Source organism: Amblyomma americanum, chromosome 8 (assembly GCF_052857255.1).
Source record: "Amblyomma americanum isolate KBUSLIRL-KWMA chromosome 8, ASM5285725v1, whole genome shotgun sequence".
Lineage (NCBI taxonomy): Eukaryota > Metazoa > Arthropoda > Arachnida > Ixodida > Ixodidae > Amblyomma > Amblyomma americanum.
The window spans coordinates 29,130,543-29,258,324 of NC_135504.1; the positions used below are offsets into that span (position 1 = coordinate 29,130,543).

The window sequence follows — 127,782 nt, forward strand, 5'->3', positions numbered from 1 at the left end:
CTTTCCTCTTGGGGAATATTGGTAAACTGCCATTCGTGACCTGAGACAAACTGCCATATGCGCTTCACCCCATTCTTATTCTTCGAGTTCGGATCATGAGAGGGAAATAACACTATCAAGCAAAACCGATAGGTGTAAGCGCTCAAGTCACAATGCGGGCCATTTTGCCATCCGCGCAGCACAGTGGAAGGCTACGGAGGGTGTCATATCCCTAAATCTCCTCTTAATCCTACCTGCCTTACTGAAGCTGCGCGCTGGGCGCCAAAATGGCCCCGTGACGTAACTCATGAATGGGCAAGCAGACAGCCGCGTCGCAGCCGTTTGCCTAGACAGCGGAGGAATGAATTTTCGCTGCTTGTTTGTTCGTTTATTTGTCTGCCTGTCTGTCTCTCTGTCTGTTCGTTATTTTTGTTTGTTTGTTTGTTTGTTTGTTTGTTTGTTTGTTTGTTTGTTTGTTTGTTTGTTTGTTTGGCGCAGCTGACAGGCTATATCCTCCCTCCCCCAACCCATTCTACAGGCACATGCGGGTGCCCACGGGAGAGAAGCCCTATGCTTGCCCGAGATGCAAAAAAGTTCTCAAGTGCTCCAAACACAAGAGGCGCCACTTTGCCACGAAAAGGTGCATTGGAATGGCAGCCAGGACGGCGACTCGTCAAGCCCCTACCATCGTGCATTTGGAGGTCACCGCCACTGAGTGCGACTCTGAAAAAGTGGAGGGCTCCGGAACGAAGTCCGGATACATAAAGCGCGTAGGAGATGCGACCCTAGAAATGCAGCCGCCAGAAACGATGTCTCCGCGAATCGAGTATCTTGGAATGCAGTCTCTCGAAATTGAATCCATTGAACTCGAGAGCGTGGAGTAACCGATATTAGGAGTGTTAGAAAGTAAGAAAGAGGTGGCGCAGTGCAGGGCTCCGTAATAATTTCTACCACCTGGGGATCTTTAACGTGCACTGACATCGCACAGCAATAGGGCGCCTTTTTGCGTTTCGCCTCCATCGAAACGCTGCCACCGCGGTCAGGTTCGAACCCGGAGACTTTCGCTCAGTAGCCGATCGCCCTACCCACTGAGCGACCGCAGCGGGTTTACATAAGCTCCCTCTCAATGTCTAGCACAGAGCGCACTCAACCAGCTTCTATTTCCTATACACATGATGTCGGTCCGTACTGCATATCCAAACAACTCGGCAAGCATACGCCATATGCTTAAAGGGCTAACACCGCCTCAACAGCACAACCCTCCCGCGGTCAGCTTCAATGATTTTCAAAGAAACAACCCGCCTCTTTTAAAGCGTTACTGATAGTTATTAGTTTTGTTATGCATCATGTGTTTACACGAGGTATTCAGAAATCTGCATTCGGAAGAGTTGGGGACTAAACGTATTGAGTAATACCTTACCAATCTGCGATTAACTGATGAATTGCCATATGAAGTGACTCAGGATACGAAATTTTAGTTTAATGTCCTTACATATTTTTTTAGTTGCAAAAACAAACGTTTGTAAAATTTATTTGCATATCTACCCTCTTAAACTGCGCACTCCATCATTCGAATGGAAGGTATCCTTTGACCCGCCGCGGTGGCTCAGTGGTTAGAGCGCTCGGCTACTGAGCCGGGGTACCCGGGTTCGAAGCAGACCGCGGCGGCTGCATTTCGATGTAGCCGAAAAGCAAAAGGTGCCCGTATGCTGTGCGATATGTCAGTGCATGTTAAAGATTCCCAAATGGTCGAAATTATTTCTGAGCCCTGGATCCACCCACGGCATCTCTTCCTTCTTTTCTTCTTTTACTCCCACCTTCTTCCTTTCCCTTAAGCCGCGGTTCGGGTGTAGTCCGAGGTATGTGAGAGAGTTATTCCTCCATTTCCTTCCCTCAAAACCAATTATTATTAGTATTATTTTCATTCAGGTAACGACCTGCCTTAAGTAAAAGTGAAAATGAAGAAGGGGTAGGGGGAGGTGGTTTCCTGGCCTTACGGGGCTGGGATCTAGGGGCTTTTACTCACGTGGCGAGGGCTCCTTCTCACTGGGGATATCTGTTGCTAAACTGTCGTCGTCGTTTCGAATGACGCGGTTGTAGCGACGCGCGTCCTTTCAATCTTTCCTCTCATATCTCTCTTAACTCCCCTACTGCCTGCACGTGGCAGCGATTGTGGCTCAGCTCGAGCCAGTCAGCAGGCCCGTGCACTTTCCTTTTAATTCTTACAGCAGTCGCAAATTCTACAACAAAATGTAGAAATTAGTTTCCCGCGGAAAGAAAATGACGCAGTACTGTCTCACATATGTCGGTGGACACCCGAACCGTGCCGCAAGGATTAGTTCTCTTGACAGAAAAAGAAAATCGTCCATTGTTCACGCACGTGACGGCGGTGCTGTAAAAGACGCCATGTTTGGTAGCAGCGATGGCTACTCCCATTCATATATATGCAAGCGACACGGTAACGACTTCACAAGGCACGAAAAAGGAGACCGCGGCGGCTGCCTTTCAAGATCAAGATTCGATGGTGCTGGTCGAGGTCCCTCCGCCGAAGGCAGCGCCTCCCCCAGTATCCGTCTCGCCAGAGGAGAAGCAAGACGGCGTCTCCGAAAGGACTTCGTGCTGCCTGAAGGTGATGAGACGATGTGTCGAGGCTCAAGCATCCCTAGGAACCGCGACGCAACAGCACCTGTCAGCGGCGTAGCATTGTACCAGCTGGTGCCAGGAAGTCAACAAGAACAGGCTTCAAACGCCCGGACGTTTGGTGGCCTCCTACTGGCGTACACGGTGAGCTTAGTACCTGCACCGACTATGTAAGGTATAATGTGCGCATCTACCGCTGCGACCGCAGTGAGACCTCCAGACGATCTCCCGGCATCGTTTCCGACTTTGGGGGATTCGACTCTGCTATCAGCGACTCGCGGCCTGCATCAACATAATTTGAGCGCAGGGCTTGCAAAGACGGGACTCCGGTGTGATCACATTTTGCTGCCTTTTCCCCTTTTGGCATGCCGGCTTTGGATGTGCCTGATTTTAGAATTAATAGTTTAAGCTCATCGAAATTCTGACACGTTGATTAAAATGTCCTCTAAGCGAATTTTGGACCTTCATTCCTGTGTCAGTACATATTACTTGAATAGGCATGTAATAGTGTACCATACTGTATAGCGTACAATCCAAGGGTACAGTCGTCCAGATATTTTATTAGATTGCCTGAACGGCACGCTCTGTAGTGCATTTATGGTAAGCGCTCCTGTATGCCGGGCCGGATACATGCCGTCAAAAACATGAAAAGTTGAACAGTCTAAATTGGAATGCTCATGCACAATAAGGCCAGGTTTCGAGCCCTAGGCCACTGGTAAATGACGCAAATCTACTCCCCGTGGAAGAGACATCCTAATTACATTATAACGACACTGTCGACATTAAGTTGACGTGCCATTATAACTGATTTCTGACTATGTTTCTGCGTCGGAGCGAACATGCGAATGGTGGCGGCGACAAGTGTCGAGGTCATGCAAAGTTTTACAAAAAGCGCTCCATAATCACAGCTTCGTCGTTTTAATTCACTATGATTTTTATGCCACCGTGGCCCAGGAGCCCGAGTGGCCACAAACGAACAGGAAGTTCATGTATCGCAATCTATGTATGCCTCGACGAGTTCTACTCGTCTTCTACATGTAGCGAACGTTCGTCTGGTCAAAACGAAACCGAAAGCATATTAGAAGAAAAGTTTCTCTACTGGCTTACAAAAAAAAAACGCCCAACAGAAAAATTATTGCCTAAACCGAGAAAAAGAGAGGTACCTGACTGACTCTTCGCATTGTTTGTGTGGTCCTAGTGTGGTCGCAGTGCCAGACGAAGTAGGCGGACTGTAGATAGGATAGGATAGGAAAACTTTTAAATGGTCCATCAGAAAAAGGGTAGCCTGAGGGCTACCCGCCTAGACGACGGCCGAAAGGTTTTGACTTTCGGCGGCCGGCTTCGGCCAGTCGGACGAGTTGTAGATGAGTCGCCGGGTCGGAGCTCAGTTGTAAGGTCTCCCATTGGTCTTTCGTCTTTACACCTCGTCCCTCCGGAGGGGCATGAGGACATTCCCATAGTATGTGGTCCGAGGTAGCGCTAAGGTCTCAGTTTGCGCATTTCTCTGAAAATTTCCCTGGGTACATAAGAGTCCAGGGGGGCCGGGTTTGGAAAGGTGTATGTTTACAACCGGCGCAGCTGATGGCTTGGTATCTTGTCAAGGATCTGTCCGCTGGAGGAAGTCTAGCTCGTTGCAAACGGTAGTGCGTGTAATTTCTCTGCATGCCACCATGCGATTCCTGCCTGTGAAGACCGCCTCGCTCGGGTCCGCCCGGAAGGAAAAGCCTTGGGCAAACTCGTGGGCCATCTCATTACCAGGCAAGGATGCCTGTGCTGGTGTCCAGACTAGTGTAACTGTAGAGTGTTCGTAAGCCACCGACACACGTCCCATGCATCCCACGTTTCAACCTGTCGCCGCAACATATGCTTCCCTGGCAGCGTTCTATGCACGGGGACGCCTGAACCGGCGTCGGTAAGGGTCGCACTCTGCTCCAATAACCTTCCCTTGCACGAGCTCGAGCAGCACGAGAAAAGGTATGCAGACTGAAGCCTACCAATGCACGAAGTGAAGATTGCAGGCATTGGCAACAATCTGGTCTTCTTTGATATGCGTGGTGACTTCGCTGGGACTTATTCGCTCAGTGGCCGCAGTAGTTCAACGCAGATGACTCGTTTTAGAGACCAATGTACTGTCTGCGTCAACTGAAAACGCAAACACGATAACTGAAACGGGAACGGGAAAGCGATATTTTAATTGATGAAGGTCAAATACCACCGCACTTCATTATCACTTCGATGACGCCAAGACCACCGCGGGAAGTGTTCATGGATCCCACCTAATGACTCTCCAGCGGCAATATTTTTCGTATTTTTTAAATATTTGCGTTACAGTTATTCTTTTCGCGCTTCGTTTGACGCTGCAAGGACATTTCTTCACATTATTTAACCAGCGACACATGTCAGCAGAAGTGCACTTTAGAAAGGGCAAGGAATGATTCTACCTAGCAGCAACCTAGCACTGACTGCCGGCAAACATGTATCTATTCGCAGCCAGTATTGGCAATATAGAAATGATTGCTTTAACCATAGGATTGAATAGGATGTGCCAAGGTGAAAGAGGTGCTTTACAAACAGCACAAGCAAAACGAAAGATTGCTATTTCTGATGTCCGCGTCTGTGGAACATACCACCAAGTATTCATGCGCCTGTACCCGAAAAATTTACAGCACAATGTTTCCTGCTGTGCTGCCTCAAAAACATATTCAGTGCCACTTGTAGGCTAATCCCGTATCAGTCAGTCTCCATGCAGAAGTGCATTATTTACTGAAAGTTTTCATATGATGAATTCCATAATTCCATACGCTTCCATGGGGGTTTTACGCAGTGAATATGGAACACATGGAGTGGGTATGGACCATATGGAAGCATATATGGAATCTTACGGACTCCATATGACGTCATGTACACTGTGTGGAAATCGTATAGAAATTAAGGGGAAAGCTTATAGATTCCCTACAGACAAGGCATGAATTCCTATACATATTTCCATATGTTAGGGACTACATTGCCATAATTTCATATGAGCGGCTCATACGAATCGTTTCACTAAGGTTTATATGAAATTGAAATTTCACACCATAGCCAACATACAACTGAAGCGGCCATTGATCGCAACGCGAGCAAGTGAATGCTGCTTGGTTCCGCAGCAGCGTATGCTGATTCTGCACACAGCGTTGACGCCCAAGCCTCAGACATTTGCGGCATTGCAAAGGTTGCAGGCACATTTGGGAGGACACGGTGCCTCCCGAGTTCTACCTTTGCATGCGGTGTCAATTTCTCCCCTTCAAACACGACCTTCACAAACATCTCGACCGTCCAAAGTGCTGAATGCTAGTTTTGGGCACGCTATAAATTACGGCAACTTCGGTAAGACACCGTTTAATGTCCTCTTCGACGCTGACGAAAGCTACAGTTTTTCCTTCCCTTAAGTTCCCTGACCACAAGGAGACAATTATATGGCTCAGCTTTTACACTACTATGCGTCAATGAGGATGCGTCAGTACTGCAAAGCAGTGAAAAAATAAATGGGAACAGGACGCAAACGCTGAGGAAACTGTCAAAGCTTTCCTAAGTATATATTCTTGATTGCAGTGGAAAAAAGCAGTGATTTTAGCGACAAAACCAAGGTCTAATTTCCGTGCTTCTTCGTGTAGGTCGTACATGTGCTCTTTCGCTCATGAGTGACACCGGTTTTAGACTGCCTTACTTTCTTTGACAATAAAGCTAGTCATCTAAATGTCAAATGAGGTTACGAGTGAAATACTATGCACGTTAGTAGCATATGCGGTCTGATTCGTCACGCCTGAGCTCTTTTGGCGTGCGTGTGATATGTTCACATTATGCCAAGAATTTCAAGTTTCATTTATTTAATGTCTGTAGTGCAGAAAATAGCAGCTATCAGGTTAATCTGCTCAGAGCGCAGTCCGCACCACTGCTCATTCTGCACGCCGTGTGTTGGACTAAACCCCCTGAATGTTTTCTGTTTGGCGGGTTGATTAATTACAGATGACCGATCAATACAGGCATCCACTTTTTATCGCACTGGTGGCAAGCAAATGGCTGGAATTCCCAATGTTCCGCACACGATAAATAACCCGAAGGCCACGAGAACGACTGGTAAACACTGTGGATTATCGGAAAATATGCGTCTTATTTTCTGGTTACTTACTCATTTTGGCTAAGCTTTGTATTTAAACTAGTTGTTCTCATTGCCTCTCAATGTATATATTTCCACAATATTTTAACATTTCCTTGCTAACGTCTATTCCTGCCCCATTTACTTCGCTGTTTCTAACTTCAAAAGGGGCCGCAGTCGTGTGGCGCCATCTGGCCGAGAGCAAGGAACTGCGAGGGGTTCTGCGCCACCTGTCGAGCGCTCGTTGAGACACCTTTCTATTCTTACACCGTGGTTAGGGTGGCTAGAATGGCATTACTGCTGGTTGAAATGGTCCCTGTAGGGCACATAATGATGTTTTGCTTGGATCTACTGGTCCCGGAAGGAAGCCTTCTGGTTTTGAGCTGGGGTCTTCTCGTCCCAGAAGGGAGCCAATTCTGGTTTGCTGCTTGTTGAAACGGGGCCTTCAGTTGTAAATAAACGATTTCATGGCCAGATGTGTTGCTTCACTGTCTAGAATCGTCGGAGATTGCTTACATGAGCGTCAAGATGGCATACATGCTACAGGTTCGCAAGCGGCGACAAAAACTGGTTTGTGCGTTGGGGCGCCTTCAGCCAATGCGACTGCAAGTTGCTAGGTCCTACGGCACGCATTACAACGTGCTATTCTCGCCGTAGTGGCCGCGTTTCGATGGCGGCGCAACGCACAGAGTCAGTGCACGTTAAAGAAACCCAGGTGGTTGAAATCATTCCGAAACCTTCCACTACGGTGTCACTCACATCCTGGGCAATGTCTCGAAATGCCCATGCACAAAACGCGCTTCTGTCCAGCTGCGCAATGCAGTCTAGGCTTATGAAGCTGCATATTTCACGGGAATAATGATGCGAGTTGACGAAACATTATTTTACGGTAAAGGTTCATTCTTTGACACTAGCAGAAAACACGCTGTAAGCGAAACGTTCATTTTCGCCTCAGTGGTAAAAGTTTAGAGTACGCGCAGAGCTCATTTCGGCTGCACGCCTTACCGCGCCTTTGCCGTCAGCGCCGCCATACGGCATCGACGCACTGCGGGGCCATGCTTCCTCGGCCGGCTTTCACACTTGCTCACTCTAGCCACCTTATCGTGCTTCTACTCGTCTTCTGCGTGTAGCGAACGTCCTGCTGTTCAAAACGAAACCGAAATCACATGATAAGAAAAGTCTCTACTGTCCTGAAAAAAAAAAATACGCGCAACAGAAAAGCTATTTCATCAACCGGGAAAAGGAGAGGTATCTGACTGACTTTTCGCGTTTTTTGCGTAGTCCTAGTGTGGTCGCAGTGTCAGACGAAGACTGTGGACTGTAGAGAACGCCAGAAGTGCTATCGGCTGTTCTGCAATTCGTCGCGGCTAGCGAGGTAAGAAAAAAGCGCTTGATCTCGGTTTCAATGCTGACAAGGGGCACTTGGGAGCTATTGAGGTGGCAAGGTTTACTATTTTCTGCACGAGAGCAGCGCAGCCGTTTGTTCGTGTCGCATGCGGCTCGTGCGACTTCGACGTTTTCGTCCAATCTCTTTGATGGTAGAAGGGGGACCATGCTGCTGCTGCTGTGGGGTTATGTGCATACTGAACACAAGCGGGATGAATACGAGCACAGAGATATAATAAACTTTATTAATATAAAGTAATTACGGGGGTGGTTCTCCCAGGTCTAGGAAACCATTGGTGGTGGTGGTGGAAACTTTATTAGACACAGGGGAGCTTAGGACGCGCACGGCCCCACTGCACTCAAACTTTCATGTCCCGGAGGCTCATGACGCTGGCAGCCCGGCCTGTGGCGATGGCTTGCCTGGCCGGGCCCTCGGAGCGCAGTAGGGTCTCCCAAGCCTCCCAAGTGGTAAGGTGCTCCAGGCCCCGCGGGGGAGGATCCGCCGGGCAGAGGAAAAGCATATGATCCAGAGTGGCTTTGGGGTGGTGGCAGACGGTACAGGAGGGGCTTGTGTGGACCTCGGTGATAGCGCGAGCGTATATAAGGGGAGGGTACGGTGCGTGTTTGGAGCCGCCTACAAAGTGTCTGGTGATAACTGTCGAGGGAGGGATGGGGTGGGGGGTACAGCCGACGCTCGGCTTTGCAGGCCTGCGTCAGTTGCGAATACGGCCCTCCAGGCCTGACCGATCAGCTGGCGCAGAAGGGGGGGGGGGGGGGGGGGGGGGGCTCTGTGTGAGCCAGCTTCGCCTCCCACTGCTCATGGCTGAGTTCCTGTGAATTGTGCCTCTTACGTTCTTCGGGGCAGTTCCAAACCATGTGGAGGATGTCGGAAATCTCTCCGCAGGCCGGGCATGCCTTGGTAGGGTATTGCGCTGGCCAAATCTCATCGTGTTGAGCTAATTTTGGCAGTGTGCGGGCTTGCATGTTTCGCCGTATGGTGGCTTCCTGACGAGTGAGGTCTTTGTGTGGGGCTGCGTATTTCCTGCGACTAAGTCGGTGGTAGTCTATCATACGAGGAGACAGCAAGTTAACAGTGCCGTCGCCCGAGCGAACGCTCCTCCTCGTGTTTCAGTGATGCATAGGCTGTGCTGAATTCTTCAAACCATAAATTGCATGCCTATAAAACCCAGCTAAAACAGTTCGCAGTATTCAGGTGTTTTACAGAGACGTTTGAAACATGTGCGTTCAATGTTTGTTCTTCGAAAAATTGATTTCATATGGCTCTTTCTGATTGCGTCACTAATTTCCACTAGGTGGTTTATAGGTTCATTGGGTTTATCGTCCCAACGCGACTCACGCTACGGGGGATGCTGTAGTGGAGGGCTCCGGAAAATTTCGGTCACGTGGGGTTTAATGTTCAATGATATCACAGTATACGGGCGCCAACCATCTCGCCTTCGTCGAAATGCGACCATCGTGGCTGGGATCGTACCTGCGACTTTCAGATCAGCAGCCGAGCACCATAGCTACTGAACCACCGCGGCGGCTCACCAGGTGGCGCCCTAGTGTAGATCGCTGGCTTATGCTGACGCTGATAGCGGAAGCAAAGGACGCATCTATCAAATATCGATTTAAAAAGGTATTGAACAATAAAAATGGCTTTAAATGAAGTCACTTAAAATTGACTTCTAAAAATCTTTTATTTATTTATTGTAAAACATTTTATTCGTCGTAAATAGCTTAATGCTAAGAGGTCGCGTTATGTGGTCGAGAGTACATAGCAGTCGAGGACTTTGTCAGCCCACTACACCGCCAGAACTTGCGTTCTGGGGTCAGAGCTAGCCAGCACGGCCTCCCACCGCACGAGAGAAGGATCGGTATCTGGGTCACCCGGAGGTGGCTCTATTTTGCAACCCTATAGGTTATGATCACAGTTGGCTCGTTGGCCGCATTGTTTACAGTTCGTGTTGTATTGATTAGGATAAATGTGCGCGAGGAGTTATGGGGTGCGTATCCATCTCGTCTGTAGACGACGCCACGTAACCTCTTATTCTTTAGTCAGGTTATTGTGCGGAGCGGGAAAGTTATTCTCTCTAGCTTAAAATGATTGGTTAGGTCATGATGCGTGATCTTGGGCAATTGGCAGCGAGGTGTTGGAAGTGGTAAATGAATACGTCTACTTAGGGCAGGTAGTGACAGCTGATCCTCTTGATTCGACTAGGATGTCATTAACCCGCGTTTCTTCCCTCACCCACTCTGCCCGATTCTGGTCTGTTAACGTGACACCTATCAATTTTCTTTCCGTAACTCGCTGCGTTGTCCTTAATTTGAATTGAACCCTTTTCGTTAGCCTGTTAGCCTCCACGTTTCTGCCCCGTAGGTGAGTACCAGTAAGGTACAGCTGCTGCATACTTTCCTCTTGAGGAATATTGGTAAACTGCCATTCGTAACCCGAGAGAACTTGCCATAGGTGCTCCACCCCATTCTTATCCTTCGAGTTATTTCCCTCTCATGACCATGAGAGGGAAATAACATATTTAAGCAAAACCGATAGGGGTAAGCGCTCAAGTCGCAGTGGGGGCCATTTTGACGTCCGCGCAGCACGGACAAAGGCTGCGAAGTGTGTCTGATCTGCTTATCTCCTCCTGATTCGACCTGCCCTGCTGAAGCTGCGCGTTGGACTCCAGAGTGACCCCGTGACGTAACTCAGTTAATGGGCAAAATAGACAGCCGTGTCGCAACTGTTTCGATCCCTACGTGGCGCAGGAATGAATTTTCGTTGTTTGTTTGTTTGTTTGTTTGTTTGTTTGTTTGGCGCGGCTGACAGGCTATATCCGTCCTCCCCCATCCCATTCTGCAGGCACATGCGGGTGCACACGGGAGAGAAGCCCTACACTTGCCCGAGGTGCAAAAAGGTTCTCAAGTGCTCCAACCACAAAAGGCGCCACTTTGTCACGAAAAGGTGGATTGGAATGGCAGCCAGGACGGCGACTCGTCAAGCCCCTACCATCGTGCATCTGAAGGTCGCCGCCCCTGAGTGCGACTCTGAAAAAGTGGAGGCCTCCGGAACGAAGTCCGGATACATGGAGCGCGTAGAAGATTCGGCCCTAGAAATGCAGCCGCCAGAAACGATGTCTCCGCGAATCGAGTATCTTGGAATGCAGTCCATCGAAATTGAATTCAATGAACTCGAGTGTCTTGGAATGCAGTCCCTCGAAATTGAATTCATTGAACTCGAGTGTCTGGAGGAAGCGATACTGGGAGTGTAAGAAATAATAATAATAATTGGTTTTTGGGGAAAGGAAATGGCGCAGTATCTGTCTCATATATCGGCGGACACCTGAACCGCGCCGTAAGGGAAGGGATAAAGGAGGGAGTGAAAGAAGAAAGGAAGAAGGAGGTGCCGTAGTGGAGGGCTCCGGAATAATTTCGACCACCTGGGGTTCTTTAACCTGCACTGACATCGCACAGTACACGGGCCTCTAGAAGTTCACCTCCATCGAAATTCGACCGCCGCGGCTGGGATCGAACCAGCATCTTTCGGGCCAGCACTCGTGAGCCATAACCACTCAGCCACCGCGGCGGCCGATATGCTTAAAGAGCTAACACTGCCTCAACAGCACACTCCACCCGCGGTCAGCTTCAAGTATTTTCAAAGGAGGAAACCGCCTCATCCAAAGCGTTACAGATCGTTATTAGTTTTGTTGTGCATCAAGTGTTTACAAGACGTATTCAGAAATCTGCATTGGTTTGCCCCGCCGCGGTGGCTCAGTGGTTAGGGCACTCGACTACTGATCTGGAGTTCCCGGGCTCGAACCCGACCGCGGCGGCTGCGTTTTTATGGAGAAAAAACGCTAAGGCGCCCGTGTGCTGTGCGATGTCAGTGCACGTTAAAGATCCCCAGGTCGTCGAAATTATTCCGAAGCCCTCCACTACGGCACCTCCTTCTTTTCTTCTTTCACTCCCTTCCTTATCCCTTACGGCGCGGTTCAGGTGTCCAACGATATATGAAACAGATACTGCGCCATTTCCTTTCCCCAAAAAACCAATTATTATTAATTATTAAATCTGCATTGGGAAGAGTTGGGGATTAAAGGTATTGAATAATACCTTAACGGTCTACGATTCCCTGATGAATTGCCTTATGAAGTGACTCAGCTATAGGATACGATATTTTAGTTTACTGACATTAAATATTTTTTTCAGTTACAAAACAAAGAACGTTTTTAAAATTTATTCGCATGTCTACCGTTTTAAAGGACACGCTCAATCATTCCAGAGGGAGGTATTCTTCGACCCGCCGCTCAGTGGTTAGAGCGCCCGGCTACTAAGCCAGAGTAGCCGGGTTCCAACCGGACTGGGCGGCAGCGTTCTGATGGGAACGAAACGCAAAAGGCGCCCATGTGCTGCGCGATGTCAGTGCACGTCAAGGAACCCCAGGTGGTCGAAATTATTGCGGAGCACACCACTACGGCACCTCCTTCTTCCTTTCTCCCTTCCCTTACGGCGCTGTACAGGTGTCCTCCGAGATAGTTGAGACAGTTCCTGCGCCATTTCCTTTCCTCAAAACCAATTTATTATTTCATATTGTATTATTATTATTCAAGAAACGACACTAGATTACCTGCCTTCAGATGATGTCAAACATGAAGAAAATTAGTTGAAAATTAAAATTGGTTCCTGAGGAAAGGAAGTGACGCAGTAACTGTCTCTCACATCTCGGTGGACACCCGGATTAGTTTTCTAATAATAATAATTGGTTTTTGGGTAAAGGAAATGGCGCAGTATCTGTCTCATATATCGTTGGACACCTGAACCGCGCCGTAAGGGAACGGATGAAGGATGGAGTGAAAGAAGAAAGAGGTGCCGTAGTGGAGGGCTCCGGAATAATTTCGACCACCTGGGGATATTTAACGTGCACTGACATGGCACAGCACACGGGCGCCTTAGCGTTTTTCCTCCATAAAACGCAGCCGCCGCGGTCGGGTTCGAACCCGGGAACTCCGGATCAGTAGTCGAGCGCCCTAACCACTGAGCCACCGCGGCGGGTGGATTAGTTTTCTCGATAGAAAAATATCGTCCATTGTTCACGCACGTGGCGGCGCTGCTGGAAAAGACGCTATGTCTTCTGGAAAAGACGACTGAGGTCATCTCATATGTTTGGTAGCGGCGATGGCTACACCCCTCGATATCTATCCGAGAAACGCCGCAACAACTTCAAAAGCATGGCCGTGGAGATCGCGGCAACTGCCTTTCAAGATCAAGATCCGATGGTGCTGGTCGTGGTCCCGCCGCCGAAGGGAGCGCCCTCTACCACTGCCACCCGATCATCCAGTCTACGCGTCTCGCCAAAAGAGAAGCAACGACTGAGACAACTCCGAATGGACTTCGTGCTGCCCGAAGGTGATGAGACGATGTGACGAGGCTCACACCACCCTGCCAATCGCGACACCAGAAGACATCTAGGGGCCATAGGAAGCCTCACTACACCTAGCGGGCCTCACTAGGCGGCCCCCTAGTGTAGATCACTGGCTGATGTCGATGTTTATAGCGGAAGCATAGGACGCATCTATTAAATATCGATATAAAAAGGTATTGAACAATAAAAATGGCTGAAATGAAGTTGAATACGAGCATTGATTTAAAACCGACTTCAAAATATTGTTGACTTTTTTTACCATTAATAATAATAATTGGTTTTTTGGGGAAAGGAAATGGCGCAGTATCTGTCTCATATATCGTTGGACACCTGAACCGCGCCGTAAGGGAAGGGGATAAGGGAGGGAGTGAAAGAGGGAAGAAGGAGGTGCCGTAGTGGAGGGCTCCGGAATAATTTCAACCACCTGGGGATCTTTAACGTGCACTGACATCGCACAGCACACGGACGCCTTAGCGTTTTTTCTCCATAAAAACGCAGCCGCCGCGGTCGGGTTCGAACCCGAGAACTCCGGATCAGTAGTCGAGCGCCCTATCCACTGAGCCACCGCTGCGGGTGAAATTCGATTCAAATTTCAAACAATTGATTCAAATTTCAAAATATCCCGCAGGGGACTTCGTGATTACCGTCTGGAAGTGTATAGTGGTGGAGCCTATCCTCATGAATCCGCGAGGAAAAATATCTTTCTTGAAGGCACTGCACATCATGAAAACGACCTGTGGTTGGAGTATACTTCTGTACTTCTTTTTTACCTCTTCAACGCTCTAAAAACCTCCATATTAGTTCAAGTCGTCTTTTCTTAGTTAGAACGCGCTAATCTATTGCTACAGGCCAGTTTCAATTTGTCTCCGGTGTCTCTTTAAAGGTCCTCTGAATATACACAAAATCACCGTGGCAAATGTTATTTTGACGCGATAGCATTAAAGGCCCCGCTCACTAGAAAACCCGGTGTCGGCGTTGTCGCCATTCCCCGCCGCGGTGGCTCAGTGGTTAGGGCGCTCGACTACTGATCCGGAGTTCCCGGGTTCGAACCCGACCGCGGCGGCTGCGTTTTTATGGAGGAAAAACGCTAAGGCGCCCGTGTGCTGTGCGATGTCAGTGCACGTTAAAGATCCCCAGGTGGTCGAAATTATTCCGGAGCCCTCCACTACGGCACCTCTTTCTTCCTTTCTTCTTTCACTCCCTCCCTTGTCCCTTCCCTTACGGCGCGGTTCAGGTGTCCAAAGATATATGAGACAGATACTGCGCCATTTCCTTTCCTCCCCAACACCAATTATTATTGTCGCCATTAGGCGCGAAGCATCGCGGGCATGGCTCTGGCAGATGGTGCCCAGAGGAGCAGCCTAGGAGGCAGATGGGCCACCTAGGTCACGTGATCTTGCGGCGTCATCACAGCCTGCCCACCGGATAGTGAGCAAACTGCCCGACGTGGCAGTTAAATTAATAATTGGTCCCTCCGGAAGAGAAACCTGGGCTGCACAAGGCCCACCGCTTTGATGGATGGATGGAAACAAATTTTATTAGACGAAAAAAAAATCTTCCAGGGTGGTCCCCTACTGGTCCAGGAGTCCACGGGCTTGCACTTCACATAAAACCCGATCCACCAGCCATTTCTTACTGGCGGGCTTAAGAGCAGTTAAATGACCTACTTATAATGTTTGGCATTACTTTTCTCTAGATAAATTTAATAGCAACTACAAATTTTACTCTGGTTATTTCATTACGTATACAATTCAGAAATCGATTAATACGCCTTTCAGTTTGTTACGTAACACGAAACACGTGACAGCTGGAGCACGTGTCATCTGTATAGGCTGTTATGTGGAGCTCTCGCACTCCTCTGAATGCATGTTACACATTTCTCGTGAGTCGTTTCAAGCAAGCGAACGTCATATATGCATCAAAATCAAGCACCCATGTCAGGGGCGCCCACAGAAGCGCAAGCAAAACGAGCTAAAAAAAGGCCTTAAGTACTGGTGCTGCCCCTTGCGGGCGCGACGTGCGTAAGTCACACTAACCGGTCGCGCCTCGCGCCGCCGTCGGATCACAACTCTTCTTTCAGCGTGCACCGGACTTTCGGGACATGCCGTCCAACTTTCGAGGGTTTCACTAAAAATTGGTTTTGAGGAAAGGAAATGACGTAATAGCTGTCTCACGTATCTCGGTGGACACCCGAACCGCGCCATAAGGGAAGGGTTAAAGGGGTAAAAGAAGAAAGAAAGAGCCCACTTCGGAAAGCGTGAGTGCGGCATCCAGCTACTACAGTGTAGGGGAAATCGCTGCTACAACGAAACTTGATGATCGTTATAAAAAAAACGCGGGAATGCCGGGAAAACAAATTTTCTTAACTTGACTGTTGTTAGACATAAAATGCGGATTCAGCTAAAAAAAAATACGGCTCTTCCCGGACAAACGTCATCGAAATGCTGTGAAATTTTCTAATACAGCCTAACAGCGCACTTTCACTTACGCTAAATGTATTGGTTTGGTTTTGGGGGAAAGGAAATGGCGCAGTATCTGTCACATATCGGCGGACACCTGAACCGCGCCGTATGGGAAGGGAAAAAGGAGGGAATGTGGAAATAAAAAAGGAATAGGTGCCGTAGTGGAGGGCTCAAGAATAATTTCGACCACCTGGGGATCTTCACTGCACTGACATCCCACAGCACACGGGCGCCTTTGCATTTCGCCTCCATCGAAACGCTGCCGCCGCGGTCGGGTTCGAAACCGGGTAGCCGAGCGCACGAACATGTGTATGGACCTCCTTCACCCCGCGACGTCACGAAGATGCGGTGGCGCTGATGTTAGCAGCGACTTTCGCATGGTAGGCAAAACAGGTTCCGCTTGCCCGTGCCTACCGCAGCTGCCGCAGTTACCGGCGGCTGCTTCAAGCCTGTGCACTGCAGAAGCAGCATATATTGACCAGCTGCGTCACTGCTGGATCCGCGTAGTAGCATAAAAATATTAAATTAGCCTCGATAGGTTTCTCGCGCATAAATGCCGCATTCGGAAACTGGCTAACAGGCATTGGGCCACGGTAGTAAAGCGCGAAGTCTGGGAGTCGATGGACACTGCCACTCAATGCACTTAATAGCATGCAAGTTACTGCGTTCATTCACCTGAACTTCAGGATAGTAGGCTGATAATTGCTCAAGGAAAAAAAAGACATGTAGCTGCACACGTACTTATCACCTTGAGCCGGAGTGCACGGGGCGCCGACTGGTTCACTCGCCCCCAAGGAATGCGTTTTTTTGTTAATAGCACACCATGTTTAAATGGCGCGTTTTGTGACATTTAATATTTACTTGAAACTGTTTCTTGATATGACGACGTAATTATTTCATTCGAGTAGAAAGAAGTCTGGTAAGTTGTGTCAATCTTGCGCGGTCGCGTTGGTGTGCTTAGAATAGCGTACCTTAAGTGTGCTAAACGCCATATGCTTTTTCATTGCATCATGCATGTGTCATGTTTCATGAGGTAATACATGATCGCGAAGCTTGTTTGGAAAGAAGCAGCCGCAGGCGTGCTACTAACAGACACGTGGCGAGATTGAGAGGGGACGCGGCATGAAGTGTTTTCGTTATTCGTGCATGCGATATGTAACTAAACTTGGTGCAAATATGAAATTCCTACGCTAGTTTCAGTCATTCCTTTTATATATAGCTATACCTGGTGCAGTTCTGGGTAATTATAATTAACACCGTCGTCAAGTCCCCCCAAGCTAGGTCTCAAATAATTGAGTAGATAGTGCGCAGTTTTTTTTATGCCAGCATGTGCATGAAGCCCTGTTCTGTATGATGACGCGATTAGTTCTTTTTCTATATGATCAGTACTTATGCATGCATAGTTACATGAAAACGTTTCTTACAAAAAATAACTAACACAATACTGCATGTGTAGGGAAAAAAATCGAGAGATTTATTATGCTCCTCAACGTCTCAGGAATAGTTTGCGACAAATGGAATCATTTGATTTTCATGCGAATTACGAAGGTGAGTGATCCAGTCGCAGAAAATGTGAGAGGTCAGAAAACGAACCTTAAAGTTTATTCCCTCGTTTATGGCATCTTCGCTTTCGCTTTGGTCAAAGAAATGCGGCACTGAAATCAAAGAAATTATCTCACAATTTCTGACGACCACACTTCTAAAAAGCGTAATTTATAAATTTGTACTCAATATTTTGCTATAATTTTTCGTCACGAAACTAGACTTCAGGGCTAGGAAAGAAAATAATTCTAGAAATCAAAAATTTTCATCAAATCGACCAGCTTAACAAGAGGACAAGTCGGCCTGGCTGGTGCGTGGTCATGCGGCTAAAAACAGCGCTAAGCGAGACAGGAGATCGGGGACACGACGCTGTCCCCACTTTTCGCGCAGCGCGACACGTACGTATGTCAGCAGACGATGAGCGCATGTCTGCTCCGACGAAACAACGCCAGCACTTCCCCTCACTACTGTCCCGAAGTAAAATCATTCCGGCTAGTGCAGAGTGTCAAAACTTGTTTTATTCAATGCCTAGCGCATAAATAAACGGCAGGAACGCTTTCTACATGTTTACTACTAACCATATATACAATACACAGTGTCAAACTATTTCTCTTTATAGGCCGCACGTGGACAACGCGAGCTCGTGTACTTCGACAAATTACTAAGTTGGAAGCATCGACCATTGCTATGATTCGCAGAAACTGGAAACGCGCCTACAAGCCTTGAAAACCCGCGCACAACACCTATCCGCGACGCCACTCCCCGACCTTTTGCCTACCACGAGCTCGCTAGCGACTGCAGCGCCACCTCGTTTGTTTACAAACATGCAGGAGGTCTATACTAGAGCGCAACTAGCGCAACTACCAATTTCGAGGTACAATACACATTTTAGGCCCAACACTAGCCAAGCCACACACGGAAACCGCGCTTCGTTTGTAGCTTCGGTAACCCTAGCTTCGGCTATAGTGTACTAGAATACTCTCTAGTGGCGCGAGCGGCGAGGCGCAGGCGAGCCGTTTTCTAACAGACGCCATGAGATGGCGCCACCGCAACTTTTCATAGGCACAGGAATTCGCGTAGTTTTGAAAAGGTCGTCTGTCATCTTGAGTTTTTCATCTCATTTACTAATAAGAATCGCTCATTTATTACTTCCTGCTGTTCTCCGCCTGTCAGTTACAGTGACTAGGCTTGTTAATTATTGAAACGCGTCCGAAAACCACGTACCTAAGCAAGGATACAACATTCCTACTGTCGCGTCGTCTGCTAAACTCCGACTTGCAGAGTGATTTTTTGGCGCAAAACACCATCGCAGAATGACAAGCGGTCAGCATGACATACAGAGCAAATTATTTGCGCGACCCTTGCTGTGGTTTGAAGATCAAGACCCGAAAGCAATGCCATTTAGTGTGTGTACTCACAGCCATTTATTGTCCTCACACTTTCAGAAGTAAACCGCTTAAGCTAAATTTTATGCGGCATTTTGAGCTCATATATGGCTCAGAGAAGTCAACGGTCTTGTAAATATGATCGATTTACCGCTATGATGTGAGTTTTGGTGTTGTTTTTGATGTAGTAATAATTATAAAATTGATGTCACAGCTATGTACACATGAACACCATATGAAGCTTTTATTTACAACTGACTTCAGTGCAGAAATGATCAGAAAAAAATCTTGTTTGCAAAAATCCACAACTTCCCTGCCATTGCCTTGTTCAGCACCTACTCAATTTAAGGTGCTTTGACGCCTGCCGCTTGCTGTCGCTGGCTCGATTAATGCTCTTCGTGAAAAAATGCAGACGAGTAGTTAGGTAAAATGCAGTTATTTCTGAAGCTATGGTATGAGCGTGCTCAGGGCATCCAAGCTCAGTTTGCTGCTTTTGCTTAGCAAGGTCCAAAACATCAAGCACACTTTCAGAGTGCAGCTCTGAAAGGCTAAAGGTTGTGAATGACTCTTCGAGGTCAGCCACAAATTTAAACAACTTGCTTGAAGGGTAAAGCAGATCTTTTCCTTTCAGTCCTCTGTTTAGGGGTTTTAACAGAGAGGTAGGCTGGACACCTAGGCAGCAGCGTCGGAATGGCACCGGGAGCTAACGACGGCTTGCCTCTGGGTATACGCACTTCAACGCCGTCGATTACGTGAACGTAGCCGCGCAATATGAGGTGGGCTTCAAAATGGTGCTCACACACTGCTGATAGTTCCGTGAGGCTCTTGTCGTCCCTTCGCATGTTCCGCTCCCACTTCCCTCGCAACTCGTAGTCTCTTGGTGCGGCAAACAACGATGCTTTAGGCGCGCCCGGGTAGCCGGTGCGGCAGCCTGGCGCAAAACAGTGGGAATCAGTTCTTATTTTCGCCATAACTTCGTTAAATTCCCTGACACTGATGCTACATAGTTCCTGCTCACTGCTATCCCTACTTAACAGCAAGATACGAACGCTAAAGTAAAATTTACTGCGTGACAGCGCGCGCGCGAAGCGAGCTAAATCACACACCGCATTGCCATGTGCTGCCAACGCGCGCGCCGGAGGCTAGGAAAAGGCGCAGCAGCGCCCCTGGCGGCCGTCAGTGTCAACTCGCTTCAGCCGAGCTGGCCCCAGCAGCCACCGGTCGCGCCACTAGAAAGTATTCTAGTTCACTATACTTCGGCAGGGAGCTCGCTACCAGTGCTCTTCCAACATAACGCAACTTTATCTCGCAGCTTCTTGCCCTGCGACTCTCGACCATGGTGGCTGCTGACCAGTTGTGCGGAGTCTGCGGTCGGGGCGAGGCGCGCTACCGGTGTCCACGCTGCCGGACGCGCTACTGCTCGTGCGGATGTTACCGGGACCACAAGCAGGAGGAAGGCCGCTGCGTCGAGCCGCCCGCGCCGGCACCAGAGACGAGTGTGGAGCCCGGCTACCGGTACCCGACACCAGACACGGTTCCGCCAGAGAAGCTGTGCCGGCTACGCGAGTCGGAGGCCGTGCTGGAAGCACTGCGCAACGGGCACCTGCGCGCTCTGCTGCGTGAACTGGACGGAAGCAAGGACCCCGAGCGCATGCTGGGCACGCTGATGCGGGAGCCCATCTTCGTGGAGTTTGCGGACGCCTGCCTAGAGGCTGTCGGTGGTGAAAACAGTTCATGAGACAGAGAGGGAAAAGTTGCCGAAGGCGGGTTTATATACCCGTGTGCGGACACTGTCTGTGATGTGCGTTGGGAGGATTGTGCTGTGCGCAACACATCGGCGCTGTGGTGGTAGAACATCAGCTCATTTAGCGTACCGATTTGCGCGAGGCAAAATGCACGTGATGTAAATCAAAACGCAGTGCCGTGTCTCTTGATTGCAGTTCCTCTGTATTATTATTATTATTGTTATAAATACTAATTTCGAAGTCAAAACTTTCATCCCGTTTCTGTTCATGAGGAAGAATCCTCCGGTGTTGCTTTCCCGCGTGCTTTTCATTTTAATTACCTGAATACAGGTGAATAGTCACCCGATTCTCGGCCGATCCCCTAGTGTGGGTATGTGCCCTCGGCCGATCCCCTAGTGTGGGTATGTGCCATCTTTTGATAGGCTAACAACAACAGTGGTGTCAGCATTGATCAACAATCGCATTTCTGATGCTGCTGCCACTGGGCGCTCTTTGAAATTGCTTTTACCCACCGTACTAAGTCTGAGCTATTTATTGGTGGCCTTAGTGGAATCGACGCAGCCATTGCCAGTTGCTTGCCCCGTAGTGGGCATCGTTTCGTGAAGGGAGGCTTAGCAAGTGCCAACAGAAAGCAAATTCAGGCATGGTTGTGCCACGAGCTTGAAATGCACCCCCTTAATTATGAACCATTGTTCAACTCATTTTATAGCTGTCATTTTGAAAACATTGACAGTTTGGGCTGCTTAAAAACCACACATAAAAAAAATTGTGGACCTAAGCTTACCGGCTAAAAGCTGACTGGCATTAGCAGCTGAGAGGTATGGTGCTGCAGGCCCATTTTGACTTTTCACAGGTGACTGCCCGGCTGGGCGTGTTCATGCTCACATGCATGCTCAGCTTGGGGTCTCGGCTCAGTTGCGTTTCCTGCACACTTCAGTGACTTGAGGGGCTGCATGCACAAAGTAAATAAGACTTTCCAGTTCCCAGTCTAACCTTATTCGCAGGCGCATAACTGACTCATTTTGTCAGCGGACACCTGAACTGCCAAGTCAAAAGTTGAAAGGCAGCTGGAGAGGGGAGGACATGAATAGCATTGCTTGTGGGTGCAGTGCAGGATGGGACCAAAAAGCACTGTGCATGAGCAGAAAGCCATGTCTGATTCAGAGCATTGCTCTCCATCATGGACTACCCCTTTCAATCCTTCCCACCCAGTCCAGGGCCCGCTTGCTTGAAGCAAATGGGACAGTCTAGTTCCCACTTCAGCACTGTTCGCAGTTTTTACCAAGTTGCTAGAAGTGGGCTAGACCCTCTGCTGGATCTGAGGATGGGAAAGGTGCCTAACTGGGTCAGTTTGCTGGTGGACACCTCAGCTGCACCATGAGAGAAACACACAAACTCTAGCTGGAAACAAGTTTTTAGTCTGTGTTTCTCATGGTGCGGCTGAGGTGTCCACTGACACAGTGAGCCAGTTATGCATTTTTCCTTTCCTCAAATCCAGTGGAGCTGGTTTTGAGGTAAAAAAAACTAATTTCTGGCTCACTTTGCAAGTGTACACTTGAACCATGCTGAGAGAAAATTCAAATTTACGAGGGTGTTGTTGTGGGCTAGTTAGTTATAACATTGCTGAAAAGGGAACAGCGCGAACACAGGACGAAGAGAGGAACGTACGACACAGGCACGTTCCTCTACAGGCACGTTCCTCTCTTCGTCCTGTGTTCGCGCTGTTCCCTTTTCAGAAAATTTAAAAGCTGCTGTTGTACCCCCTAAACGGCTTATAACAAAGCTATTACAGCTGTCACAGTAATATTGTCTAACTGGTTACATTATTGCAAGCATTACAATAAAGTAAGCTTGGTTCTCTTGCAAGACGTGAATTTTCACAGGCAAACTCAAGGGGGTTGGCTTGTGCAGCACCACGGGTTCTTTTGTACAGTATATCCAGCCAGTGACAACAAATGGACCATTACAGATAACACAGTCAACTTATATTTTTAACTCTAAGTAGACAAATTTTTAAAAATTATGTCGAGCTGGAATTAATGGGTGCCTTTTTAATACGTCTTAACATCTCCCACATGTTCAAATAAGGCAACTCTGAATTAACAAGGGCCCACTATAGTCTCTGCATTTCAACGAGACCAATGCATCAGTTGAAATAAACTGGTGGTCCTAATTAACTGTGCTTGAATTAACAGCAGTCCACTCTCACATGTATGTAGTCCGGTGACCACTACCCACATCGTCTGGAAATGCTAGGAATATCTGGATATACATAGAAAAAAGCTTGCAGAACTTCCAATTTCTCTACACCCGGTCACGTACAGCGACTGGGTCCTGCCAGTAACCCATGACAGCACGGCTGTCGCTCTGCTCTGGGCAAAGCTCGAGGAATTTGTAGCAGAAGGCTCTAGCACCAAGCTTTATGGCAGTTGGCAACGACCTAATCAGCGCCCGCCTCAATTGCCCCAACAACTGTGGAACCACATGCTCACAGAGGTGCCTCGAACAGTGTGCACTTGAGGGCTTTCAATAAGAGACTTGTTTCGATCAATCAGTCTTGCATTTCTGACACAAAGGAGAGTTTCTGCAATTAAGGAATTTAGCCCTATTAATGTTTCCAGACGTTCGAATAAGGAGACTCTGAATTAAAAAGAGCCCATTATACAACAACATCTGCATTTCAACAAGGGCAGCAAATCAGTTGAAATAAACAGGCAGTTTGAATTAATTGCACTTGAATTAAGTCCACTGTATGTATGTATATAATATTTATTTCATTTATTCTCAAAAAGCAATCTTTTACAACCTGCGACACATTCTGCTGCAACGTTACTCTGCACAAATGTCCGTATTTCTACATAGTGATATGGAACACATGTATTCAGAAAATTGTGAATTTCTATACACACACAAAACATAGTATTTGCTATCTGTCGCAAGCAGTCTCATGCTGTTTCAAATTTTTCATCATTGGCGCTGCAATCAGTGCCTATGATCAAGCAACTTTGTGGGGTTTGTGTTAGGGGGGATAAATATTTTTCCCTCTTAATCGCAGCTGACGCAGTTCAGAACCGCTATACCCCACCTCGTGATTGCATGCGCTACCGAGCGCACACTGACCACGGCGGGCCTTGCTCCGAGGGAAACGAAGGAACGACACTTGCTGACAAAAACAAGGCATTTATCGCTACAACAACAACAACGCCAGCTAGCAACAAAATACGGTACGAAATCAAGGTCCTCCGACTCAGCAGCATGATTACGAGCGAACGTTCACCCACGCTATGGCAAGGGAGAAACTCCGAAAAGGGACGGGGCGAGATGCGGCAGAACATTCCCCCCCACCACGAGGCCTCGCCCCACTGGCAGAGAGCGGAGCGCCGCGCCTGAATGTCGGTACGCACAGAGTTCCTGGTCTGAAGAGGGAGTGCTTCCCAATGCGCACGCACAGCAGTCACGCTGTCTGTGGCACTCGGGTCACTGTGACGCAGGCGCCGTCTCTTATTAATTGAAGTAACTAATTAGGGAGGGTGCATCGCGGGAAGGCATACCAAAGGGGACGAGCAGGGCGCGTCCCCGCAACTTCCACCATGATACATAAGCCATTATATATGCATCCAACTTCCCAGTGCTTGAGCACAAAGTGCTCGCAGCTTCCTTAATTTTTTTTCAGCACTTGAAGATGTGTCGTCACAGAAACGCTCCTCTTCAGTCAGCATCGCATCACTAGGGATGCAGTTTACCTTAATAAACAAAATAAAATTTACAGCACATCACATGGCTACATTCATAATCTCACCTTCTTTCCACACTAAATGGTTATCCACCAATATTTTTAATGCTCAAAAATTAAATGGTAGATATATGAAGAAAAAAAGACAAGGTAAACACTTCACCGTTCTGAATATCTCTTACGAAAGGGCATACACAGGAAATCAGATAAACGGTTTTTTGAAGTTCCTTTGGATAGGCGTTGGAAAAATAACTAAACAACGCACAACACCTGCAACTGAACTTGGCACCGGGCCTCGTGAAGAAAGAGGCCCAGTGCTCTTGACCAACTACACACATAGGCATAATTTCACAGCCTCACTTAGCATGGAAATTTCACAAGCAAATTTACAGCACAGACTGTGACAGCATGGCACCAAAATGCATTTCTAGCCTCTACATTAAGCTCTTCGTCACAAGAAACCAGCTGGATACAGTACATCTTTGCACTGGCCCAGAGGTTTATGGGGTTCAACGTCCCAAAGCGACTCACGCTATGAGGGACGCTCCACCACCTGGGATTCTGTAACGTGCACTGACATCGCATGGAACACAGGTGTCTAGCATTTTGCCTCCATCGAAATGCAGCCACTGCAGCCAGGACTGAACCCACGTCTTTCAGGTCAGCAGCCGAGCACCATAACCACTGAGCCACCGTGAGAGCTCCACACCCAAAGGTAAAAGCACCAGCATCACGCGTGATAAAAATACATAGATAAACTGAATGCTTATTCAGAACACTGCTCACAAAACTAAGCAATGGACTTCTTTCCGCCCTCTCGCGTAGCTATCAAGCAGAGTTGGAGCTAAGCCTCGAACTAATGAGCCACAGACAGAAGTGCAGTTGCGCCTTGTTAATGTGTACACTTTGGTTCTCAAGTAAAACTGTCCATAAAGAAAGTCAGTAATAAAGAATCACTAAGAAAAAAAATCAAGAAACAAAAACTGTGTGGTTGTGGTTAATGTCAGATTCTGTTCACAGCAGTGGCCAGTGAAGTGTTAATTTAGACAAAATCTTGGGTGCTCCAAGTGTGGTATCCTGGTCGCTATTATTTTTAAATTAATGTGACCCACTTTGAAGTGCCGAGTGGTCCATGAGATGCATGACGGTGCCTCATGACGTGAGGGTGTACACCTCCTATTACAACTGCCAACATACCACAAACCCGCAGTACATATCTGTATGAAGTCATCGCTGAGCTGCTGAAGGCGGTTGTCAATTTAAAGGGACACTGAGGAGAAATTGAAGTTGGCTTGTATCGATAGAATAGCAGCTCCTGATCACAAAAACGCCACTCTTACTGAAAACAAAGCTCTTGTAATGTAGAAAATAGCAAGAACCAAAATACAGGTGTCGCCGCCACAGGCCAATCTCGCAAGTACAAGCATGATGACTTCCTAGGACAAGAGGCGCCATCTTGAAGGAATTTTCCTTACTTCATGGAAGCCACGAATCTCTGAGGCTGGCAAAGGAAGGTTGCGCACTGCACCGCTAGCTGTCAGAAATCACGGAGTCTGCGTTTACGTCACGTATCACGTCACTCCATTCTGAGACGTCATAAGAGTTGCCGTGGCGTCATAAGAGTTCCCTGAGTTTGAATCAGAGCGGCGGGAAAAACTTTTTCATCTTCGAAACCAAATTTCTTTGAAATAAATGCATCTTTCGCGCCCGGACAAGCAGCAACAAAGCCATGAAATGCCGAACTATCAGATTTTGCTAACAAAAAAAAAAATGATAGAGTTCTCCTCAGTGTCCCTTTAACACAAGCTGCAGAGAGAGCATCCTTCGCAACCATCCAAGCAATACGACAAATGGTAAGGCCCGTTGATTAGGCACCATGACATTGGAAAGCATGAAGCCATAAAACAAATCCACCATTCTTGCGTTCCTACTTTTGCACTGGTTTTCACTGGTGTCAGGCGCACTCAAAAAGCCTTTTCGATTTGGCTGCAATTGCTGCACCAGTTCAATGAGTGCATCACTTTTGCATTCGTTTTGCCAGTGAAACACAAGCCCTCTGCACTAACGTCTTTGTTTTGCAAAACTGCCTGCCTAGTGCAGCACGAGTTCTTGGCTTGCCTGCCCTCTCGAAAGTGGAAGTGGAGCTGTAGTGCAGCAATATGGCGGCACCCTTGACTACACTGGAGAAGATATGACCATAGCTTTAATGAAATGATGACTGTTCATTCTTGAAAGGAGAAGGTGGGTAGCTGTTTGCGGCATCAATACTGTAAAGCTAAGCGGCCAAGTAGAGCCCCGTGAGCAACATTTCAGCGCGTATTCGTAAAACATTTCTGTGTAATACACACCTTTTTTTTTTTTTTCAGTAAAACGACTCTTTCCTGGGGCTGGTCCGTGGCAACACTTCGATGCGGTTTGCTGCATGAAAATTCTTCACGCGGTTTGGGATTCCGGTGGCAGGTGATGTCCACAGCATGCAACTGACTGCAATTTGGCGACAATGCCAAGGCTAGTGGACGACCAGGCCTGCACTCAACCAATTGTTTTAGATGCAACCTGTTACAAATCTGTACTTGAACTGCCTGAACTGACGCTGCACACTTGAGGCACGGCCACAAAACTTCACTGAACTAGTGCAGCCGAGTGCAACCAAATCGAAGAGACCTGAAATACAAGGAAGGAATTATCTGGTTGGAGAAGTCAAGGTTTTGTTTGAAATTATAATAAAAGCAAAGCTTTGTTTATCACATCACATGTGATGTGAATGACAAATGGTAAGGCCCATCTCATTACTGTCCATAGTAATGTGACAAGATTACATGGACACCAATATGCTTCGTGTATTTTCGCACTGTCCATTGTCTGGATAGCAAGTTTCCACATTAAAAGGGTGAAAATATGCGTATAAAATTTGGACCGCACAAAAACTGTCCATAATTCAAACCCTTCCATATTAAAGAGGGTTGTATTAATGGGGCACGACTGCAATACGATGAAAAATTTTTAGTAGAGAGTAAAATCACATAAAAGTGTGTTCAGTCATGGTAACTTGCAGAGACAAAAGGTTTCCGGAAAACAGATTGCCATGAGAGACAGTGCATGCAACACAAACAGTCTTAATTTATTAAATGTTAAATCACTGATTTGAAGTCGTCAAGACAGATGCAAGTTTGGTAAAGCACAATGCAAGTTTTTGCAACGATTAAAAAATAACTCTATCCTGGCAACAAGAGTTCCCGAAGGTCACTCCGAGCTGGCTGCTCATTGATATGAAGAATGAATAGTGTTTTCTCCATAGTCAGCATTGGCACTATGAGATAGCACTGCCATAACATTACAACACTGCTTTTGCAACAAAGAAGACTTAGTTAGCTCCCCTTATCTGGATCTGACATCACTGCACGCCTCATGGGCCATGATATGGCAGCACTGCAAAGCATTTTCTTAGACAGTGCCCTTAATCAGTGGAAGGACAGTGCCGACAGTGCCATGTGTCCATGCAATAGAGCAATCTTACCACGTTCACTGCATGTGCGCATTGAAACTGTGTCAGCTGTAGTCCTCATCAGCTAGCTGCTGTTCTCAAAGTACAGGAATTAGAGTAGCAACATTGTGATTTATGACAGCGAGGTAGTCGCTTGTTGACGTTCTCCCCAGGGCATTCTGTGTCCCATGTTTCTAAAATGTTTCTTTTTGAGAATTAAATGACAATGACAGTTGCCACTGAGTGCCTGTTGAAGACTACGACTACTGCTAGTATTCTCCGCAGCAGCAATGACATGGCACATCTTGTGGAACGATTAGTCTATATTCACAGGCTTTGCAAGAAGGCGGGAACAGCACAGCCACTGCATATATACCTTTCACTGACCCCCGAAAACTAAAACATGCATTACTGCTGTGACCAGGATGCATGCTAGTTTCTCGGGTATGCAGGATTTCACACTTGGTAGAAGCACTTGAAGAGTAGAAGACAAATACTCAAAAATAAAACTTCTTTCAGAGACCACTCTGTATGGTTATTGTTGCATCCTTCAATAGTGCTGCAAAGGCTGCTCCCAATGCTGTCAACGTGCTACTGCCTCCAGGGCATGCACGAGGGGTGTGAAGTCGACATAGGGATCCACGCGGCCATCTGAGGGCGCCACAGGAGGTGGGGGCAGGGCCTCCTCTTCACACAGCGACACCACCTGGTAATATGACACTGCGTATACATACATATTCCAGAAGGTGGAAGCTTTTTCTAGCAGTGCAAAAGAAAAGAGGTCTAAAGAAACTTGTCACACTGAAAGGATTCAGAGAACAAATGGAAGATAAAAAAAAAATATGCTAGTTGCATTTTGCGTTTATAAACAAGCACAAGAGATGCAAGAGAGAGAGAGAGAAAAATATAACACAAAAGCAATAGTGCGACCATCTAAAGGTTTGAAGTACAAGTGAAAGGTTCATATATTTAGCTGCCAACGGAAAACTAGCAATAGAAGCACTTCCTTGCAAATGCTCATCGGCATCATGTATATAGAGATACAGCGTAGGTGTAAAAGTTTTATCTTTGCAATGTTTCAGATCTTCATGAAGTGTAATTTCCCACTTTTTGCACAGGCATGCACAGAAGGGGGGAAGCAAAAGGGGGCAGCGGCCCCTGGGGGTCACAGATTTTGTGCCCTGTTCTTCCCAGCTACCAAGAAGACTTGAGGAGGCACTACCATGAACGTTGCCCCGCCCACCTTATGGAGAGGCCTGTGCACACCTACCACCTGTAATGTTTGTGTGTACTTTACAACCAGCCTGATAACAAAATGTCATTTTCTTGAAAACAAGACATATGGAATCATGTGAGCATTTGTCCTTGTAGGAGCTGCAGTCAAAAGAAAATGCACAAGTCCTTGTCATCAAAAGAATACCAAATTACAGTAGAATCGCAGTGATACGAATCTCATGGGGTCGTGAAAAAATTCTTATCAGCCGAAACTTTGTACCATCCATACGAACAAAATTCGTATGCAGATCCATGAAAAATGCATTTGCACAGATCTGTTTACGACTGACAGGATTTATTCCCTGCTGTGCGGCCACAGCTCGCTACTCGCGATGCGTACCGCGCGATTAGCGATCGCGGCTTTGGCGATGTGCGGGCTGTGCACCGCCACTCACTGCGCGCGGTGTGTACTGCATGATGTGTACTGCACGGTGTGTACTGCACGATGTTTACTGCACAACATCGGGGATGTGCAGTTGCGGCTCGCGCGTTCGTATCACACATAGAGGCGAGGGGGAGTTCGGAAAATCCGAAATTCCGCACATCGTACACAATGCACTCTGGCTGGAGAATTTCGTGAACTCTTATCATTGCGAAATTCGTATCAACCGGGTTTGTATCACTAAGATTCCATTGTAGTATCTGAAACAAAGACAATACAGTTACCATTTTGATTTGGGCTGGTTGGTTCACACGGGAATGGGACACAATGCAACAGGATCAGACCAGAGACGCGCACAACTCAGTGGCGTAGACGGCTGTTCTCTTGTGAAGGGTTTGTTGTTTCCATACTGGGGATAGAGCAGAGGGCAGCCTCGGTTAAAGAGAACACAGCGGGACAGGATGAAGGTGCATTACGGCGCTTGTCCAGTGTTCTTGTTTCATACGCTTCTGTGTGTCCTCATCCTTCAGCATTGTGCTCACTTCAAGACTGCACACTGCCCTTTCCCCAGTGTTAATACAACAAGCCCGTTGAAGAGCGAACAAGTGTACAGAAATGAGGAGACTTGCTGCCATACACAGTAGAATGTTGATGATGTGATTATGAATGATATGAGTTTGTAAAATTTCCTGGCCAAAGTGCAATGTGTACAATGTGCAGAATCTAGCATGCTGCGAACACTACACTATCCAGCACCACTATGGATGATACGAACATGTGCACCGCGATCGCACCTTTGAGCACCAAGCACCACGTGCACATCACTGACGTTGTGATCGCCGCTAGCGCAGTATGCACAGTGATCAAAAAGCGGTGACGGTGTGGCCATAAAAAAAACCTCATCGGCTGTAAACAGATCTGGGTGACTGCAATTACCATGTTACTGCATACAAATTTGTTTGTTCTGGAAGATACGAACGATTTTTGAGGCCCCACGAGATTCAATACAAATTCTACTGTACACATGGATGTGAATTCTGAATTGTGGAGTTTAACAACCCAACGCGACACATGGGCTATGAGAGACAACACAGCAGAGAGCTCCAAATTAAAGCCAACTGCCTGCTGGCTTCATTTATATGTAACCCTTTAGAGATAATATTTGGGTAAGCACCTGTTTATGCAGACAAATGGTGTCACAACGTAGGCCTACACTGCAATAGGCCCCGTAACCTCACCATGAGGGTGACTTCGTGTGGCCAGTCTGCCGGCAGTTGGCAGTGGTCAAGGAGTTGGGACAGCATCTGCCGTGCACTGCCCGGCTGGGACGAAAGCCGCCCGACCAGCTGGTCCGCTTCCTGCATGGTACACAACCACACGCAAAAATGCACAAAGCATTCTGCAAAATAAATGCTTCAAATATGTAGCATGTGCACAATTAAGGCCAACACTTTTGCTGAAAACTAAGTGAATATAAGAGAGAGCCTTAGTTTATATAACTGCATGGGAAATGATCACGTCTTGCTTTCCTACTACAGTCGACTATCAACGATCTGAGCCTTTAAGGGACTGAAGATTTGGCTGAATTCTGTGGACCCCAAATTAAATGCAGCCTTAATGCTGCTACGCTTCAAGCTGACAGGACCAAAGTACCAGCTCGAACGAAATGGTTGTTCGAATTAAGAGAGTCTGAATTAACGAAAGTATACTGTAAAACAAAAAAAGAAGCAGAAATGAATGCAGCATGTCCACTTCTTATATATATGCGCCTTTCCCAAATGAGAAAATTAAGAAATAGCTATTCCACTGGCTTCTTCACTTGGTTTCAGTGACACTGCCTGCCTTCTTTGTGGTGCATTTGCTTTTATTAAAAAAACGATCACTTTCTACCCATTCCTACTAGTTAATTGCATGTTGATCATGCAATTTTCAATGCCAGCCTGTTATATTGATATCAAGTTTATACTAGAAACTGCACGGGTAAAGGAAAAAATACAATCCTCTGATTGAAACACAATATGTTCATTATGACTTGCTGCAAGCGTAGGTTTTACGTAATAGAACAACGCTAAAACAACCACAAAATGTACAGTTCCATCAAGATCTTAATCACACCAAGATAACGTCTGGCTGCACAGCTATCCACGGCGCAAACAGCACATTGTATCACTGCAAGCTTTTGCAAATTCAGACTTCAACAAACTCTGACTTGATTATAACATCTGAAACATGAAGTACTCATTGAGTGTGCAGACAGCTTCGTATTTGGTGGTTATTCCAAACCAGTGTTACATAATGAGAACACAAGGCAAGTCAATGATGCATGCTTCTAAACACTTATTTTTGCTTCCTTTTGTTGCTGCGAATTTCAAAAGTCATAGCACTGCATGCCATGACATACAGTTCTTCAGCAGGTGTTGGGTAGTGTTCTTCGCATCAAGTAAAGTGGCACTGAGCACAGGTTGGGAATTAAGGAGCCAAAAAAAATACCATTCTTGAGAGTTATGGTACAATATGTGGTGTTAAACAACTCAAGGCTGCACATGGTCTATCACAGCTGTCGCAGCAAAGGGATCTGGATTAATTTTGACCTCCTAGGTCTTTGAACATGCACTGACATCGCACAGGGCGATTTCGCATTTCAACTCCATCAAAACACGACCACTGTGGCTGGGATTTCATCCCATGACTTCCGCTGCCAACTGTACAAGAGAACAGCATGCTTGTAGGTGTTTTCTTGAAAGTGCACATAGAGGAGGTGCACAAAATGGCATCGCAAAAAGACTGCACAGGCAACAATGGGCACTTTAGCCCCTTTAAAAAACTGGGGAACCATAAAGATATCCGAAAAGGAGGACGCACCTGAACCGAAATGCCCGAGCAGTCGAGCGCCGCACAGAGACCGTCCGACAAGAAGACAAGGCGGCAGCCGGACTCCATGCTCAGGGGACCGCACAGTTCAGGCTCATTGGACACCGGGTCAGGCCTGCATAGGGCACACTGTACAATTCAGCCATGAAACCAATTTCATCCAGGCTGTTGAGCTATTTTCATAACCCAGGTGAGAACAAAAATACAGGGTACAGCACCGCTCTAGGACACGGGCTCTCAATCCTTTTAGCCTCGGGAAACCCTAAAGGGTGGTGCTAAGAAGCCCCACATGTCTTGGTTCTGTCCCTTCCTGTCTGGTATGCATGCAAAGAGGAGCATGCACATGCACTGCCCTGCAAAATATGCCCAAATTCATTTATTAGTGACTACACTTGTATTGTGGAGAAGTTTGCTATGAGCAACTACAGCATGATTAGTCCATCAATAGTTTGGGTAAAAGAAAAAGTGGCGGCTGAGGATTGCAGGGGTTTGGGTGGTCGGGAGACCCGAGAAAGACTCAAGGGAACCCAAGTGTTTCGCAAAACCCAGCTTGAAATCCCCTGCTCCAGAAGAAAAAATATAGTAGAACGTTGTAAAACAATCCCAGTTGATATGAACTTTGGGGCGCTATGAATTCGTAGAATTCCCTGGCCAGAGTGTGCAGAATTTCATGCGTTCTGGACACGCTCCTGCACCACTATCAGGCTGTCTACCAAGTTGACATTTCCAAATTCCCTAAGTGCATTTGTAAAAGTTCCCTGAGTGACACAGTACTTTGTTTTATGCGAAAACAAGCTGACACAAAGCCGCCTGATGGTATCACTCTCCAGTAAGCATGTTAAAAAATTAAAACAACGCTTTAATCCTATTTGAATAGTAAGTAGTAAGTATTTGAATAGTAGTGTTTATTTCATTTAAAGAAAGGGGAGAGATTAGCAAAATGCATAACAAATCGAATATCTTTGAAAAAATGCTAAAACAAACTGTGAATCGAATTGAACATTTTCAAATACGAAGTAAAAGGAAGATGCATGTGGAAACAAATATTTTCAAATGTGAGATATTTCTATCTACTAATAGTAACCGCAATGGTGTGGGACCTGAACCTTAGCGTCACAAGTGCGATTCTCTCTCAGCAAGTCTATTCAGACGGACTGCAGATTATAGAAACCTTAGTTTGTAAAAGTGAAAGAGCTATGAAGTGAGAAACTTCATGGGGTAAATGTTGCTCCCGGTTATGCGTGCATATTCAGCGTGTCGGGCAGGTACACATCTGAATAATTCGTACAAAGCACGAAAAAATTCCACGAGTTGCCAACCTGTTGCCGCGTGTCTGGTTTTGAAAGCACCGTTCACACAGCTACCAACTTCGAGAATACGACAGCCGTCGCTGGATTCACAAACTTCTTGTTTGATCCCACGGAAAAATTTTGTATTTACATTTGGTCCATACATCGAGATCTGAAGAATTTTTGATCGGGAGAGTCCATCTGTGGAAGTTTTAAAAGTGGGCACCAACTCTTCCGCCCGCATGCGCCCCAGAAAGCATGACGTCAAGTAGCGCGTTTTCACGCTCTGCTCTGCATCCGACCAAAAGCAAACCAACTAGTCAATTTGCTCTTTCTGTGCAACTTTGTTTAACAATTCATCAAATGCCCCAACGAGGTGGGAGGCTTATCTTACTTCCGACATGAGGTTCTCCTTGAAGAAAGGTGCGAGGCCATAGACAATAGTATATCCGACCTTGTCTTTGCCAAGCTGCATTTTCTTGGCTGTAGCTGATGATGGGAACACCAAAAGGAACAGAGAAGCCGATGCCGCGGCAGCACGGAGTGATGTGTGCATCATAACAGCGTTGAGGCACCACATCACTTCAGCATTTATGACCTATAAGTCACGCTGAAAGATATCCTTTGCTTTACAATCGGGTTGGACGTTCGTCGCAGTAGTTGAAGCACTTGAAGGATGCGCAGAAACTGACGGTACTGGCCCGGCATTGGTCACAACGGTGGTCGGTGGTGTCAAAAATGAGGCTACAGAGCGTGTCCCGACTCCGAAAATGCGACTGAGTACGCGGAAGCTCATGGTAACCTGGTGGCACTGCGCGAATTTGGAGCATTCAGTACAGGCGGAGGCAGAAGCTGCGTATTACAACTTGCAGCAACCAGAAGAAAACATCATTTCGTGGGCGGACCGCACGCAGTGCATCCAGAATTGGAAGGAAAGGTCGCGCTGCGTGCAAGATCGCTGCCTGTGACTGCCGAATGCATCCGCGTGAAAGCGGTAGAGATTGCGCGTGCCTCTAGACTCACGAGGGTGCAATTCAAGGGCTCGCCATCCTGGGTGCGGCGATTCATGAGGAGAAAGGGCTTTGGTCTATGGCGCCGTACTTCTGTGTGCCAGAAACTAACACGCAAGACGATGGGCACGCAATACTGTTAAATAGTTGGCCAGGTGTACAAACGAGCAGCATTTAAATGAAAATAAATACTGTCACCATTGTGCAACCTGTCGACTTGCATTTGTTTCAAGGTAAGGGTGTCTTTCGGTACTTTTTCCGTTGAAAAAGATTTTTTTTTCATATAGAATTGATTAGTTGGGGGCTCGACCTATATTCCGGCTCGACCTATATTCCGGCCCAACCTATAGTCCGGTTTTTACGGTAAGTTGCAATAATGCGTTTTTCTTATCAAATTATGCTTTTTGTGCATTTACACTGCTTGCTTCTAGCGCTGACAACGTTTAGCTGCTCAAACCAAGGAGTTCTCAAATTTAGTTTAGCAGAACCACTAGGTTTTTCAGAGTGACCTTTGGGTTTCTTGAGCCCTTAAATCTACATATGGCTGAACCCCCACCTTATTCTGAGACCAATCACACTATCATGGTATGGCTAACTGTTTCACTACAAAGCCAGTCGCCACTGATTAAATTTGGGCATTTTCTAAGGATCTAAGCCAGCACATCCTATTATTTTTTTTTTGCATGCATGTCAGGCAGAAAAGGATGAAAACCAAGTCTGTCAGTGCCACTCAAAAGTTGGAGATCCCCGAGGGTCAAAACACTGACAACTCTTGCTCTAAGCATACTATATTTGAACAAACATGGCAATGACTAAACTGTTTACCATGGTTATCGATCGTAATTATTTTTAAACCAGTTGCTATTTGCACGTACCCGTCTGGGCGGCGCCGGCGTGGGTGTGCACCCAGGCAGCGGGTGACAGGCAGTGCCTGCTCTGTCAGGGTGCTGGTGTCGAGGCCCAGGTGTGCGAGGCGTGCCAGCTCATCTGCGTTACGAACACTGTGCTCCACCGTCAGTGGCTGGGGCTCCTCTTCTCCACGCAGCAGCAAGACTCGTGTTCGCCCTGCAACACCAGAGGGCAGCACCAAGACAAAGGTGTTACTCGAAAGCGGCCCTTGAACCCTGACGACGCACAGTGACTTTGCAAAAGCCACTAAATTGGAGCCAACGACCCAGTCTAAAAATCCTCAATCAACATTCTGGGCACCCATGTGGGTTCTTCGATCACAAATGCCATCAATGGGTCAACATTTTTTCTTAATAAAAATTGACTCTCCAACTCTTTCTAGCTATGTTGACGATTATCTGAAAGCAAAAAGACATTAATTGCCAAGAAAACTGGATTTCAAAACTTTTCAACAGCTTCATTCAGGCTGATGATGTCAAGACCAGGGACTCAGTGATCCCTGTATCAAAGGGAATGACAGTTTATAACCTAGCCTCACGGACCCACATGCAGGAAACTACTGTCTTGAACAGCGCACCAGTTTGCTGGCTTTCGAAAATGGTCGGTGGTGGCGATACCTGCATTTCATATCTTGACATTTTCTGCTTTATAAAAGCTGCCTTTTTCAGTGACAGCAGTCTCCACAGTTTTTCCACACTGTTCCTTTAACGATGAGACTAGGCTTGCCAGAGAGGCACTCAGTAGGTGCGGCTTAAACACAGCAGGGGGAGCAAGAATGAGGCCACACTCACCAAGGTTGGCGACATAGAGCTGCTCGCCGTCCATGACGACAGCCAGCGCCAGGGAGCAGCCCGAAGACAGCTCCGCCTCCAGGGCAGTCAGGGACGCTTCTCCAGGGCGCTGCATCGAATACACGAATACACAAAAAAGTTTTGATGCTAAGGTCATCTAGTGAAATGTCTGATCTGAGGGATATGCTGCCAAGAAAGAAACGAGTTGAGCGTGTTTTGCAGTCCAAGTGGCTTCTTTTGATTTGTTTTTTGCTGCGCACTCTAATGTGCACTCTGGAACGCTTGAATTCAATTTGAATTTGACTTTTTTTATTTGTTTTTAACACTACTCAGTTCAAATGAAATATTGAATCTGAGCTGTAGTTTTGCTAATTACACGTCCAAAAAAACCTCTAAGTGTTTTACTTTTTTTTGCGATGACGCACGTCATTAATTTTTTCAGTGTTTCTACTAAAGCGAAAGAGTATAAACTTTATCCAAATGTCAGCACTTCTGTTTAGTGCATTTAAGTACCAATATAGGAAAGAAGGCAGACACACAAGGCACCATTTCCTTTTTTTTTTTTGCCCGGGAAGTGACTCGGTCATAAACTTACTAAACATCAATAGCAGCATCATTACAACTCTCACCACCACTCACATCACAACAACATGAAGCCTTTGAACACGGAGAACAAAAGGCGTCTCCCAATATATCCAATCAGGTCTACTGTGCACTATCTGCACCCATCAAACCTCATCCCAACTCAAGAGGATCCCATCTCAAGAGGATTTCATCTGAACCCCCCCCCCCCATGACTCTGCATTCCACCTATTGCATTTATATTCTCTTTGAATGCCCTCTATTATCCTAAGAAATTACAAGATATCTCCAAATTACATGAGCCACTGATGCCCATTCTTCATGTAGCCGCCGCGGTGGCTCAGTGGTTATGGCGCTCGGCTGCTGGTCCGAAAGACGCGGGTTCGATCCCGGCCGCGGCGGTCGAATTTCGATGGAGGCGAAATTCTAGAGGCCCGTGTATTGTGCGATGTCAGCGCACGTTAAAGAACCCCAGGTGGTCGAAATTTCCGGAGCCCTTCACTACGGTGTCTCTCATAGCCTGAGTCGCTTTGGGACGTTAAACCCATATAAACCAAACCAAACCATTCTTCATGTGGACATGTCACGAGAAACAGGAAAAAAAGCCGTAAAGCAGCAATTCGACACTGCTATCTTCTCCTGAATTACATCGGTACAATAGTACTATGAACAGTATCCCAACACTGACAACAAACAGCACTTCTGCCATTTATAGCCTAAACAAATAAAACTGAAATTGGTTATGTGTGGAGCATCTGTATATATGAAACAATCTGCTTTCAGCAAAACAAGGCCCAAACATAGCATTTCTAAGTATTTGGTTGAAATAAATTCTACACAAACAGATACCACATACAACATGTGCACTCTTTCCCAAACAAAACAATGCAAACACAAGGTAGGCAAAAAGATACACACACTAAAAAAACAAGCAATGTCACAAACAAATTTTTTATACCTGTGCAAGAGAACGACTGACACAAAGAATGAGAAGTTCCGAATTGGTCAAAAAGGGAAGACAAAGCACAATTTAGTGTTTGAAACCCATAATTAGTGCAAGGATGTGGGATATACTAGTGTTCCTGATGACATAACAAGTTAGGTGGCAGTGTGTGTTTTTACGCAAGTCAATGGTTCCTTCCAGGAAAAACACTCGGTTTATGTTTCAGTCTTGTGCAGTTGGAGTACATAATAATAAAAACATCTTTGTGAAAAAAGCCAAGCCCTTCCTGTAGGTATAATAAAGTCCTCAAAAAGACGAGGACAAAGAAAAACAGACACACAGTTCCAACTGTTTTTCAATCACCAGTATTGCCTTGTAAATGACGAATGATAGTTGTTGTTTTTTATATAAAAGAATAAGAATAAACAATAAAAAGGAACGTGGTTCAACAATGCATGGAGAATCCCTTTGCAAGCATGCACAAAGCAACAATGAGAGGATAAATAAGGAGTACACTATGCCTGTCTTTCTGTGTCCTTGTCTGTTGGGAGCTTTTTCATTCCTATAATGCATAAAAAAGCTCCCCAGAACCATACCACTTCTCACTTACTGCTTCCTCAAGGGCCTCACCTGGTCCGGTGCCTGCAGCAGTTCATCCCTTCTACTGAGCGTCGGCTCCAGACTCTGCAGCCAGGCCTCATGCACTGCCTGGAGGCTGGCACACAGCGCCCCCTGCACCTGTAATAAGTGGCCCAGCATAGCAAATGTCAACACAGCAGCAGCAAATAACTGCACAGGCCAAACAGCCGCTTTCTACCTTGCTCATAGAGGTGCTGCCATCCGCCTTTTTCACGACACGACTGCGCATGCGCCCGTCCCCTGGCAGCGATGTCGCGAAACATATTGGAAGTGTCGCCCACTCCACTCGAGACCGGCCATGGAAGTGTAAACAAACCGGCTTCCTATGCGGTGTGCGTTCCTGCAGCCGTTGAGCGTTCAGCGCGACGCATCTGGCGATGCCTACGACATGTGTTGCATACGGCTTCAATGCCCAATACGTAAAGGGAAGCAAACTCTGATTTTTTCGCTTTCCGAACGCTTCCCGGGACCGCCTTCGACACGAAGCGTGGATAAAAGCAGTTCGCCGGCTCGACGATTGTGGCCGCCCTTGGGCACCATCAAGCACGTCAAGACTGTGCGGGAATCACTTTGTGACAGGTACGGACGAGGTACTGTGGTTAAATGCGTGTGCAGTTTATCACGAAATGATTTGTTCATGAGAAGGAAAGCCTCGAATGTCAACGCGGCACCCAGACTTCGTTCCGGCGCTTTTTGCTTTCTCAAGCAAGAAGGCCAAACGGGCAAGTTCTGTGGGCCACATTCAACGCGCGATGGAGCGAACAACGAAAAAGAAGCTACGAGAGCATTCACGAATGGTGCTAAAATTTTATCATAATCTCCTATGGAAATTTCCTCGTTTATGCCACTACACCTTGGCCAATCCCCCCAGGTGGGTATGTGCCATGTATTAAGAGGCAGAAGAAGAAGAAGGTGCGTTATGCGTGTGTTCGCATCATATCCATGATGAAGAGCTCTGCGTGGTATCGCCGGAATGGCTCAATGTGCGCCTCTCGCGCTCGTCTTTATAGACGCACATGCTTGTTTAACCTCTGCAGCGGTGTCCTGTGGGAAAATAAAGTGAAATGCTAGCAGAGCTGCCATGTTGCGAGTACGCTTGCGCTTTTATAGCTCATGTAGCTATTCGGCAGCGCTTGAACAAAACGATTGCTTGTGAAAACTGTTGTCCCCAGTCGTTTTCTGTGCTACGGCGTGCACGATGTAGTATCCACCTTTCATGGATGGCAGGCATATACAGCGGAAAATGCCAACCTCACTGATCGGGGATATTTCATTGAACAATATGTTCCGAATGTAGCCTTCATCTCTGAAGCGGTGGCCCTTGCTCAGCTGGCGATCACATCGCATGCCGGATGATCGAAGATACTGAAGGATTTTTCTCTTCGATGGGCACAGCAGCCTGCCTTGGACTTCGCACCCAGCCATCAATCAACCATAGAAACCCTCCAGGTACCAGGTGCTGCCCAGGACACGCCATCGTTGACACATTCCAACAAAAAGTGCTCCGCAGCGGCACTCAGACCGGCCGGGTTGGGCGTACAGTGCCCTTCCAGTGAGCTTCCAGCGTTGTACGCGAGGTGGCAGCACAGGAAAATGAAAAAGGCAGATTGCATACTGTGCCTCACTTTCAACACATACTATACACTACTTAACACGCTCTTCTTCAATATATTCTTGAGAGCGTTGCAATATCTGCTGTGAATTAGGTTCCTTCATTCTTGTGCTTTCTAGACTGGATGTCAAACCTACTGCTGCTGTAAATTGGGCGCCAGAGACCACCCAGCTGTCATTAAACAGCTTTTTACCCAGGCAACCTTTCCAGACTTGAGTATACACCCGGAAGAAATAAAGTGAACTCCAACTGCATGCACTAGCACATGTCAAAGTGGAACCTGCTATTAACAGTCTTCTGAAAACTACAACACCAGACTCAAGCCCTATAAACTGTGCATGTCAGGTGCCCTGCTGTTGAGTTTCTTTGATTAGCACTGAATTGCGTAGCTGAGCTATTTCACAAAACTTTCGGTTTTTAGCATTACAACTGTGTCTGTGCTGTTCATGTTACGTGACGGCCGGTACTCTCGCCTGCCAGTATGCAATGAGATAAAGAGCAAACCATAAGAGGTTGAAAACGATCTGTCAAGACTGAGGACAGGACACAGCAGGGGGTGCAATGAATATGGCCTGCTTTCCTGCTGCAGGAAATTAGACAGGAAAGAGGAGGGCACTGCTGTAGGCCCAAAGTCTTGACTCACAGCGGCCTGAAAATCCGTGGCACACTTCGTCTTTTGAGTAACGAGTATCATTAAAATACATAATACACTGAAAATGTATTTTCGACACCGATACTCTGATACTTTCATTTTTGTTAAGCAATACCTAATACTGATACACAAAACGTATTGAAAGGTAGTATAAAAGATGCATGTATCTTCGAAGCTGCCCACGCCTGATTCAGGGCCAATCATAACTTTTTCAGGGGTAACACCTGTAGTTGAAACCATTTCATTAATACACAGCTGCCAGTCCCTTAGCAACACTTCACCATTTCCGCCAAATATGTCACAGCAACTCACTACTAAAAAGTGTCGTACTAAAAAGTATGGCACAAAAGTAAAGTAAAAACAGGCGCAAGAATGAAATGAACAAAAGCATTACTGAATGCTAGATATACGAGAGAGAAAAAAATGCCGAATTTGCTGTTAATTCTTTACAGGTTGTGCTAGACTACAGAGGGTCCCCGAACACTATTCTGACTCTGGAACCCTTGGCTGTGTACTTAACGTTCTATATATGTATTTGTTGCAACCAATAAACCTTGATATGATTTGAAAGCCTCACCTGCTCTGGCTGGGAAGCATGCACGAGGCGCTTGGCAAGTTCCCGCGGCAGTCGACGCGCCACGAATGGCACAAGCCAGCGGGGACTGCCCATCGGAGTGGCACACAGCAGACAGCTCACACGAGCACGCCCACTGTTCACCCTGCGCACGCCAGGGGGCGACCGCGGCAGTGAGCGCTCCGCGTGTTACCCGGCCCCGTCCATAGAAGAGAACTCAAGTCGTTTCATGCTCTGCATGCAAGGAAAACACTGACCGAAACTGAAGACAGCGGTTGTGAGAAGCCCTCGCCGCATGCCACGAGGCCCATGTGTCTGCCGCTGGAACCTGCACATGGTTGAACTTCAGCAGGGAGAAATTGTGAAGACGAGAAAACGGTGTGAAAGGTGAAATTCTGTGAAAACTAGGAGTGACAACTTCAGCGAAATGCAAAATGTAGCTAAGTGGACACATGGATCTAAAAAAGGCACCCAGCTTGACACCTGCTCCAATGCTGCATGCATGGCCGACTAGATTGGCCAGTCACTGGTATTGAGATCGAACGGTTATGAGGAGTACATAACTTGCAGTTCAAAATGGAAGGGAAGAAATGACTCGTCACGAATCCGTTACTCCAAGTATGCTCACTAACCTGTCCAAGTCCACTAAACAGCTCTCTAACCAAAGTTCAATGGTAGATGTGAAGTCTAAGCAATAAAGTGATAATACTGGCTGTTATTCTGTTTCCCTGTGTCTGCAGTTTGGCGAGTCTTTTTTGACAGTCTTCAGAAGCGCTACTGCGACAAGCAAGATGTATGACATTCAAAGCTTTCGGAAATCTACTGAAGGGTACATAGTCGCAGAAATGGTCTTTGATGTGCGGCCACCTGATGGCACACTTGGTCACACTGTAGCTACCACTGCTTTTCCTCGTCCAACGTTGCGACTGTCCAGCCGAAGCATGCGTTCCTTCACGCTTGCACCAATAAACGGCCTTCGCATCGCGTCGAGCTGAAATCAAGACGGCGTAACCGAAGCAAAGCGGTTCCCATTCCATTTGCGCCACCATCATACGGCAGAGCCGGACATCGCTTCGATGTTGAAGAGATCACCGCGCAAAAACTCACTGTGTCGTTTGACCCAGTTCGGCCAGAGGAGCTTGACCCGTCAGTGCTCTCAGAGCGGGTAGGCATCTTTAGAGCGTTAAAGGTCAAGGTAAGCGGTTTTACGTGGGCGGTGTTTAGACTGTAAACAACGCCAACTGACACGAAACAACCAGCACACTACACTTTCGGCTACAACTGGCTGTTAAGTCAACCTGCCTTGCCTTGCGTTGGATACTCTACTTTCAGGGTGCGCAGACGCTCCCTTCTTCCCGCTGCTAGCTCGCGCGCGAGTCGTTAAACGACGAGAATATCTTCTACGGTACTAGAAAGCGGTAAAAGCATAAAAGACCAACCAGCTGCCGTTTTCAACTGCAGCTATGCCAGGATGGGTTCCTCTGAAAGCCCAATTTCTAAAATTTTCCTGAAACTTGGGGGGAAAATGTGCGCCTTCGGTTATGTGTTTGGCCGTGGCGCGAGGCTGCTTTATGTGTTTGGATAAAAGTAGCTTATCAGTTTGAAAATCCAACAAGAACTTGAAAGAAAAAGAAATTGCGCTAAATGAGGAATATGCACCTACCGACAAACCTTGTTCCCGATTTGGCATTTCCGTCGTGGCCTGACTTGCACAGGAAAAATTAGCGGACGTCTTGACAATGTTCAAGGTCCTTGCAATGCCCAGCCTGAGATAGGCAAATCTTAGGAGGCCGTCGAGGCGTTCTTCGTCACTTCCGGATTTCTAACGTCACCTTCAGTCGTCGCAGAGGTTTGGCGACCTCAGATGAATATATATATATATATATATATATATATATATATATATATATTCTTTAAGGCTTCAGACATGAAACCGGACACCGCCAAGCAAGCTGATCGACTAGCTTATGCTTTTATGGCCTGTCTGGTCCAGTTGGTTCAGCGGCAACATCACAATTTCGCAAAACAACTCACTCGTTTCGACTGAAGACGCATATGGTTCACTGACGCACCCATGGCATGCCCCGAGCCGACCGACACGCGCGAAAGCGCGCGCGCGGCGACATGGCGAAGCTCCGTGCTCGGTCAGTCTCCAACACATCCCCACGCGGCTCATTACCGCATCCGCACCCGCGTATATTGCTAGCAAAGGGGAAGATTACATTAAAACGACGCCTCTTCCTAGCTGCTTCCTCGGAATCCTATTCTTTGGTCGCCCACAGACATCAATTGCCGCCTCTCCCTCAATTAAGCATCCTTTGGTCTCTCCTCCACTGTAAGCAAACAAGGGAAAAGAAAAAAAAAACGAAGCGCACACCGTTGTCGTGAAAATACAGACCATGATCTGAACCCGCGAGCCAGGGCTCACGACTCAGTCATGACCTGAATGTGAGTTCGCGGACCCATATTGACCCATTTACAACTTCATGATCTGAATGCCGGACTCGGCACGCTCAGATCATGATCTCAATGTAAGCCTAAGTGAGTCGACTTATGAGTGCGCCGACCCATAGAATAAGTTTTTATTTATTTAGGAGCTCTAAAGGGGGCTCTCAATAAATTCCTGGGATTTTAAAGGGCGCGCCACTTCACGAATATTTTGATTCGGCAGGATTTTTGTAAAGCAGTTATCTGTAGTCAAAATATGAAATTCAGCGCGTCTTTCCCTATCTTCTCCATTTATTACACGCTCAAAGGTCGGCGCTCTTCCACCGGCTCCCGACGCACGCGGGAATGCCTCGGGGGGGGGAGGGGGGACTTCCTGACCCGCACGAGCAACGCGGCTGACTGGCGCGTGGCCATGGTAGCTGCGTGACGTCTGAAAGAATCTAACCAATAGCCATCTCTTAACGGATATACGCAGTAGCGCCAGACGAAGGAGAGCGTGAACATGACACAGTTGCCGGAAACGGCTCGCCAACCTTCGCGTGCGATTGTGGGCTCTGTGCTAGTTCATGACGACACAGTGTAGCGATTGAGCGAGTTTATGTACTCTCCTCAGAAGGTGTTTCAGAGCCCATTTAATTCAGTGCAGCACGAGTAATTCATGCTGCTGCTTGAGTGACGGTGCATTGTCCATTTACTGCATGCAGTAAAATACCATGTAAGCATCCATATTGTTGAATAAGCATTACCCCACCTCTAAATAATTTTCAAACATGTCTTCCCGACAAAAGTGCAGAGCACTCCATTTTGAGATATCTTCAAAATTGTTTACGTTAAGCACCCATCAGCAGTGTGAAGTGAGTGATGAGTTAACAGGTATGCACGGCCTAGGCAGCATATCACACTACCATTTCAGGCGGTCACAGCACGGGGTGCAATTGCATGCCACTCTCGACGCCCTTTCAGTGTCCAAAGCACTCTGAACTATACATGTTCTCGACGGTGCGTTTGTATGTGCTTACAACAGGTCGGCGGACTCATATTCAGATCATGATCCGAGTCGTGAAAGAGTCTGGACTCACATTCAGATCATGATCCAAGCCGTGAGTGAGTTGTAACTCACATTCAGACCATGATCTGTGTTTTCGCGATGATGGTGTGTGCTTACTTTTGTTTTTTCCTCATTTGTCGACAGTAGAGGGGAGGAAAGGTTTACCACTGCAACCAAGGGTGCTTGAGGGCGAGACGGCTTCTTGTCGGTGGGAGACTGAAGAGGACACATGGAGATGTGTCGGGAAATCTGACAGAGTGTCACAATGTCTCTGTGCAGTAGGCAGGGCTCCTTAATCGCATGTCTTTTACACACCTTGAGCCGACATTTCGCTGCGCATTCCCATGCTCATGTGAATTGAGACGAGTAGTCCCAGATGAGCAACGAGTCGAAATGAGTGAGTGAACCCAGATGAGTTGTTAGCCGTTACGAGTAGTTGACCCTGTGACTTTGGAGTCTGAGCGAGCCTAAATGAGTTTGAGTCAGCTTGGGCCTCTGTGCGTGTGAGTGAGCCCTTGTGATTTTGCCGGCGTATGGTGCTTGCAAAAAAATTTCAAAGCTGTTCAATGGCTCGAGAGCATAGACAGAATGCCATCCAGACTGCAAAGAAATGCAAGATTTCGGCTTGACATACAACTGCCCCTGCAGCAGAGCTAATAGGTGAAAGCAATGAAGCACACGACTTTGAGGTTTATGTTGTCTTATCAGAAATATCGACTCATCCACTAAATACCTCTGGCTAGCAAGCTTCCACTCATTGCTGCGTGTTGCAACTCTGATAAAATAAGATCCCACCTCCCTTCATTACGACCACTTAAGAATTTTGGGTGGGCATTCAGTATCTTATGGTATACACATAATCAAATATACTACTCCACCTATACAACTAACAGATTATACATGAACACTACATAAATGTACAACTGTCATCGTACGTCACCAATGCTGCTATGTATTTTGTCGACGCACTATACTAACAAGATATTTGAATTACTTTGCTCTAATGCATGCTTATTTTACAGACATTTACTGTTCCGTTTGCTGTTTGTATGTTTTGATAGCAACATTTTGTCTGTACATCTATCTACTCGTACATAGATGACTAACTTTGTATTCATGTCAGGCTGCCAGTGCAAAGGCCTGCAGCTCAGTTAAGCTCTCATCATTCTTGGCAGCCTTTTCTCCCACTCTCAACACAAGCAAGATGTGTCACTCATTCTGATGTCAATAAGCATGTTAAGGCAAATGTAGTAAGGTGACGTGTTCCTCTCACTATTAACAACTAGCATCAACTGCAACCATTGTAAATAAGGAAGCTTCTAACCATTATTATGTTTATTTCACAAACAAAAACATAGATAAGATCATGCATTCAGATAAGAACTGAAAGACTTGGCAAAGGAGACAGACCAAAAATGCATGCTATGCACCGTCATGTGCAGGAGGATGCTGCTGCCTTAGAGCAGCACTCAGCTGGTTCAGAATGGCGATAGTTGCCCGGTGGCGCTTCTCTTCGGTGGCCATGCGCTCTCGGTGCCTCTCGTCTTTGTTGGCCTCGGCCTCCCGAAGGCGGTTGAGGAGGACTGAAAGTAATTCATCTATGTCCTCCTGCCGGATCTCGATAGCTGGGAGCTGTGGCAGCCGCTGATCAAAGTCCATCCTTTCCGCTTCCTCGGCTGCATTTTCCCTGGCGGCTCCAGCAGCTGGCTCAGGTGTGCTGGGAGCAGCTCCGGTGGGGTTGCTGCGGCGGCATGAGATTATGGGGTTCCACCATCAATTACTTGTTTTGTCTAGCAAACAGAACAGCCCAAAGAAACTTTGGAGTAGGCTGGGAGGAGCCTGACACACTGCACCAAAGGTTTTATTAAAAACTGCTGTGTGTGTTCCTGCGACTAAATTCCCTGACAGATCACACACACATGATGAGTTTGTTATTTTTCACAGTTACAGTTGTACAATGTGCAGCATATGAGACAAGCAGCAATACACGAAGGTGACACAAAATTAATGACACCTATGGATGACTGGCGAAGGGCCCCTTCGAGCTCGATGGCGATGGAGAATTTCAAAGGCTCTCGACTCGACGGCCATTGAAACTGGCCGTGTGACAGGGGTATAAAATGGCAGACGGGCACTGCGCGTGCTCCCTCGCAAGTTTTGTTTTACACAAGTTGTTTCATCTGCAGCGATGAGTTCATTCAAGTGCTCCGTTCAATAATTTGCGCACGCATGCCTGCGAGCGCGGTAGTTTAGATTACAGAAGAGATGTGAAAAAAGGTGAAAATGGCTTACTCCAGGTCGCTTCGCTCCACTCCTGGCGCCATCACGTTTGGTGGATTGATACGGGTTGGCTTTATCCGGGGCGGGGCCTCACGGGCAGCTGCCTGAAGGCAAGAACTATAGTGTACTAGATTAGGATCTAGTACACTATAGCAAGAACACTTGCAAAGGCGTAGGGTTCCTTTAAAGGCATGCTAAAGGCATATGCACGACAAAATACTACTGCGAATTCAATGCGTGCTTGTCGCGAGAACGCTAGAACAGACACGGTTGCAACTGAGCAATAACGTTACTTACGCTTATGTATCACGTCAAATGGACATCTGTTCCGTATGTATTGCTCAAAAATCGCACTTGCGTCGGTAAACTTGGCGGTATGAACAGTGCACAGCTAATGGTCTCAACAAAACTATGCGGCGCAGACAGCGATCTGTAACGGGAGACGGGAAGTGTTTTTTTTTGTTTAATTTTCCGGGAGAGCCCGTACACCCGTTCTGCGCATGCCCGGTGGTCGCCTAGCGACAAAAACGCGTCGCATCATCATCATCAGTTTAATCATGGATGAATAATAATAATAATGTCTTTACGCGTTGTATCAAGCGGCAGCTTGCGCCACCTTGCCTATAATTCCCCTATTGTTAATTGATTTTTTACTTTTCCTTCAATTTCGTTCTTAAAATGTCTAGTTTGACTCCTTTTCCTCTCCAAATTCACCCCTTCCTTAACTTCCTCCACCAATTTTTCAACTTCCCCTTCGTCAATACTGCACGACAGTACGTACTTGTGCGGATCGAGAAGCGAATATTTCAGCTGCGTGATACCCGTGAAAAATAAATGAACTACGTACACGTTTTACAACGTTTCTTGTCACTAAAGACATCTGCCAGCATAACTTCATTAACTCTCTCTGGTCCGACCTCATGCCCCTTCGAAATTGCCTCCGGAAAAGAAAGATTCATAGTTTTCCGCGATCTTGAGCTCGCTCACGATCGACTTTCGAATCAGACTTCAAACATTGTGTCGTATAGTCCACATATTTAACATAAAAAGGCTTCCACGCGTTTCCGTCGCTGGGCAATCATACCGGACATGCACAGAAACACGCCGCGGTGGCTCAGTGGCTATAGGGCGCTCGGCTACTGATCCGGAGTTTCCGGGTTCGAACCCGACCGCGGCGGCTGCGTTTAGGTGGGGCGAAACGCTAAAGGCGCCCGTGTGCTGTACGTGCGATGCCAGTGCATATGAAGATCGCCACGTGGTCGAAATTATTCCGGAGCCCTCCACTACGGTGACCTCTTTCTTCTTTCACTCCCTCCTTTATCCTTTCCTTTACGGCGCGGTTCAGGATTCCACCGATATGCGAGACAGATACTGCGCCATTTCCTTCGCACAGTTCACAGCTAGAACGCGCTACGGGCTGGAAGCGGCAGTGCGGCAGCCGTGTCAGTGCACGTTAAAGATGAAATGAAATTGATCTTTGGAAAGAAAATATGGCGCGCAGTAACTGTCTCGCATATCTCGGTGGACACCCGAACCGCGCGCAGTAAGGAAGGGGTAAAGAAGAGAGAGAAAGAAGAAAGAGGTGCCGTGGTGGAGGTCTTCCTCCTCGTTGAAGATCTCCAGGTGGTCGAAATTATTCCTGAGCCCGTAGTGGAGATCTCCCTTGTTAAATATCCCCAGGTGGTCGAAATTATCCCGGAGCCCTCCACTACGGCCCCTCTTTCTTCCTTCCTTCTTTCACTACCTCCTTTATCCCTTCCCTTACGGCCCCAGGTCAGATGTCCCCGGTATGAGAGACAGATACTGCGCCATTTCCTTTCTTCCAAAAATAATTTTCATTTTTTTCAAGCGGCGGCAAAAGTGCGAAATCAGTGTCTTGGCGGCGAGCATGCAGCGTTTGAAGCACTTTTAGCAGTTTGGCTAAATTCTCTTAGGAGATTATCCCTTTTCCTTTTTTTTTGCATAGTCAGCGATGCAGGTTCCCATGGAGCTAATAATTAATCGTCAATTTCCTGAAAGTGGGTCGACATGCCATATATAGTCCCCGATTAGGACAACGTCGCGAGCGCGGGCCAGGGAAAACTGTCGGCAGTGACGTGCCAGCCCTATTCTGAAAGTTCTTGAAGCTTGCTGTTTCCGGCAGATCTGACGAAAATGCTTGTGACTAGCAGTTGGTCCACACATCGAGCTCTGCACATACGATCGGTGGCACGTGGGAGCCGCAATAAAGCGCCAAGTGCACATGCGAAGTGGAAGGCCTGGGGACGCTCGTAGCAATTACATAACTTGTGGGCATCCGGCGGCACTGGGGATCGAACCCAGCACCTAAATCAAGAGGCCACCACAGGAAAGCCTGGGGACGCTCTTAGCAATTACAAAACCTGTGGGTATCCGGTGGCACTGGGGATCGAACCCAGCACCTAAATCACGAGGCCACTACAGCGGTTGAAAAGAGCAGCAGTTGGATTTCTGGCAGCAATTGCTGTTGGCTCTCAACATTGACTGAAAGTAGAGTATAATAAAAATTGTTTCGTGAACCACGGCAGGTTTGGATTGTGGGCACACACTTGGACAATGGGTGTTTTTCTTCGTGACAGTTTTCTGCCTATATGGTTGCGGAGTATATTTCTACACGACTGTTTTATCTTTTTTTGACCCCGTTTGCTTTGTTGCACTCCTAGGGGCATAAAGCAGGTCAAGAGATTGTTTGCCTTTCAAATTTAAAAATTTTGGATTTCTTGCATGAAATTTCCTTCTTGCTCAATCTGATGTCAACGGTCATTGCATAGCAAAACATTCAAAACCAAAATTTGTGCTTTCCAGAAAAAAGAAAAAATGTCGCAACCTGATCGAATGCGATGAACTCTGAACCAGCCTTCTGTCACATTTCTATAACTGCAGCCTTTTCACAACATTTAGGGGAAACATATATTAGAAAACAATTTTCTGAAGAGAGTGAAATTTTTTGAGAGTAGTCACAAATTTGTTTCTAATATTCTAAAAAATTCAAGTAGTAAATACATGAATAAAAAAGCTTTGCAGAAAGCTGCGTCTCCCTCCAAATGCGAGTAATATGCAGGACTTGAGCGCTTTTCGCGCATTGATTTGAATGACATGAAGTTAAAGTCGCGCATATAGCTTAGCTGATCTTTTCTTGCTTATATATATGCGCAACATTGGAATGAATAGCCAGGGTGCTATCATGACACACACCATGAAATATCTCCTAAAGCATATTGATGCAACAACACGAATATTGATGCACAGCACCAATGTGCATCGATTGCAGTGCAGGCTGAGAAGTCTAGAAATTCTTTTCGTCCCACAAGCCACAACCACTATAGTGCCTGCTCTATGAGAATGCCGTTTTGCTGAGCAAATAAAGATGGCAGGAATGCCTATGCTGCCGCTGTTGAACAAAGCCTGCGTGTGCTATGCAGATCCAACCTAATTTTAACATAGCAGAGAATGTCACTTTCACTGCCAATAAGTTTTCGTTTCAAATGCATCAGCACATGGCTGCTGAGGCAAATTCTATTAAGTAATAGCAAAAGCAAAACATTTTAATAAAGAAAAGGTGTGCGAGCCCTCTCCACAGTAACTAGCCTTCCCCTTGAAACTAGAAGGCTTGACTAGACTGCGATCCTTGTCATACAACATATTTCAAAGCTCTGTGAATAGCCACTTCTTTGTGACCATCAAGCGGCATAATCCAGTTATTGCCCAAGCGATATATAGATCCCAGTGATCCTGTTTGATACCAACTACACTTACCTGTGGGCTGTGCAAGGTATGCTTGTGCACTAATACAACTCTCATCTCTCCAGATGTGACTGGAAATTGGGGCCACTGAACAGCCATCATCAGTATTGCAACAACTCCTTTCCTCTTTCAGGGACCGGCATCACAGCTGCATCAAGTTCAGTTCAGAACTGTCATGCTATGCATAGCTCTACTTAAGCTATGCAGCTTGCCACATGCTTTGCGTCTTACTGCTACTCGCACGAACCAGAACAAAGGAAAAGTAGGGTGTTAGACATCGTGCTGCTGACAGAGGCCCACAGAGCATTGCATAAAACTTCGACCCTGAAAAGCTTTATGCCAGAAGGATTAAAATTTCCTCGTTACTTTTGTACATGATTATGGTGGAAGGCAGAAAGAAGGGTAGCAGTGACATCCTGTACATATTTCACTCCACAACAGTAGGCATAGCAACAGGTGCAATTCTTCACTGGCTAGCTCCCCCTCGTCAACACTGATGGAAAGTGCAATGCTTGCCATTGCCCTGTTTCTCCACTCTTGCAACGTTTTGTAGGTTTGTGACAAATATATCAGTTGTTTCCAAAATAAAATGATAGTTGCTGCAAATAAGAAAGAAAGTGAGGCACCATAAAAATACACTGCGAGCATATCCATGTTCAGGATTTGGCAAAATATGTTGGAATTTTGTCTCTGCATATAGTTGTCTGGGCAAGGACATGTTATGTGCCTTGCCCCCATCCCACGAGATGCATTTCATACGTATAGACATGGTGTAAAGTCACAGAATAGTTGTCTGACATGGATATTAGCACCTGAACCTTGGATATTTCAAAATATTCCCCTAAATATCCCCTATCCCCTAAATACTCCCCTATAGTCGGATACAAGTAAAAAAAAAGTGGTTTTCCTCGTCAAAAGACCCCCCTTTCACCCAATGGGGTCGGCCGATTCTCATGAACCTGCTAGCGTGACAGTGCAGAGAGTGGCAGATGAAAGCGAATAGTCCTCTCTCTGCGTTGTCCGGCTACTCAAGCTAGAAGGTTCATGATAACCGACACATGCCATTGGCTCTAAGGGGCTCCTTTGACAGGGAAAAAACCGTGCTTTTTTCTTGACTTGTATCCCACTTATAGCATCTGTTACAGCGGGCTTAAAAATTCCTTAATGCGGTTGTGTTTACACCACCAATACATGAACAAATGTGTGCACGTCTACAGTGTGCTGTTATACAAGAGATGTCGCCAGGGAAAGGGCTACACCTCTGGGGCTGTATAACAACATAGACATTAGGGATCCCGGAACGGTACTTTACAGCTTACATACATTTGACACTGCCTAACCCTGCATTAGCTGGGTAAAAGGTTATCGACCATGGACGTGCAGAGCGCCCCCATGAGCATCACCCAAGGAACTCTGGTCTCTGGGACCAAAAAAGTTACCCAAAATTAAATGTTCTAAAAGTGACATTTCTGGAATCTACAGCTATTATTTTGGAACTCTACCAATTTTTTTCCTTGCAGAAATCATTGTTTCAACCATAATATTAAATTCACTTTCACAGGAGCAGATGATTTAACAGCATGAAAATTTTGGACGTCTCGCTGTCTTAGTATGTTGATATCTCGAAACGTAGGACAGATAGAGATGTCATATTGTTTACAAAAGGAAGCTGAAGGCACATTGTGTGCAATAATCCACGCACAATTGTTCAATCGTGTTTAAAAAATTCATAATTTTGCAGTTTACCGATGCATGACATTTAAACCTTGAATGTTGGTTTGTATTCAAAGTGCTGTAAAATTACAGATGAGGGTAATATAGAAAAACAGCTTTGATTAGTGCACTCTTGACTCACTAGACTATATGGACATGGATTAGAAATTATTTCAGCCTTTTTTTTGCACAGAGGTAGTACTAATAAATTAATATTTGAAATTACCTTATTAATTTATTTATAAAAAAATAATTAAGATTTGAAATTAGTATATAAACTGAATTAGGTAATAGTTTCATAAGGCTCAGAATAAAAATAAGTAAAATAGGTCTAAGACCAGTGTCCCTTTAAGGGGATTCTAAGCTCGTCTTTTTACTGCGGGAACTCGACCTACAGGCTCCGAGCATTCCTAAAAACTTTGAATTATTGCTCTGTGTGGCCAATTTTCCTATTAAATCGAAATAAACGTCCCGGCTCCAGCCCTTCTTGATCCGTCGCAGACAACACAGCCACAAATTAGGCCCACGGAAATAAAGATACGAGTGGACTCTTTGCTTTTGCAGACCACTCTGCGTATTACTATGTATCACTCCACCGATAGCAGAGCGGCAAGCCACCATGCTACTAATTGAAAGGGACTCCACGCTAACTCTTCCTACCCTGAGAGGTCAGTTAAAAAAAAAGAAAAGGTGAGAGACTGGACATTTAATCAGATTTAATAGGGAAATCTGCCACACAGTACAATAATTCGAAGCTTCTAAGAATGCTTGGAGCGTGTAGATCATGTTCCCAAGGTAAAAAAGCGAGCTCAGAATCCTCTTTAGTGCACCTTTAAAGTAACAAACAGTACAACTGACTGCAACCATAAAATGAATTTGGTTTATTACGAAAAAAAAAAAAAGCAGATCCTTTTCTTTTTCACCCGCTCCTTATTTTTTTTTTTCCCTTCGTGTCGCATGGCGGAGGCAATGTTGCCTCAGTTGCAAAACATTGACAGAGTTATGGGTGGCACAATGTGTAGCAAGGAACAGAATGCAGGGAAGACCACCAGGCGGAGAATGCCGCTACCACCATGACACCGAGCGGATAAGAACTGGCCCGCACCGGAGGCACTGCACCAACAGTACTGTGGTTTCGGCTCTTTTATGAAGGCCAGATGCAGCCCTGCATTTAGTGCCCGCAGCTTCAGCTTTGTCAATGGAGCCTGCATACGAGCGATTACTGCACAAGGCTTCGCATCCAAGAGCCATGAAATGAGATAAAATGCTTGATTATTTTTCCCTCCTTCCACAACTAAGCAGCACCTACTTTCCTCCATTTTATATCAAGCCCACTGTAAATATCATTATAATGGGCGGTGCAAAAAGCTTAACTGATAATAAGCTGGAGTTCCTGGGTTCGAACCCGACCGCGGCGGCTGCGTTTTTATGGAGGCAAAACGCTAAAGGTGCCCGTGTACTGTGCGATGATGTCAGTGCACGTTAAAGATGCCCAGGTGGTCGAAATTATTCCGGAGCCCTCCACTACGGCACCTCTCTCTTCCTTTCTTCTTTCACTCCATCCTTTATCCCTTCCCTTACAGCGGTGCGGTTCAGGTGTCCAATGATATACGAGACAGATACTGCACCATTTCCTTTCCCCCCAAGAAACCAATTATTATTAATAAGAACTATTTTGCAACCCCCTGTGTATGATGTTCAAGGGATATTTGTAAAAAACGGTAGTCCCCCTCCTCCCCACCATCTCATCCCCTCAAAAAAAAAAAAAAAAAAACTATGCTATATATTAGTGCTCCATTGGTTTTTTTCTTACTGCTTCACTAATGTCTTTGCAAATGTGTTCACTATTTTAGCTAGAAGATCTCGTAGCCTATCTTTGCTGCCAAAAGTGAAATGAAGTAGCTCACAGATCAGCTCCACGCGGATTCACAAGCGTCCAAGGAGAAAAAAGTTCTGTGGCACTATGTCTTGACAGCGGCTCGTGTAAGCCATATCCCAGCAATGCACTACGCCTTCATGTGAAAGCTAATAACGGTGATAAACTACATCGCAGCCAGAAAGTGAACACCAAACAACAGCCGTGCCAGAACTATGTTCGGCATTGAATCGTTAGCTGTCAGTTTAAGAGCTCTGATTGCACCCATGGCCAGAAGCTGTGGCACACACTTCCAGCTTTGAAAATGTGGAAGCTTGCTTCCACGTGACATTTGTCGGGCTTTTGCATGGTTTTGTGCTCCATTGCTGTGCTGGCGAGTCCATGGTGCAGACTGCATGACCAAAAACTTAGCCTAGCACACAAACAGGAAGATATAAACAGTCCTTGCTCCAGACAGATGTTGCTGCCGGTGGTTGTGGAGCCATCTGTTGGTGTCCTTGGGAATGCCAACTTGCACTAGAGCTGTGTACTGTAGATGTGCAGTTGTTTGCTGCAGAGGGGCCAGATGGCGCAAGCACAGAGAAGTGCCTCCACTGCCTGCAGCACTCGTGACACAGCACCGGGCATTGTCAATCACAGCACACCAGGTGTTCTTCTACGATGCTGCAGGAATGATGCGAGGCTGTCGCTTGTGCACTGCGCAGATCATGGAATTCCCTTTGGTCTCTCAAGGCTGTTGTGGCAAGTGTTGGCCTGACTAGAGTCGCTGAATCTCAAAGAGCCGCACTTCCGTGTCGTACCAGATAGGGGGGTCCACATTCCTGTCAGGGAGGCAAATGGAACGCTCACTATTAGCGTGACAACCGATACAAAAGCTTACCATCTGCGCTTAACGAAACTTATTAGTCTTAGGACAAAGCATTAATATTGCAATATGAGGTTGAAGCAAGAGTTAAGTAACATATAACATTCAAAGTGAGAAAGACTTCATGAGGTAGTGTTACTGTCGTACTAGAGCTGCTAATTATTTAACCAAGAAGCTGCAAGGCTGCCCCTTCATAAGTGTACACTACCTCTTTCTTCCTTTCTTTTCAAGCACATGTGAAGTTAAAACTGAGTCAAATAGAAAACTTCATTAAACTGAGAAACTGTGTCCATATGATGACAGATATCCACACACATGATAGTTGAATAGTCTTTAAAATGCGTTTCTGCTTCCAGATACAGTAGACTCCCTTCAAGACGAACTTGAAGGAACAAGAAAACTTGTTTGTCTTATCAGAAGTGCCACTCAAAAAGGTAAGTGAGCGTGCTACTCATGTCCAATATGTGTTACACGAAAGCAATGCATACAATAACCTTGCAGTGAGAGGATAATTGCAAACAGAATACATATGGCACTATGTGTGAAGTGGGCTAACAGTGAGGACATGAAATTCAATGTCTCTTCTTACTCACTTTTTCTACCATAGCAACTGTTATTCATTTCTTTTTGTTCCTGACTTGATTTTTGAGGCTCCAAGTGTTCTGAAGGTGCCCAGCTGTGTCTCTGCATATCTCTCTCTTAACCCCCTCTTTCCATGATGTAGCTGTTATCAAATCTATTATCAACGCCATACGCCTATCTGTCTGCCACAGGCAGTGACCATAGAGCGCCGATATTTGGCCATCTCTGCACCGCGATAAAGTGAACTGCGATGCTGCATCAGTTTAAAATTCAGCTTCCAACCGTTTAAGCCCCAAGTCAACGAGCAGGTCTATTCCGCGCCTACGTGCCGTTTAGTCCGCCGATGGCAACGTGTGGCACGTGACGTGCGCATGGTGCAGAGATCTGTGCGCCGTGCACACAGGCATGCATGCCCTGCCTTTCCGTGTCGCAAGAAAGCTTCCCCACAAAGAAGTGTGTCTCCGCAAGACAGCTCCTCCGCACAATGAAGCGAAATCGCGTGAAAGCTATCTTGTCGGGGTGTGCTTTCCTATGTGGATGCGTTTTATATATTTTTTCTTTGCTTGACAGTGCTGCACCTGTCGTGCTGCGTCGTTGCGCAGGCTCGCTGAGGTTCGCGTCATAACAGAACGTCTGCAAAACAGCTCATCTTAAGTGGAATTTTTTTTTTTCACATTGAATCCTATGGTGAACCATCCAAATGGTCTCACAAGGTTTGTCTTATCTGACAATTCGTCTTAACCTTATTCGTCTTAATGGGAACTCGCTGTAATGTTGTTTTTTTCTCTATGAGCCATTCCCAATTTCATTTTGACACCTTTAATTACGTTCACCTATGGAAACTGAACAGGCTGTCAGGTCAAAAAAACGCACCTTGTTTGGAACAGGATCTCAGCCTAACACAATTCGTATGTTCACTTGTGACGGTACAGAGAAAGCTTTGCTTCGGCACATCTGTGGTTAGAAGTTGTGATAAATGCAATCTGTGCTTGCTGCAAGCAACCTGTATTTCTTCCAACCTTTTAAGGCTAAAATATATATTACTACTATTATTAGTGAGTTTTAGCACAGCTGGATAACCATGCAGCAAATATGATAATGCGTTGCCATTGCAGCTGCTGATAGGCTTGGAATGGTGTAGAAGTAGAAATCGGGGAATAAAATAGAGCATTGTTCCCAAGGTTCCACGCCGAAGTGTAAGTCTTCCTTCTTTTGCACTGCTCTTTAAAGTTATGTGCTAATTAGCTTTATTCAGTCTATTTCTTCAGGCTGAACAGCCGCTGACTTGTAGGTACCCCATGATCAGCTAACCAGACATAACTTTCAGCCTGTCTCCATGGCACACTTGCGAGAAAATAAACAAATAATACATACATTATTTTTTTTCACGAATTAGAAGCTACTGTACACATACCTTTGTATTGCAAGACAGGGAAGTAATAAACATTCACAGCAACCGAAATGCGACTCTGACAAGGCACCAAGCGGAAGACGAGGTGTGCACACCTTAGGTAGATGAGCCCCCACATGTAGGTGCGGAACCACATGGTTGTGCCTGCGTTGGACTGGTATTTGCGGATCAGGATAGGGTGGGGCACGGGCAGCAAGCCCACCAGGGTGCCATGCTGCAGGAACTTGAGGATCTCACTCTCGTCTGTCAGGCCCCTGCACGCACACAGCAGAAGCGCCACAACAAGGATGTTAGTTAGATGCCCTCAAGTAACCATGGAATAGCAAGCCCCTTGTTCAGATTTTGGCTTCCATTATGAGGTCCACTGCGATTGGGTGCCTGATGTTATGATAGTTACAGAAGATATACTTGCATTTAGTATGCTTTAGTACAGATAAGAGGGATGACAATACAGATGAGGGATCAGATGGCTGCAAGTCTGCACTGCTGAACCTTTCCAGATAGTGTCCCTACAACTGTTGCCCTTGTAGAATGTCCCCAGAAGAGTGCCTAACAAGCTCCTGAAACAATGTGTCTTGAAAAATATACCTAGAGCTGTGCCTTACAAGTCCCCAGGACAGTTTCTCTTTATTTATTAGCTATGTTTTCATCGCCAGTAAGACTATTGTAGGGTTTAGATACAGGTGGGTCACACAATCACACAACGATATGGAGTTTGCCATAAATTACAAGAATACATCCTTAATGAGAGTACTATCCCTAACAAGTCCCTGGAACAGTGCCCCCTGGAGAATGTTTGCAGAACAGTGCCTCACTGGTGCCGGCTACCAACAAAAATCTTCACTATAAATGCAAATCAGGGCTTGTATACCAACAGAAGTGAACAGAAGAGGAAAAGCAGCACTGACTTGTCAATGCAGATCTTCTCCACTTGGGGCACCAGGACCTGCAGCAGACGCATGATAGTCTGCAGGGGCAGCTTCTGCTTCCACGAGGCCACCCACTCGGGTGTTGGACCACGCCACTCTTCCTCACCACTGGCGGCACGCGTCAATGCCGGTCCACCCCGGGAGCCAGCCTGCGCAACAAAAACAGTAACAGCAGTGGTCTACCTCACTGATGGTGGAGCTAGGCACCAGTGGTGGGGTGGCTGTGAGGAAAGGAAAGGCGGAGTTGTAACTGACCCAAACTATGCAGTGGGGCAAGGGATGGCAGGTAAGGTGAAAGGACAGAAGAAAGAGCATCTTGTGAAAGAGGATTGCAGTGGCGGCGACGCAACACGCAATAAATAATTCTTGCTGCTACAGTCGAAATGTGAACTCAAAGGATGGCACTGCAGGCAAGTAGCCTGGGACTGAGAACTCTAGGGCTTTATGTGGCCGCAGGTACTGCGAGAAGTGTCAAAAGATTGAGCTGCCTACCCAAAGAGTCTGCTGTAATGTATGAACATGGGAAAAACACGTTTCCAACGTTAAAAACTCTTTCTTCCAAATACAGCAGAACCCCTCTATAGTAAAGTCACCCGCACCAGCAAAAATATTTACTATATCAGCCGTTGGTAATGGCGTGGCTCTGAGGATGCTACCTGGTAATTAACTGATGGCTACTTACTAAACACATAGTGTTGATCTATAAAAGAAACACTCAGATACTTTCCATTATGCTCTTCTTGTCCCTTTATGTGATAATTGTTTATTTTCAGTTATCACATATAATGGTATCATATTTTCAATTTCGTTTACATCAGAAGTACCACATTTGCACGTATACAACACGGCTACGAATATAACGCGAGTTTGATTCCATGTGGAAACTATAGCTTTGTGTGAGCACGGCTTCGTCTTCCGTGTCCTTTGTTGTTTAAGAGGCAATAGTTTGGAAACGCACGCAACACAGCCACGCATTGGAAAACCGCCCATGCATTGTCGTGCCTCCACTTCTTGCTGTTGCTGCCTCATGCTCTGCGATGGAGTGTGATGATGCAGCGTGATGCGAACTTTTGCACTTTTCTTCCCTTCCCTACTCCTCACTGCACTTTTACTGTCTTTCCTTTCTCAGTGACCCCCACTAAGTTTATAGCGAGTTTTACTTTCTTTTTTCCAGTGCGTGCTGCGCACTTCGCCTTATGACCCCAAGGCCTTCAAAAAGCTGGCTTCTCCTCATAGCTAACGCGCTTCGTGGTTAAGCCATCTCCAAGAGCGCCGTTTTATCATCTCTAACCACTGCAATGTCATCACTTTGCAGGAAGTACGTCACCACGGCCAGAGTTTAGTGCACCATTTTATGCTCTATTACAACCGTTCCACTACAGACGCCTTTACCATAAATGAAAAAGAAATGTACAGTAGTCTGTGGAAGGTGAAATGGGACAAGGTTTCACCTTACTATATCCCAGTTTACTTTAGTATAGCGGAGTTCTACTGCACTCCATCATTTAAAGCATCCACCAGATGGTGGCCACATTTCGTTACGTTTCTGCTGCATTTTCGATTTACTCCTCCTGTATATTTCCATCTGCCCTTCCAGTAAGTGCATATATTTCCGTATCCTGGCCAACCAGTCAATAAGAAATAAGCTTAGTTAATCAGAATTAAAAAGAAGTCCAGAGTACATCATACGTGACAGCAAAATGGTGGGCGGAGAGGTGTTGGACGCGTGCTGCCCTCTTTCGAAAAAGTATCGCGTACTAGTCTGCGGCCTCAAGTGGTGTTTACAGTACAACACAAGCTAGGCCGAGAAAAGTTCTTGCTCACCCGTGGTGGTGACTTCTCAGTGGGACTCGTGGCCGTGCTGCCTGCCGGAGAGGATGCCGGGTGTGCCTGCTCTGTCATTTTCTCCAGGCCTGCAAAGGATATGACGCCAATGGTTTACCAATTTCTATCATGTGTTATGCTTAGGGTTCTTTGCTTTTGGGTAAAACCCGATTTTACCCGATTTTTGCGCCTCGAACATGTTCCTGAAAAATCGGGTACCCTACTTCTGGAACAACTGTGCCCACGGAACTACTCTACCCCCCGTTGGCACGTAGGCAACATGTGGCCAACAGACAAGGATGTAACCCAGCTGATGCTATGGAAATTGGGAGATGTGTACTGGATCCATTCCAGAAGCGGCTGCTGAGTCAGTTGTTTGATGACTACTGACCTCTCTTGATTTCTGTGACTGATGATGTAGACTCGCTTCGCGGGGAGTTTAACCAGTATTTGCAGGAAGCAAGCCCCACGAATGCAGGTGCCGAAGTCGTGGACTATTGGCATGCACGATGCAACTGTGCTCTACACCGGGCTAGCAAATGCCGTGTTGACAATGTCATGCATAGGTAATGTCGGCTGTGATGTTCAGAGAACGTTCTTTTAGCCGAAATCTCTCCGAAGAGCGAACAGGTCTCGTACGAAAACCGCAATATTGCGCATGTAGATGATTAGGTATGTTAACAAGGACGTGTTAAAGAGTCGATGATCAGATTGTGTGACTAAAATTTAGTTCCATGTCCTAAATCTGATCCAGGCTCCTGACTGCCAGTAATTATTAATTAGCAAAGAAACGCCGAATTCCGGAATATTTTCTTGAGAACTCCCAATTTTTCCCCGCTTACCAACCTTCCTAGCTGTTACACTTCGATTTAAAAAAATTGAATAAATTATTACAGTTTGCAAATTTAAACCGAAAAAAAAAACCTGAATTTCCAATTTTTCCCCGAAAAACTCGACTTCTCCCCTATTATCAAGTGAAAAATAGCGGCCGATTTTTACACCCCGAATTTGAGAAAATATAAAACCCAAAAACGAAAAACCTCAGTTATGCAGCAGCACACCATGCTTCATTTTATGTGAGCTCAACGGAGTGTGGTTCGGGTCCTATTAACTATGAGGAAAGAGCTGGTTTTGAGAATGAAAGAAGTGATGCCTTCTCCTCTCTTCCTGAAGTATTTATCCTTTCCTTCAAGGAAGTAACTTGCCTCATATCCGATTGAGTTCGTGTATACTCCTGGCATCAGTTTCAATATCACTTGATCTGCGCCAAGGTGACTTTGTTTAGATTTCGCATGGTGCGATCTTCTTCCGTAGGAACCCACTGCACATGTGCAAAGCGCTCCGAAGATGCCACAAGATGCCAAGTGCCAGCTAGCTGTTTACACACCTGCTCTGTCAGGGCCACTGGTGGCGCGTGGAAGCGGATCATGCTATGCTAGATCTCTCTACTGATGCATGCCGCCATGCTGGTTATATGGCATGCAGGAACAAAGATCTGTACGCCGTGCATCCGGCTGCTCATGTCTGTAGCCACAAGCAGGCACATGGCTTTGGTTGTGCGCACCGCGATGCCAACTCGGAGGAGGTATGCTGAACTGAAACCATATGCAGCAATAGTTCTAGAAACGTTAATCACTCAAGACGAATACTTCCGACATTTTCAAATATTTCAAGAATACTAAATATTTGTATTGAATATTTTACTATTCGACCGAATATTCGCAATTATCGAATTCTCGTACATGCCTAAATTATTGTGCTGCTTGAATAGCGCACGACTGAATTCACTCAGCCCTGTCAGTCAACTGCTCCTCTCAACTACTTCAGGTACTCAATGCTATTTTCAAAAGCGCAAAAAACGAATTAAGGCAGGATGGCCAGCCTACATACGTGGGGTGGCTGCCAGGCTGGCGTTCAGGCCGGCTGACGGGGCCTCTTCCGTAGGGTGGGGCTCATCCTCGGTGGCTGTGGTTGGTGGGATGGCTTCTTCGGTGGGTGTGGTAGGGACGGAAGGGGTGGGCCCACCCCCGCGGGAGCGCCGGTTGAGCGAGCGTTCGATGGTGCCCTGCTCTGTGGGTAAGTTGGCTAGGGCATGGAACACGTGTCGCTTGCGGATCACTGTGTACACTAGGTTGGAGTTGCCTGCAATGGAGAGAGGATGCGTTCTAGAAGGGCAGCCAACAGTCTGTCAGATGCGTTTTGCCTGAGCCTACTCAAGCCGAGCACACATTTTTTCAACTGACCTAATGAAGCAAAATGCGGATATAGTCAGACACAACTCAAGAACGAAGCGGCTTTTCCCCGTCAAACAACCCTCTTCCAGCTGATGGGTCAGTGAATTCTCATGACCCTGCTTGCATGACAACACAGGGAGTGGCAGATAAAAGAGGATAGACCCCCCCCCCCCCCCGTTGTTAGGCCACTCCCTGAATTGTCACGCTAGCAGGGTCATGAGAATCGGCCGACGCCATTGGCTGGATGGGGATGTTTTGACGGGGGTAAGCCGCTTCGTTCTTGAGTTGTATCCGACTACAGCAAGAAGATTGGAAAGCTCGGGATGGCTGGTAGAAGTTTCTGGCTAGCAGAACCAGGGTAAAAGTGGTTGTGATGTGCACCTTAACTATATTCTACTAGCTGCAGCACCAACAATTCTCCACAAGCCACGTGGCCAGTGCACACTCCTAAAGGAACTTTATGTTGGAGTCAACTATCTTTTCATTTTTCCTATTTCATTGCTGTTCATCTTGGTGTCACATAACAGTAGTTACAATAATCTCTAAAAGGATTTTGACAAAAAGATACAAACACAAGAAAAACATTTTCCATAAAAACTCACAACAGGTAAAAAGTATTTACTGAGCATGTATTACCATAGTCAGGCTTGTTATTTTGTTCTGTGGTTGGCAGCAGATGTAGAAAGCATGCAAACAAGTGACCAACTAATTTCCAAAAATTACCATACTTGGTGGGCTACTGCAGAGATTTTTTTACCAATGTTGTTGCATAAACATGCAAACTTCAAGTTGCTGAAACCTATCGATACTGTATGCCCCTCTGTATCTCATGTCTATGAATTTAAACAAATTGAGCCCATAGTAGGGTGGGTCTGATGCCACCACTCTCACCGTCAAATTGGTACTGGATGATGTTGTTGAAGATCTCCAGCAGAAAGAACACCAGGTGGTGGTTGGTGGGGTTTGAGTAGAGGAACCACGGGGTGCTGAATGCCTGCAGAGCAGCACCACAACGGCCAGCTGCTTTGTATTGATATAAGCAAAAAAAGTGAAAAATACGAGAAACCCAAAAATGCGGGCATGAATTCATTTCCAACCTTTTTATGAATACAGGTGGGGTCTTATGCAGAGAAAATGAGTTTTTCTGCTGAAAGCAGAAAGCCGTTCACTGCTATTTATTCCTGCACCCAACCTAAAGTGCGCACAGTGGCTTTTAAATGCCAGTAAGTGTGGCTCCTTGTAGCTTGAAACAACCAAGAATGGACCACATTCCCTTTATCTCCATGTCCTGGGCAAGAAGCAATACACTGCACAATTGAGCATTTTTTTTTCTTTCTTGTTAGGAGGACTAAAAAACTGGCCGTAGGGATAGTGTAAAATCCTTTTAAAAAGCATGACCTGGGCATGCTTCACCATCTAGCAGATACATGCACATGCACACATGCAAAGGGGCTGTTTCAAGCCATGTGCAATGCAAACTGTGTACTTTGTACAAGGATGGCATCTCAATACCCGGTCACTCACCTCAAGCAAATGAAGCAGCTTGGTGCTCGCGACCATGGACAGAGTCTTCAGGTATGGTGACACTAAACCATCCACAGGAGATAGGAACTCAGTCAGGACCAGAAGAAAACATGAAGCTCTTTATATGTGCCCTGTACGACATTAAAACTCCCACAATGTTCTGGCAATGACTACATCACTGCAGATTCTCAATAGTACTCTATTTTAACTGAACACGAGATATCGTACTCAATGCATGATAGCGAATGAGCACAGATGTCACATTTCTGCAGATGACACCACAGTAGCTCTAGTGTTCGCAATTAAAAACAGACTGCAATTATGGGAGGCCTTTTTAATGTTTCCTTGCGATTTGCACATGTAAGAAATAAAACAAGGCCTAAACTTACAGTGGATGAAGAAAAGAACTGCTCTGTGCACTGTTTGTGCAAACAGACACTGGCTCTAAGGGCCAGCTTATCACAACACATCACACTACACCAGTATATGTTTTCACTTTTCCATGTGAAAGAAATATGCTGCCGAGACTGTACTCGCCACTGTAATCTACACATTAAAGCATGAAAGCCAGGCAAAAGTTGCTTTTTCAGTGTTCTTCTTAAGGCTATTTTGCTACAGCTACTCCAACATGAAAGTAGAACACAAAATAGCTAAGCATCAAGCAGTGCAAGCACGGACTACCAATTATAAGAAAGCTACCAATCATGCCTTCCAACAACGCTTTATCACTGACAAACTGTTGGCTAAGTGTTGTTTAGTTTTCTATTCAACTCCTTTCAACATTTGCTGCTGATATAGTCACGGTGTGAAGTGTTGCTCTCACCATTCACGATGATAGTCAGAAGACAGTCAAACAGAGGCTGCAGCCGCTGGTGACCAGTGGTGATTATCTTGTGGAACACCTGTGATCACCCAAAAACAGAAAGAGGCCAAGTGATATGCAGATGCAAGCAAAAGCCAGAGGAAGTGTTAGAAGTGCAATTCTTTGGCGGAATTTTGCAAATGCACATTCAACTTTTCCTTGATGCTTGAACTGCCGACCTCCACCGCTTTCAATTTTCTTTTTAGCCTTAAAGCAGACACACTGGTGCAAAGATTGGACGGTGGCCAATTGAGGTCCGAGCGTGGCTTTAAGTGTGAGCCACGTGGTATCTTGTGCTGCCAGCTTCACAAAGACAGCTGCTAAAATCTCTAACATCAAAACTAAAACTCTATTCCAGTCTTAAAAGTCTACCGAAAACAAGTCGAAAGAAAAATTCTGACAAGTCCCTGTTAAGTTTATGTCGACTATTAGTAGAGCTGTGCAGTCTCTCTACTGAATGCAAACAAACATTTCAAATCAAACTGTCTAACATGAAAACTAACTCCACTACCCACACAAATCTCTAATGACAACAAACCAATAATTCTACCAAGCTTCTGTTGAGATCATGCTGCTTATTAATAATAATAATAATAATAATAATAATAATAATAATAATAATAATAATAATAATAATAATAATAATAATAATAAAATCTTTTATTTTCTCATTCCAATACAAATGCGGGCCTGCCAAAGCCTTAGAAGGCTTGAGTGGCAGCGCCCGGCAGCAGACGACACAAAACTCATGCACCGAGCACACAATCAAAAACACAAAAGGGGGAAGGGGGGGGGTGAGAAAACTAAAATGAATTCGAAAAGTGCGAATTAGAGGTCTGGCATGACTCTATTGATTGTCAATGAAAGTGTTTTGAATGAAAACTGTCGTTAAACTTCAGTGGCTTCCTTAAAGCACACCACTCCTGTCCATAGAAGAAGGGCACCTACGATGATGAGCAGGTCAGCGTGGGTGCCAGTGAAGATGGAGATGTCCATGGGCACACTGGCCGAGTAAGGCTTGTTGAGCCGCACCCCGAAGTTGCGTTCACCGCTCAGCAGCAGCAGGATGAATACCCCGATGTGCACCAGGCCCACCCGAGCTACACAGAGAAGCACGTATCCGCAGATGAACATCAAGGCGCTTCTCTTGCTGGTGAACAAACATTACAGCACAACGGCAAAAAATTGTTAACGCATTAACAGGGCTTCGAAGCAACTTAAATTTTTGTGAAACTTTCACGAACCACCTTTCTTTAATCTTTCGCCGCCATTTTTTGTTTCTCAATGCCGCCATCTTCAGCACTGCTAGTGCAGTTGTTTCAAAACAGTCTGTAACTCATCCATTTTAGCTTTATCTAACTAGGCACTAACTAACACTAACTAGACACTATCTAACTAGCTGCACCAGAGTCTATTTTAGTGACATGGTGAAAAAGGGACACAAGGTACATTTAAGTTCCCGTATTCCATGCTGTCATTTCAACACTAAAGTGAGTGATCATTGTACCACAAGAACTTCTTAGTGTGGTTCAGCTGAAGAGCATCTGATTACATCCGTATCATTTCAGAAAGTACAAGAACAGGCCTGAGCTTCCAATGTTGACCAAGCCTCACACCTCTCAGGTGGGCGTTTTGTAGAGATAGCTACGTTGTGCTAGCACTTCGAGCCTTCTGGGTTGCACCCTTTGAGCTTCGTGGCGCCCTTAGGCAAGCACCCAGTAAAGCATTGCAAAAGACAGCAATGGACCTCCCACAGAACATTATGGCAACAGATTAGGTTAGCTGGCAACACAAATTATGCTGTAAATGATGTGATCCTGTCCCGTGTTTTTTGTTTTTGACTGTTGTCTCTATCAAGAATCGAAGCTTACAACTTGATAATACGAGTTGCTAAGTTGTAAGAAAAAATGTTACTGCAAACAATTTTCATGGTGTGGCAAGTGCCTATAAAAAAAAACTTCCTGTAAGAAAAGCAGACTGCTTTTTTGAAAATAAACTGTAATGTGTCTGAACAGAAATTCTGCTCTCCCCAAGATAACCGCTTCATCGTAGATTCTTGAAAAAGTGAACTGTTCTAACGCATACTCTGATGGCTGTTTAACAGAAAAAGAGCGATCATCCAGTATTGTGAATCAAAGCACTGGCACACTGCAGGGCAGAGCCAAATTGCACTGGAGCGTTTTAAGTGCCATGAAACTTCTCAAGTTTTCTATAGTGACAGAACCAGCCACTGCACCAGTATTGATTGCAGGGAAGCGAGGTGCCCTACAGCCATAAAAGAATCCTTACATGTAACATGGAGGAGGTTGCTGTGCTATGGGCGCCTTAAATGAAGCGTTTGTTCAATAATAGTAGGCAGAGAGTGGGCTACAGCTAGAAAGTACAACTTACCCATTTATTTTTCAAAGCAAATAGACGTAATTTAAATGCAAGTGATACACTTTCATAGTGCTTCTGAAATTGTCCTGGAAGGAGGATTCCTAAGGCAATGTGCATACTGAATGGTGCAAGCCTCTCCCCAGCCCTTCAATCAATGTGGTCCATGGCATGGAGGTTTGTACACTGTAGACAGTGCACAAACCTCTGCCATAATGGCATTACACAGAAGTGCTGTGAAAAGCACGAAAGTATCAAAAGACACTCGCAGAACCTTGCGTGTCATGTGGCAAGGTGCAGCTACTCACACTGGTCTGCACGGGCATCGTTGAGGTGATACAGCGTGGGCACCAGGATCTCCAGCACCTCCGAGCTCTTCAGCACATAGAATAGGAACTTCTGCAAGTGCACAGAGAGGTCAAGTGCTATAAGAAAAACTTTTTGCTCCTCATTTATTTGCACTGCCCTCACAAAAAAGATGGGGGCAAACACATCAGCAGCAAGAAAATTTCACACAGCTCCCTAATTACAGTATGAGCTGGCAATGTGATAGCATTAGAGGCTGATGATACGTTTAGATAGAGTTTTGTGTCATTAGTGCACGGTGCTGTTCAAAAACCCATACATGTATGTCTGCACACAACCAGGCATTACTTCGGGTCATCTGCCAGGTGGCTAGAAGCTTGCCCACAAGTATCTCGAGGTGGCGACGCGGACGTACAGTTGCCGCTTCTGGTCTGGTGATGAGAAGTTTAGTCTGGTGATGTCAGTTCCCTCCAGGCAATGGGTGAATTTTATGACCGACACATTTTTTTCCCTATGATGCTTCTAATTATTGCATTAAAAAAGCAGAATGCAAATCCAATCCTCAGATTTCAATACACAAAAGCAAACATGCTTGTGAGAGTTAAAATTTATATACTGTATACACTCGTGTAACGGCCGCACTTTTTTTCCGCGATTTTTACGGGGTGCGGCTCTTAGAAAAGTCAGGCCTACATCTATCCGCAGAAATGTCGCGCTACCATGGCTGTTCTAAATGATAATGCAAATACTGCTAAATGACCACACATACTTTAGTCAAAGAAATTCCTCGTCCCTTTCGCTCTGGCAGCTAATTGAAAAGCTCGTCTCATGGGCGCCTTCCCAGAGGTAGTAGTCTTCGGTGCCATCTGTCTAGTTCGATGGCCCAGTCACCTTGAAGCTTTTCACAATGGTGTCACACAACACTCCACGCCATGTGCTTAAAATCCACACATAAACTTTCTGCAGCGAAGCCCTCTTCAACCGTCCAGTAGGAGCCTTCTTGTGAACGTCCGCTGACATCCAGCGGCTGCAGGATGCTTGTCATTACCCCGGGAATGACAGCTAAACTTGTTCGAGTTTCGGCGAGTCGGGCCTTGACACGGTCTGTGAGATAGCCTCGAAAACTGTCACGGACGAGCAAAGCCCTCCGTTGCAACAGGCCGCCCAGTTGGTCGCTCACAGCGTCTTTACCAAGTCCAAAACGAGTTCATCGCACATTCAACCTTTTTCCTGCGCACGAACGATAATGTCCTCTGGAAACTTCTCTTCTGTCTTCCTCTAGAAAACCACATATGGTGGCAGCTTTCTGCCATCGGCAGTGATGCACATCATCACCCTGCACCGCTGCTGTTCTGCACAGGTTGTGTGCACATAAATGTTTTTTGCACCTTTAAAATCAACTGTGGTATTTCCTGGTGTATGGACCAGACATGTGTTTGATCCGCATTCCCTCATCGTTCCCGCATTCCTGCGTCTGATCCGCACATCATCACTCTGCACTGCTGCTGTTCTGTGCCGGTTGTGTGCACATAAATGTTTTTTGCACCTTTAAAATCAACTGTGGTATTTCCTGGTGGATGGACCCGACATGTGTCTGATCCACGTTCCCTATCTGAGCCAGGTCATAGCCGCGCTCCCTTCGAAGGCTGCTAACGAAACGGTGGGGCTTCAACAGTTCGTCCTCGTACTCTGGGCAGCTTTTGGCACAATGTCGTTGTGCGCCAAGTGGAGAGCACGCTCCGGTTCATAATGCTTCGAAGCCATCCCCTACTTGCTTTAAAATTCGTAAGCGGAATGCCCATGTGGCGATCAATGGCAACGGCTTTGAAGCGGACCATCTCCATCGACACTGCATAGCCGTTTTTGTAGCAATAGCTACATTACGGTAGCATTTCGAGCCTTCAGCATGGTGGCGCGCCACGCTGTGACATGGTTGGTCACGTGATGCAGAGCAGCTGCCAGCAGCACGGCGCCGTGGCTGATCACATGGTTCGTCATGTGGTTGGTCACGTGACCAAGTTCCACCCGGTCAGCTGTAGCTATCGCGTCACTCTAGATTTAACCAGAGCTAAACCACAGCCAATTTTTCTTGTCGTCGTGACGCACTCCACAAGTTCCATTTCAAGCTCCGGATTCACTGCTTCCCGCAGAATGCTTTCCGGCTGTGGTTCGCACCAGTGAGCTGTTCTTTCTGGCTGCACCACTGACGCACATGCTTCTTGTTGACGCCTAACTTGCGCCCAGCCACGCTCGGTTTGTTCGGTGTTCTCTTCGATGGGCTTGGTGAAGGAACCGAATCTGCTGCGTAGCCGTTGGACGCGAGCACACTATTGCATTCTGGTTCCTTCGAAGTGCAGGTACTGGAACACGCGGCACGCCCAGCGAGTGTCAGGTAGTATGCGTAGCCGCTCCTCGAAGGCGACTTTGCGGCTGGATGCTGGGCTTGTGAAACTTCATTTTTGCTAGTGCATGAATTTTTGCGTTCAAAATTTCGGTTCCAAAGTTGGGGGTGTGGCCCTCACACGGGAGCGGCCCTTACAAGAGTACGTACAGTATCACAAATATCTCAGAGAGCCAGAAGAACACACAAAAAATGTTCAATGTTAATTTCGTGAAATCTGATGAACATGTTTTTAATTAAAACCAAGTCAAATGTACTCAATAAAGGAATGGGTAGATGATTCCGACCATCCGAAGACTGAGAAGAAAAAACCATGAGCCCACAAGTGCCAGAGCATGAAGCATTAACTCTGGCTGAGCTCTAGTTTCATGTGGCCTTTTTCTCGGACCGCAGTACCACGACTGCACCCATAAACTCGGGCTACTTGGTCACTCAAACCTCCTGCTAACCATTTAAATTTCTCCAAGAAATGACAGACAAACTCAAACTGGCAGAGTTAAAAGAGGGGTTTCTGTCCAGCAGGGGCCCCTTGCCTTGTTGTAGTCGCAGAGCTTCCAGAAGAACACCAGCAGCTCCTGGTGGCAGGCGATGCGCTTGGCTGAGTGGGGCAGGTAGGTGCGCACCAGAGGGTTGTTGAGGAGCCGTGTGAAGCCCCGCAGGATGAAGGAGAAGTCCTCCTCCCGGTGGACGCGCGACAGGTAGTTGATGAACAGGTTCTCGCACCAGGCCTCGCTCTCAGGGCCCTGCATGCATAGATTCAGTCAGCCTTTGCCTTTTAGACAGCTTGCATACAAGTACAGAAAGCATCACTACAAGTTGAAAAATAATAGAAAGAAAAAACAATCAGTTATCATGCTGCAGAGGACTGCGCAAGAGTACTTTCGGTTTGATGCTGCAGTTTCAATAAAAAGCTCTGCATGTATGTTCCATCAGGCCAATGCATTAAACATTGCATCTATCTGCACATTGCAACACTCTCTGCAAGTTCTTTTTAAGGCGTACACCTTACTTGCCCATTTGAGAGAAAACCAGTCTCTCTTTCCCTCTGTGCATGCGTGCAGTGCACATGCAGAACAAAGCAGTCTCCCACGGAGTCCTGTGCCAGCTGTGGCCACCTTAGTCCGGTAAACCTCCTAATCTCACCTGCCCACCTGACTTTCTGCCACCCTCTGTTATGCTTGCCTTCTCTTGGAATCCACTTTGTCCACAATCCACAAGTCACACTGCATGGTGCTATATTAAGAAAGCTGTAAATGCTGGACCTACCGAATTGCCAGCGGAGTTGTTTTGTGGAGGCCGGAAGTCGTGGTCCAGGGTGACCACCAAAAGCTGCAGTGCCACCTCCACCAGGGGCTCTCGGTGGTCAGCGAACAGCAGGTGGTTGAAGGGCAGGCCGTAGCCAACGGGGTCATAACCACACACCACGTTCAGCAGCGAGGTGAACAGCGGAAGCGCATGCCTGCACAGCCACCATGACAGCCGGGCCAGGAATGATTGGTTTGGCTTAAGGGGTTTAACGTCCCAAAGCGACTCATGCTATGAGGGACGCCGTAGTGAAGGGCTCCGGAAATTTCGACCACCTGGGGTTCTTTAACGTGCACTGACATCGCACAGTACATGGGCCTCTAGAATTTCGCCTCCATCAAAATTCGACCGTTGCGGCCAGGATCGAACCCGCATCTTTCGGGTCAGTAGCCAAGCGCCATAACCACTGAGCCACCACGGCGGCACCGGGCCAGGAATGAATTAGGGACATGCCACATGCCAGAGGTCACATGACAACCAATCTCACAGTTCAAGGGACTGATGACAAGGAATCATCAAGCCTTGTTACATTACGACATCATTTCATGCAAGCAACAATCAAGAAATATATCGCTCAAGGGAGCGGGGTGCACGTCAGTCTATGCCATAAAAACAAATCAGACATGGCAAACATATATAGTATGCATGCAATTGACAGTAAACTAGACAGTAGTAATAGGACTGCACACCAAAAGCAGTGCTGTTAATTTTCAACCGCAGCTTGAGGTATTCTATAATCAAAGCCTTTTATTTGGCAACAGTTGGTTACTGATAGTACAAAAAAATTACCTGAACCTATTTTCACTTATGCAGCCTTTCTTTACCTAAATACATGTCTGGAGGACAGTTACTACTCAAATTACAGCATGTGTTTGCTTTTTAAGTTTTTATTATGTGTCCTCTCTGGAAGGAAACCCTCTATCCTTATGCCCATGCATATGACCATATACGACGTCTTCCTTAGTCCACCCACACAAAACTATCTTATACACGCTCATAAAACAAACTGCGGTGATCTCTTTCATTTCAGGTCATAATTTTAATGGGTGCTACTTTCACTGCCATGTATGACAGCCTGACTCCAGATGCACAAAGAACTACGGCACACACCTGTTGTCGGCTGATGTAAAGAAGTGGATCCACTTGTTGGGCTGTTGGTGGGCCTCTATGCATTGAGGATCGTGGGAGCAAGCAGTTAGTAAATGGACACAGTGGCGGGCAGCTAGTGAGCAGACTGCTATAATATGAGGTGTTAAACAGACACTAAACAACACCATCTAATTATTGTTCTGAGTAAAAATTGCTTCTCTGGCTTTCTCTGCTTACACTGACATTTGTATGACAGCAAGAGTCATTAATCGGCTAGAAAATAGGATTTAAAAGATCTTCCTGCCAGTCGATCCAAACTCTTGGCGTCCTTAATTGAAAAGGACAGGTTGCCACTGTTTTAAAGTGAATAGTGGTGTAACGCACCCCCCCCGAGATCTGTGCCCGAAATAATCTGTTTTGCTTTTCTGGGGTTTAACGTTCCAATGTAGCTCAGGTTATGGCTGTAGTAGAGAGCTCCAGATAATTTCCATCACCTGGTGTCCTTTAACGTGTACAGACATTCACAGTGCACAGGCCTCTAGCATTTTGCCTCCATCAAAATGCGACTGCCACAGCCGGGATCAAACCCGCGCCCTTTGGGTCAGCAGTCGAGCACTATTTTTGAGCCACCGCAGTGGCTCACAAATCAGTGGCAACACACGCATTTCACCTGCGAAATCAGCTGGCGATTGCAACACCAGTAATTCATTTCTTGGTATTTTCTTGCTAACCAAAGCTCAGTTTTCAGTGAAAGTAGTTTCTCTGTGTTCACGATGCAGCATCCTATCAAAACAGGCCAATTTCTATTTTCCCTCAGTGACGCTGTTGGCCTGTAACAACTGGTTACTGCATTTCCACTGAAAATGAAAGGCCAAAGAATAAAATACATGTATTTGCTCCCCAGGCTGTGTTTACAAGCGTAATGTGATAACGTTTTTTTAACGTAGGCAGTTTTTTCACACATATCTCTGAGGCTGCAGTGCTACACGACCATCCAGTCCCCAGTGATGATCACAGAGTCCTTTCACTATCAAAGTTTGATTCGAGTGGCCAGAAAAAAAAAATTAAATGCAGTTTTCTCGGCAATAAATGCGCCTTTTTCTGCCAAATAAACATCAACAATACCACAAAAAGCCAAGCAATAGATTTTTACAAAGAACAAAAATTGGATCCGGTTGTCTCAGCGTCCTTTTTAGTAGGAGTAGCACACATACTAGTATTGCATTCAATATTAGCTGCAATGCGCAAAATCATCACAAGCTCAGTTCTCGAAGCAGTCCGATCCCTGCGATGCTGGAAATTTATGCATTTAGCCATGGATGCAAAGGACGAGGTAGACTGGATGCCTGTGCAAGCTGTGTACTCTATGTGAAGGACACACTGCTTTATTATAAAACAGAAACATCAGTTCAGTCTCTCCAAATGCATTGCAAGTCATACTGAGCACAACAGTCCATGAATGAAGACTTGCAACCATCACTCTGTTATTCAGCAACTGAGTATGCTTGTGCCACTGAAGCAGGGCAACGTTAAGGCCTGCGCAGTATTCCAAGCTGAGATGCTGACGTCACATGAGAGATACACAAAAACTGCGAGACAGGTGTCGCTTCATCATTTTAATTCGCTCCAACTCTTGCACTAGCTTGCTACAGGATCTGGAATGACAGCGAGTGAACTAGCAGCTATCATATCACAGTTTTCGTATGCCTCACGTGACCTCAAACTAACTTTTGAAGAAGCAGGCATCGCTCAACAGGTCAACAGAGCCGAAGCTACATTGGGGAAGAAATTCAATTAAATATCTTCGCACCGGTGAATTCCATGCAGTGACGCATGCTTAAGACTGTCTTGCGCATTGCGCATTAATGCAAAAAAGCAGCACTGAACAGGAAATTTCCCCACACCTAATGCCTTTTCCAACCCTATCCTACACGCTTCCCTATCCTTACCACACATCCATACCTCTTTTGCTGTTGCTACATCTTTTCCTACCTCTGTCCTATCTCTACCTCCCTGTCCGTAACCCTTCCAAATCTCTACCCTTACCCTTTCCCTGCTCCTTTGACATCCCTTATATACCGTACCCTGTGCAGTTAGGTACATGGTCTGTGAGAAGCAGGTCAGAAGCAGCTTGAGCAGCTCCAGGCGGTTCTGGTCATGCTGGGGCACGCAGGGGGGCGAGTGCGCAAAGCCCACCCCCGCTGCCCAAATGTACTCGCAGCTGTCCAGGGACCACGGCTCCTCGGGGCGGTCCTGCAACAGCAGAGACCCAGGTCATCATAAACCACTCTCACTTGGCAATACCCATAACAGACCAGAACAACCCAATGAAGAAACGTCAGAAACTCTCACCTGTCCAAACAGGAGTATGGTCAGTTACCTAGCACACACTGTTTAAAATCGTAAATAAGTAAAAAAAAAAAGTAACAATCACCGCCACCATTGCGAGCTCGGTTATGCCCGTTGCAGGACAAAGGACTTCCCCGGAGGTCTGTGATTGGCCAGCTGCTGTACCAGCCACGGCCAGCCTGTCCTATCAAACTTCTTACTCTCAGCTCCCACTCAACTCCCTGCTGCTCTTGGCATGTTTTCCTTCCCTATGAATCCACTCGGCTACCAATGACTAACCATCGGCTGTCTATTCCCCACATCACAGCTTCTGACGAAGTTCATTTTCCGCCCCTTGATTTCTGCTACAATATCATTAACTGTAATTTACCCTCTAATTCATGCTGCCTTCTTCCACTCCCAATCATTTTCCTTTAACTGCATAGCTGGCTGCGCAGTCCTTAACTTATATTCTAGATGTTTCATTGTCCATTATGTTTCTGCCCCATAGGCGAGTACAAGTGGGATACAATTCCGTTTTTTTAGGAATATCGGTATACAGCTCCGTTTTTTTTAGGAATATCGGTAAGCACCTGTTCACAACCTGAGCCTATAAAATGTATTCCCAACCATTTCTATCCTTTTGGTAACTTGTTTCTTGTGGCCCCAATCTGTAATCACTACATGGCCGCGATTAATGTACGCTTGTACCATTACCAAGATCTCACATATGTTAAATCACAGTCAATAATCACAAAAGTCACCGTAGCTGCTCGACTAACTGTTACAGCAGCTAAGATAAATATAATTATTTTTATACTGTATAAATAAGACTGTGGTTACCTCACAAATTTCATTGTAATATCACTGGCTGAGCCCATGGGCGTGAAAATACAATAGACTCCTATTGTGACAAACTAGGTTGAGATGACTCTAGAATAAAAAAAGAACAATATGAGAACATTTGGTCGGTTTCCCGCAGATTCAATGTAAAGTAAATCCACTCAACCCAAGCTGCTCGTGTGTCCTTCAATTAGCCTTTGCAGTGTTGAAGCGACCGTGACTCACGGTGACTCTGTAGAACGGTTATTGCGAAGTGTCTGTAAGGTACTCTCGTGACAAGGTAGAATTGAAATAACATTGCAAGCCAGAAATCATAGACCACAAGAGAGCTTCCCCCCATCTTCAACTTAAAGCAACTTCTCCGTGCCTTCATGCAGAAGCATTCTTGTGGGTAGGGAAGACTTGGGTCCATAGCGCCAGATTGCATATGGTGCAGCGATCTGACATGGGCAGATCTCGACATTTCGCATGCGCCACATGTCACACATTGCCTTCTGCAGACAAAAAGGTGCATAAGTGCACAGTACACCTGCTAGTCAATTTGGCGCTTACACAATTAATAGAAGTTGAGTTTTAAACTGGTGCAGCATTATAGCATGGGCTTTCACAGCACAGAGACTTAACACAGCTATACATCAGTGGATGGGAAGACGTGAGCTGCACCTGCTCGCTTACTTGATCACAGGGTCAATGGAGAAACAGTGCGATGAGAAAGAAAAAAATAGTTATATGCTCTCAGAGCCTATACTGCACAACTATTTAGCTGGACACCTTCAGTGTTCTTGAAGCTGTTTGGAAAGCAAAAAACAACAAAACATGAACGGCAAAAAAAGAAGGAACTAAATCTACGCTGTTTTCAAGTAGAATGCTGTGAGCTTTTTCATAACTTCACACTTAGCTCACTGCACATATAATGATTTCTTTGCATATACCTTATCACTAGCTGCAAGGTAATTTTGTTAATCCGTCTCATGTAACAGACATTTTCGATACATGTACCTAGCATGCGACCCGCCGCGGTGGCTCAGTGGTTAGGGCGCTCGACTACTGATCCGGAGTTCCCGGGTCCAAACTCGACCGCGGCGGCTGCGTTTTTATGGAGGAAAAACGCTAAGGCGCCCGTGTGCTGTGCGATGTCAGTGCACGTTAAAGATCCCCAGGTGGCCGAAATTATTCCGGAGCCCTCCACTACGGCACCTCTTCTTCCTTTCTTCTTTCACTCCCTCCTTTACCCCTTCCTTGACCACTGGGTTCAGGTGTCGATATATAAGACAGATACTGCGCGATTTCCTTTCCCCCAAAAACCAATTATTATTATTATTATTACCTAGCATGCTGACATACTTTGTTGGGGGATTTCAGATAAAAGAAACTTCATATAAGACCAACAAGTTTCTATGGTGCCTTCAAGTTACTGATGTAGCGTTGCAGCCATTATTAATGTGTAAATGAAAACATTTCCTCTACTTTTTTTTTCTTCTCCCCAACATCAATAGATAACAGTAGTATTGAAGACCATCTACTCACGGGTCCAGACTTCTTCGAGCAGGACACCGTGAAGTCGGGGCAGAAGAGCAGGTCCTGCACACAAGTGAGCACTTGCCATTCAACACACGAAGCAAACGAACCACACCACGCAGCTGTGCACTGCATCGATCGTGCACGTAACAATGCTTGCAAAGTGACTGCAAGCTGTTTGCTGGGCAAACTGTGGCCTCAGAGCAAACAACAAAATGAGTAGCTATGCAACAGACCAGCACAGCCGCTTGTCCCTGAATTAAACATTAGCTCTAACTTTTCAGCTGTCCAGAGCATTCCACAAAACATTTTGCACAATTCCATATCACGAAAATTTGAAGAAAAATCTCAGACAGAATGCACAGTGAGGCATATAAACAGTGAGGGCTACCATAAAACACCACGGCTACCATGATAAAACATACCCCTTTGGGCAACAAAAAAATTTCCACAGGTGCCAAGGAGCATAAATAATATCCCCTTTAGGTCCTGACTATATTAATCACCGGGGCAAAATTTTCAAATTTTAAGATTTTTGTAAATGGAACCTCAAGAAACCATGGAAGAAATTTCTGTCTGCCTTCTAGCATTACTGATAGTGTAGTTTCTCCTGTGTCCTCATATATATTATCTGCATTGTGACTAAAAATTGCTTTCAATGTGTCAGCTATACTTCTTTTTACTGATGCCTGTCATATGAACTTGTTATTTAAATGAATCGGCACATTGTAGGCACTTTTAAAAGCACTAATACTACTAAAACAACCAAATTAACCACGAAAAACCAAATGTAAGCCTCATGTAAACCAACTGGAAACACGTACTGACTGGAACTACATCACGGCTACCATAAAACACAATTAAATGTATCCATTATGACAATGATTTTTTGTGTTCATGGTGTGCTCGACGTGTTTCTACATATACTACTATTTCAGGTCTCAATACATTTTTTTGTGTCCACTACTGTTGTCACTGTACATCGTACGCATGAAATTTAAGAGCATTTAGGTCGCCTATGTGAATGCAGCACTTGAAAGGAATATCATCACAAAGACTGCAGTCTCACAAAATAAACATCATTTTACTGACAAGCCTATTGTGTTTGCAGCAAAGCTAAATTGTAACAGGTCTTGTAGCGGGTGAAAATGTTTCAACGGGATCATTCCCAACATGTGTGTTGCTGCTTCAAAAAAAAGAAAAGGAACGAGCTTGAAACATCAAAGCTCCATACACTGACCATTCAACAACAGAAAAAGGAACCACAAGGAATGCTTCAGGAAAAGCTGTCTCCACTGTGCAATGATGTCATCATTTGTGGATTTTATTGCAGTTTTATTAGTATCAATCGAACCAGTTTATTTATTTATTCATATCGCCTCACAAGCTCCAAGAACGGAGTACTATTGTGTGAGGGGGGGATTACGTAGATAGGGGCAATGGCAGGTCATGAGTAAAACGTTTATACAAAACTCATTGACTGTTAGTACCAGTCACTGAAAAGTAGGCAAATCATTATACAATGTTTATATGACACGTTAGTAACTTGTAAAAATGGCCGTTATTTCAGCCCTAAAGAGAGATGGGTCCCGAATATTCACGATGTGTTCCGGAGGACCACATTGCAAGTAATTAAGATTCTAAGCCAAGTGTGGAGAGGATCGACTGTGATACTTCCGCTTGTTTCTAGGTTATGCATCAGGTGGGCTACACGACATAGCATGAGAGCTTTCTTTGACTGAAACAGAAATAGACTAGTACTTACACACAGTGCGGTGATGAGGGACTGGGCCAGTGACTCTGTCTGCGAGAGCGCAAAGGGCAAACAAACATGCATTTCAATTCTCTTTCTCTTTGCATAAAAAAAAAAAAAACTGTAGTTGCTACCTGAGGAAGGTGCACAGAAAACCCTAGAGGCCTCACAAACATAATCTAAGCTCTATTTACACAGTGATACGAATTATGTAAGGGTATGAATTCACAAAATTCCCCAGTTGAAGTGCACTGTGCACAATGAGCACAATTTCAAGTGTTCCAACCACTTGCCAATGACCTTGCGCATGACACGAACATGTGAGCTGTGACCACACCTGCGAGTGCTAGGCGCCACCCTTGCATCAGCGATGCTGCACTCGCCAGCCACGTCGCACGCACCGCTAGCGCTGAGCAATGACAAATGGTTGCCACAACATGGATGCTGTGATTGCCATGCATTAGTGCAGTACACACTGCAAGTGCTGAGCTTTGATGTACGGCCCACATATTGCTAATGCTGCAATAGCTTGTTGCATAGTACGCACTGCGAGCACCTAATGACGGCATCTGACCATTAATAAATCCCACGAACTATGAATTGATTTGTGTGAATGCGTTTTCTATGCTTCAACATGCAGATTTTCATTTTTTTTATGACAGGAATTTAGGGCAATATGAATATTTTTCGCGACCCTGTGAGATTGATATCATTAAGGTTCTACTGTAATTTATGTCACTTAAATCATTTTAGGAATGACATATGAACATGTAGAATTTCACTGTGAGAGCTACACACTATCACTTCAAATTTTGCCTTCAGCACCTATTAACTAGATTAAGGGTGATGTATGGATCAATGCATGCAGGAACAAAACTCAAAAGGGTCTCAGATTGATAATTACGGTAAACCAGAGGCAAATAGACAAGCTGGTGAAAACTCAGCAACATTTGACACGCACACCACTAAGTCAGATAATTAGTGTTACATGCCGGAAAAGCTCCCCAAATTTTTTAAGCAGTTGTTGACAGTAAGCAGCGAAATAAGAAGCCTTCTGATGCAATTATAGCTAAAAAGCAGACGCTGCCATAACAAGGCAACCAGCTAAATGTTGCTTTCCACATTGCTTTCTTGAGTGTAGCAGTATGTCGTAATTCATGCAGCACTTTACTTTTATGGCTGCAGTGGAAAAATAGAGCAGTGAAAGTAGCTTGTCGCTGTATCTCTGGCTCTCAAATAGAAATCCATACAATGCAACCTCTAAACAATAAATTCAAAGTATTACAAAAAATGCATGCTCATATATTTTCCAATACAGGTGACTCTTGACAGTTTAACCTCAAAGGAAACAGAAATTGTTTTCAAATTCTATGCGTATTTTAAATTAACCTGAACCTTTCCAATGCACATGATGCAAGCAAGCCAGTTCGCATTAATTCAAGTAAGCTGTTCAGTGATCTCATCTGAGATCATAACAGGGTTTCACTCTGCAAATTGCTATTGGCAAAAACACCATACAAGATGTGAGAACTGAACGCATATCAAAAAACATTTTCACACCGTTAAGGTTCAGACCAGTGAACAAAGGCAATGCGTAAATATTTTTTCTGAAAAAAGAAATGCGTCTTCTCATCACCTGTGCTCCTCCATTGGTGGAGGCTCCATCTTCGGCTGCACCCGGCAGGCTGGACCAGAAGAAGCCTCGCCAGTCCGAGTCCTCGAAGATGTATGGTAGAATGCGTGTCAGCAGCCGCACGCAGTTGAGCACTGCGCACATGCCCAAAAGCACGCACAATTTGTTCAAGTGGGCTGCTTTTGCATTTCCATGCTCCCGTCTCCAACAAACTCGAATTATATGTCGCCAATACACCTTATTCCCTAGAATTTCAGCCCACGTCCTGTTTCACATCCCCTATGTTGTTTCAGCAGAGCACCTGTTTTTTGCAGAACAAGTCTCCTTGTTCTCAGCCAAATTTGTTAACAACACAGATTAGTTCTCTACTCAATACAACTAAATTAAAATTTAATTGGTGTTATCTGAATTTCTACTTCTGTGCTAGACTGCAAAACATTTTCCTTTCGGTTATTTGCTACACACACCTCATATTACTGTGCCAAACATGAAAGATGATGCTAAGGACTGCACAGCACAAGCTCTGACTTCCAACAGTCTTGTGCAGTCCTTATAGTATTCCATTTCATGTCTGAGGCAGTAAAATTACTTATATCTAATCAACAAACCTGCACTTTTGCCTTGATTGTAACGCAAGCTTTGCTAATCCTGTAAGTGCCCCTATATCCAAAAAGGCAACAGGGGGAGCAAAGGGTGTGGGCGGGTGACGTACCGGCAGTTTGCTGAATGGCTGTGTTGCAGAGGGAGTCAGCGGCGCGCACCAAGCGCTCCACGGCCTTGTAACACAGGGTGGCCAGGTTGGAAGGAGCCTCTTCACGCAGGGCCCGGATTTCAGCCGCCGGCACCAGAGCGAAGACATCCTGGGCACCCTGCAGGCCAGACTCGCCCCAGAACTGTTCCCAGAAGGCCTCATCACGGGCCTCAATGGGCTGCACGTGAAAGACCAGAGACAGTGAAAGAGAGTTTATTTTTAGAGATGGTAAAGAGATAATGTAACAAGGACGTCAAGGAAGAAACTATAACCTCCGACTTGCAACTATATTTGATCACAAAATAAGCACAGATCATGTGTGTCGCAAAAACAAGTAGAAAACAGCATTAACCACAGCATAGGCAAATGTTTTAAATTGCATCAAAGAAATCTTTTTTTTTTTTTGCACAGCAATATTTATGCCCAGTGAGGCACCTGTCATGACTAATTTCTCAATAAATGCTTGCAAACAACAACCAATTCCCACACACTTTGGATATTAGTGTATAGGTGCAAATGCCTGTTGCATCTCAATCACATAAAATGAAACCAGAGTTGGAATATACTAACAGTTCCACTGTAATTCCATTGCATGGCAAACTGTGCCCTGCTGTCACTGGCCTACCACTAATTCTTCCATGCAGCCCAGTGAGTCACAAAGGAATAATGAGAAATGATTGCATGAGGCTATATTTTATTTAAAAAAAACAGTACCACATAAGTATACAACCAAGTCGCATATATTCTACTAATACTCGGGCTTATCTCCTGTCGTACAAGCATTCAATGCGGCCACCATATACAACAGGGGCCACATAAAGGTTGCATGAGAATTCCTCCCAAACGTGTTTCAGCGAATATCGCGATCCACAGGGTTGGCTACTGCTGTTATTCGCTGGTTCAGGTCAATCAGGTTAATGGGTAGTTACAGAACAAAAACCCTTTCTTTCATATACTCCCACAAGAAGAACTTGCATGGAGTGAGGTTAGTTGGTAATGCAGAACTCCTTCCACTGAGGTGTCGTCATTCCACTGTGCCCACGAAACTGAGGGAAAGGCACGGGGGGGGGGGTGGGGGAAAGTTACAGAATGCTCTGGCTGTCTGGTGGCTACTTCTGAAGACTTCAAAACCCCCTCTTTGTAATGATTTGCGACCCATTTTGTGCAGTTGTTAGAGGACTGATAAATATGGCCTGAGAATTGCATGGTTAATTCGTTTTGAATGACTCTCTATTATACTAGCCCAGGCTAAGATTAGCTTGCAGTTTTAAAGCCGCTTGGCCACAGCCAGCAAATAATATTGATTCACCCCACTGTCAATTGAAAATATGCATTAGGATATGAGAAGCAGTTATACTGAACTGGTTGCTCCATTTTATATTTTAGGGATCTGTACACAGCAAAGAGCATATTAGGATACAGAAATAAACTTCATATATGTGGCCTTGTTGGGAAAAGTTCACAGCCAAAAATTTACATCAAGCTTTCCTCCAAGAACCTATTGATAAAAAAAAATAAAATCAGAGACAAACTTGACCATTTTAGTTAACAATGACAATAATCCCTTGTCTGGAAAGGAAAGGCGCAGTGTTTCTCTCACTTCCGCTATATCTAAACTGTGTTGTGGGGGAAGCCATGAAGAAGGGTGTAAAGAAAGGGAGAAAGAGATACCATACAGGAGGACTCTGGATTAATTTCAATCATCTGAAGTTCTGTGATGTGCGTGCATTAATTAAATACGCCTACACACAGATAACCTTTCCCTGAAGTCAGTGGTGCCTATTATTTTGGGTGGAACCATTTGGTGTTGTATTCAAGATTCTCATAGCTGGCACCGGTACTCCTACAATTGGAACTAGCAGGGCTCATACTGGGACGCAATCCAACACTAGCCCAACTGAAATTGTTTCCAAATGTAAACAAACCACTTCAATTGAAGCTACTAATTGAAGTTTAATATTTTTATTTTAGTTACTAAAAGCAAAACCAAACAATGCAGTTTTGGATGAGAGATCAATATATGCTTTAGAAGAGTTAACTGCTGGGTTATTTGGTGATCATAATACTAAACAGAATTTTTGCGCCAAAACAACACACACAGGGGTGCCTGTGGTGTCGTCGTCTTTCCTGTGTGTGTTGTTTTGGCACAAAAAATCTGTTTAGTATGTATGATCACTATATGTTATGCAGGCAAGCAATTGTTCAAAGCGTCACTTCATTGCTAACTAGATCACTTATTTATATTTTGTTCAAGAAAGGGCTGCTATTTGAATGAAAACCAGGAGTCAGGTGCATAAATGTAGATGTGAGCATACTGGCCAAGGTGACAGAACTACCCATGGATTTTGGTCAAACATGTATAAAGAAGAAAACAACCACACATCAGATTACTATGTGCAGTTAAATGGGCCAAATCTGCCAAAAACAATTTTCAGAGCTAGGAACATCTGAAACCAGCTTTACTGGGAATGGCTTCGAATATTGGCACCAGCTGAAATATTAAACAATTTATAATTTGATAAACTGGGAATAATCTTATATACGTATACATACATGTGCTCGACAAGTACGTAAGTACATCAAATGCAACACGTAGAGTAGCAATTCTTTTTCCATAGCCGAGATGCTTTCTTCCCGCATTTTTTTTTTTGAACCGATCATTTACGCAACTTGTGCACTCCGTAAGCACACACACGCTCGGTACACTGCCGGGTAATCAACAGAAAAACCGGCCGCAAGAGGATGCGATATATGCGCCAAATCGAGTAACCACATCCTTCCCACGGAGATCGATTTCTCGAGACGAGCATATTGTTTTCTCCGGACACGCAACAAGCCTAGCCTCCGCGATCACTCCATCGTCAAGCTGTCATTTTGACGACGTGTGGGACATTAAGCAAGCCACAGAACGTCCGCGCCAAGTCGGCAGCGGAAGCCAAGAAACTGTTCCGACAGCGGCGGACCTAGGCGCGCCCCTACACAGCAAGCTGCTCTGCCAAGTTTAGGATGCGGCCACGCGATATGAGTAATCCCTTCGATCGGGGCTACAAACCCTAAGCTAGCGCGGAGCAGCCTGTGTTAGCGTGGAAATGATAAAGCGGTCCGCGCTGAAAAGCGGCCAAGCCAAGGCCCGAGCCCGCGACATGGCTGCGTCGGCGAGGCCAGAGCCCCGCGCGCGCGCGCGGCTGGCTCGCTAGCATATGCCGCGCCGCACGCCACACACCTGCGTCTTCGTCGTCAGCTGGATCACAGCTTTTCTGAAGTTGAGCTTGGAGTCCGTGTTCCCCATGGCGCCGGCCGGTGAGCGCTCGCCGCTGCGGACCGATTACAGCGTTGAGTGCGGCCCGTCAAAGCCGCCTCGCACGCGCGGCACACCAACGCACACCCGAAAAACGGAACCAACGCGGACACAAGATGCGCGGACCCGACGGTGACATTTACGGCCTCGCGACAAGTCGGCGTTACGCCCCACCGCAACCTTACGTAGCGGCTCGACAGCAGCGGCTCTGCAATCCAGTGAAAGTCGATTGCTAGCTGGTAAGTTGTAAAGCTGCTTTAAGTACGATGTACTCAATATCTGAACTAATTTATATTTTAAAACCTTTTAAAAAATAAATAATACGCAAAAGTTGCTTTTTTGAAAGAAATTACTGTTCTTGCTTCTGAGTGCCACAAGAAAGGTGGCTTGGCGTGGCTTGACTCGGTGTCCGCGCTCAACGAAAAGCCGATCGAAGGCAATCCTTTTCCTCTCCGGTCTTCGACAGAGTTGCTAGGTGAGTGACCACGTGTGGCTTCAATTCGTGTGAATTTGACATGTGATAAATGCTCATTGCTCGTAAATAAACCTTAGAAACTTTCTTGACATAACCAGTAAGTAATCTTGCCTCAGTGTCAGTCGATTGAAGCCCCGCTTTGAGCCGGTCAGTGTTCCGGCCGTGCAGTTAGGCCTCGTGGCGTGATCGTGCCGCCTGTCCGGACGCGTCTCGCACTGGCTGCGTGAGTGTGGTGCTTGCGACGACACTGTTCCCTCTCTGCACGTGCAGGCACCGCCATGGCCGAGCAAGTGGAGCGAGCTTTTCAGAAGCAGCCGACGGTGTTCCTCAACCGCAAGGCGGGTCTGCCCAAGGGGAACCCGAAGCGCGTGCAGCGCTACTACAAGAGCGTCGGTCTGGGCTTCAAGACTCCGCGTGAGGCCATCCACGGCACCTACATTGACAAGAAGTGCCCGTTCACAGGTGCGCCTCTCATGCCGTGTTATCCCTGGTAAAAGTTTGGCGCCTTCGTTGTGCCGTCTCGTAACAAGCTTGCGAATCTGTCAACGTTTCGAACCGGGCTGATCGGTGGTCAGCGAATCATTTGATCAGTGCTGTCTTGCGCTTGAGCACCAGATGCGTCGCAAGTGGTCGCAAGTCGCAAGTGGTCTTGAGCCAGCCGTTGCCGTTGTTTGGAGTATAACTTTATTCCAACCATAATATGTCTGACGTCGCAGGAAATTGGGCATATACTCAGAGTTTGAACTCGCCTTGTATTAATGGTGCCCTTTGGACGTGGCAACGTTGATTTGATGGAGGGGAAATGCCATCGACTGGCACAATTCGGAAAGTCACTTACCGGCATTAGGTCTGTACGCAGTGATGTAAACCAAGATTACCCCTTCAAAAGTGTGCCCAACTATGTGAGTGCATTGGATGAATGGATGATAACGGCTTTACCCTTTGGATCCGGTGGCAGCTTGCGCCACCTAGCCTGTGATCCCCCCCCCGTTCAATTTTTTCTCCTAAGTTATCTTTTCCCTTTTCAAATGTCTAATTTACTCACTAATTAGACTGTAGAGCCAGCCCAGTGTAGAGACCAGGCAGCGTGCAATTTGTACAATCCTGCAGTGTTGTCATGTCACTTCGGGGTGTTAAACCTCACAATTTATTATTTTACTGGGATGTTTTCTAGGAGATCCGCAATGCTGCAGCCTAGCGATTAGTGGCATGCAGGCCAATGTGACAATTTTTTACAATTTTATTTTTTGTCTGTTGACTGAGCTTTCTGCAAACATCAGTAGCAAGTGCATCGCAGCCGGTGAATTTGTTGCATCTGTGCACTGTACCAGCTCACTTTCACACAACAAGGAATAAGATGTTGAAATTTTGTTGGTCTCTTAGGATCTTTGTAGTGTGATGGATTCTTGCAGCTGTTAGTTGGCTGATGCTGGGTAGAGACTGTTGCTGTCTAGCTGACAGATGAAGAATTAAAGGAATGCAAGGAGGTTCTCATTTATACCCAGCTTCTGAAGAAGAGTACGGGCTTGTGTTTCCCAGTTGGCATTGTTTGCTTGGGAATTCTAGCGAAATGTGTCATTATAGGCGTGAACATGTGAGAGCAAGACTCTAGTTGTGCCTGGCCTTTCATGTGGCCTGGTTGTTCACTTGTGTGTTGTCCCTGACACTGGGAAATTTCAGTGCACTGCACGCGACATATTTCTGCACTGCACATATTTTGCCGTTATTGCTTTTTTTCCTTATTGTACTCTGCTTTGTTTATGTTATGCTTTTAGTACGATTCAGCATCCGGCGTGCGCTCTTGTCTTTGTCCTTTTTGTATGTGCTTATTGTACAGGCTGTCTTCAACCCACCAAGTTTAAATTGTTTTTTTTCCCTCTTGCCTGCTGCAGGCAATGTGAGCATCCGGGGCCGCATCCTTCGGGGTGTTGTGGTCAAGATGAAGATGCAGCGCACCATTGTCATCCGACGGGACTACCTGCACTACGTGCGCAAGTACAACCGTTTCGAGAAGAGGCACCGCAACATGTCTGTCCACCTTTCGCCGGCCTTCCGGGATGTCGCGGTGGGCGATGTTGTGACGGTGGGCGAGTGCCGACCGCTTTCCAAGACGGTGCGCTTCAATGTGCTCAAAGTCACCAAGGCGGCTGGCTCCAAGAAGCAGTTCCTCAAGGCCTGATCAACCCAATAAAACAAAAAAAATGTGACCATTTGGCACAAAAAAAAACTGTATACATGTCTGCTTCATGTGTTGGGTCTTTCTGTAATGTCAGTGAAACAGGTAATTTGGGAGAATTGTTGTCGTCTTTGGGGGGGGGGGGGGAGTTCTGTCACAACAGTGCCTTCTTTGCTACTGTCTGCTATTGCTTTCTGAATAGTTGCAGTTGATTATCGAGCTGTGCAAAGGTTTCACTAAAGCATACTTTGGTAGAAAATTTTTTTCTTGCATTTGAAGTTCAGTAGATGTGCGTCGACAAAATTTTTTATATCTTTTTTCTCGTGCGCATGAACGACAGTCTGCATGCGATTTGGATGCATAAAAAGACATTGAACTTTCATTTTCAAGCATTTTTGAAGATTTTGGGCAGTGGCCGTTTTTGAGTATAGGAAAATTGCACGGTGCGTGCTTATATGCAGTACAGGTGCTGTCAGAAGTAAATGGATGGTGCTACAGCTTGGCAAATGGTGTTGCAGCGCTTTCTAATGCTGGTTTGTTTAACTAAATGAGCATGCGCCGCTATCGACGGCCTGCCTTTACTGTTCAGTGGTGATGTTGCCATGAGCAACTGAGGGCTGTGTTATTGTGCTCAAGTTGAAAGCCTTCATTCTGGCTTCTTGACCAGAAACTGCACTCTGTAATGGCATCCTTCATTCGATGGCGACATCTTGCATGTGTGTTGCGTTCCAACGCGATAGTGTTAAGGTCCCGTTGTCCAGAAAATGGTTGAAAATTGGATTAAATCATGAAATTGAATTCATCATTGCAATAAAAGCTGTTAACTCGATAGCGTTAAAAGGCCCGTTCAGAATCGGGTGTCTGCATGTCGCAGCTGTGAGCGAAAATTCACGCATGGATGTGGCAGGTGGTCCCAAGAGAGCAACCTAGGAGGCAGGTGGCCCACCTAGGTCATGTGAGCTTGTGGTGTCGCAGCCTGCACACCGGATGGTGAGCAAACTGGCCACTGTGCCAGGTGGCAGTTATTAATGATTGGTCGTTCGAAAAGATTGGTTTGTGGGGGTTTAACGTCCCAAAGCGACTCAGGCTATGAGAGACGCCGTAGTGAAGGGCTCCGGAAATTTCGACCACGTGGGGTTCTTTAACGTGCACTGACATCGCACAGTACACGGGCCTCTAGAATTTCGCCTCCATCGAAATTCGACCGCCACGGCCGGGATTGAGCCCGCGTCTTTCGAGCCAGCAGCCGAACGCCGTAACCACTCAGCCACCGCGGCGGCCCGTTCGAAAAGAGCAACCTGGGCTATACAAGGCCTACCGCTGGGGGCATCTGCCATCGCAGGGTAGTGGCGCATCGCTTAACCTCTGCCAGGAGCGATTAATTACTCGCAGGGACATAAAAATGTAGAGGTTGACCTGCATATATTGGAATTAACACAATACTCTCCAGTTTCGATTGACATTTCTAAAATTACTCGGCCGCGTTTCGATGGAGGCGAAACGCTAAAGGCGTTCGTGTGCTATGCGAGGTCGGTTCACTTGCCGTGCTGAACCTTTCAGCCAGCTCTGACTGAACGGTTCGGCACGGCTAACTGAACGAGAGAACTGGCTCTCAGGTAGTCGAGATGAAGGAAGGAAGGAAGGCCTCGGACTTTGCTGGCACGTACCCACTACGGGGGTGTTGCCAAGACACCGTGCGGTTAATTGCTGGATGCAGGAAAGTTTTGATGTGAAAAGGAATGGTAATAGTATGTAGTCTGATAGATTGGAAGACGGAAGGACAGGAGTCCTGTTAACTTGGAGATCGAGGACGGGACAATGGCTTAATGTGCATAGTAGTATACAATGCCTGTAGTGTTTCAATGTAGTACTGACTGAGAGCGGGAAAAAAGAATTAGAATGGGAGTCGCTGCGTTTCTTGAAGAAAAGTTTGCACAGAAGAGCGCACACTCCTGTCACTTCGTCCAAGCAAAGAAGCGCCAATGGAAAGAAGAACAACCGCGGAGGACACAGGCAAGCCCAGTTGATGAAATGGAATTTGCAAAAGACGCTTCCTCAAATGAGAGAAGCGGCGGCAGAACAGCAGGAAGTGATCTATTGTCTCAGGTTCGGAACAAAAAGGGCACAATGGGGAAGCCGCCAGGCCAGATCTGTGAAGGTAGAAATTTAGAGGGGGAACCCGGCAACGCAAACGCGTGAAAGATACCTCTAGTCTGCGCGAGCGCCAGTCTTTGCTACTCCAAGGATGCAGAAGATGCTGATATTCGGGAGATGATGTAAGAGCCGAGGCAGCAAATTCCTGAAATATTGTGTAGCTGCGAAACCTCACCGCAGCTGTATATGCACACGTCTGCAGGACAGCAACAATTGGGCCGCAGAGAGAGGCTCTTGCTAAGGAATCTGCAACTTCAATTAAGTGAAAGCCCATATGACCTGGTACCCAAAGCGACCTTACCGAATTTAGATGGAGCGGAATCAGGAACTTAAAGAGGCGTAATGCTCGAGACTCAGTGGGTGAGGATAATGAAGCGCAAATGGACAGAGAGTCTGTCATAACCACGACCTGGGAAACGGTAGTTTCTAGTTTTCTTAAGGCTAAGATTACTGCTAATAATTCAGCCAGAAAAATTGGAGTGAAATCAGGAAGACGGAGAGAAAAAGACCAATCCAGTGAAGGCGAAAAAATTCCCACACCTGCCTTTTCGCGATCCTGCGAGGCATCGGTAGCAATAAGAACATGAGAGGGAAAGGACCTTAGGTGGTCCTGCAACAGACCATGAAGAAGCGGGAAGGGCTGCAGCTTTGCATTCGATGGGAAAATGTCATCGAATTCAATCTGGACAGATGATGAGTTGTTATACATTTGGCGGACATCTGTGAAATGAATATTTATTGGATCAAGGAGGGACTGCACGTAACTTATCTGCGGGGTATGAAAACGAGACCAGGCGGCACTAAAAAAGGCGGAAGGATGACTAAGAATTATTATACTGGAAGCGTGAAGAGGTGAGTCGCACAATTTTAAAAATGTTTGAACTGTTGAAAGGCGAAACCTAGCTGATAACGATGGGATTCGCGCCTCAAGGTGCAGAACAGCATTGGCGACATATTTTGGAAGCCCCAGACAAAGGCGCAACGCCTCACGCTCCAACGGCACAAGAGGGCGAAGTTTATAGGCAGGAGCTCCTGAGAATAAAACACACCCGAACTCGAAAATTGGGCGGACGTACATTTTATAAATCATCAGAAGTGTATGCCTTCTCATGCCTGACCTAGCACTACAGAGCCTGCGTAGGATGCCAATGGACCGAACTCCTTTTGCAGAAACTTGCTCAATGTGTGGCCGCCAGGATAGAGTAGTCATATATTACTCCGAGATACTTCACCGTCTGAACTTGAGGTATTATGTTATTTCTATAGACCAGGCAGTTATTTACAGGAACAGAAACCGGAAATACTAACAATGCGCCTTTCTTCACATTGAGGGACACATGAATTCTTCCTAACCAGTTGTCAAGAACACTGAGGTAATTTTGCAGGTTTTGATAAAGAGTGTGAATGTCACCTGCTGATGCAAAAAATGCAATATCGTCAGCGTACACATAAGTTTTCACATTTTGAATGCATGGAATTGAGCTTAGAAAAATGTTAAAAAGAACAGGTGAGAGAACTGATCCTTGCGGTACACCTCTTGTCTGTGGAAATCTCCTTGAGGAAACACCATTTTGGCAGCAGTAAAATTCTCTATTTTCCAAAAAAAAAACACAACAGAAATCCAGGCTACAAAATAGCTTGGGAAGTTCGGTTCCTGTAATAATAGTAACAGAGTCGAGTGCTCCACGCTGTCGTATGCTTTACTGACATCCAAGGTGACAAGCGCAGCAAACTGTTTTCTATTGCGAGCTAATTTAATACGACTCTCCAGGTCAGTATGAGCACACCAAATTGAGCAACCCGGCCTGAAACCAATTTGACATGGATTCAAGAGCGCATTTTCTGAAATGAACGACATGACACGGCTGAGAAGGACCCTTTCCACCAATTTAACTAGGTTCTATGTTAATGAAATAGGGCATATTTTGTCTAAAGTTAAGCCCTCCCCTTGCTTTTTAAGCAATAGAACTATTTCCGCAAGACGCCACTCATGAGGTATCCATGGACCTTTAATAGAATTAATGGTTAACTAGAGCCAACAGGTCTGCAGGAGATTCATTGAACAAAATTTTGATCATAGATGAAGTGACCTTATCGGGGCCAGAAGCCGCTGGGGATAAGCGCAGAACAATTTGCGACAGCTCAGGCATAGAGACCTCAATGAAATCACTTGAGGTGCATGTGAATATAGCAGAAGGTAGAGCAGATGTAAAGCGAAGCTCTAGGCCACACGCAATATCCTCTAAGGCCTTTGCGATGTCAGCAGGGGACTGAACGAGGGATTAAATGTTGGCAGCCGGGGGAATCACTTTGTTGCGCCTCATGAAATTAAACAAAGCTCGTTTATTTCCTGATTGTGAAAGGAAATCATAACGATTTGTATTATACTCCTCCTTTGCACGGGCTACAGTGCGCTTAAATGTGGCCGCAACATACTTATAATCCAACCAATTTTTTGGGCATTGGTTGATAAGTTTCTTCCAAGCGGCTTTCCGTCGTCTATATGCACGCGTGCACTCAGCATTCCACCAATTGTTCGCGATTGCACCCTTGGTTCCCTTAACCAAGATTATCCGAAGCCAATACTACGGCACCTCTTCCTTCTTTCACTCCATTCCCCTGCGGCGCGGTTAGGGTGTCCACAGCGATGTCAGACAGTTACAGTATCGTGTTAGCCACCGTAGTTACTGCATCCTTTAATATTAATAACAATATAAATTCCACTAAACCATTTTCAATTTCTTTCATTCACTCTCGCATCGCTCCCTTCATTCATCACGACGTGGTTGAGGTGCTCACGGAGAACTGACATATTTACTGCGCTTTGCCTTTTCTCAGGGCAAATAATCATTATCAACATAAGTATACTATCCGCCGCGGTGGCTGAGTGGTTAGAGCATTCGGCTGAGACAGCGAGAGAGAATAATTTATTTACACCGACATGGACCTCGGGACAGAGGTTCAGCCAGAGGGAAGGTCTTCTTGTCGGCTCTCCTGCGCCGTGACCGCAGTGCAGGCCTTTGAGTATGCTTCATACGACATGTATGCTTTATTTATACGAGGTCATATGTGTCACAAATATGTCTCGTATTAACTCATATGACATATATGTGTCGAGAAATGTGCCTCGTATGAACACGTTTCATTCGTGTTCATATGTGTCTGAGATGTGCCTCTTATGAACTCATATGGGCTCAATACCAGTTCGTATGGTGGTGGTGGTGGTAGTGGTTTTATTAAAAATAATAGTAAAAAGGAAGGAAAAGATTTTTGCTAGCCCCGGCATCTGCCATCGATACTGAAGCACCTGAGCTGGGGCTGCGGAAATAAAGGACAGCAGGCAGAATGGAGAAATGAAATGAAAGAGGTGAGGGGACAGGAATAGAGGACAGGGGGAGAAGTAATATGTACAAACTATATACACAATAAGAAATGTGTCCAGGTTGTGCGCGTGATTAGTTCATTTTAGAGGAATTAAATCACACACGCGCACAGCACTGTGTTGGTTACAACTGGAGTGGGGCGTCCAGTTATTAATCGTTCAAGGTAAAACTCGCGGAGCGTTCGGTCACTGCGTTGCGAATGTCTGGGGTGAACCCGTATGTCTCGAGGGAACACACGTACGCGGCACTCGCGCGCAGGCAGGAGCTAGGATGCGCATTGTAACAGACTACATCTACATCCTGGAAACATTGTCGTTCATGAGTGCCTCGTATATAGTCGCGGGCGCTTCGTGAAACGCGCGGAAATGTAGCGACCAAAAACCAAGCAAATCCGAGTCAGAGCATAAAAAGACAAAAATTTGCTTGGCCTATTTCACACATTATTCTCCTTATTTCTCTGTTTGTGCATGCCCTCTATGTTTCTCTGAACACCGGTTATCCGGTTACCCAAGCTGTCTCTGGTTCGGCGTTTTCAATGTGCTTGGATACACGTTTAGTTGGCGGGTAAATATGGCATTCCCTGCTTTGTTGAGCCTCTGTAAAGCTATATACGCAACGAATAACAGGGGTATTTGTTTAGCGCCCACCCGCCGCGGTGGCTCAGTGGTTAGGACGCTCGACTACTGATCCGGAGTTCCCGGGTTCGAACCCGACCGCGGTGGCTGCGTTTTTATGGAGGAAAAACGCTAAGGCGCCTGTGTGCTGTGCGATGTCAGCGCACGTTAAAGATCCCCAGGTGGTCGAAATTATTCCGAAGCCCTCCACTACGGCACCTCTTTATTCCTTTCTTCTTTCACTCCCTCCTTTATCTCTTCCCTTACGGCGGTTCAGGTGTCCAACGATATATGAGACAGATACTGCGCCATTTCCTTTGCCCCAAAACCAATTATTATTACTATTATTATTATTATTATTATTATTATTATTATTATTATTATTGTTATTACTGACCCACAGAGGCGGTTGTGCGCCTTTCGTTTCGTGAAAATGATCGGCCTTTGCAAAGTTGTCAACGCCAATGAACTGTATGAACTCCATCGGCTCGCTCGTTTTGTTTGGTTTTTGAGGAAAGGAAATGGCGCAGTAACCGTCTCACCTATCTCGGTGGACACCCGAACCGCGCCGTTAAGGAAGGAATAAAAGAGGGAGGGAAAGAAGAAAGAGAATAATATATATTATAATTGGTTTCTGGGGAAAGGAAATGTCGCAGTATCTGTCCCGTATATCGTTGGACACCGGAACCGCGCCGTAAGGGGAGGGATAAAGGAAGGAGTGAAAGAAGAAATAATGAAAGAAAGCCCTTAGTGGAGGGCTCCGGAATGATCTCGACCACTTGGGGATCTTTATCGTGCACTGACATTGCACAACACACGGGCGTTACCTCGTGTTCGGTAGAGAGGCGATGCTGGGGCAAATACTGCTACCGACCACTGCAACGCAGCTTCAAACAAGTATCTCTGCTGTAAACAGGACCCTCGCGGTCAGGAGTATCTTTACGCAGGCAAAGATAATCCTGAGTTGGACCAACCGTTCCAATTATTTGATCTCAAGGCAGCCCTGACCAAAATGAGGAGAGGCACTGCGCCTGGACGGGACAAGGTCACAGTTAAACTGCTGGCCAGTCTCCCTGACCAGGCGTATGAGGCCCTTCTGAACTACATCAACACTATATGGAAGGGCGAGAACCCGCTCCCCCTTGATTGGAAAACAGCCCTAGTGACCTTCATCCCCAAGGCGGGAAAGGAAATCAACACAGACAACTTGAGGCCTATCTCGCTCACCTCGTGTGTGGGCAAGCTGATGGAAACCATGGTGCGGGATAGGCTCTCCGAATACTTGGAGCAAAGAAACACATTTCCAGACACTATGTTCGGCTTTCGCCCCCATAAGTCGGCACAGGACGTACTCCTCCAGCTCAACAGAGACATAATACAACCAGTCGAACACCCACACAATGACAAGGTCGTCCTGGCCTTGGACTTGAAAGGAGCCTCCGACAACATCAAACACAGTGTCATACTGACACACCTCAATGAAACCAACTGTGGCCGCAACACTTTCAACTATATTAAAGACTTCCTGACCGATCGAGCCGCACTAATCACAATCCAAGAGGAAGAATTTGGTCCGTATCAAATGGGTACGCGGGGGACACCACAAGGCGCGGTGCTATCCCCCTACTCTTTAACTTGGCGATGCTCCATCTCCCAGACAAGTTGAATGGTATCGAAGGCATACGGCATGCGCTGTATGCCGATGATATCACGATCTGGGCCACAGAGGGAAACTTAGGGCGCATGGAGGAATGCCTGCAAACAGCCGCTCACGTAGTGGATCGCTACGCAGGGCACTGTGGTCTTGAATGCGCACCCAACAAGTCTGAATTTGTGCACCTTAGGGCATCCCCTAAGGACACTACCCAAATACATCTCTCTTTAACAAGTGGCCCCATACACGAGGCCAAAGAGATTCGAATACTCGGGCTCTTCATCCATAACCAAAGAAGAGTAGACACAACATTGCACAAACTCCGCAAAGTTGGAGACCAAGTAGGCCGTATGGTCCGTCGCGTCTCCAACAAGAGAGGGGGTTTGCGAAGCAGGGATGCCGTGCGGCTGGCCCATGCTTTCGTAATCAGCCGAATCCTCTATTCGGTCCCTTATCTACCCTTGCGGAAACACGACCAAGACAAAGTTGAGGTAATACTCCGAAAAATGATGAAGAGGGCACTTGACCTTCCCGTGTCCAGCTCCAATGCGAGACTTCTTGCATTGGGAGTGGTGAACACTTTTCAGGAACTCAAGGAAGCCCATCTCACAAATCAATACACGAGGCTAGCCCAGACGAAGTCGGGTCGGCACTTGCTAGCCCGCCTTCACATCCAACATGCTTTTCACATTCAGGAGCTGGTCCGAGTGCCCGAACTCTGGAGACGCGCCGTCAGAGTTCGACCCCTCCCCACTAAGATGGACAAGGAGGATCATAGTGGTCGTCGTCACGCTAGGGCGGAAGCCTCAGCGCACCACTATGGCAACAAACATGGTGTCTTTTACGTAGATGTAGCTGGGCCTACCCACGGGGGGTGGTACACGGCCGCGGTCATACATCAAGAAATACAGGTGGATGGGCTTTCCTTTCGAGCCCCAGGCACAACACAAGCTGAAGAGGTTGCCATCGCCCTAGCTGCTTCTGATTCAAAATCCAAACAGATAATAACAGACTCGCGTTCGGCATGTCGCAATTATGAGGCTGGCTGGATAACTCCACTAGCTGAACGAATACTAAGGAACTGCAGCCGGGATACCGATCCTACACCCCGCTGCCTGGTTTGGACTCCGGGCCATCAGGGCCTAGCAGGAAACGAAGCTGCAGTCGCGGCGGCCCGAGCACTCATTCACCGGGCGTTCCGATTGGCTCCTGAGCACCTGGAACAGAAGGTAGCTACTTACTCTCCTTCAAAGCTATCACATCCTATTATAAGGATAGGCATCGCCTCTACTCGGCCCCAGCAAAGGGACTGGGGAAAGCAAACGAACGCGTTCTACTCCGATTATTCACGAACACAATGCTGTGCCCGGCAGTACTAAAACACTTCGATCCCGCGTTCACTGGCAGGTGCAAACACTGTGGGGAGTTGGCTGACACCTACCACATGGTTTGGGCTTGCCAGCGCGACTCAGCTCTCTCCCCCCACCCCAACCCTACCAGAGAAGAATGGGAGGTGACCCTGCTTGGCTGTTCGGACCTTCAGTCCCAAAAGGCTTTGGTCAAGAGGGCTAAGCTGGCGGCTTCGACCAATGAGGTCCCGGAATAAGGACTCCACCCATTGCGGGGCTCTTTAAAGAGCCTCACCTCTTTCATTAAATAAAGGCTTTTCACCACCACATCAAGGAAGCGCCACGGGACGTTTTCTTATTTTTGATAGTTAGGAACTATAGATTATGGTGGAACTCCATTGCCGCAGGAGGTCTCTTGCTTTAATTTTGATGTTAGGAACGCTACACGATGCTCACTCTTGGCTGCACTAGAAAGCTCGCAAACTACTCTTCTGTACCGGTCCCTACTATACTTTGTACCTCGTCATGTCCTAGAGGTACGTTTTCAGTGGATCCCAGGACACTGTGGCATTTCTTCAAATTCTATGGCCGATTTCTTAGCGAAATCCGCCATCAATGACCCTGTTGCCCAGGGCGTTCAAAACCTCACACTTCTGACCACGTCCGGTTATGAACGTTTCCAAATTCACCATTACCTGAGCCATGAGCTCATCCTTGGTACAGCGGATTTCGAACATTTGAAATTCGCATGGAATATACGTTACTGCGCATCAAGACAATGTGAGTTTTCTATGAGGCTGCTGGGTTGTAGGATTCCTCGCCTTAATCTATATTTATGCCGTATGGGGTTCACGCCGTCGAATCTGTGTGCGTCATGCGGGGACGTTGAATCAATAAATCATTTCATCCTCTACTGCCGGAGGTTTGCACGGCAGAGAATTCAGTTTTTGGTAAATCCTCTCGCTCAATTAGATCTGCCGTTTACTCTTCCCGTCCTCCTCTCATTCGGTGCAACCGTCAAAGGGCATGGCATTTGGCAGGTTTGTCAGATACTCCACAAGTATATCATTGCAACCGGGAGATTTTTTTGTTAACCTCTCGTTACCTTTTCTTCTCTCTCAAGATTATTTGCTTTCTTATCAAACCTCAAAATTCAGCAATTCTACTCGCACTGCTTGTTTCCATGATTTTCAATTCGATTTCTTCATGTTAAGGATTTCCTTTTCATTCATAATCTTCTTAATTGACAAGCCGTTTAAGATTCACTTGGATTAGAACTTCCATGTTTGGATCTGCACCAAACTCTGGCCAATCCCCCACCGTGGGTATGTGCCATCATCTTTCAGACAACAACAACAACAACAACAACAACAACAACAACAACAACAACAACAACAACAACAACAACAACAACAACAACAACAACAACAACAACAACAACAACAACAACAACAACAACAACAACAACAACAACAACAACAACAACAACAACAACAACAACAACAACAACAACAACAACAACAACAACAGCATGATGGTGGAACTCACTCCGTTGCCGCAGCATTAATTGTGCTGCCGCAACACCCTTCCAGACGGCTCCTGTTCGTTCGATTGTCGTGTAGTTCGGAAAGTGGTGAGACCCTATGCCGCTACGAAAAATTGGTTTTGAAGAAAGGAAACGGCGAAGTAATCGTGTCACTTCTCGGTGGAACAACGCGCTTTGAATCCAGCGTCCATTCGAAAATAGAAGCGTTGGTACCGGCGTAGCGTTCTGCTACAATAAGGTGGTGGTTACAACTTTATTGCCACAAAATGGAAGGGATTAGTTAGGGCTGGGGTGAGCCCAGGGTCGCCGCCAGCCGGGGGCTACCTCTTGAGCTAGCGTGATGAGGGCCAGCTGCGTTGTTTTCCTTGAAGTGGGCAACAGCTTGTCCCATTCCTCCGCCGAGGGAGCAGGCAGGATTGTCGTCGGACCGGGTTTGCTAGCGCATTCCCATAATATATGGTTTTGGGTCGCATGTGTCCCGTCACCAGAGTACGGGCATGCAGGGTCATATTTGCCGTTGGTGATTAAATATATTAGGTAGGGGCTAAGAATGGCCTTTGTTAGTAGGCGTCTGAATGTCGTGGCTTGCGCCCTGTCCACGTCGGGGTGAGGGGCGGGATACGTGCAACTTAGCCCGCGATAAAAGTTTGTAATCTCCGCGTGCGAGCGAGGCGTCTCGGTGGGGCGCCCGCTCCAGAGAGGTCTCCCGTCCCCCGGTTGGTTAAACCAACAGTAAGCCATTTTCACCTGTGCGTTTCTTCGAATGACTCGCAGTTGCTGCGACACTGCTCAGATTCAATTCTACGCAACGTCCCTAGCTTCGAATGCCACGCTGTCCCATTTTGGTTTTTGTTTTGACCGCAGGTGTGGTGGGTGTTTTACGCTGTAGACTGGGGGGGGGGGGGGGCTATTCCTTGCGGAAACGGTGTTGCTGTCGGCTCAATGTGCATGGCATAACCGAAACGCTGCAGACAAAGTAATATCCACGTGTCCGTGAGCGATAACGTGACACTTGGCCCTGGCAAACGGTGCCTCCGAGATTTTTCCTTCTGTGGCTGCGTAACCATACACTATTCCGAACAGGCACGGTGTCAGCAGAGTTAGCGTAGGCTGGCAAAGGAAAAGCTTTGGCTTGTCCGCGCTGTAAATTAATAGACGAAAAAGGAAGTGAAAACAAATGCAGTGCTAAAGAGGCAGCGTAATAGAGCGCTACGCAGTAATTTCGACCGCTTGGCGTTCTTTACGAGCACGCATGTTGCACAGCACCCGGGCGTTTTTGTGATATAAACGGCCCCTGAGGTGTCTGAAATAAACAGAGTTACTCGATTGAGCAGCGTGACAATCCAAGGGCCGCCGATACAATAGATAGCAACGCTGCACTGCAGTGTTCCAAATGTCCTATAGGATACAGCTGCGTCGGGCATGGTTAGAGCAGGGATGAAAAGGAGGATCTTTTGCTGAGACAGCCGTCGTCGCTTCTGGGGACGCAGTTGATGCAGCGCACCATTTTCCTTTCAGTAGTTTCCCTCACACCTCTTCGAACTGCCCTTTGTTTGCACGCGGCAGTGGTTAGGCATAGCTGGAGCCTGTCGGCAGGCCCGTGCACTTTCCTGTATCGTCCTGTAATCGCAACAACATGGATAGCTTAGAGAATGTATATCCTCGGACATGGATGTCTGCGACAATCTTACAATACCAGCAAAGGCCGGCGTCGGAGATCGGCAGCGAGACGCGTATTAGTTATGCCGACTGAGCTAAGCCTGGGCTGGCATCGCCGATTTGAGTTTGTTTTTGTCGCCTCCACTCAGGGAGACGTCAAAGTGTGGCGGCTTCTCTTTACCGAGCGAGTGCTAAGGTTGTGTCTGGTCAACCGCGTGCATCGGGGCCTCCTTCCAGAGCAATGGCCACTGCAACGAGAGGACAAACTCTGAGATTGGCGCCCGTGTGCTGTGCGATGTCAGAGCACGTTAGAGATCCCCAGGTGGTCCAAGTTATTCCGGAGCCCTCCACTACGGCACCTCTTTCTTCCTTCATTCTCTTAGTCCCTGCTTTATCCCTTCCCTTACGGCACGGTTCAGGGGTCTGCGGATATGTGAGACAGATACTGCGCCATTTCGTTTCCACAAAAGCAATTTTTCAGACGGTCGCCTCACATGTGTGCAGTGTAACACACTCCTTACTCCGAGACTTAACCACGCTAGCACGTGGGAATAAAATCAATTAAACGGATGCATTAACAAATACATAGAGACAAAAATAAAAGTCAGAAATGTTGACAAATCGCTACAGTTTTTTTATTTGCCGCATTCCGGTGGCTCAGTCATGTTGATCTCTGAGCTGAAACCACGGACTTGCACAAAATGGGAAATGAATGCTAACAGCGCTCGTAACTTTTTCTCACTTTGTACGTCCGTGACCTTGGTATGCGCCTCTGTATTTTGCGAACTAGACCCTCTCAGCAAAGTAGCTTCTAGGAATAATTGGGTTTCGAAGCGGAGTCACCCTCCACTTGTTGTCTTCGACTTCCACAGCGCGCGTGTTCGAGACGCGCCGGGACCTTGGGTTCCCATAAGGAGCAGTGGTAAAGCGTTATCGTACGGCAATTCCCTTTGGTTCCATACAGTTTTTTTTTCTTTATGCGTTCTTGGAGGCAGAAGCGCCGGCACGCGCACGACGTCTCCAAGCGTAGCCAATGACGGCGGAACACGTGCAGCTCGTGGCGTCGCATATGAGCCAATCGCAGAGCGGAAAAGGCCACTATAAAGGAGAAACAGCGCAGCCATTTTGCCTTTCTCTAGGGGCTCGACAGGCAGTCAAGACGTCCGTTTCGGTGATTGCCATTTGTGGTCGTGGCCCGCTATCTAAATGGGGAAAGGAAAGCGCAAAGACAAGACGAAAAACGACTCAGCTGCTGGACCTCCAGGTGCGTAGCGAATTTCCTTTCGGTTCTGTGGCCTCCGCCGCAGTCTCGTTTCGGTGCTCGATCCCTTTGTTCATCTGGCGTCACTTGCTGGTCGCTTTAGGCCTAACCTCGTGGGCTAGGATGATTGTGTTCTAAAGCATTAAATTTTTGCGAGAAGGCTGAACGAAATGCACGAGCTTGGTTACCCGTTTGTTTTCGCTAGTGTGCACCATCGTTTTATGTGAGCGTGATTGACCGTGACTTGAGAGAAAAAAAAATACCTGGTTCGGTTGAGCCGAAGCGGCCTCGGCAGCCTTCTAATCGCGTTAAGGTTGGTTCACGTGCAAGCAAATGAGCGAGCAGAGCGATAGAGCGGCGGGTTGCAGCGAAGAATTTGCACATTTATGGAACCTCTTCGCTCTGGCCGTTCGACGCGCCGCGACGGCTTGAAACGGCTTTGTGCGCCGCGGCGGCAGAAATCGCTGGCGTTTTCACTTGTATGTGAAGTGGCCTTTGGACTGCGTACGTCGCTCGAGCTTCGGGCTTGCGCGACCCTTTGCGCGTCTCCCGTCCTTGTTCTTCGTACAGTATCGCCATATGCAACGCCGGCGTTGGGCGCGCTGCCGTCGGGCTGTGAAGAGCCTTGCTTTGTTCGAACAAAGCCCGCACGCTTAGTTAAATGGCAAAGCCTTCAGCTTGCTCAAGCTCCAACCTGCGTTGTGGACAATGCACTCTTTCGATATCATTAATATTAGTATCTCTTGTTAGCACAACCAACGTTTTGCATTAATGCTGCAGCCTCGGGAATATGTGATCTATAGCGGTATAGCATTGCTGTACGATAGAATGTACGCAGAATGAACAAAATTACCAAATTCCAGAGATGCTACGAACGCCAGTGCTAACAGGTTATGTGAAATACCTAACCGAAACGCCTAACACAATACAAAGGATCGCGTCGCTTCGGTTCACGTCGTGTTTCTTTGTATTTTTTTTTTCTGAGAGGACCAACAAAAGGACGTCCAGCCGAGCCGCGCCTTTGTGACCGGCGGCGCGTTCTAGCCGTGAATGCCTTGCCGAACGTTCGCCTTGCGCACGCGCACTGTTCGTCTCGCCGCTCCTCGAGCACGCGCTGCTGCACGCGTCGCTCGTTCGCTTTTGTGTTCCGGCCATGCTGTTGACCTGACACGGGGCGGGTGCTGTGGAACGCTCTTCCGCTTGGTCAGTGCCTTGATCCACGGCACGTTTCCGAGCGCTGCTGTCTCGTTTTAGCCCGTTCTTCTTGGTGCACAGCAATCCCTCTGCAGCTCCGCACAACAATCTCCTCAGCGCATTTACGATTCCTTTATGGTTTATTTGGGTTTAACGTCCCAAAGAGACTTAGGCTATGAGGGACGCCGTAGTGAAGGGCTCCGGAAATTTCGACCACCTGGGGTTCTTTAACGTGCGCTGACATCGCACAGAACACGGGCCTCTTGAATTGCGCCTCCATCGAAATTCGACCGCCGCGGCCGAGATCGAACCCGCGTCTTTAGGGCATCGTGTTTCAGCGTCCTTACTCTGTTTCCGCCGAATTTTCTGCTTGGGCTCGCATTACCCGCCGCGGTGGCTCAGTGGTGAGGGCGCTCGGCTACTGATCTGGAGTACCCGGGTTCGAACCCGACCGCGGCGGCCGCGTTTCGATGGAGGCGAAACGCAAAGGCGCAAGTCTGCTGTGCGATGTCAGTGCAGGTTAAAATATCCCCAGGTGGTCAAAATTATTTCGGAGACCTCCACTACGGCACCTCTTTCTTCATTTCTTCTTTCACTCCCTCCTTCTATCCCTTCCCTTCCGGCGTCGTTCAGGTGTAAACCGAGATATGTGAGATGGTTATTTCGTCATTTACTTTCCTCAAAAATCAATTTTTTTATTTTCAGCAAATGTCTCTTTCTCCGGATTGTGATCGCTATTTATCGCGACTGCGTGTCTTTTGTTTCAAGGTTAGAGTGTGCACTCTATGGGGCTGCCGTGTGAAATCAAGCCGGATTGACAGCTTGGCGTCCCGCTGTGTGGCGCGATGAGTGGCACGATATTGCTGTTGTTGTTTCGACTGAGGGAATAATGAAAAGTTAACAGGCCCGCCCACTGGTTCCTGCTGATCCACAATTGCTTCCACGGGCAGACAGTAGGAGAGTTAAAAGAGATGTGAGATTAAAGATTGGAAGAAAGGACGCGCGTCTCAACAGCCGCGTCATCTGAAGCGATGACGACGGTTTAGCAACAGGTACCCCCAGTGGCAAGCAGCCCTCGCCACATATGCGAGAGCCCCTACATCATTGCTCATTAGGGCCAGGCAGCCACTTCATCGTCCCCTTCCCGTGAAGCGAAGGCTTTACTACTACCCTGCGTAGCTGCTTCGCCGTGTACGAGAGTTTGACCTTGAACCAAGAAGAGACCACGTGACAGCTATGACGTCAGTCAGCCGCCACCGCCGCGTTCATTGTGATCATTGGCATTGGCGCTGACAATGTTCTGGACTCCGTCGATTTTGAGGAAAGGAATTGGAGAAGCGCGTTTCCCGCAACCAGCATGTGCTGACATTCTCCATGACAGCAAGCGTTATCTGCGGCAAGAAACGTGCATTCCTTACGCCCGATATATAAATGAAAAAAAAAATTCAAGGCCGATTGCGACAGACGGTAATCCGAAAGTTGAGCGCAGCTCTTCGCATGCCGCCTGCTACCGCTTGGCAGGTGTCGTGTTATGTTGCTAACCACTCTCCGGAATCGTCCCGTAGCAGCTGCCTTCCGGCTGTCCATTCCTCTCGCGATGGCAGGTGGCGCTTCGCTCTGCTGCTCCCTGCCAACACGTCACCTGTCACACTCCGTAACACGTCACCTGTCGGCTAGCATGTTACACCGGGTACGACGCGGAACTCAGGAACGGGCGAGCTGCGCTCTAAAAGGAATGAAATGAAAGAAGTCACTGCAGTGTAATACGAAGCGAAAAGCTTCACCACGATTGGTAAAGGAGTCGTCCCATAGGCCGGAGAATAGCCTTGAACGGCCTTCAGCCCAACCACTTTAGCCGTGCATGACCGTACGTGGTACAGATACGGGTCAAACTCTTGACCCCTGACCTTGACCCATGACCTTTAGTTGACATCTGATCTTTGGCCTTTGACATTGGGTGAGATTTGGGTTCACCTTTGAGCTTAAAAACATTCGATGGGGGTCTAAGCCCCAGTGATAGTGCGTCTAAGCCACCTGGGCCTGTGGGTATATGCTATAGGAACGGCTGTCCATGCAGGCGCTGTCATGGACGAGCCTGAGACACTCATCAAGCATCCTTGCTTTTCGCAGAATACCAGCGTTAGCCAAGTTAAATAGAAAATTGTTTTTTTTTCTTCTCAAATAGCGAACTATAGGGAAAGCTTGCGCGTGTGTCGCAAATTTATTGAATACGGCGGGGCTTATCGCTTCTTTGTTGCTGTGGGGGAGGGCTGATCACGTTTGTGTGAAAATTAAGACCATGTGCGCCAGCTAGGGCCGAGCACTCAGTTCTTCAGTGCAAAGGGTTTACGACGCTGTTTGGGGTCGCTGCGGGTTTGGTCTGGTTTAGTCACGGTGCATGCCACTATCGGCTTGCACAGCTGTCTGAGTTGGGACGGCTGTTGCGACATATGCTCTCGACCACTCTATACTGCATTTTCGGTCAATGACCATGTCAAATATGTTAATTGCAGTCAGCTGCGCACTTTAACATGGTCAGTAAACCGAAGACTGATTCTGCTGACCTCTGTGCTGACCTGACCAAACGGCATTCGATCAAACCATCGACTAAGTACTCTATACCAGCTGTCTTTTCCCGTTAAGCAGACGAGGGAAGGGACAAGAGGTGCCCGTTATGACATGACGGAAGCCAACAGTCACCGAAACCAAGAAACTTAGGGGATGCTATCTTAAATAATTTGTGGTGTTCATCAGTGGAGGCTTAATAGGGCAATGACTTTTTAAATAGTCTCTTTGCGACTTTAAACCACCATTAGGATGCGAACCTTTTTAAAGATATTTCATTAGAAAGCAGAAGAAAAGCAACCACATGCCGCCGGTGGGATCCGAAACCCACGACCTCTGAATTTCGCGTCCGGTGCTCTACCAACGGAGCTCCGGCGACGGCTGTCCAGTCTTCTGCTTTCGGCAGTGTATATATGCGTGTCGTAACGATCGCTATGATCGCAAACACAGCCGATATATAGAGCCGACGTTAAATGGGCATTTTCGGCTCGCAGCAGTGCCTTCGGCCAGCGGGGGCAACCAAGCCACCCCTCCTGCTCCGTCGCCCGCCGGTCCCTCGCGGGTTTCGTTCGCGCAAGCACTCCAGCAGGGCGCCGCGGCCAGCCCGCAGCCGCACGCCGTCAGCGGCGGCCCGACCACGGCCGCGGAGCCCAGCGCTCAGCCCAGCGCCTCCCGTCCCAGCTACGGGGCCGCCGCCGCCGCGGGTTCCGCCAACGTAGCTGCCAGCAACCCCCGGCCTGCATCCGCAGCAGCCGCCGTGAGTGGCAGTCAGCCGTCAGCAGCTGCCCTACCACCGTCGCCACCATGCACGCCGCCCGTTGCGGTGACACAGCAAACCTCCGAAGCTGGCGACCAGGCCACTCCGGGCGACGATGTCAGGATCAAGGTGCGTGCGTACTGTTTCACGGAAAGGGCTTCATCTTGAGCCATGCCATGTAGCTCGTTTAACCTCGTTATAACGAAGCTGAAAGTTCGTTCCCGGCTTTTGCTTCATTATATGCAGTGTTGAAGGAGCTCCCGAGGGGGATCTTAATTCCTTCGTTATTTCCATTATATCGTTATAAACCATGCTGTGCAGCTAGTTATGCCAGCGGTCCAAATAAAGTTGAACCTCTTTACAACGAAGTTGAAGGTTTCCGGCAATTACTTCGTTATAACTGTAGCTTCGTTATAGTCCCTGTTGGCCGAGCTTCCACGTGCAATCATAATTTCTTCGTTATATTAGTTTCGTTATAAACCGCTTCGTTTATAAGTTTATAAGTTAGGTTATAAGTTTTAAGTTTGCGACGTAACAACCGCATATAAATGAGTGGTTCGAATCCGACCGCGCAGCTTCATTTCGGTGGAGGCGAAGCGCAAAGGCACCCCTGTGCGGTGCGATGTCAGTGTACATTAAAGCTCCCCAGGTGACTGAAATTATTCCGGAGCCCTCCACTACAGCATCTCTTTCTTCCTTTCCTCTTTCACGCCCTCCTTTTTCTCTTCCCTTATGGCGCGTTTCATGTGTCCGCCAATATGTGAGAAAGATACCGCACCATTTCCTTTCCCTGAAAATCAATTTTCAATAGTCACAGTTTCTTCTGTGAGGTTCAGGGCCTCAGTCGTGGCCTAGATAAAGGGTGGCTCAAGCAATTGGTGCGTCGTCAGGTTTAGCCTTTGGGTTCAGTACTTATACGCCGGCGGCCGAGTGTTGTGTTGCCAGCGTATGAAATGTTTGTTTATAAAGCGAAAGCTTTTCTGGCCGCAGTATGCGCAGTTTCGCATGATTCCTGGAGAGCCGTGCTGCGCATGCACGAGGAGCAGTGATGACACACGGCCCATTTTTCTCTCTCGCTCTCTACCCACTACTGCGCATGCGCCACTGGCAGCACCGAGCCACAAGTGTTCCGCTGCTGCGCACCGCCGCGCCTTTCCTCAAAATCCAACTTTCAATATGGTTTTCGCATTCCTCTTTGCCTCCCTCCTTTATGCCTTCCTTGTCGGCGCGGTTAGAGTGTCCACCGAGATATGTGAGATGATTACTGTGCCATTTCCTTCCCTCAAAAAGTAAACAAAACAAGTGAGCCGACGGCGTTCATAGTTCATTGGCTTTGACAACTTGGCAAATACCGTTTTTTCACGAATGTAAAGGCGCACAACCGACTCCGTGGGTCAGTGGAGAGCTCAATATCGCTTTCGCTTTGTATATTCTGGATTAGCTGGGCTGATCCAACCCGCCGCGGCTGCTCAGTAGTTAGAGCGCTCGGCTACTGATCCGGAGATCCCGAGTTCGAACCCAACCGCGACGGCTGCGTTTTTATGGAGGCAACACGCTAAGGCTCCCGTGTGCTGTGCGATGTCAGTGCAGGTTAAAGGTACCCTGGTGTTATTAATTATTGGTTTTGGGGGAAAGGAAATGGCGCAGTATCTGTCTCATATATCTTTGGACACCTGAACCACGCCGTAAGGGAAGGGATAAAGGAGGGAGTGAAAGAAGAAAGGAAGAAGAGGTGCCGTAGTGGAGGGCTCCGGAATAATTTCGACCACCTGGGGATCTTTAACGTGCACTGACATCGCACAGCACACGGGCGCCTTAGCGTTTTTCCTCCATAAAAACGCAGCCGCCGCGGTCGGGTTCGAACCCGGGAACTCCGGATCAGTAGTCGAGCGCCCTAACCACTGAGCCACCGGGGCGGGTGTACCCTGGTGGTCGAAATTATTCCGGAGCCCTCCACTACATCACCTCTTTCTTCCTTGCTTCTTTCACTCCCTCCTTTATCTCTTCCATTACGGCGCGTTTCAGGTGTCCAACGATATGTGAGACATACTGCGCATTCTTTCCCCCAAAACCAATTATTATTATTAATTATTATCGGGCTCATCCACATTAAATTTTTCCGGGGGTGGGGGGGGAGGAAATGGCGCAGTACCTGTCTCACATATCGGTGGATATCCGCAATCCGTCATAAGGGAAGGGACAAAGGGGGGTGAAAGAAGTGAAGTAGTGCCGTAGTGGAGGGCTACGGGACAATTTTGACCGCCTGGGGATTTTTAACGTGTACTGGAAACGAACAGCAAACGGGCGCCTTAGCGTATTCTCTCTCCAAAGAACCGCAGCCGGTGCGGTCGGGTTTGAACCTGGGAAACCGGATCAGCAGCCGAGCGTTCTAACCACTGAGCCATCGCGGTGAGTGTATTGTCTTTTTCAGTCACTCGTTAAATAAGCTTTTACTCCAAGCTAAATGAGCCATCGTCGAGTCCAAACATCCACTCTGGCAAACTGATGTTTCCTTGGACCGTAGCTGTTTATTCTTATAAATTATGCTTCTGCACATTCTCTTTTCAAAGAAAGAGTCCTGTATGTTGCTCATCTTTCGCTGTTAATGAGCGGCTGGCGCGTCCTTCTGACCTCCACGAATGCCGAAATTTCCACGGTAGTTCCTTTTGCCGAGCTTCGCCGCCGGGCGCCGGTTTTGTTTCATGACGATTAAATTTTTCTAATTTTGTCGCCCCAATCGCGACGAGTGTGTGAGTGAGTGAATAAACTTTATTGCTGTAATAAAGGAGTCTTGCTGCTTGCTCGAAGATTGCCGATGTCTTCCAGGTTGAGCGTGGTTGGCGCTCCTAGTCCAAGGCACCACTGTACCTGGCCATCCGGCATGCGTGGCTCACTAGGTCTCTTTGGACCTTGAGCTGGCTGCTGGTTAGCCGGTTCCCACTGCTCCACATTTCGCTCTTTATTACCTCGGAAAGCTACATTGTGTATGCATTCCCGTGTGATATACAGCGTGGGGGTTGCCCCGCACCACGGACATGCATCCCTATACTGCTCCGGATACATCTTATGTGCAATGGGAACGTTGTGGAAGCCTCCTGTTTGGAGTCTTCTCCAACATGTCGCTTCATGTTGTGCTAGCAGAGGATGTGGCGGGGGTATTTGCGTCTTCTGCCTTTGATGAGGTTGAGGATAGCTGCGTACGTGAGCTCTGCCGTCATCTCCGGGCCGTCCAAGGCATTTGACGCACCAGCTCGGATAGTCAGCTCGCGAGCTAGCTTGTCCTCCTTCAGATTGCTTTCGATTCCGGCGTGTCCCGGCATCCAGTAGATCCTATGTTGATCTTTTCGTTGGTTCGCTGCGTTTTCAAGAGAATTCTTAGTGTTTTCTTGTTGATTCTTCCTACCATGTAGCGTCTGCACGCTTCTTGGGAATCTGTTGTGATTGTGAGAGATTTGTTGGTGCGATAAGCCTGGGCTGCCGCTAGAGCTACGGCTATCTCCTCTGCTTTAATTATCGTCCCATCTCTCGTGGATGCGCCGCTGATGAGGCAAACCTCCTTTGTTGTGACAACCGATACCGTTTTCTTAACGTTTTGGCTACGTGTCCACGGGTACAGAGTGGCGTTAGTGTAGACTACCTGATCTTGTGTGGCTATCTTCGTCTCTACATATGCAGCTCTTGCCTGTCTTCTGGCTGCGTGTAGATTTGGATCCATATTCCTGGGTATAGGGCTAACCTGGTAGGTTCGACGTATTTCGTCTGGGATGTCTGCCGATCTATCCTCTATGTCGTGGACCCCCTTATAGTTCAACCTCCGTAGGAGCTTCCTCCCTGTTGCCGAGTTCCTTAGCCTTTGTATCTCTGACATGACTTGTGCCCTGCTTAACTCGTCGAACGTGTTTTGCAGCCCCAGTTCTGCCAGCTTGTCGTTCGACGTGTTTCTGGGTAAGCCCAAAGCTGTCTTGTAGGCTCCTTTGATTAGGACCTCTGCCTGATTTTCTTCACTTTTCAGCATGCTGTGATATGGAAGTAAGTTATTCTGCTGATGACTAGGCTGTTCACCAGCTTCAGCGTGTCGCCTTCCTTCCTCAGAAATAGGGAAGATTTCTGTGGGAGACATTGTACTGTGACGTCACCAGCTGCATGCCCCTCGATATTTTCTTGGAGTTTGCTCAAGAAAAAAAATAAGACCTCTGTCTATGGTCACTTCACACAAACAGTGGTCGGTCGCTTATGGTCTCCAGTTTATTCAGTCAATGCGCCGAGAGGTTCTGTGACAGTATGCATGACGACAAGCTTCTGTCTCGATGTCACACTTTAAGGGAAACCCAGTTTTAGTTTCGGCGTTCTTTGATTTTGCTGTTTTAAAGGGCTTCTACTGAGGATTTTGAAAAACGGTTTCTGAGGCGCAGAGAAAGGACTTAAAAAATGTGATGCGTAGTGGAACATAATGCCACGTCTAAAAACATTCAAAACCGCCCACAGTTTAACTTTGAGTGGTTTATAATCCTTGCAAGAAATGCTTCTACAGCTCTTGCGCCACCATGGCCTTGGTTCCCTGAATAAATAAGTTAAGGCAGGGAAAAAACTAGTAATTACTGTCTCGATTTTGATGAACACACCGACCACGCAGTGCGGTTCCTTGATTTTGCAATCGTCCCGATCGTCCATGTCATATGTGCGCAAGATAGCACAGGGATCTGAAATATATTGTGAGGAAAGTACAGGGTCGGTCAAAAGTTCCCAGGCCACAGGGACTGTTTTTGAGCTGTATAATCAGGCAGACATGACACCCTCAAATACTCAAAATATCCATTGAGGGCGGAAGAGGCTTTTGTTCTCTGCGAACCTTGATAGCTTTATTCGCGTCTTAAATGCCATGATATACTGCTCAAAAGAAGCAAGCCCTGTGGCCCGGAGACTTTTGACCAGCCGTGTATATAACCTAGCTCAACCACTATGTTCTCTCGTCATAAACACCTGAACCATATATTTCTACATTGAGCACAGAAGCCACAATCCCGAGCGAAGGTTGGCGAGCTCTTTTCAGCGACTTTTTCACGCACGCGCATTTCTACGCCTCGCGCTGCTGCGTATTTTTTTTTCAGATTTGTCTGTCGGTTAGATTCAAAAGTAAGGCAGCTGCTATGGCCACTGCGAGTAATAAGCGTCTCTTCGGCGGTTCAGGAAGCTCCCCCCCCCCCCCCCCGACCCCATTCTACAGGGGTGAATTACCGAACTCGTCGGCAGCCGGCGGTGGGGCCGATTGGGTAGGGCTGGCTGAAGAGCGCCGACCTGTGAGCATGAAAAGAGTGATGAAAAGATATAGGAAGTCTCGAATACGCTGAAACTTAGATATTGACTGCAGATAGCTTCGCTTGCACGAAACATTTAAAACATTCTCACTGGAGCATATCAATGATCAAGCGCCGTCCTTTAATGGGCTCGCTACAACGCACGGGGTGCAGGAGGCTTTTTTCATTAAGACTCACCGGAACCGGTCCTGCAGTGTAGTGTAGATCGAAGCCATTCGGTCAAAGTTATGTGACGCTCAACACACGAGACAGTGCGTGCATCCTTAATTGTTCATGCTCTGCTCTAATTGCCACCAATCACGGCGCAGGAGCTCGAGCGAATTCTGCCCTCTCACTTCCCGCGGCGGCCCGCCCACGGCCAGCTGGGCCGGACCATACAACTTCTTGCCAACCACTTCAGCATTGAGATACCGTCTGGCAGCGTCTACCACTATGACGTCGAGATCTCCTCTGAGACTGCCCAGGAGACCAAGGTTCCTGAGCAGAAAAAGTACCGATGTCTCAGCACGAAGATCAACAGGATTGTCATTGAGCTCCTAGTAAAGAAGTACCGGCAAGACCTGGCCAACTGCATCCCGGCTTTCGATGGCCGCAAGAACCTGTACACGCGCCGCCAGCTCAACTTCCGCGAGCGCACATTCACAGTCGACCTTGAGGAAGACCAAAGATCCCAGAAGTTTATAATCAAGATCCAGTACGCGGCCACAGTGAACCTGGACGCCTTGCATGGTGTCTTCCAAAAGCGCGTACAAACTGTGCCGCAGGAAGTCCTCCAGGCCATCGACATCGTCTTGAGGCACAGCCCCTCGATCAACCTTGCACCGGTTGGGCGCTCGTTCTTCAGACCGCCTGGACCCAACGAGCACAATGACCTCGGAGGAGGCCGGGAGGTGTGGTTTGGCTACTACACGAGTGTTCGACCCGCCCAATGGAAGCCCATGCTTAACGTCGACATGTCAGCAACAGCATTCTACGAGTCGCTTCCACTGGTCGACTTCATGTGCAGGTTCTTAAGCGACAGCCGTCGTGTGTTGACGCCCGCGGACTTCCGGTCATTGCGCGAGAACCAGTACGTGCGCCTGAATAGGGAGCTCAAGGGACTCCGTGTCAAAGTGACGCACCTTCCGTACCCGCGCAAGTACAAAGTGGTCAAGATCACGAGAGAACCTGCGAAGGAAATCTATTTTGAATCAGAAGGTAGTCAGATCTCCGTCGCAGACTACTTCCAGAGCCGCTACAGACGCTTGTCGTACCCGAACTTCCCTTGCGTGCAGAGTGGTAGCCCGACGCATCCGGTCTACATTCCTCTGGAGATGTGCGAGCTGGCCGAAGGCCAGCACTGTCGGAAGAAGCTCGACGAGAGTCAGACCGCCGAGATGATCAAGCGCACGGCCCAGCCGCCAGCCAAGCGTTTCCAGGAGATTCGTCAGTCTGTGCGCGACATGGTCAGCAGCTCGGAGAAGTACCTACGAGAGTTCGGCGTCAAGATCAACACTGAACCCACTCAGGTTGTGGGCAGAGTGCTCGACCCGCCATCTCTGGTTTTTGAGAACAACACCATGTGCAAGCCGCGCGACGGTACGTGGGATCTCCGAGGGCAGCGCTTCTACGAGGCGATGTCCATGACAAAGTGGATTGTTCTCAACGTGAGCCGCATCGCGCACAAGGATTCCCTGGAAAACTTCGTCAGGATGCTGATCCGCATCGGCAAAGAACTGGGCATGCGCATTGCGCAGCCGCTTGCGGTCATCACGTTTGACACAAACCGCAAGCCCATGCGGACCGTTCTCACGGAGCAGCGCCAGCAGCACCCGCAGTTGGAGATGGTTGTGGCTGTGATAACAAAAGACACGAACTACGCTGAGATCAAGCAGGTGGCAGAGACTGAGCTGTCCCTGCGCACACAATGCATCTTGGACAACAACGTGGTCCAAAAGTGCAACGCAGCGCTCATCCAAAACCTGTGCCAGAAGATCAACGCCAAGATGGGCGGTATCAACAATAGTCTCCTGATGCAGGAGAAGCCGAAGCTGTTCCATAGGCCCGTGATCGTCATCGGAGCAGACGTGTCGCACCCATCGCCTGGAGACAAGGTCAGGCCATCCATCGCCGCGTGCGTCGGAAGCCTAGACCGTGTACCGTCCAAGTTTCACGCCACCATTCGGGTACAGATTGAAGACTCCGAGGCTAAGGCGCGTGTGGAAATCATCAGAGACCTGAAGGACATGATCAAAGAATTGCTACTGGCTTTCTACCGCGCCACCAGGCAGAAGCCCGAGCGGATCGTCTTCTACAGGGACGGAGTGAGCGAGGGGCAGTTCTTGGAAGTCCGTAACCATGAGGTAAGCAACTGCACCTACTACAATACAGTCCCCACTAAACGCTCATCTTGTTAAGACAGTTTTTCCCGCATTCAATGTCACTAGTGTCATTGGATAACCTTTGTCTTTTGAGAAGGGGACTAGCTGTGCATATACGTAACGACACCGAATTGATCTCCACAGGGATATAATTTCAGGACATCCAAGATATTCATTTCTGGAGACGTCTTCTCGGCGTTAGTTGACCTCAGCTTGATCGTTTCTCTTCAAAAGGTGGTAAACATCCAAGACTGAGGCCTATGGCGCGGTTTTGTACGTATCCGCTCTGCCTCTCACCCTTCTTACACACGGGTGATTATAACTGCTGTGCAGTTGACCGTCCGTTGAACTGAACGACAGCTCGAGGTGTTATACCCGTGCCACACGGTCAAGTTTTATGTCATTAATTACTTATTAAATCAATTTTTAACGCAATTGGCGCGGTGCCACGCACTCGTATTTAATGACATTAGACAGACTAACTGGCTTTTGCGACCTTCTGAGTTCGCCACAACTCATTCGCCCGAGCACTGTATACTCTTTTCCCCATTCCGCATACAGGAAAACATTTTTTTTTGTGTGAAGTTATTATCCAGAGGATAATGGTTTATTCAGAAAGAACACTATTTTAACCAGCAATTCATATGTACTGTTATCATTTGAGCTGACACACGAGTTCTACTTTTACACTATTGTCAAGCAAGAACAGTGGCCTATTTTTCAAATTAATTTTTATATTATATCTGAATAGCATTGCTGGGATATTGGTCATTAACACAGTTTATATTCAGGGTTTTTTTACTGCCTTAAAAGGCGGTATCTTCACCGTGATTAAGTATTTATTTACTTATATAGAGATATTTTATGCCTCCGGAGAGGCATTGTGTAATGGGGGATACAGAAGGTAGTGAAAAATAGGTTAGAAATCCAAAAATCATAGTAAATGTACAGCAAAACACACAAAAAAACAGGTGAGTTCAGATAAGATATCGCAATTCATAAAAAGGGATAAAAGTAAAAAAACAACTCTGCGTCAAGTTACAAAAACAGGGGAAATGCAGGAAGAGTTATACAAAAGCCAAAGAAAACATATAAGGTATAAATAAGCAAAGCTGTGCATCCACGGAACCAAAGAGGCAATAGTTTCAAGCTGCTAAAAACGAAGTTAAACGAATCCTGAGTATATAAATGAAGTGCTAACCGTTATCAACGAAGTGTTTGGGTAGATGTTTGGAAAAGGTGCCATGATTACCCTGCAGGGCGATGCAGTCCGGAAGATCGTTCCAGAGACGAATGGCACGCGCCATAAATGCCATAAATGCCATACATGCCATAAATGCCATATATGCCATAAATGCGGCATAGCTGTAGTTATTATGTAATCAATGTTATAAGTAGGAGGGACGTTGTAGATGTGCTGGCGGTGAATCAGTGGCATGGACATATTTGTGAAAGATAGATAAAAGGGCAGTCTCGCGATGAATTTGCAAGGGATGCATGGAGCGAAAGTTTGATCTTCAGTTTGGTTGCACTGGACTGATAACTAATTTTGCGAAATGAGACGACAAGCCCGATTCTGGACAGCTTCCAACTTATTAGATATTTCTGATGAGGTGACCAGATGGATGAAGCGTACTCTAGCTGCGGTGCTACAAAAGTAATGTAGGCTTGTTTATGCACGTGAGGGTAGTGCATTGCAGGTTACGGCGAAAGAAAACTAGTGACCGGGAAGCATTGGCGAAAGTGGTGGTTGTGTGTTCAGCCCTAAAAAGTTTGGTGAAATATGGACGCCTAGATGCTTATACTGCGTAGTCCGAGCCAAAGTATCGTTATTATTGTGGTATGGAAAATTCGAAGTGACTGATTTTCGGCTAAAAGTAATTATCTTACACTTAGATATGCTTAAAGTCATTAGACACGTTTTACACCAGTCTTTTATGCAATCGAGGTCACTTTAATGTTCAAGGTGGCCATTAGTAAATTTTATTGGCCAATAATTAATGCAGTCGTCAGCAAATATGTGTATCTAAGATGAGATTGTTGCTGGCAGGTCATTAATGTAAATTAAGAATAGTAATGGACCGAGGAGGCTTCCTTGCGCCACGCCCGATGTAACATCGGAAACAGGAAATAATAATTGTTAACGGTGAACTGCTGGCGATTAGAAAGAAAACTACGGGCCCATGACAGAGTTAAATAATTTAATTTAAGTGCATAAAGCTTAGATATTTGTCGGCAATGTTCTACCCGATAAAATGCTTTGGCAAAGTCCAAAAAGGTGCAAGTGGGCAGTTTTCGTGCGAGTGTTTGTTGCCACTTTTGAAAACCGGTACAACATTTCCTATTTTCCAATCGGTGGAAACCTCACCTGTAGATACTGTCTGCTTAAAGATATGAAGGAAGATGATGCTGGAGACAGAAATGGCATTTCTTTAGTATTTTGAATTGATTTCATCAACACCAGAAAAAGAGGGTACTTGGTTATTTATCAGGTGTACTAAGCCATACAGTGTAATGTCAACCGGTGCCATGTACGGGTAACCAAAATCAGGTACATACGAGATGTTAGGATTATCTTCTTGGGTGAAAATATATGCGAAAAACGAGTTAAATGCTTTAGGACATTCGGCATCGAAGTAGGGGGTGCTGTGAACGTCATGCATTGATATATCATTACTGACACTGTTCGGACGTATTGTCTTGAAGGACTTGCTTTTATTGTTCTTAAGTAGCGCAGTAAGGGCTTTTTGTCGTCACAAAGGCCAGGACAAAACAGCTTTAGGTTGGTTTTATATTTACCCACGCGCAGGGCGAACATTCGTGCTTTGTATTTTTGTACAACCATTTTTTTCTTATTTGTAATGCGTTGATGCTTTCATGTAAAGCAAGGGTTAGGTTTATGATTTGATAGCGTGATAAGCGGGACATGTTTGGCTACTATTTCGGCGAGCTTGTCTCTAAATTGAACCCACGGTTATCTTCTTCTGACCTATATTGAAAAGTGGGTGTCAGAATATTATCAGAAAACATTCGAATTTCGTCATTTATTGGATTGTAATCTCCTCTGCTTAGTCGCGAATCTGTAATGTCAATAAATCTGCCAATAAATGATAATGTCGTTAAATCTGGACGTGTAGCGCCAGCTCCGAAAATAATGGCATAGGCAAACTTAAGGTTACAAATATCTGCGGTTATTTCTAGTGCGCGTGTGGCACGGGTAATAAAAGGAAGCGCCACCTGCTGTTGAGATCTCAGCTCAGTAGAGATACGCAGTTGGACCAGTCTACTGACCCGCTGAGTCGGCCAAGTCGGCGGCATTTCCGGCTGCCACATCTTGCTATCCTGGCTAATATAAGTACAACTACAACTTCCATTATAGTCGGATACAACCCAAGAACCGAGCGGCTTTTCCCCCTGAATGGACTATCTTGCAGCCAATGGCGTAGACCAATTCTCATGAGCCTGCTTGGGTAACCACGTAGGGAGTTGTAGATGAAAGGGGTTAGTCTCCCCCCTTACAGGGAAGACTATTGTCACTGTCACGGCGCTCACCGCATTGCCAGCCTTGAGGGTTCGTGATAATAAGCCGAAGCCATTGACTGGAAGGGGGTCCTTTTACGGAGAAAAGCGGCTTCATTCTTGAGTGTATCCAACTATATTCGGATTAGTGTAGCCAGAAAAAAAAAATACCGCGAAGTGGCACAAGGAAAACAACGGCTGAGCTGTGAAGCCTGACGTTCCTGTACTGAATTTTCTTAGCTCTGTGTGCTTGTTCACTTTAGGCATACTCAAACACCATGCTTGCACAGAAATTTTAGTTCAGTGATGTCAACTAGGGAGTCAATGCCCAGAGTTATGTACAAACCGATCACGTGATCCAGAATGTTGACCGCGTGAACTCAATTTAGCGGAGTATGCCGAATAACTGCAGCCGACTGTTATTCATTTCAGCGTCAGTTGGAAAAGCTGCACTTCCGTTGAACTGAACGGTAGCTTAAACGGCTCGTTTAACCAGAGTACAACCGATAATAGCATTGCTAAAAAAACGCTGCTCTTCGCCGCACACATTTTGTTAAACGACAATTGTATAAGGTACGACAGCAAAGCTCATGAACGTCCAAATTGTTTGGTTTACATTCTAAACTAGGTAGATATCGTGATGATTCGAATGGCCTTTCAGCCTTGACCGACATTTTTGTTTCGGCTCTCAAATCTCGCAGGTGAGCGCCATCCGGCTAGCGTGCAAGGAACTGTCTCCAAACGAGACCTACGAGCCAGCGCTGACGTTCATCGTGGTCCAGAAGCGGCATCACACGAGGTTCATGCCCGCCAACGACCGCGACGGCGTGGGCAAGTGTCGCAACGTCCCACCAGGCACGACCGTAGACTCGGTGGTCACGCACCCGCTGGACTTCGACTTCTTCCTCTGCAGCCACTTCGGCATCCAGGTAGGCGTCCTCTTCTCAGCCCTTGTTGCGATTGTCAGTGGGAACAAATGGTCGGCGGTGTTTTCGTTTATGAATTTGCGGAGGAAATAGTCCGGGCGCCGGCGTCGCCACAGTCGCGTCGCGTCTTTAGTGCGCTACAAATTCCAGGAGCGCCTGCGGTGTAGGCCTTCCACATCTTGAGGAAACGGAAGCATGGCCTTCGAGATCACCTACGCGCGAGACTGTGACGGAAGCTTTCCGCTTTACGTTGAGGCCACCAGGAGCGCTGTGTGTGACTGTGACGTCATGTTCGACTTTCGGGAAGCGGTACGGAAGTTGCGCATGGGGGCCCTCTAGGGCCAGTGCAGAGTGATGCTGTCATGTGAATGTGGTCATTGGTTTTTATTCTCGAGGTGGCGTCTACTGAGACAATGAATGCATAAGGTTGGGTGAAAAGAGAAGCGCTTGATGTTTAGCTCGAACGTTAAAGCAGGAAGCGGCTTTGAAGTCTCACAAAACGGTCAAAATTGATTTTTTGTTTAAATAGTCGTGTCGTCTTGTATGCCTCGTTTTTTATGCTGTCCCGATGTCGGGACAGCGACATAGATGACGATGACCGACCAATGCACTGATGACAGCCAGCCAGGAAATAATAGCTATTCACTGTATTTAGTGGCGCGAGGGCATCTAAGGGCAGATAAAGCCAGAAACATGTTGTGCATGCCGCATTAGGAGCAGGGCAAGCGCAAGTTGTGCTCATGGGCTCTGCTGGTGTTTGTATATTGCGTTTAAACACTGTCCTTTGTACGTAATGGCGCATTTAAACCGCAAACACCACGCCACATCACATCGCACCACAAGCAGGACCACACCGCACCACCACATACCAGGACACGACGCGACACAACATGACATGGCCCTTGGAACTCTCGCATGTGAATAAATGTACCACTCGGCGCTCCCGCAGGGCACCAGCCGGCCGGCCCACTACTATATCGTGTGGGATGACTCCAAGTTCAGCGCGGACGACCTGCAGAAGGTCAGCTTCTACCTGTGCCACACATACTCCCGGTGTGCAAGGAGCGTGAGCATCCCGGCCCCTGTGTACTACGCGCACCTGGCCGCCTTCCGCGCCAAACAGCACATCGCCAGCAAGCTGGAGACGTCTGGTGTTGTCAGGGAGCCGCCTGAGGGCGGCGGAGACGCAGTGTTGACCACTGCCCAATACGTGGAGGCCGTCAAGGTGCTGCAGGAACTGCAGGCCTCCATGTACTTCGTATAATGGAGGAGGTTCTCCGCTGCCCCTGCATTCCGGTTACGGTGAGCCTGGAGGCGTACCACTGACGTCATACCCAACAGTTCTGAAAAAAGCCTCTTCCAAAGGGAAAGCGTTTAAGGGCCTTTGCAGGGAGGGTGTTACATGCGTTATAGGGAGGGTATTATGAGCGCATTGTTCCTCATATATTGTAAGATTCTACTACAACGATCAATATATCCCCAACCTCCCGCCTGCAGGCTTGCATTTTTTTGTTATTAACGTTTTTGCTACAGTCCAAAGCGTTCCTCATTGGTTTTCTATTACAGTCATAACTGCTCGATGCGAGCGATGGAAACAACGTAAAAGGAAGGTTTTTCCAGATATCGGAAGAATGGACCTTAAACATTTCTATACCAGTATCTCAGTTTCACAATTTTCAAAATATTTGTCCAAGAATGTTGGAGATCTGCGCAACACGCAGAGGACAAGATATGCGTTTCACGCAGTGGACATCTTCTCCCGTCCCTCTTGGCGTTGCACTGTCGTGTGTTCAAGGCGCAGGTGAAGCGGTATGCATGGGATGGACGATAAAGATCGCCGCTTCACGAATGCCGTATAGGAACATTTTTTTAATGCGTTTTGTTGTAATGAGAGACGACTTAACTGTCAAGTGCTACTCCGCCCACATTCAGGGCCGCTGCTTGGAATTCCTCCTCGAAGAAAAAAAATTGTCGGTTGTAAATTGTTTTTGTGTTACCTAAACAAGAAGTTTACCACCAGACGAAATTAAAAACTAGAGAATTTGATGCAAATTTTGTGACCGAAATTTAAGGTTGTTCAATTATGGTTCATTCTAAGCTACACATCACAGAGGCGCCACTGAACAGGGACATGAACGCACAGCGCCTGCCCTGTGTTGTTTGACTTTCACGTGCTTGTTTAATTGCGATTAGTTCATCTGTGCATCTTCTATGAGCGCACAACCAATATTTTGCGTAAAATGTAAATGCGACTAATATGCTTTTTTTGTTTGTCTAGTCCTGACAAAAGGGTATTGACCACTGTCCGGCGATATTTTCTTTCTTTTCTCGCTGCCTGGTCCCCGGCTTGCTATGCTCATATATGCTGCTGTATATAGGGAAAGCAGCGAAGAACCTGAACTAAATTTAACTGGATTTGTGCTGCTTGACAGCACTTCGTAGCTGCACAAAAATGCAATCCAGCTTAGTAAACTGTAGCCTTCGCGGCGTTCAACTGCATAGCCGTCAGATAGTTGTCAAGCCCTGCGGGTGTCCCTTTGCGATAGAGAGAGGGGAAGCCCTTTAATTTAAACCATAGATTTTAGATGGCATTCTACACTCTAAACACAAATAAATGCCTATATGGGAGTAAAAAAGAGAGTATGCTGCCCTAGCTATAGCGCACAGGACAGATTACTCTCCTTTCTTACTCCCTTTTTAATCCTTTCTGTTTACAGTATACTTTGCATGGGGAATGGAATTGGGGCGTCAAAGTCGCAAAGAGAGAAGCGCGGAAAATGTCTCTATAGAAGTAAAAGAATTAATAAAAGCATTAAATATGATCAAGTCATAAATGGGCAGTTAATTTGGGCTGAGGAGCATGGACAAGTAACGCTACAAGATATTAAATGGTGAAGCGCAGTATATCCTATAAAGGTGCTGACAGTGTTTACTGCATGAATAGTGCATTATGGTGAGACTTCAATTCATAGCGGTGAGTTGTTTTCTATTTGCCTATTTAGACGACATTGGCATTTTCGAGCGGAAGCATGGATGTCGGAGGCCTTTCTGTGAGACCCCTGTATGTTTCACTTGTCTCCGTTTTGCAGCACTCTCTATAGGCACCAATGTGATGAATATAGAGATCTAAAGCCGTTCCTTGCGATCTGAAACAAACGCAAACAATCGGAAAATATGAAAAAGGTCATTATTTTCTTGCAAAAAATGCATGATCAGTATGTTTCAATTGTAGCTCCGCGAACATGGCATGAGCAGTTATTAATAGGTGGTGTTCGTTGTAAGAGGCTCGGGCTGCCTTTGATTCAAATTCGACGGAACAATTTCCAGGTTAGCGTAAGTCAGCCAAGCCGTCACTAATCGCACCTTTTCTTTTCTTGCAGGCCCCCTAGGCGAAGGATTTCTTTGGTTTTGTTGTTTCATGGGCTGTACGAAGAGTGCGGGCGCCAACGTTGTTGGTTGTTGTTTGTGTGCCTTGAAATATTTTAAGTTGTAATAAAAAAAATTGGCCAAAAAAGTTTACCGTTACATGAGGTTTCCTTGTCTTGCAGTCACTGGCGCTTGCATTGGTCATGCGTTGGCCGAAGTCCGTCTGTTCTACTACAACACATGCTAAAATGTGAATGGGTTTTGAGACGTAGTTAAACCGAGTAGACGTGCGAAAGCATGTGTTATGCTTGGTTGGCTCATGGCTTTGCTTTCCTGTATGGGTTTTGCTTTTCTGTGATATTGGACTCAGGTTAAGCTCTGATCGAGGTTAAGCTGATCTGATCTGTCGAGGTTAAGCTGATCTGATCTGTTCGCGCCGCAGATGGAAGTTGATATAGACGACGATGTGCAATGCACAGCACGAGTGTGTGTGGCTTTTTGACCCGAGGCGTGATCGGCTGCGGAGATAGCACAGTGCTCTCGTTCAGTGGCGAGCGAATCTGATCTGTTCGGATCTCCGGGGGTTCATCGCCCAGTCGCAACAATTCTTACATTTTATTTCTTCATGCGCCAAGGTTCACACTCAAAGTCAAACTCCGCGCAAACTGGGTCAGCTGATTAAACTTCGTGAACTAGCCCGATCTCAAGCAGCGCAGGTAATCGGGCCAATTTCGGGAATGACTGGTTTCACTCTGGTCATATAAATTTGCCAGTATATTCCCAATATTGGGCCGATTAGTTTTGCTGCTGGGTGTCACTACTTCACGCACCTTTGTGTGCGCACCGTGACACCCTTAGAGCGTGTGGGGCTAGTGGTCTCGGTCCCAAAAGAGATGCCCTTGACTCATTGTGGCAAGCTCAGCAGGAGACCAACTACCAAGTGACAAGGGGGTTGGTCGTTTGGTGCCCACCTTTCGCCGGTCGCAAGCCAGAGAATGTGTCGGAGCCAAAGGTTCACAAAACAAAACAAAGATTATATAGCAAAAAGACTAGATACAGGGGATATCACAACCATTCGTACGAGCACATACAAAGTGATTTACAATTACAGTGCAACTCATGCAAAGTAACAATCGAAAGAGATTACAATTCAACAGAATCTTTGCATTTAAAGTGCACTAACACAGAGAGAGACAAACAAACAAAACACAATTTGTTCCCTGGGCACTGCGACAGTCGACGACCTGAGGAGCACGAAAGGGCCGATCCGCAGACTGGCGCATGTTGCCTCGCTGGTCCGTGGCTGGTCGAGTGGTGTTCTTCCGGGCGTCGAGCGGGCGCGCATGTCAGAAGCTTAAACGGCGGCTCAGGCTAACAGACAGCGGTTAAAGCCCTCATTTGTAGGTGCGGTCCGCGTGTGTTCCTTCTTTGCTTGAAGGCAGGCGCGCACATACAAGCGGTAATAACTGCACAATATCCTTCACATTCTCGCGCCGGGCGCGCGACCCCCTTTGTCGAGCGCAGAAACCGCCTTCCAGAAAACTCTGGGCCCTTCTCGCGATGCGAAGAGGCCGGCGCGAGAGCGAAGGATATAGGATATCACTGTAGCGCGGTCAAGGTTAGGCCTCGGCAATGAGCAGATACTACTCGGACATTCATTCGGTCCACTCGCAGCCGCGCTGAGAGCTTTGTAGTATAGTCTTCTTTTTACGCTCCTACGTTTATGTGATAAGGGCAGATATGATAAATACGACTGATAATTTGATAACGGTCGCTCAGACCGACGGCAGTCTCAGTTGAGTGTGCGTCGGATGTTCCCTTTCAGGATACTTGGCTACACGCCTCCAGATATAGCGCCTGCATGCATGCACAGTGTTCGGTTTCGGAACCAGCCTCGATCGGCGGCCCACGTTTTTCTTGAACCGTTTCCCTTCGAGCAAAGTGTGCAGTCTCTTCTCTGCTTTGGCGGCAAAGTTGCCATGCTGGCACTCCGTATGCCAGCCCTGCTACGACGGCGCCACTGCTAAGCGCAGCCACTGCCCACTGGACAAAGACCCTTTCCAGGAGGAAGACATGGCGTGGACAACCATCAGCAGGGGCAACGTTCTCGGCCGAAAGGTACGCTGCTGGAACTCTGAGCACGGCTGCGATGCCGAGTGCGTGGCGTCCGCCATGTTGGAACACTTCGCCAACACCTTCCAGTTCCACACCGTGACCTGCCCCAGATGCAGCGAGATGGTCCTGCACCAGGACATTGCGGAACATCTGGAGCGCGACTGTGTACCAGCCCGCGCACGCGAACGAGACGATATCTTTGGCAACGTAGTCATGCAAGTAAAAGAAGCGTTAGGAAAAATACAGGAAGGAAATGCTGCCCGGCGCATGAAACTGGATTCATTCGAGCAGTTCCTGTGCCCTGCAGGCAATGCTCGCCAGTGCAGTGACAGACGCTCTAGAAAACTATTTCGGGGCTTAAGACCCTGGCCGAGACGGCATTAGCTGAACATAGGCGCGGATTCGCGTCGGAAATCCGCGACGCAGTGGCAGGAAACGAGAGGGTCATGAAACAGGTAGTCAGGCCGGAGTATGAGCGGACAGCGCTGGTTATGAAGGACACGGTCGTAGAAGCCTTGTGTGAAGATCGCACGCTGGGAGATGCCGGATCTTCAGATTCGGCGGCGTCTGCTGGAAAACAGGCTGGGTCAGTAGACGATGAGGCCAAAGCTGTGGAACAGCTGGCCACCGCTTCCCTGAACATCGGTGGTGACTTCCTGGACAAGTCCGTTCCGTTAGAATGAACCATAGATGACTGGGATAAATTTCTCACCCAAGCACGTTTCTCGACATTCCGCGCAAGCAGCGATGGCCAGTCTGCTACCAGTATGGATACCTTATAGTTCGGTGCCTATGTTTTGACGGTCTCCGTGCTTGGCTTCGGGTTTACACACTCAAGGGCTTGTTCGACAAATTTCCGAATTGACCCATGGATAAGAAGGTTAAACTAGTTCTCATCGATCCTAGCTACTGCACGAGGCAATTAACTGTAAGGGGCGCAATTCGACGAGTCGGAAAATGTCTTTCCAAAGTTGGGTAAGCAAGTTGTGTTTGCGGGATGCGCGGATCCTGTATACATCGGGGCATCGAGAAACACGGATTGTCCGGAAGCAGCGAGCTCTGCCTTCGGCTGGAATTGGAACCGTAGCTTAGCGCTCTATTGCTGCGGTTCTATTCGGGACTTCTTACTCTGTTGATTCCCGATGTCTTGATTTGCTGTGCGGCGTAAGCATGGGCATCCGGATTTTGTTGTGTGTGACCCATTGATAACGTGTTTTTATTCTTGCATGCAGTTTGAATATCGAAGAATGTTAGCGAAAAATTGAAGGTGTTATTTTCATTCTTGATTTTTTTTCGTTTATTGTATCTTGCACATTGTGCGAGACAGCATGCGCTAATGCTGTTCCCTGGGCACAGGGACACCGTTATTCCATAGGAATCGGGGTGGCTCTAATCACATGAGATATGATGAGAACAAAGCGTAGGAGCGCTACATGTCCGTAGAACTGCTCTCTGTGCTTCCAAGAGGATGAGTGTTGCGCAGTAGTGGGCCACGTTGTTATGCAAAAAGTGCAAGCGATGAGAAAAACACCAGGAGGAGCTCTTTCTCTGCGCATTGATTGAAGAGGAAGCTTCTAAACCTTTGGCGCATCGTGAGCTAGGATGCGCAAATCTAAGCATGCTGTCTTAGCGCCATTTATTGGAACATACGTAACCGCTCTCCTTGTTCTTTGCATCACGCCGAATGTAAAGGCCTTCTTATAAAAACCGAAGCATCCTCCTCTTATAATAGCACTGCGAGTTGGGCTGGTTGCAGACAGTGCACAAATAAATTTTTACAGTCATGCTAAACGTGAAAGCAGTGAAAAGGGAGCAAGCCGTTTTCTGGCACACTCCCTTTAAGGGGCAGGGTACGCTCACCAAATCCTGGGGTAGATTTTTGTCACTAAAAATACCAACTACTAGCTGTTTGGAGCAGAAACAAATTGCTTCTTTAAAAAAACAAGCGAATTTCTAGCACATACGAAGACTTTAACCGAGAAGTTTCAATCGGCAGTATTTAGAATTCTAAGGGCCTCCGCCGCTGCACTTGTATGCCACCTGCATTTGCCAACTGCATCAAGTTACCGTGCTTTGCAGTGAGAATATACTAGCGTTGCGAAGTGTATGCATTCCGTTAATTTAATGACCGAAGTCTGCTACGGAGCTTCGGCAAAATACCCCGCCCCTAAATGTGAGCGCACTAGAGGATAGGTTACTCTGCTTTTACACCTACATAGGCTTAATCGTGTTTTTTTTATAGTGGGAGCTGTATATGGCACATCTTTGGGGTTATCGACAGGGGCGTATTTATGGCAATAAATGGAGTCCCTTCCCCTCACCCCAGCCCGGCTGGAACCCACTATCTGAACGAAAAAAAGTCCAAGAAATACGCGGTTTAAATGCGACCAGCATTTCCAAGAGTAACACATGAATCTGCCCGTGGTTACCGACTCGTATCTCTGTCCACGATAAGCCGCTCCTCGCTGTGACGTGAGCACTACGCCAACACGCTTTTTAGGCTGTCGTTTCATGTGGATTAGTGAAATATGGCAAGGGGTGGGTAGGCCGCACCAGGAAGCAGAGGGGAACTCTTAATTGCGGGAGAAAGAAAGCTGGGCGGGAGTGCGAGGATATGTGACATTTATCCTCCAGCTTGATCATAATGCGGCCGAATCTTTAACGTGCACTGACATCGCACAGCACATGGGCACCTTTTCGGTTTTTCGTCCATCGAAACGCGCCCGGCGCGGTCGGGTCCGAGCCCGGGTACTCCCGCTCATTGTATATAGTGGGTGCCGGCTCACTCTGGGAACCCTGGAAACGAGGCTGCCGATAAATTGGCCCGAGGTCTGATTTGCCGGGCTCAGGACAGTCTCGATCCAGGATTCTCGAGGGAGCGGGCGCACACCTTTGCGGAGCTCACGCAAATAACCCGTTTGGACCGTCGGACTTACCCTCCTCCCCACCCGTCTATTACGCACTCCCAACAGATCCTCTTCAGACGCCTCAAGACCCGCTCTCTGTCATCCCCTCAGCTTTTATCCCACTATTGAGGCACATCCCCTGCATGCTCCCTATGTGGTGACCCCCACGCCACACTCTCCCATATCCTTTTCGGCTGCCCTGCTGACCCTCCCCCACGGGGACAGCACGCCATCTCGAACTGGGAGGACTGGGAGGTCCTGCTCATGTCTGTAGACCCGACATCGCAGCTTGCTGCGGTGACTCGGGCTGCCGACGTCATGTCCCGGCATGACCTACTTGATGCAGTGCGGGAACGCGCAGTGGCCCAGGGACCCAGCTGGGTCTAAAACTCACTAGCTGAATAGTTTTTCTGCCTGCCTGCCTGCCTGCCTGCCTGCCTGCCTGCCTGCCTGCCTGTCTGTCTGTCTGTCTGTCTGTCTGTCTGTCTGTCTGTCTGTCTGTCTGTCTGTCTGTCTGTCTGTCTGTCTGTCTGTCTGTCTGTCTGTCTGTCTGTCTGTCTGTCTGTCTGTCTGTCTGTCTGTCTGTCTGTCTGTCTGTCTGTCTGTCTGTCTGTCTGTCTGTCTGTCTGTCTGTCTGTCTGTCTGTCTGTCTGTCTGTCTGTCTGTCTGTCTGTCTGTCTGTCTGTCTGTCTGTCTGTCTGTCTGTCTGTCTGTCTGTCTGTCTGTCTGTCTGTCTGTCTGTCTGTCTGTCTGTCTGTCTGTCTGTCTGTCTGTCTGTCTGTCTGTCTGTCTGTCTGTCTGTCTGTCTGTCTGTCTGTCTGTCTGTCTGTCTGTCTGTCTGTCTGTCTGTCTGTCTGTCTGTCTGTATAGAAGAGCGCCTTTACCATTCAGCTACCGCGGCGGGTCTGCTTACGTGGAGTAATGAGAAAGCATCGAAAATTTACGAACGCGCTTATTTTCCAAGACGTGAGTACGTGATATGTTTATATTTCTTATTTTTATTTTTTAATTTTAATTTATTTTATTTTGAATTATTTTTATTTTTGCTGTTATTATTGCTTTATTTTTAGTTTATTTTACTTTCCTCGCCCAGGTGCTATGTCGACGTCCATACGTGTCTATCGCGTCATCGAAGTGCAATTAACTAATCACAATTAATTTACCAAATGTTTTCCACAGCAAGATCGCATCGCGGACTCTCTAGCACAATCAAACTTTTCCACATCCATTTTCACAGAACGACGTAATCGTGCGGATAAAGTTTTGCTGACACGAAAAACGCCACATAACCATCTAATGCTTTCGCATTAATAATAACAAGAACGCCGTGGTATGCCAGATCCGCCCACCGCTACTCCCTCCGGGACTCCTGCGGGTGTCGTACGGATTCCTCGTCCGCCTGTCCACCGCGATGGCCGCGTCGCCCCAGGCACACAGTTCGAGTAGGTTGCTTGGCGCCAGAGGAATAGCGCCCTCAGCCGGGCGACCAAGACAGCCTCTCCGTCGGCCGTCTGGCCCTTCCAGAAGCACGACCCGCCATCCTGGCGCAGGCCTGCGCATGTGCAGAGAGGGGTTGCCTGCTTCGAAGACACAGCCAGCAGCCGGAATCACGGAGTTTCTCAATATCACTACCGCAAGACAAAACAGACGCTGACGTCTGATATCATGCACCTAGGGGACGTCGGGAAATATGAACTCCGTACTAGGCTTGGCTAGTGCTTGGCCGAAGTGATCGAGCCAGCTCCTTAAACACAGCTGCGCTTCGGTGCTCCCGAGCGGGCAGATGAAAATATCTCAGTGCACGTCTTTCAGTCCTTTAAAATTTATTATGAGCAAAGGTATGGTTTGGTTTGTGGGTGTTTTTAACGTGCCAAATCAGCTAAGGTTATGAGAGACGCCACAGTGAAAGGCCGAGAAAGTTTCGACCACCTGGGGTCCTTTATTGTGACCAAAGGTTTGGTAACAACTGTGCATGGAAATTACCAGAGGATTGCTAGGTACGTTGTCTCAAGAAAAGTCTAGTTCTTGCTACTGAATCCTCGTTTTCTCGGCCAGTATCCAGCCAAACAAAATACGATTTTTCCCGTACG

General features: G+C 47.0%; 7 protein-coding genes across 12 annotated transcripts in view; 4 read left to right on the plus strand and 3 right to left on the minus strand.

Moving 5' to 3' along the window:
* LOC144100178 (uncharacterized) overlaps positions 1–932 on the plus strand; it is a 5,185-nt gene extending 4,253 nt beyond the window's left edge. Inside the window, exon 2 of the mRNA XM_077633199.1 lies at positions 518–932. Within this exon, the coding sequence (XP_077489325.1) occupies positions 518–863 (346 nt within the window). The 3' untranslated portion in view covers positions 864–932. The remainder of the gene's footprint in view (positions 1–517) is intronic.
* A 19,276-nt stretch (positions 933–20,208) lies between these two features.
* On the plus strand, positions 20,209–20,926 carry LOC144100179 (zinc finger HIT domain-containing protein 3). Its single transcript, XM_077633201.1, has one exon. The coding sequence runs from the start codon at positions 20,285–20,287 to the stop codon at positions 20,684–20,686; it is 402 nt and encodes a 133-aa protein (XP_077489327.1). The 5' UTR covers positions 20,209–20,284; the 3' UTR covers positions 20,687–20,926.
* A 2,524-nt stretch (positions 20,927–23,450) lies between these two features.
* LOC144101238 (TGF-beta-activated kinase 1 and MAP3K7-binding protein 1-like) lies at positions 23,451–43,253 on the minus strand. Of its 3 annotated transcripts, XM_077634316.1 has the most exons (11): positions 42,547–42,722; positions 41,697–41,767; positions 41,443–41,584; positions 38,593–38,700; positions 36,438–36,546; positions 35,613–35,802; positions 32,430–32,553; positions 30,806–30,925; positions 26,230–28,616; positions 24,334–25,696; positions 23,451–24,152 (listed from the first exon to the last, which is right to left on the minus strand). In XM_077634316.1, the coding sequence occupies exons 1-9, from the start codon at positions 42,610–42,612 to the stop codon at positions 28,494–28,496; spliced, it is 1,053 nt and encodes a 350-aa protein (XP_077490442.1). In that variant the 5' UTR covers positions 42,613–42,722; the 3' UTR covers positions 23,451–24,152; positions 24,334–25,696; positions 26,230–28,493. The 3 variants fall into 3 exon arrangements, with proteins under 3 accessions (XP_077490442.1, XP_077490441.1, XP_077490443.1); XM_077634315.1 differs by having other exon boundaries at positions 23,451–25,696; XM_077634317.1 differs by lacking the exons at positions 23,451–24,152; positions 24,334–25,696; positions 42,547–42,722 and adding an exon at positions 43,103–43,253 and having other exon boundaries at positions 28,405–28,616.
* A 2,990-nt stretch (positions 43,254–46,243) lies between these two features.
* LOC144101240 (uncharacterized) lies at positions 46,244–47,693 on the minus strand. 4 transcript variants are annotated; one of them, XM_077634320.1, is made up of 3 exons: positions 47,513–47,693; positions 47,228–47,319; positions 46,244–46,676 (listed from the first exon to the last, which is right to left on the minus strand). In XM_077634320.1, the coding sequence occupies exons 2-3, from the start codon at positions 47,257–47,259 to the stop codon at positions 46,358–46,360; spliced, it is 351 nt and encodes a 116-aa protein (XP_077490446.1). In that variant the 5' UTR covers positions 47,260–47,319; positions 47,513–47,693; the 3' UTR covers positions 46,244–46,357. The 4 variants fall into 4 exon arrangements, 3 of the variants coding, with proteins under 3 accessions (XP_077490446.1, XP_077490445.1, XP_077490444.1); XM_077634319.1 differs by having other exon boundaries at positions 47,228–47,332; XM_077634318.1 differs by having other exon boundaries at positions 47,228–47,362.
* A 5,855-nt stretch (positions 47,694–53,548) lies between these two features.
* Positions 53,549–84,557, minus strand: LOC144101241 (protein HID1). Its single transcript, XM_077634321.1, has 19 exons — positions 84,324–84,557; positions 81,062–81,278; positions 80,353–80,483; positions 78,729–78,767; positions 76,973–77,026; positions 74,359–74,527; positions 72,296–72,350; positions 71,147–71,339; positions 70,414–70,623; positions 67,482–67,572; positions 65,746–65,897; positions 64,759–64,837; positions 63,936–63,997; positions 63,303–63,405; positions 62,068–62,319; positions 60,178–60,266; positions 58,333–58,502; positions 57,520–57,678; positions 53,549–55,387 (listed from the first exon to the last, which is right to left on the minus strand). Exons 1-19 carry the CDS (start codon positions 84,387–84,389, stop codon positions 55,324–55,326), a joined length of 2,355 nt encoding a protein of 784 aa, XP_077490447.1. The 5' UTR covers positions 84,390–84,557; the 3' UTR covers positions 53,549–55,323.
* Positions 84,558–84,751: 194 nt separating this feature from the next.
* Positions 84,752–87,099, plus strand: RpS11 (ribosomal protein S11). The gene is made up of 3 exons (XM_077634322.1): positions 84,752–84,873; positions 85,144–85,335; positions 86,766–87,099. The coding sequence occupies exons 2-3, from the start codon at positions 85,152–85,154 to the stop codon at positions 87,050–87,052; spliced, it is 471 nt and encodes a 156-aa protein (XP_077490448.1). The 5' UTR covers positions 84,752–84,873; positions 85,144–85,151; the 3' UTR covers positions 87,053–87,099.
* A 5,757-nt stretch (positions 87,100–92,856) lies between these two features.
* Positions 92,857–120,803, plus strand: LOC144102257 (protein argonaute-2-like). Its single transcript, XM_077635561.1, has 6 exons — positions 92,857–92,908; positions 105,178–105,314; positions 110,809–112,842; positions 117,081–117,308; positions 118,255–118,607; positions 120,686–120,803. Exons 1-5 carry the CDS (start codon positions 92,857–92,859, stop codon positions 118,567–118,569), a joined length of 2,766 nt encoding a protein of 921 aa, XP_077491687.1. The 3' UTR covers positions 118,570–118,607; positions 120,686–120,803.
* Positions 120,804–127,782: the final 6,979 nt, after the last annotated feature.

What these genes read in the sequence shown, in the direction of transcription:
- LOC144102257 (XM_077635561.1), top strand. Translation starts at nt 92,857, where the DNA reads ATGCGCATTGTAACAGACTACATCTACATCCTGGAAACATTGTCGTTC. An exon ending in GCGACGATGTCAGGATCAAG is followed by an intron (nt 105,315 to 110,808) that starts GTGCGTGCGTAC and finishes ATCACGGCGCAG; the next exon opens with GAGCTCGAGCGAATTCTGCC. An exon ending in TGGAAGTCCGTAACCATGAG is followed by an intron (nt 112,843 to 117,080) that starts GTAAGCAACTGC and finishes CAAATCTCGCAG; the next exon opens with GTGAGCGCCATCCGGCTAGC.
- LOC144101241 (XM_077634321.1), bottom strand. Translation starts at nt 84,389, where the DNA reads ATGGGGAACACGGACTCCAAGCTCAACTTCAGAAAAGCTGTGATCCAG. An exon ending in CCACCAATGGAGGAGCACAG is followed by an intron (nt 78,768 to 80,352) that starts GTGATGAGAAGA and finishes GCGCTCTCGCAG; the next exon opens with ACAGAGTCACTGGCCCAGTC. An exon ending in CATGTACCTAACTGCACAGG is followed by an intron (nt 72,351 to 74,358) that starts GTACGGTATATA and finishes CTCAATGCATAG; the next exon opens with AGGCCCACCAACAGCCCAAC.
- RpS11 (XM_077634322.1), top strand. Translation starts at nt 85,152, where the DNA reads ATGGCCGAGCAAGTGGAGCGAGCTTTTCAGAAGCAGCCGACGGTGTTC. An exon ending in CAAGAAGTGCCCGTTCACAG is followed by an intron (nt 85,336 to 86,765) that starts GTGCGCCTCTCA and finishes TGCCTGCTGCAG; the next exon opens with GCAATGTGAGCATCCGGGGC.
- LOC144101238 (XM_077634316.1), bottom strand. Translation starts at nt 42,612, where the DNA reads ATGCCTACCCGCTCTGAGAGCACTGACGGGTCAAGCTCCTCTGGCCGA. An exon ending in AACCGCTGTCTTCAGTTTCG is followed by an intron (nt 41,585 to 41,696) that starts GTCAGTGTTTTC and finishes TGGCGTGCGCAG; the next exon opens with GGTGAACAGTGGGCGTGCTC. An exon ending in CGCCGGCGCCGCCCAGACGG is followed by an intron (nt 32,554 to 35,612) that starts GTACGTGCAAAT and finishes TGCCCTATGCAG; the next exon opens with GCCTGACCCGGTGTCCAATG.
- LOC144101240 (XM_077634320.1), bottom strand. Translation starts at nt 47,259, where the DNA reads ATGGCGCCAGGAGTGGAGCGAAGCGACCTGGA. An exon ending in GTGGAGCGAAGCGACCTGGA is followed by an intron (nt 46,677 to 47,227) that starts GTAAGCCATTTT and finishes ATGCCGCCGCAG; the next exon opens with CAACCCCACCGGAGCTGCTC.
- LOC144100179 (XM_077633201.1), top strand. Translation starts at nt 20,285, where the DNA reads ATGGTGGCTGCTGACCAGTTGTGCGGAGTCTGCGGTCGGGGCGAGGCG.